At 52.9% G+C, this 141,315-nt stretch overlaps 2 protein-coding genes across 5 annotated transcripts; one reads left to right on the top strand and one right to left on the bottom strand.

The window, feature by feature from the left end:
- Positions 1-53,340: 53,340 nt before the first annotated feature.
- LOC131084979 (basic proline-rich protein-like) lies at positions 53,341-55,874 on the bottom strand. Its single transcript, XM_058026737.1, has 3 exons — positions 55,867-55,874; positions 55,046-55,480; positions 53,341-54,940 (listed from the first exon to the last, which is right to left on the bottom strand). Exons 1-3 carry the CDS (start codon positions 55,872-55,874, stop codon positions 53,341-53,343), a joined length of 2,043 nt encoding a protein of 680 aa, XP_057882720.1.
- On the top strand, positions 54,152-94,504 carry LRFN5 (leucine rich repeat and fibronectin type III domain containing 5). Of its 4 annotated transcripts, XM_058026593.1 has the most exons (4): positions 54,154-54,273; positions 84,826-86,233; positions 87,214-87,917; positions 94,095-94,504. In XM_058026593.1, exons 2-4 carry the CDS (start codon positions 84,846-84,848, stop codon positions 94,202-94,204), a joined length of 2,202 nt encoding a protein of 733 aa, XP_057882576.1. In that variant the 5' UTR covers positions 54,154-54,273; positions 84,826-84,845; the 3' UTR covers positions 94,205-94,504. The 4 variants fall into 4 exon arrangements, with proteins under 4 accessions (XP_057882573.1, XP_057882574.1, XP_057882576.1 ...); XM_058026590.1 differs by lacking the exon at positions 94,095-94,504 and having other exon boundaries at positions 54,152-54,273; positions 87,214-88,391; XM_058026591.1 differs by lacking the exon at positions 94,095-94,504 and having other exon boundaries at positions 54,152-54,285; positions 87,214-88,391.
- Positions 94,505-141,315: the final 46,811 nt, after the last annotated feature.

The raw sequence follows: 141,315 nt of genomic DNA, 5'->3' as shown, positions 1-141,315 counted from the left end.
AGATATCTGTGACACTCCTGTGTCTGGGGATTTCTGCCCACCCTGAGACCTGCCTGACCCACACCTCCCCAGGGCTGCACTGGGGGAATGCAGCCCTGGACACCAGGAAATGTCCCTGTCTCTGGGATTGTACCACATGGGGATTATTTCAAACTGATATTTGTTTCTTCTTCCAAACACTGAGGGATAATCAAGGGGAATCAAAATATTCATCCTCCCCTTTTTGCCTGTTTTTTTTATTCTCCAAAAGAACCATTCAGAAATCAAAGGAAATCCTTGCCTGGAAGAATTTCTTTCCTGCGCATTTGAAAGGTTTGTCTGTAAGGATTCAATTTTGTCAGCAGCTTCAATGACATCTTAAAACTCATTTCCTTGGTATGAAATGAGCATTTTAAAATCACAGCTAGCAGGTTAAAAATGGTTCTGTGCATTGTTCTTTTGGTATGCTTCCCACAGGTGCAGGAGGACAATAATAAATTTGTAGATTGAGGCACTCATGGACTACAGTAACAGGCACAAGACAGAGCAGCAGAGGTGCTGTCCCACACCTGCTGCCACTAAAGATAAAGAATGGAATAATTTGCTGTTATTGCAACTTGAGCCACATGAAGCCAGGGGAAAATGAGCCTGTTCACTGGTTTTTCAACCCGTGGTGCCCTGTGCTAAGGATGTAAGGATGGCAGTGGGTCAGGCTGTTGGCAGCAGTCCCATTGGAATTGTGGCTCAGCCCTCCTGCAGTGTCAGGGTGGTTCTGCTGGAGCAGGGATCCTGGAGAAGGGTGCAGTCTCTTCCTCTGGAGATCCAGGGGAAGGAGAGGCAGCTGCTGTTCCTCTGGGGAATCCAGTGGAGAAGCCGTGCTGGTGTTCCAGAATCTCCAGATTATATCCAGGTAGGAATGCTTGGCTGGTGTTCCAGAATCTCCAGATTATATCCAGGCAGGAATGCTTGGCTGGTGTTCCAGAATCTCCAGATTATATCCAGGCAGGAATGCTTGGCTGGTGTTCCAGAATCTCCAGATTATATCCAGGTAGGAATGCTTGGCTGGTGTTCCAGAATCTCCAGATTATATCCAGGTAGGAATGCTTGGCTGGTGTTCCAGAATCTCCAGATTATATCCAGGTAGGAATGCTTGGCTCCTCCCTCTGGGCTCACATCTCCCAATGGGATGCTGTAGTTCTTATCAGCCATGCGGGGACATTCAATAGCCTAACCCAGAGCAGTGCCCCCCTGCCCAAGGGCTGCTGCAGGACAGAGCTGGGGCACTGGCAGGACGAGGCAGGGTGTCCCTGTGCCCTGGCCTGCAGAGCTGGGTGTGCAGGGTGTGACAGGCAGGTGCCCTCAGTGCCACGGGGAGCTGGGTGCTGGCACTGAGGCTGGAAGGACACACTGACAGCTGAGCCTGGAGCTCCTGTCTCTTTGGTCCATAACAGGAATGGTGGCAATGTCAGAAATAGTTTCAGTAGGAAATTTTAATGTACATAAAATCAAGACTATTTTGAGAGTAGAAATAAGAGCCTCTCTATTCATAATTTTTCTCCCATGAGTGCCTCTCTGCTTATTTCCTATTTGCATGGGATTATTGTTAGTAGCCTTAGTGTACAAATAACATCTCCATTGTCTTTCCTGACACATAAATATCTACTTTGTCTACTTTTGAACTAAGGAGAATTACTTTAGGAACTCTTAAACAGTCTTTAACATCTACTGGGAAATTCTGGTTTGCGTTGCAGTACAAGTGTCTCACTGGCCCCTTAGTCCGGGGCACAGGTATGAGAAGGGTTACACCACACACTCCAGAGCTGTGTTTGTCTCCTGGAAGTGCATTTCCATATTTTGTGGGCTCCAGCTGAGAAGCATCACTCAGCCTTGCTCAGGGAGGATTTACACTCCAGCACCATGGAAATGGCCATAGGCAATGAGCAAGTTTCAATAAAGCAGTTTTCTGCTGTTGTCTGTTGATTTAAACTGCAGTATTAAATGAAGAAATCACCTAGTAAATTCATTTATTAGTTCATTCAGAATAAAATAAGGAAATATGTCAGTGATTAATTTGCCTGGAAAGATAATCAGAGACTCTTCAACTGGAGCAGGCAGTGTGGGCAGTGTCCTTAAAGTTAATGGTCAATCAGTGTCCTTAAAGTTAATGGTCTATCAAGTGAGACAATGGGAGCCTGTGCAGCCTCAGCAGCTGTCAGCATTCTCTGCTGGTGTTGTGCAGCAAGAGGCACCAAAGGAATGCTGATTTCCTCTGAAAATCCTTTGTAGCCCTCCCCAGCTTCCTACAGGCTTCACCTGTTGCCCACCACCCCTCTGCAGATCATGAGGCTGTTGCAGGACGAAAGGAGACAGGGCTTGGGGACACTGCACTCTGTCCCAGGTGGAACAGCCTGTTGTGCTCTGCTGTGCCTGTCTGCTCCATGCCAAGGAGTAAAACATCCTATGGCAGTAGATGAGCCTTGGTTCTGAATTTAGAGGAGGTATTTCAGTTCAGTTCTTACTCCAGAGCTGAGGGATGAAAACATGACATTTTAAAATGCAGAATATCCTACAGATATAGCACCAAGTGAACAGAGCGTAAAATGAAATAAAATGCTATATAAAATACTATATAAAATACTATATAAAGTACTATACACCCCAGGAACAGCAAGTGGGTAAGCCACGGGCTGGGTGCAGCCCACCAAGCAGCCTGGCCTGGCCCTGCACTGGGATCCCAAGGAATGGGGATGGGGACCAGGACAGCTGGCTGTGTGAGGGATCCCCAGCCCCTGTGGGTTTACATTTCTTACCCTCTCCACTGATTCCTGCTAAAACTGCTGACTCTGTCTCCCACTACCTGATTCCTTTGCTCCCTCTCACCTGAGCTTTTGTCTCAGTTGAAGCTCATCAGCTTGCACAAAAAATTATGAACAGATTCCTGAGCTCCGGTGTCTGAAGAGACTGGAGAATCTTAGAAAAGATCAAAGATGTACAAGTGCTTTTGCCTCAGGAAAATCCAATGGACAGTGCCTAAAATCCTGTAAAACCTTTGAGGTGGAAAATGCAACCTCTGCAGCCTCTTTTCCCTTTTCACACAGGTCAGAATGGACACACCAGGTCTGGTTTTGCCAGTTCCTCTCAGGCAGACTCAGCAGCCCTGACTGGGTCTCTTCAGTTCACATTCTTGCACTGCACTGATCCAGTTTGTTTTTTAAATCTCCATTTCTGATCACCGTAATGTAAAAGGCTATGTTCTGCATATTATTTTAAAATAATAACAATAATAAAAAATTCTTGTTTTGGAAAACAAAAAAAAAAAAAACCCTGAAAAAGTCACATTTTGAAAACCCACCATTTGTTTGTTCTCTGTAATGCACCTTTCCCCATAAGAGTTAAAAGGTTTTTAATTATCTTCTTCAATGTCCACTGTTCAATTGTTTTTCTCAAGGCCACCCACCATTTTGCACATGGAGAGAGGAAAGTGCAGCTTGTTCTCTAGAGCTACGCTCTGCTCCTGCCTTTCTGGGAAACCTCGGGCAAGCTGCACGTTTTGGACAACAACAGCAGATTTCCAGGAATGTTCCAGTGAGCACACTCTCAAAGCCTGCAGGCTGGGGCTGGGGTCAGCAGGAGCACGGCAGGGATGGGTTCAGCCCTTCACAGCCCCTTCAGTGCCCCTGTGCACGCCATGGCAAGGCCCCCGCGTTTGGGGTGGCCACAGAGACCTGATGTGGGGCGACAGGGACCTGATGTGCCTGATGTGGGGTGACAGGGACCTACTGTGGGGTCACAGGGATCTGATGTGGGGTCACGGTGCCCTGGGCAGCAACTGCTGAGGATGGGAGCACCTGTAGAAGCATCGGGGGGTAGGATGGTTGGAGTGGACAGAGATGAGAGATCTCTGCAGCCAGGTCTGGAACTTGTGGTTTATTGCACAGGGCCTGGGTGCAGGGCCCTGCTGGGAGCTGCCAAACACAGCTGGAGCAGGCCTGAGGGAAGAGAGGGGGAGAGAGGATGAGAGGGTGAGAGAGTAAAAGGGTAAGGGAGTAAAAGTGTAAGAGAGCAAAAAGGGGTAAGTGAGTAAGAGGGGCAAGAGTTAAGAACTAAGAGAGCGAGGTTCCCATTGCAATACCATAAATCATCTTCTGTGCTGAATATTCTGATTTTCACTTACGAATCCAGTACAATACACAAATCCTATAGCATTTACATGCCGCCTATAAGAATCATTACATTACCACACTGTGTTACATTTCAAACCCTAAAAACTCCTCTTTGGGCCCTTCTGCCAAGCTGCAGGGTCTGCTCTGACCCTTGGGCCTGTCTGCAAGCAGAGGGTGTTGTTCCATCAAAAGGGGATCACCTTCAGCTGGCCATACCATTGTTTTCCAGGTGTTCAGTGACTGAGGGATCTCAAAGCTTGCTTTCATTTCAATCTCGCTTATAGTTTCCATATTCTCCAAATCTTTTGCCAGGCAACCATATTGATAAGGCTTTCCTGTTTCATCTTCTCCAACAAGCACCTGCTGAGTGTGGCAGTGAGGTACCTGCTGAGGGTGGCAGCACCTGCTGAGGGTGGCAGTGGGGTACCTGTGCCCCTCGGATGGCATCCTGGCCAGGCTGAGCTGGTGCAGGAAATCCCCTGCTGAGGGAGCTCTGTGGATGTTTGTAGCAGAAGTGATGGTGCAGTTGGGGTGCTATGGAGAGGGTTGAACACAGTGCCTGGCCCTGGCTGGGGCTGGAGGAGCCCTTGGGATGGGGCTGGGTGTGGGGCAGTGGGAGCTGGGCTCTGCTGCCCCTGCAGCTCCTGGGGCAGGAGAGACAGTCACACAGCCCTGCTCTGGGAATCCTGCACAGGAATCCTGCCCAGGACCTGCCCTAGGGACAGACAGTGACACAGCCCTGCTCTGGGAATCCTGCTCTGGGAATCCTGCTCCAGGAACAGCAGCTCTGCTCTGGCTGCAGCTGCCCTGGGAACAGGAATAGCAGTTTTCTCTGGCTCCAGCTGCAGTTCTGGCGTTGGCTGGGGCTGCCCATGGCCCATACTCTTACACGCTGCCCCAGCCCATCACACCTTCCACCTGGTTATTCCCTTCCCTCATTAACCAACCAGAACCTCTCATTTCCAGCTGGAATATTATTCTTTTGAGGCTAAGTATCAAATCTGCCTTCGCAGGTCTATCTCTAGGCCAGCTGCCCCCTGGGTCTCCCCTTGTTCAGTATTCCCTGCTGTCAGTGCTCCTGGGCTCTCCCCACCCCACCAAGACAGTAATGATGACCTTACCAACTGGATTTAATCTCCACAGAAGAATCTCTTCAAGCTCTTGTCATGTAAAGCACAATATTAAAACATTTCAGAATTGCACAGTGACTCAGTCTAATGGCAACCTTTTTCCTTAAAGATAGATGTTGCCATTAATCACAGGCTCTCCTGCTTTGCTTCAACAAGCCAAGCACATTGCACAAACAAAAGGACTGCCACTGGAATAGCCCAGCTTTTCAATTTCAAACCATCTGCATCTTACAGAAAAAATGAAATCTTCAGCACACACAAATACTGTGCAGAACTAAATGATACAGGCCATTTCACTTTCCTTCATGGTTCTCTGACTTATTGGCTTTTAAGTAATGGATAGTCCAACATCAAAAGCTCCACTCAAATAAGACAAACAAACACTTAAAGCACACATTACACATGGCATTCCCAGCCATCTGTAAAGGTGGATCTCTAAAGAATAGAGAGGGAGATTGTTAAATTCTTCGTCTGAACCAGAGCACAGAGCATCAGCAGGGGAGATGTTCAAGCCCTGCTCAGGTGTCTATGGGGGAGTATCTTTATTTGATGGCCAAAGTCAGGAGAGACTGTGCTGAAAGCCCTTAAAAGCCACTGTAACCTTTCAGCCCTTTCCTGCTTTTTTCCCCATTACTATTCAGCCACCCTGAAGACTGGCAGGTAGTCTCTTCCACATCACAATTTCTGGTATTTCATCTCCTGTAGCTCTGCCTGCTCCTTGCTCTCCCCTTACAGGTGACCCCTTCATACAGGTCCTTTGGAGGATCCTTTTCATCTCCTTGTCACCTTTTGGGGTGCAGTGTGGCCAGTCCAGCCTTTCCCCCTCAGCCCTGTGAAATCTCTCCTTCAATCCCTGTCCTGGAGCCCGTGTTCCTGTCACATGGAGCATGAGCTGCTTGTCCCACGCAGAGGGCTGCTGGCCCCAGTCCCCACTGTGTCACTGCCTCGCCAGTGACATCTGAGTTCCCATCTCAGATGGCTCCTGAGGGCACCAGCAGCACCACTGCCAACTTTTCACACAAACCTGGAATTCTCTCCAGCTCAGGCTGTGTGTTCAGCAGGACTCTGTGAGCACCTTCATTACCTGGCTCTGCATCTGCCCCCGGGCCTCTTTCTGCCCCACAGCATAGCAGAATCACAGCATAGTTTGTGTTGGACTGGAGTCCCCTTCCTCCCCGGCACAGCACGGCCACCAGAGCACATCCATCCTGGCAGAGCTGCTGTTTCTGCCTCCCTGGGTGTCCCACAGGTGCTCATTGCTATCCACACTCGGCATCAGCTCTCCAGCTGCTATCAAAGCAGGCATGAGTCAGCCAAGCGCTTTCGAGGAACTCCCCTTCTTTATTCTTACTCCTTAGCACAGCTGCGTTGTGGCTTTGGTTATGTTTTAGTGTCTGAATTTGCAGAGAAACTCTGTTAAGCTGTCTGAACTGAAAGGGATTTGAATTTAGAGTGTGCTTTGGAATGTATTCCTTTACTTTATCTTTGTCCTCCTTAGTTGAATGGCAGCTTCACTTGATTCCTCTGATGCCTTGAAACTTGAGTAGGTCCTGAGGAGAGCTTTTCCTGGAACTATTGTCCTACACAATAAGTATTGCAAGCATTAATTACACAGCACTTCCCACAAACTCCTGGTTTACAGCATGCTGTCTTTTCTCAAGATACAAGTGATTCTTTTTTTTTAAATGGAACTTGTATTGATGTGGAGTAGTTTGTCCTACTCACACCACTCGTTCCCGTGCCTCTGAGTCAGGCTGTGCCCCAGCCATGCCATTAGAACTTTTCTGTCGTGTGTCTTCTACTCAAAGGGCCAACCCTCCTGTAGCTCTGCAGAATCTCAGGTGTCTGCAGCCTGATGTCCCTGCTCTTGGCAGAGGGGCACAAACGTTCCCATGCTCCTGCTGTTAGGAAATTTGATCCACTGTGCCAGAGGTTTCTGTCCAAAAAGGAAAGAGAGGAATCCTGTAACTTTATCTGAATAAAGGGAGAGGCCATTTCCCAGGGAGTTTCTCAAATTGCTGGAGGATGCAGCCTCCTTTTTATCCCAATTTTTCAGCCACATTTCCCTCTCTCTCCCCATTGGCTGAGATACTTGGGAGGTACAGACTTCCCAAATTGCCTAATACAGATCCTCTATTTCTTTGTGTCTCTGCTCTTTTTCTCTAAGTCCAGGAATTTAGCATGGCCTTGGGTGACCAACAGTCTGTGTCAGTTAGTGGGATCCCTCTGTAATTGATGGTTTCTCCCATGGCTTCTCTCATCTCTCAGTATCTGGCTTTACATGCAAGCAGGCCCACGGTTTGTTTGCAGAGACACATCCCACTCATTCCTTTCAGTGCCTGCCTGCACTCCCTCCCTGCCTGTCAGGCATCTGTCCTGCTCCCTGACCTATCCTTGGCTCTGCTGCTGTTCCCCAGAGTTAAACATTCATTTCTGGCCACTTCCCATCCTTCTACCTTCTGATGTTCCAGTTCCCATGGCTAAATTCCCACTCACTCGATTTTTTCTACCCCTCTGTGAAAGTAGCCAGTATCTCCCTCTCTTTCTTTTCTTATTATTAATTTCATTTCTATGTGCTATCTTCAAGCCCTGGAGAAAAGTCCTGAAGGATGCAGCTTTCCCAGAGTGTACCCATTATCCTCCTCAACCTGCAGTCCCAGTACTGAGCCCTTTGCGTCCCTCCCTTATTTTGTGGCATCTTCACATGAACGGGTTCCTTAGCAGGGACCTCATGGTTCAGATCTTCCCACTGCACCAACCCCCTCTGCCCTGTGCCAGGAGGCAGCTGCCACTGTCACTCCTTGTGAGTTTTATTCCTTAAAGCTAGTCCTCACCTCTTTGGTTATGGCCTCCAACTGGTCATGATTGCTGTGATTTGTGGAACCCCCATGGAAGGCTGTGGAAATGGCCACAAGTCCCTGAGCAGCCCCATCCCTCAGGACAGTGTCCAGATAATCAGTGTTTATCTTGGGCTCTAAGGGCTCCCAGCAGAGCTCCTCATGGGTTCATTCAAGGGCAGGTGCAGTGTCCCATCTGGTACTGATGGTGACCAGCAGGAGCTCTGCACAAGCAGCCAAGCAAAGCAGTAGATCCTGATGTGAAACCAGAGGGATGGGATAAAAGGAGAGGGAGGACACAGACATTGTAGCCATTGCATTTTTAGGACAGATTTGCCCTTTCCTTCAGTGACAGAATTTCCTTGTGTGTGTGTGTGGACTTGTAAAACTCCAGCCCTTGGACTCAAAATATGACTAAATAAGGACAAGTGCTGAGTGTTTTATATCACAGAGTCCTGAGCTGCTGGCAACAGCTGTCATGTAGTGTAATTAAAGGAAATGTGTTGCCTGGAGTATTAATTAACAGACAAGCAATAACAGACAAGTAATCAGCAGCGTACCTGCACACCTGAGCTCCTCAGTCCCATTGCAGAAGTGCAGGGGCTGGCCACTTAGCTTCCAGCAGCTGTGCACATCAGGGCACTACAGTGTTCCCTCATTTCCTGAGTTTCATTAAAGGAAGTTTAGTGAAAAAATCTCATTTGAAGAGATGCCAGCCATCAAAAACATACCCTGCTTTCACTGAGTGCATGCAAATGAATTATAAAACATCCGTGTAGAGAGGGGATGCAGGGAAAAAAAAAAACCAATTATCACACATAATTATTTAAGATCTATACCCCGAGTTTTGTCTTTTGTTTTCCCACCTCCATGTGCAGAAGGGAGCTGCCTGCCCAGGGTCCAGCACCTCCCACAGCTCTGGCCCACATGGGCTGTGACTGCCCAAATCTACAGCCTGAAATGCCAGAGAGGGTGAACTGCAGGGTCTGGGCAGTCAGCACGTGGGGAGCATCACACTCAAATCCTCAAATGCACAAATGCACACCTGCAGCTGGTCTCCAGCGCCTCGGGTGCTGCAGTGTCCCTGTGAGCTGCAAGGGAGTGGGGCAGCAGCAGGTCCCTGGGTGGGATGGCTGCAGCCCTGCATCGGAGCCTGAGCCCCATGGCAGGAGGCTGTGTCACTTACAGAGTCACAGAATCACCGAGCCACAGAGTCACAGAATCACAGAATTAGTGGAGTCTGCAGGGGCTGTGGTCCCATTCAGGGTGCAGTGTCTTCTGTGTAGTTTTTGTTATACAATTTTGCTATAATAGGCAAAAGTGCTTTGTAAAAATGTTTGAGCCGTAAACCAAAACACTTCAGTGTCTGAGAGGCCCAGCCAGTGCGTGGATGGGCACAGCTTGCAGAGAGGGCCCCACAGCTGACCCTCACGTGCAGGGTGGTGAGCCTGCCACGATGGACAGGAAGGGTGGAAGTTGCCAGTGTTCCACAGTGTGATCTCCTGTGATCCACCACTCTGTGCTCAGGGCATTTAGGGTTAAAGACTTGGTGCTATTTTCTTCTGAGAATTTGTCTTAGTGATTTCCCAGTTATCTGTATTTTTGATCTCTGTAACAGTCCGTCTCGGCAAAAAGCTCCATTTATTTACACATTTCTTTTCTTGCTTCAGAATTCTACCTGGTATTTTTATTTCCCAGCTCTTGCACTAAAGAAAGAGCAAGGAGATGATTTGCTTTCTCCACGCCACCTTATTTCTTCCAGACCATCAGCACTTCCTGGCACACATTTTCCTCCTTGCCAGTTTGAGGAATCCCGTTGCATTTACACATTATTTAGTCCTATTCTCTGCTCCCCTTTTTGAACCACAGATTAATTTAGGTTGAAAGGGATGTCTGGAGGCTCTGATTCAGCTGCCTGCTCAAAGCATGGGCACTGTCACAGTCAGGCTGCTGACCCTGGGGGTCATTGCATGGTTTTGGGATACACAAGAAGCTTCCCTCATAAAGCTGTTAGACCCCATTGGCTCCTTCCCCTGTCTGTTCCTATGTTCCTAAACCACTCCTCCCTATTCCCTGCTTGTCCCTTATCTTTGTACAGCCCCCAGACCAGGGCCAGCCCCTGGGCCCCTGAGAGAGAAACCGAGACCCTCTGCGTGTAGGTGTTGGGACCTGATCATCTCACACGTGGCTGAATTAATCATTGGTGGATGTTATGCAAAGGCCCTTTTTGCTCCCTACCCTGGAGTGTACCAGCAGCAGCTCAGCCTGCTGCACACTGCCTGTTCCCCAGTGCAGGGTGCATGTCCCTGGTTTCCCAGGCCGTGCTGGGGACAGCTGAAGCCAGGACAAGCCACACTCACTGCTCATGGTTTCCCTCACCCGCACAACAGCCCTGTCCCCTAGGGCAGCTCTCAGGCTTCTCAGGCACAGCCTGCCCAGGCACAGCCGGGTTGCTCACTGGCACCGGGGCTCGGTACCTCCCGGTACAGCTGGGCAGTGCCGCTCACCGGCACCGGGGCTCGGTACCTCCGGGCACAGCCGGGCAGTGCCGCTCACCGGCACCGGGGCTCGGTACCTCCGGGCACAGCCGGGCAGTGCCGCTCACCGGCACCGGGGCTCGGTACCTCCCAGTACAGCTGGGCAGTGCCGCTCACCGGCACCGGGGCTCGGTACCTCCCAGTACAGCCGGGCAGTGCCGCTCACCGGCACCGGGGGCTCGGTACCTCCCAGTACAGCTGGGCAGTGCCGCTCACCGGCACCGGGGCTCGGTACCTCCCGGTACAGCCGGGCAGTGCCGCTCACCGGCACCGGGGCTCGGTACCTCCCGGTACAGCCGGGCAGTGCCGCTCACCGGCACCGGGGCTCGGTACCTCCCGGTACAGCCGGGCAGTGCCGCTCACCGGCACCGGGGCTCGGTACCTCCCGGTACAGCCGGGCAGTGCCGCTCACCGGCACCGGGGCTCGGTACCTCCCGGTACAGCTGGGCAGTGCCGCTCACCGGCACCGGGGCTCGGTACCTCCCGGTACAGCCGGGCAGTGCCGCTCACTGGCACCGGGGCTCGGTACCTCCGGGCACAGCCGGGCAGTGCCGCTCACCGGCACCGGGGGCTCGGTACCTCCGGGCACAGCCGGGCAGTGCCGCTCACCGGCACCGGGGCTCGGTACCTCCGGGCACAGCCGGGCAGTGCCACTCACCGGCACCGGGGGCTCGGTACCTCCGGGCACAGCCGGGCAGTGCCACTCACCGGCACCGGGGGCTCGGTACCTCCGGGCACAGCCGGGCAGTGCCGCTCACCGGCACCGGGGCTCAGTACCTCCAGGCACAGCCGGGCAGTGCCGCTCACCGGTGTCAGGACCCAGGACATCCCTCTGGCTGTCCTGAGCAGCCCAGACCCTGCCAGGGGGCTCCGAGACCCTGGCACACAGCCCAAGATGCCCCCGTGGGTTTGGTTATGACCCATGGAGCAAATTACTAACCTTAGATGAAGATCTGCAAGCCACAACAGTTTAAGCAGAATATTAGTGAAGTTATCATGGAGTGGAAATGTAGATTTTAGGGTTTCTGGTATGGGGGTTCAGGGGGCAAGAGGGAGGGAACTGGGCCTGTCCAGCCTTTCTCCTTCTTCTTGGCCTCCCTCTTGTGCTGTGATGGTGGCACTTTTGGATTGGTTTAGAGCAGAAGCTCACTGTCTAACATAGGTGATAAATATTCGGAAGTAATTGTAAACACTGTATACGTAGTTTTTAGTATAAAGACATAACACTGCCCCGGGGGAGGCAGAGTGCCTCTGACTGTCCTGCTGAGCAAACCTTGGCAAGGCAGGAGAAAATTTTTTATAGATAAGATAAAATATACAAGCTTGAGACTGAGAAATGAAGAGCCCTGACTCCTTCTTCAAGTGCCTTCTTCAAGGGCTGGGAAAAGAGACTTTTGAACTTTTCTCGGGGTCACTGTGACAAGCTAGAGATCCTGACACACCGGCACCACGGCTCGTCCCATCACATCTGTAATCGCACGGTGTTCCCTTGGACAGGCTCTGGCAGGGAGCTTTCTTCTCAGCAGCCGAAGAGCACTGAGCTGACATGTTCTTTTTGCTATTTTAACTCACATCATCATTCCTGAATGGCAGAGATTACTTTTCACAGCTCATCAGGGTCTCTGTACAACCCAGATTTTATTTCCTGCGTGCCCATCATTTTAATGCTCATCTTCACTGAATTTCACCCGGTGTGCCTCAGAGGGTGCTGGGAGCACTTTGCTGCCTGGTGGTGTTTCCTGTGCTCGTGTCTGTCATGATTCCCCTGGAGGCTGCTGCGGCCATCATTCACCTGTGCCCACCTGAGCACAGGTGGTGTCCTCTGCCCTGCCAGGATGGGCCTGAGCTGGCCAGGAGCAGAGGGGACACACAGTGACAGCCCAGCAGCCACCAGGCAGGGCTGGGTGCCAGAGGCTGCTGCTGACAAAGGTTTGGGGGTAGGGGTGGAAGGACACCTTCATGGCAGCTTTTGGAAGCTGCAGCACTACCCTCAGTGGGTGGTGAAACCATTGAGAAACCCTTCACTAGCAAATAAACTCTAGTGCAGAATTTTATTGAGGCATGGCCCTACCAGGACAGCCATTTATCAGTGATCTTCTCAGAACGGAGAGGGAAGACAAGACATCTGTCTGACAGGCATGTCTGCCCTGAGTGGGCCTGGACCTGACCATACCACAGAGAACTGAGGCACTGACTGAGAAATGCAGGCAGGATAAGCCCTGCTATTTATTACAACAGCTTTACTCCTCCAGCAGTGCTCCTTGTCCTGTAGAGTCCTTGAGAGCTGCTGTTACTCATGTCAAGCCAGCCAGCCTGACCCACTGTCACTGAGTGAGGCACATCCAGTGAGGCTGGGGAGCTGCTGGGCTGTGCAGGTGGAAACTGGGACATGGCCTGGCCACGCCACATTCCTGTTAATCACTTACATAAATTAAGTGTGACAGTCAGCCAGAAACTCCCCAGTTTTAGACAGGAAAGCTTTAGGGAATTTACCTTGCTTCACAAAGAATTGGCTGGATTTTCAGCTGGAGGTAAAGAAGGACCACACTAATATAAATATAAAAGTCTGTCCAGCAGAGCAGACTGTCCTGTGCTATGGGGAAGGCTTGAACCTTTGCCCTTGCATGGGAATCTCAGAATCATAGGATGGTTTAGGTCAAAAGGGACCTGTAGGGGCCATCTAATCTCATGCCTTGCCCCGAGCAGTGGCATCTTTCACTAGACCAGCTCGGTCCAGACCCCATCCAAGCTGAGATTGAATGTTTCTAGAAATGGGGCAGCCACTACTCTCGTGCCAGTCTTAAGAACTCACAAGCATTTTCTGCTCAAGACTTTTCCTCTCCTCTGTTATATTCACATGTTCTCCCAGGGCTTTTGGCCAAGCTGGTTAATAATTTCTGTTAACTTCCTTTTAGTCTGAGCAATCCCAGCTCCCTTCAATATCTCGTTGTGTACTCAGACACCTGTTCCTCCTGGTGCCAGTGACTGATGGCAGTAGCTGTGGGCAGGCCCCAAGCTGTTGAACAAGCCATTTGGGAATAATATTCCCTTTAGCCACTGAAATTATTGATAGCAGCTTTGCTTTCCTTTCTTGGGACACTCAACACTCAAGGATTTAATGATTTGGCCAATTGTGAGAATTAAGCTTTTAGCTCATGGTGGACTTCCAGCTCTACTCTCTGTCTGGGGGGGGTGATGCTCTCATTTTCTTTCCAAGACCTGACAGTGCTTAGTATTTTGGTAGAAGCTGAATTGCTGAGGCTGTTGCTGATGCCCTGCAGCATGGCTGTGACTGCTCAGGCCACATTCAAGACACCAGCTTGGCAATGTTGATCCTGGGAATGGCTTAGTGCCTCTGTGGGCTGAGATTTGCCCTTTCCTCTGGCTCAGCCTCGCTGCTCCTTTTTGGGTTATGCTCCTTTGGTGCAGCAGATCCAGCACCCCTTGGTGCTGGGTCCTCATCCATCAGCTCCCAGCCAGCCCTGCCTGTGCAGCATGTGGAGAATGAGCAGGATTGCTTCACCTTCATCCCAACCAGGGCTGGGGCATCAGCCATGACTTACCTCTGCCCCCTTCTCCCATTTAATGCACTGCAGAGGGTGGGCACAAACGCTGGTGTTGAGATGTTAATGATCACCAAAATTCTGTGCTACTTCTCTGCTGTGTAAATGTGGAGCATTGGGTGGAATTGCAATTGTGGAGTAATTGGATTGCTGTAATCCTTGCATGGAAAATGAGAGCAACATCAATGTCACCAAAGCTCCAAGAGCCTGGGGCTTACAATGTTGATCTATTTACAAGCTAACACTCTTCATAAAGGTTTAGAGAAAATATTGGTGATGTGCACACTACATATTGTCATCACAAAACCAAAATGGTACAACAGTGCCTTCACTGGAATCTATTGCTTTTTGTAGCTCAGACATTATATGGACACAAAAGAGGGGCAGACCTTTGTCACAGCCCCAGGCCCTCAGGACTGAGCCCTGCCCTCTGTCCCTCCTGTCTCCATGTCCTACACGGACAGACTGCATGGAAGCAGGCACTCTTTTAGCCAATAACTCACTCAAGAAGCACAGCTCTGTGAGGAGAGGCCAACCAGTACTCCTGATTCTTTGGTATCAGCCTTGGGGTGTGACGATTCTCCCCCCCACACACTGACACACATTCCTGCCTGCCTGCACAGTTTATCTCCCAGACAGAGGGATGTGTGGAGCTATGGGAGCATGAAATACACCCAGCTGAAACAGGGCAGGGGCAGGTGGAGGGGACAGAGCTGTGTGCCCCACAGGTGTGCTGGCACTGGGGACAGCTGTGACACTGGGCAGGGCAAGTCTGCACACAAGGGGATTTTGCTTCCTGCTGTTCAGCACAAATTGAGGCTGAAAAGACGCTCTAAAGGGAGCCATTTGGAAAAACATCCTGTGCCAAATGAAATAATAATGGTGTCCAGAACTAGAGCTGCTGCACAGTGTGTGCTGTGGCTGGTGGTGCTGGCAGGGGCATGGGCACTGAGCTGCCCTCACCAGGGTCATACCAGGCACAGGCTGGCACAGGCCTGGGCTGCTGCCAGCTGGTTCTCTGGCTTTGCTTGTGATGCCACTGAGACGTAGATCAGAAAATGACAAAATGGAAAGAAATTCTCCCTGGACCCCTGGGACTTTGATGTATGAATGTTTTTTAGTCTCATTTCTGCCTAGGGTGAGTGCTGGATCCAAATCTCACCCGACCCCACTTGGCACGGGAGTTGTTTTCTGCCTTTCTCAACTGAAACTGTTGTTCATTTGTGCTGGTTTCGCTCTATGAATGATTTTTCCCCAGCTGTTCACATTGAGCTCCTGGCACCTCCTCACTGGCTTCCAGGGTAAAATGCCACAGCTGTGGGCACTGCAGGGAGCTGTGCTGGGAGCAGGGTGCCAGGCTGGGCTCGGGGTCTGCTGTGGCTGTGCCAGCTGGGGACACCTCCCTGGCAGTGGCATTTGAGCAGCAGTCTGGGCCAGGGACTGTGTGGGTGCTGTGCTGCAGGTTTCAGCCAAGGCAGAATGCCTGTGATACCTGTCTTGGTTTGGAAAGACAGGAGTCTGCTGAGGAAGGCAGGAGCCTCCCCTGAAATGGAGAATGTGAACCCTCCCCACCCCTCCCAATTGCTATAAATTTGAAATTAAGGGGCTCTCAGGCAAAAATATGGGAGCAGGAAATAACAGTTCTTTAAGAGGGAAGGAAAAAAATCAAATTATAAAATAAACAATGCAATAAACCAAACCAACACTGCCAGAGTCAGAACCCAACCTGACACCCTGTGGGTCAGGCTGGTGGCAGCAGTCCCATTGGAATTGTGGCTCAGCCCTCCTGCAGTGTCAGGCTGGTTCTGCTGGAGCAGGGATCCTGGAGAAGGGTGCAGTCTCTGCCTCTGAAGATCCAGGGGAAGGAAAGGCAGCTGCTGTTCCTCTGGGGAATCCAGTGGAGAAGCCGTGCTGGTGTTCCAGAATCTCCAGATTATGGAGATGGAATGCTTGGCTCCTCCCCCTGGGCTCACATCTCCCAATGGGATGCTGTAGTTCTTATCAGCCATGCAGGGACATTCAATGGCTGTTATCAGCAGGTGTCCCCTTCTGAGGGAGGTGTGAATGTGGTCATTCAGAGGCAAACTGCCCACTTGACAATGGTAATCTGCCATATAGATGGTAATGGAAAATATCTTGCATTGCCATCTTCAACAATACCCCATCAAGTATGGCTGTGATACCCTGTAAATCCCATCAAGCAATGTCAAACAACCACGCATAATTCTATTACTAAATTCTATATGAAGGGTGACTGTATGTTTTTAACTAGATAACTAACTCACAGGTAACATGAGCAGGTGAGGGCTGGTGTATACCACCATTTTTTCCATCTCGTAGCAAACATGTCTAATCACAGGCTCTGGAATGTATGCAGTTTGTTCTGGATACTTGTGAAAGCAAGGGATAAAAAAGGAAAATAATTCAAGTAATAAGGAAACTGCAAGAAATTGTGAAGCAATAAGCACTGCAGTGGGGGAAGACTTTACAATAAACTGTTCAAAAGAATGTGAAAACAAAGGAAATGCTGCTGTCAGTGGAGCAGAAATAGTTTTACAGTTTTAAAGTCAATCCCTTTAACTGTACAAACTGTTAAATGAAAGGTTGTGTTTAACGAGTTGAAACAAGTTGCAAATTCTTGAAAGAAAGGGGTTTGCTGAGACTGTGACACACATTAAATAGCTGCCAGGGCTGCCTGATGTGTATTTGAGAGGAGGATCCTGTGTCTTCTGTAATTAATTTCATCACAAGTGTGATGCATGCATGCCTAACACATCACAGGAATATGTGCAGATGTGGATTGTTCATAGCACAATCATTAATTCCACCACTGCGGACAATCAGCTCATGGAAATCAGTTGCCAAATCCCAGCTGGATCCTGCAACACAGAGTTTGAACCCTTCTCAAGAGAGATGAAGTGCTGCATTCCTGGAAAGTGAAAATCAAAACTCTTGTGAATTGGATGGCCTCATTTGCTCTACAGCTAATTACACCTGGTTTGTTTCTGCTCCCCATTAGCAACACCTTTTGAATACTTTAAACAAAAAAAAACACCAAAAACCCAAAAACTTCCCTGTGCTTGGGAGCAGGGCATCTGCCTCACCTGAAGCCAGCACTTGGTGGCCTGTCACAGACATTTTTTATGGAAAATCCTTTCCTTAGGATTTTTCCTCCTGAGAAGCTGAGAGGCCTCAGGAACAAAATGTAAACAATGATTATCTGCTGCTGTGGGATGCAACCACTAAATAACTGATAACCAATCACCAATCTGTGATTGGTCCCATGTGCTTGTTTGTAATTAATGGCCAATCACAGTCAGCTGGCTTAGACAGAGAGCCGAGACACAAACGTTTGTTATCATTCTTTCCTATTCTATTCTTAGCCAGCCTTCTGATGAAATCCTTTCCTCTATTCTTTTAGTATAGTTTTAATATAATATATATAATAAAATAATAAATCAGCCTTCTGAAACATGGAGTCAGATCCTCGTCTCTTCCCTCATCCTGGGACCCCTGCAAACACCAGCACAGTGGCCTTTGCTCCATGCAGGTTTTGGTGGTGCCCTGGCTCCTGGGCATGCACAGGAAATGGCATTTTGAGGGGCTGGAGTTCACCATGACACCTGATAATGCCTGCAGGGGCACTGGAGAGGACAGGGGAGCACCAAGGGCTGCACAGCACCCCACAGCACCCCACAGCACCTGCTCCTTCCAGCCACCCACCCCTCAGGGCAGAGCCTGAAACAGCTCCCAGAGGCTCAGGGATCCAGGGAATCAGCTCTGAGCTGGCTGCTCTCCAAGGGCCAGTGCCTGACAGGGACTCATGGAGCAGCTTTCAGATATTTACAAATAACCTGAAGAAATAAAGTGTGCAGGTGTAAAGTGTGCACTCACAGCTGAGCACCTAAAGTGACTTAAGCTTAGGCTGGTGCATCCAGGACTGGACACAGCTGGGGTGTATGGAAGTGGGCTGGAGAGAGAATCGATGCTCTGCGTCGGGGAGCTCTTGCTGTTGAGGTGCAGACACCAGCTGCAGCAGGAATCAGTGTCCTCAGCAGAACATTCCCAAATCTGAGATTCTCTGAGGGTACAGCTGCAGTGAAATGGGGCTCTGCTCAGCCCTGACTGATGCCTGCTGAGTGTGGGGCAGTGGGGTGGGGAGTATGAGGCCAGTTCACAGTGTGTCACTGCATACATCACAGCTGAGACAGCCACAACACACAGAGCACCACCACACGATACCAGAAGGCTTAAACCCACTCAGAGTAACCCCACACCTCTTCAGAATGCTGTGTCTGCCCTTCTTGTTCTTCAGTCCAACCCTTTATCCCCTCGTGTTCATGCATTGCCCCTGTGTGCCCTCTGCTCCCTTTGGGAGGTGTCTGGTCAGTGATTGCTCACCTGGACACTGCATGGCTGTCACTGCTGCTCACCTGGGCACTGCATGGCTCAGTGCTGTCAGTGCTGCTCACCTGGGCACTGCATGGCTGTCACTGCTGCTCACCTGGGCACTGCATGGCTCAGTGCTGTCAGTGCTGCTCACCTGGGCACTGCATGGCTGTCACTGCTGCTCACCTGCTCCTCACAGCTGCACCCATGGGGATGGGGCTGGCCCAGCCCCAGTCCCAATGACCCCAAACTGTGTCCCTGCCCTGGAGGGGGAGCTGGGCAGAGCTTGGGCCCATCCTGCTGCTGGTGGGGGCTGTGCCCTTCTGGGACCCACTGCCCCCAGAGCTCCCTGCGGTGTCTGTCTGTCTGTCTGTCTGTGGTGCCTGTCCATGGTGTCTGTCTGCCTGGAGCCTTCCCTTCCCCTCTGCTGCCAGCAGCTGCTGCCTGAGCCAGGGGAATGGAGCTCCCTGGGGTTCAGGATTCTTCCCAAGCCTCTCATTTACCATCCCTGACCCTGAGAACTGACCGGGAGTCTGTCGGTGCCTTGCACTGATTATCAAACCTTGCATCCCTTAATCAGCAGCTCCTGGCTAATAATCAGGGACACCTGAACAGAAAATGCAGGGCCCTCTCTGCTCCCTGTCCTTGCTGCACCCACCTGGCCTGCGTGCCGTGTCCCAGAGCTGCCCAGCCCGCAGGCTGGGATGTGCCTGCCCATGTGGAAGGGGATACTCTCTGTCTCTCCCTGAGGAAGCTCTCTGACAGCTCTCCTGATTCACCTCCCGCTTTGCCTCGGGCAGGACGGAGCAGAGCAAATCAGTTCTGGGGGCAGCAATCAGCAGCGCTATTAATAGGGCTGATTGCCAGTGACCTGGAAATCCTGCTGATCCTGCCAGGATGCAGCTCTGCTCCACGCTCCCAAACCAGCCTGGCTTTCCATGGAGCTGCTCAGCGCTGCAGCCTGGGGTTCCTGCCAGGAGCCCTTCTGTAAGCCAGCCCAGGGTGAGGCAAACCATCCCTGCTGGGGTGCACTGGGTGTCACTGATCCCCCAGGGCTCTCCTCCTCTGGGACAGGAAACTGCAGTGAGCAACGGCACTGTCATTACTGTGAAAAACGCCAATCACGTGTTTTAAAATTTTAATAGTTTTAAAAAGTTTAATAGTAATAAAATGGTTATAAAAATAGTAATACAATTAGAGTAATGATAATTTGGACAATTTGAATTAGGACAATATGAGACAACAGAAACAAAGAGTTACAGACAGTCCGGGTACCTCTTTCTGGGCAGCACGAGCCCAAAAAAAGGCCCCACGTTAACCGAGGATTAACCCTTAAAAGCAACAGCCTGTTGCATATTCATGCAGCTCATCCATGATGCATAAATTCCATTCAAACTCAGGAGTCTGTCTGGGCAGTGTCAGCTTCTTCCTCTGGATCCTGACAGTGCCTTTGAGGTGGGAAGAAGTTCCTTTCTTCTGATAAGAGAGCAATAAATTCTCTTTCTCTGAAAGATTCAGGTGTCCTGTGGCTGCTATCTCAATGGGAGTCCTTTCTTTAAAAAAGTATCCTACATAGCATCGTTACTTTTTAAACAATTTTTATAACCTATAACTATATTTAACACAGTACTTAAGAGAATTAACACAGCATAACTTTCTAACACAACACGCATAATATTCATTTTAATATTTGCAAAAAGCCAATCATAAAATACATGCATTTTTCACAATTACGCTCTCAGGAGTGGAGAGGTCTGCAGGCTTCCATGGAGGTATTTCTGATCAGGAATGAGACCATAAAGGAGGGTTCTCATTTCAAAGGCTTCAGCCTGGTTACCTCAGGCTCACAGTTTCTGTGATGACTAAAATAGAGCTGAAGGAAGGCTCTTGTCAGGGAGACTGATGCTACAATGCTCCCAAGCTTGAGAAGTATCTCATTGTTTTGAAGGAAAAAAACCCAAGTGGAACTGGGAGACGAACAGTAATTCCTTCAGTTGGTTTAAACTTGTGCTGAGGTCCCTTCTGCCTGAAGCTCTGCATTACTGGTTTAGGTTTAATCCTGATTTTCTTAAATAATCATAATTGTTCAGACCATGCGCAGTGCAGGCTCAGTTCAGCTCCCGGCTGAGTGTGCTTGGGTGGTGGCAGCCCCTGTGCCAGCACAGACATTCCCCTTGGCAAAGTGCCTTGGTACAGCTCTCCCAGAGAGGAACACAGAGACTCTGAGCCACACGACTCTGGGGCAGGGACACGTTCCCTGGCACACCCTGCAGTGCCTGCGCCAGCTGTCCTCAGCACAGGGAGCTGCATCCTGTCCCCTGGGCTGCACACAGCCTCCCCTGCGGCAGGAGCCCGTCCTGCTGCCACTCCTGGCTGCCATCCCTCTGTGCTGGCATCCCTGGGGCAGTGCCCAGCCATGGGCAGCCCCCCTGGCATCCCTGGGGCAGTGCCCAGCTGTGGGACATCCCTGTTCCCTGTGCTGCCCCAGCCTTGCTGCTGTGCCAGGGGTGTGTACAGGAGTGTGCAGTGACAAGGGGACAGCTGTTGGGGAAGATGAAACAGGAAAGCCTTACAAATACGATTGCCTGGCAAAAGGTTTTGAGAATATGGAAACTATAAGCGAGATTGAAATGAAAGCAAGCTTTGAGATCCCTCAGTCACTGAACACCTGGAAAACAATGGTGTGGCCAGCTGAAGGTGATCCCCTTGTGATGGAACAACACCCTCTGCTTGCAGACAGGCCCAAGGGTCAGAGCAGACCCTACAGCTTGGCAGAAGGGGCCCAAAGAGGAGTTTTTGGGGTTTAAAATGTAACACAGTGTGGTAATGTAATGATTCTTATAGGCTGTATGGAAATGCTGTAGGATTTTTATCTCGTACTAGATTGGTTAGTGAGAATCAGAATATTCAGCACAGAAGACAATTTATGGTATTGGAACGGGAACCTCGCTTGCTTACCCTTTTGCTCTCTCACCCTTTTGCTCTCACTCTCTCTCCCCCTCTCTCTCTCTCTGGGGCCTGCTCTGGGCTGTGTTTGGCAGCTCCCAGCAGTGCCCTGCACCCAGGCCCTGTGCAATAAACCCCAAATCCCAGCAGGGCCCTGCACCCAGGCCCTGTGCAATAAACCCCAAATCCCAGCAGGGCCCTGCACCCAGGCCCTGTGCAATAAACCCCAAATCCCAGCAGGGCCCTGCACCCAGGCCCTGTGCAATAAACCCCAAATCCCAGCAGGGCCCTGCACCCAGGCCCTTTGCAATAAACCCCAAATCCCAGCAGGGTGCTGCACCCAGGCCCTGTGCAATAAACCCCAAGTTCCTGACCTGGTTGCAGAGATCTCTCATGTCCGTCCATCCTGACCGTGCTACCCCCCGTTGGTCCCACACTCTGTGACACAGAGAAATTCCCCCTCTGCTCTCCCCCTCCCCGGGTGCCCTCTCTGACCCTTCACTTTGTTTTGCTCCTTCTCTGCCCCTTGGCTCCCCACACTTGTCAGTCACGGTTTTGCATTACATGGCATTACTGAATCCCCTCCTTATAGGAGAAAATCCCATACCTGATCCCATTCAGCCTCCCAGCTATAGTTCATCCTGCTTTCATCTGGACAATTATTTAACATGCTGTGCAAGGTGCCTTTTATCCATTTTGTTTCTAGGCAGTCTCCAAACCCCTGTGTCCTCAGCAGCATCCCTTTCCCAGCAGGACAAGGAGGGGGACAGACAGCCAGGGGTGCTCCAGGCCCTGAGCTGGGCAGGGCAGGGCTGGCTGTTCCCTGCCCCTGCCCATCCCTGCAGTGCATTTGTGAGTTAGCAATGACTGGCACCTGCTACCCCCTGTGCCAGCCCTGCTGGTGCTCCTGTTCCTGAAATCAGCTGGATTTCTGTTATTCAGACACAAACCTGAGGAAGGCAGGAGTTACCTGGGAAAATCTGCTTTTAGTCAGAGCAAGAGCAATTCTGCCTTGAAAGGAGACAGAGCTGGCTGGGGCCTCCCATCCTTTCTCACTAAAGCATTCCCTGGGCGTCAGAGGGGCTGAGGTGGCTGGTGGATGTGCCAACACACTGACAGGAGGGACCACTCCCTCCTCCCTGCTTCCAGCATCCCTGTCTGCTGCTCATGTACCTGTGAGAGCCCCTGGCACTGGGCACAGAGGCACAAAGGCACCCCTGTGTGAGGCCTCCCAGTGCCCAGGGCAGGACCTGAGGGTGTCAGGGCTTCCTGCCTGTGGGACAGAGCATGCAGAAAGCCCAGCAGAACCTTTGTGTGGCCACAGCTATGGCAGCCAGCAGCTCCTTCCAAAGCTGCCACCCATCAAAGCCCGGTGAGTCACTCCAGGTTCAGAGAACAGGGAGTTCCTGAGTGTACATCTGACATGTTCACTAGGATGGAGAGCTCATCACCAAAATTTTCTGCCAGATACACAAATTATTTCTGAAGGTCTGTATTACCACTGTTTGTGGACAGAGTCACTGAAACTTTCCCTCTTAGACCAGCTGCTGTGAGTAATTTCACTGCTAAGCCATATGGCAGAGCTCTTATGTAATTTCATTTGAAAATGTGATTCCTATGGGGGTGTCAGTGCTTCATCCTGTGCTGTTGCTGCTCCCTGTGTGCGTGCTGGGCTCCTGGCACAGAGAGGAGCCCTGTGAGAGCAGGGGGGAGCAGAGCCCCCCAGGGCCAGCCTGGGACAGTGACCACCCCCAGGGGCTGAGGGGCAGCCTGAGAGGGGAAACAGCCCCTCTCTGGTGCTTGTGAGACAGGAGGAGCCGAATGGGGGAAGGAAGAGAGCCCCCAAGGGCTGCTCCGAGATTTCCATCCCAGAGCAAAGCCAGGCTCCAGCCATGGGGAGCAGGTTGTGGGAATCTATAAAATCAGAGGGGTTTGGGAAAGCTGCAGAAGGCAGGCCTCAGAGACAGCAGAACTGTGAGCAGAGCTATGCAGCAGCCGTGAGATTGGTCAGCAGAAAAATTATTTAAACTGTAGAAAAGCAAGGACAAATAGAACAATGGCCTGTGTATTAATGCTTGGCTAGAATAGCTCTCTAAGCTGCAGAAAAGTTTATCTAGTGACATATTAAGAAGGTTAAAGCTTAATAATGGAGCTGTGTGCATTGTGTTTGAGGGCTCACAAGCAGGGATTGTATTTGAAATAAGCAGGCATTGTTTAACCAAAGGTACCTGTGCTTACAGTGGTTGGATGGAACTACTGTCAATGTGCTTTTGCTTTGTGTGATTGGTCACAAAACTCATAAAGTGAGTTGTGATATTGAGTTCTGTGTCTGCTGCTGGGATGTGAGCTGGTGACATCTTCCCATAGCCATGGAATGAGAGTGATGCTGGAAAACCAAACAGCTCAAGGCATGTTCCCAGCAGTCCTGTCCTGTTCGTGGTTTGTAAATAGCCCACAGCTGGCAATACAGGTGGGCAGGCCAAGCACATGTCACTGGTTCATGGGAAACCACAGACACCCTCTCACAGCAGCATCGGCGAGCCCACACCGGGGTGCTTCACCTTTGGTGACAATAACCCCAAACTCAGGCACAGCGGCAGAGCTGGGACCTGGCACCTGCCACCCCAGGGGCAGCCGGGGGGCTGGCACTGCCCTGGGCAGCTGCAGGGTTTGCTGGCTCTTGTGGGGGCCTTTGGGGGGCACGGGGGAGGTGGCCAAAGGACAGAGCCTCAGCACAGCTTTGGGCACACTCAGGATTTCCCTGTGCTCCCTGCAAAGTTAGAGCAGAAATTAATTTCCAGACTAAGGGTGTACACATTTGGCATCCAGGGCTGTGCTCCCAGAGAGGAGAGCAGCAGCTGGAAATGGAGAATACAATAAACACCTTAATCACAAAGGTGTTAACTCACTGCTGCAGTTACACAGCTGTTTGTTCTTTAAAGGAGGAACTTAACACAGTAATAATGCAGTTATAATATTTGCCATTGTGCACACTAATAAAAGCCAAACAGTTTTCAGGAGTGATGCAAACAGTTTTGTCCCCTCTCCAAAAGGGCCTTTAGATCTCAGAGCTTAAAGAAAACTTCTACAGGGTACAGCATGCTCCAGGCATTACAGAATTCTCCCCATTTGTATTGTTGAGCCCATAAGTGAGAAGAGCACTTGAGCTGTGAGAATTTCTCTGCAGCCTGTGCCCCCTCCAGCCCCAGAGCCTTCATCCATTCACAGCAGGCCCCTTTTCTGTCTGTAAAACTCAGCCCCAAAACCTGATCTTCAAGCAAGTGCTGGAGCTCTTTCAACTCCCTCAGGAAACATTTCATCTTTTTCACTTTTACCCTGTTTTTAGAAACAAACTCACTGCTGCATTTCATCAGAATTTACTCACAGTTCCACTCCACTTGAACTTGCACTCCTGAAATCAATGAATTGTTTCATAAAAAATTCAGAGCAGATATTGCTGGGCGGTGAGGGAATGGTTCTTTACAAACTGCTGCTTTACAGAGAGCTGTCGATGAAATCCTTGCAGGCACTGCTGAGCCGCAGGGCTCTGCGGAGGTGGAGGGGGAAGGTCTCCGCAGAGAGCAGCCAGGGTCTGGTGCTCAAGCACCACGGGTGCTGGTTATTTATTGTGAGTGCCTCCCCGAGGGCCAGCAGAGAGAGGGGCTGTCAATGGTGCAGGGAGCAGCCGTGCCCAGGCTGCCCTGCTGCCGCGGCCCTGGGGTGCCCTCGGAGGGAAGGGAAGGGCACAGAGCCCCAGGCAGGGTCAGTGGTGTTTGTCAGAGATGGCCCGGTCTGACAGTGAAACCCCTCAGGCACCAGCTGGGTGAAACATTCTGCATTTGCCAATTGGCTTAAAGGCAAAAGGGAGGAAAAGGAGTTCCCTGAACATTTCTACTCCTGTTTGCACAAAGACACCCAGGCACCTGTCCTCTGAGCCCAGAGGTGACCTAGGAAGGGCAAACAGTGAGTGCTCACTGCCTGAGCATTATTGAATATGATGTATATATAATATTTTATTTATATTTAATATATATTTAATATATTATTCATCTTATTTAATATATTATTATATATAATATATAGTATATAACATATAGTATATAATATATAGTATATAATATATGTTATATAACATATAACATATAATATATAATATATAATATATAATATACAATATACAATATATTATATAATACATATTATATATTATATATTATATATTATGATTATAAAGATATAGATTATATATTACATAAATAAATATAAATATAAACATATAAATATATAATATTTATTATTATTTATATTATATATTATTATATATTAAATATATTATTATTATTATATTAAATATAATAATAAGAGGAAGATGAGAGAGAAATGTGAATAAATCAAATTATCAGGTTTTACCACCAGGTTTTTTCTTTTATTTTCACTTTTCTTTTTTTCTTTTCTTTTCTTTTTTTTTTTTTTTTTTTCTTTAAGTGCAATTTGGCATAAAAGGAACTATTACCAGGAGATTGCATGATAAACTGAGAAAAAAATGGAACTACAGCTTGGATTGTTATGGCATTTAACAGCAGTTACTAATGAAAAGGTGACAATAGTTGCATGCTAAAGGTTGCACTTGACTGAGATGGAGTGGATGCAGATAGAGCATCTCCAGTACATCAGTCAGTGCTGAGCACATGCTAACAGGAATTCAATTTATTCCCACCAACCTTTGCTCTTTCTCTTGTGAAAGGGTTTTAATTAGCTTATTGTGAATGGTCAGTAGCTGCCTACTCTGGAAGAGCCTTACAGATTTAATGAAGCACCATTCTTTCTGAGTTTGTGCTGGAAAAGTGACAATGACAAATTTTAAGCTGAATTACTTGCCATATGTGATCAGTTAATGGAAAACCTTGCTCATCCCAATTATTAATTACTGTCCTGTTATTTTCCCCATTAAGCAGCAGTCTGTGGCTTCAGCAGTGTGTCCAGCAGCCAACATGCTGCTGTCCTTGGCAATAAAGTCATTTGGGCACAGGAAGATCCCTTTGGTCCGGGTCACAGCCACTATTACTGGTTTGGTGCTTTCTACAGACATTATTGTGCCTGACACAGTGAGAGCCATGTGCAGGAGTGCAGCTGGGGGAGGAGGGCTGGGCTCCCCAAGCAACACTGTTTAATTTTTGTTCATCTTCTCAGATACCCCTGTGTCACAGATATCTTTTATTAAAATCCTCTCCTTAGGATTTTTCCTCCTGAGAAGCTGACAGGCCTCAGGAACAAAATGCAAACAATGGTTATCTGCTGCTGTGGGATGCAAGAGGTGCATCTGGGATTGGTCTCATGTGGTTGTTTCTAATTAATGGCCAATCACAGTCAGCTGGCTCAGACAGAGAGCCCGAGACAGAGCCTTTCTTATTATTCATTTCAATTCTATTCTTAGCTAGACTTCTGGTGAAACCTTTTCTTCTATTCTTTTCGTATAGTTTTAATGTAATACATATAATAAAATAATAAATCAGCCTTCTGAAACATGGAGTCAGATCCTTGTCTCTTCCCTCAACCTGAGACCCCTGTGAACACCAGCACACCCCCGAGCATCTCTGAGTTCTGGAGGCTCAGACAGGAGGGATTTTGGTCTATTAGGAGAAGATTAGCCCAAAAGAAGAAGATGAGCCAGGTGCTGGCTGCACTGCAGCCACCAAAGCTGTGGCAGAGCCGTGAGCAGGAGGCAGGGCAGCTGAACACACCTGGACAGGTGTGAGGTGGGGCGAGGGCTGGGTGCTCCAAGGGTGATGGGGCTCCTGCAGTGCCAGCACCTGCCCGGGTCACTGCCTATCCCTGGCTGGGGGCTATTTACAAATCCCCAACAGGACGGGCTGCTGGAACACCCCTTGAGCTGTTTGATTTTCCAGCATCAGCCTCATTCCATGGCTATGGCAATGGGAAGATGCCAGCAGCTCACATCCCAGCAGCAGACACAGAACTCAATGTCACAGCTCACTTTATGAGTTTTGTGACCAATCACACAAAGCAAAAGCACATTGACAGCAGTTCCATCCCACCACTGTAAGCACAGGTACCTTTGGTTAAACAATGCTTGCTTATTTCAAATACAATCCCTGCTTCTGAGCCTTCAAACACAACGCACACTGCTCCATTATTGAGCTTAGAACTCCCAAATATCTTGCTAGATAAACTTTTCTGTAGCTTAGGGAGTTATTCTAGACAAGCGTTAATACACAGGCCATTGTTCTATTTGTCCTTGCTTTTTCTACAGTTTAAATAATTTTTCTGCTGACCAATCTCACGGCTGCTGCTTAGCTCCAATTCCAGTTCTGCTGTCTCTGGGGCCTGCCTTTTGCAGCTTCCCCAAAACCCTCTGATTTTGTGGATTCCCACAATCCCCCCAGTCTGTTAACCTAAAAAGAAACAGTCATAATCATGTCGTTTATTACTTGTGTTTCATACCCTTACTATAATATTTCTGCTTATTACCTGCTTAAAGCATTTTTGTGTGGATTTGTAGATTCCCACAGCTGCCCTGGGCTGTGAGGCAGCAGCATCACAGGAACAGTGAGCAGAAGATTGGGCTCCCTTTGGAAGATCTGTTTGCACCTTTTCCTGCATCACCTGAGTTCATGATTCCTCCTGAACCTGCAGGGGGGACCTGGCTCCACCTCAGCCAGAGCTTCACACTGGTGGGATCAGCCAGAGCTTCATTCTGGTGGGGTCAGGTGATTTCTTGAGCACAAGGTCAGAGTTTTCTTGAAGATGGTGGTGAAGGTAAGAGTAAACACAGCTGTCCCAGGTCAGGGGAGCAAGCAGTGCAGCCACTTTATGCCTTCCTAATGGCATTGCTTTATTTATTTACTTATTTCACTGAGTTCTGTATTGATCAGGTCCTCCAGCTCCATGTCCCATGGGTTGTCACTGTGCTGGGAGAGCTGTGCTACCCACAGGACAGAGACAGGCTCACCGTGGATTCATCAGCGCCTTTGTACACCTGAGGCAGCAACATTAAACAAAATAGTAAATAATGCAGCCCCCTGCAGCCAGGGCATCTGCCAGCTCCTAGCCTGGCTTCCCAAAGGAAAGCATGTGCTCATTCCTCTCTGCTGCCAGCTCCGAGTCAGGACAATGACCCAGATTCATTCCTGGTGCAGGGAGAGACAGGAAAAGCTGCAGCAGCACAGGGCAAAATGCATCAGCCTTTCCAAGAGATAGCTTAGCAATGGCAGCAATCACAAATGGGGAAGGATTTTCATGAGGAGTCAATTCCATGCCTTTCAGCAGTGCCTTCTGTCTGAAGATGATCTGTGCGCACGCTGCAGCTAAAAACCTCACACAATTGACAGGACATAAAGTCAACAGTTAAACACATTATAGAGACTGCTCAGGGAGATGAAAGGAGGCATTAAAAACAGCAAACCTTGTGTAAAGGTTAATTAAAACATTAATAATGCAAGGTTTCAACTGTTCATGCATAAATAAAAAGACATTTAATGACAGATACACACTGAGCCTTACTGCACTGGACATGACTTTGGGATAGAGAGAGCACAGGAGAGCCCTCCAGTGATGGGGGCCTGTCCCTGGGAAGGGTGTTCCAGTCAATGACTGCTCTCCTTGTTAAAATTTATTCTATAGTGAGATGAAACCTCTTCTGGCACAGTTTGTACCCACCAGCCACTGCCTTCCCCGTGGGGCTCCTCCTGCAGAGAGACCCTCCATCCTCCTCAGATCTGCCCTGTGCGTCCGGGGCTGCTGGGCTGGGGTCCCCGAGTCCTCTCCAGGAGAAGGGACTGAACTTCTTCAGGCTTTGCTCACAGGGTAGGTTCTCCTGGGTCACCTGTACTGCCCTACTTTGGGTCCTCTTTGACGCTGGCCGGGGGCTATTTACAAACCATGAATGAGACGGGGCTGCTGGGAACGTGCCTTGAGCTGTTTGATTTTCCAGCATCAGCCTCATTCCATGGCTATGGCAATGGGAAGATGCCAGCAGCTCACATCCCAGCAGCAGACACAGAACTCAATGTCACAGCTCACTTTATGAGTTTTGTGACCAATCACACAAAGCAAAAGCACATTGACAGCAGTTCCATCCAACCACTGTAAGCACAGGTACCTTTGGTTAAACAATGCTTGCTTATTTCAAATACAATCCCTGCTTGTGAGCCTTCAAACACAACGCACACAGCTCCATTATTAAGCTTAGAACTCCCTAATATCTCACTGGATAAACTTTTCTGCAGCTTAGGGAGTTATTCTAGACAAGTGTTAATACACAGACCATTGTTCTATTTGTCCTTGCTTTTCTACAGTTTAAATAATTTCTCTGCTGACCAATCTCACGGCTGCTGCTTGGCTCTGCTCACAGTTCTGCTGTCTCTGGGTGCTGCCTTCTGCAGCTTCCCCAAACCCCTCTGCTTTTGTGGATTCCCACACTCTCCAGCCTGCTTTGTTTTTGGATTGTGTGGCCCAGAACTGGGCATGGCCAGCAGGGCTGGGCCCAGGCAGGGACACTGCTGGGCAGCCTGGAGCCCACAATGGCCTTCGCACAGCGCTGCCAGGGCTGCCAGGGCTGCCACCCCCTCGTCCGCCCTTGGTGTGACCTCAGAGCATCCCTCGGAGCCTGCTGGCTCTGCACCTGCCCCTCTGACACACCTTGCCCTCCCCCTGTCCCCAGCACCGTGTGTCTGTGCAAACACCGCTTCTGTGTGGCCGTAATAACGCTCTCAGTTTCTCCCTTCAAGCTGTCTTTAAAAAGTCATTTAGAGTTTGCCTGCTTTCATCAGCTTTTACAGCGAAGCAAAGTTGGCAGGCAATTCTCAACTACCTGACTTGTCTCTTGTCTGATGATTGATTTCCAGTGGGAGTAAGTTTTGATATTTGAAAAGATCCAACCTATTATTATTGAGCGTTTGAGCTGTGTAATGGCAGTATCTGTCTGACAAACCCAGAAGGATATTGGAGCAGAAGGCTCAAAAGCTTAAGGAAATTCTAGATCATGTATAAAATATTGCCCGGTGCATTGTCTCTGGTGTCAGACAGAGAATGGAGAGAGGCCACGATGTCAGGAGGATGCAGCCAAGTTGAGGGGAAAAAAAGGTGCACACGGAATATTTCAAAAAAGTGAGGAGAAATGTTAGCTTCTGTGAAGAATGAAAGATATGGCAGACAATGGGATGAAAAGGCTGATTCTGACCTACATAGCCAGGCAGAATCCCTGCTGACAGAGAGGAAAATGATGCCTTTGATCTGCAGGGGATATCAAGGCTCTGGGCAGAGAGAGCTGATGAATCCTGCTGGAAAGGAAGGAATGACAGCAGCCCCAGCGGAGCCTGGCCCTCACTGCAGACAGGGCAGCAGCACACCTGGGGTGTGCCAGGGCCCAGCTGAGCCTGGGGACAGGGCAGCAGGAACGTCCCCTTGGGAGGGACAGGCCAGAGTCACCTCCTGGGCACAGACAAACTGCCCTGGGAGGGAGATGGGAGCCTCAGGGCTGGCAGGGACACAGCCGGGAGGGCAGCTGGGGCTGGGGACCAGAGGGGGACCTGGGGCCCTGCCAGCGGCTGCTGGTGGCCAGGGACAGCTCTGGGAGTGCCCCAAGGGGCTGCTGGTGACCAGAGCAGCCCTGGGAGCCCTGCCAGGGGCTGCTGTCCAGCTCAGGCTGAGCTCCCCTGTCTTGCACAGGCAGGTGTGCTTTACCTGGAGAGCAGGCAGAAGCTGCTGTCCCAGCCATGGAGGTGTCCCTTGGTGCCTCAGTGCCCGAGCCAGACCAGCTGCTGGGCTGTGGGACTCACTGCACAGAGCGTGGGCTCCCAAGGGCAGAGCACACGCTGGGCTGTGAGCTGGGGCAGCGCCTGGTGCAGCAGGAAACCAGCTGCGAGCCTTGGAGAAACCCCTTCATTGTGCAGCAGATGGGAAAGATTTGTTTTCTCCCTTGGTGCCAAGGAAAAGACCCCATCATCCCTCACCTCATTTCCAGGCACAGTCTCACCCAGAGCACTGCCATTGCTCACCTGTCTCTGAGCCCAGCCTCACCTGGGTCAGTGCCATTGCTCACCTGTCCCCAGGTACAGCCTCACCTGGGTCAGTGCCATTGCTCACCTGTCCCCAGGCACAGCCTCACCTGGGTCAGTGCCATTGCTCACCTGTCCCCAGGCACAGCCTCACCTGGGTCAGTGCCATTGCTCACCCATCCCCAGGTACAGCCTCACCTGGGTCAGTGCCATTGCTCACCTGTCCCCAGGCACAGCCTCACCTGGGTCAGTGCCATTGCTCACCTGTCCCCAGGCACAGCCTTGTGTTTTCTCCTTCCTTTGGTCTGGGAGTTCAGACCAGCCTCAGCCCTGGCAAGGAACAGCTCAAATATACACCTGTATACACAAATATACACTTGTATATACAAATATGCACCTGTATTTACAAATATACACCTGTATTTATAAATATTCACTTGTATATACAAATATACACTTGTATTTACAAATATACACCTGTATATACAAATATACATCTGTATTTACAAATATACACCTGTGCATAAAAATATACTCCTGTATTTACAAATTTACACCTGTATATACAAATATACACCTGTGCATACAAATATACACCTGTATTTATAAATATACACCTGTGTATACAAATATATGCCTGTGTATACAGATATACACCTGTATATATAAATATACACCTGTGCTTACAAATATACACCTGTGTATACAGATATACACCTGTATGTACAAATATACACACCTGTGTTCCAGGCAGCAGCAGGTTTTGAGAGCAAGGGCAGGAGGTGCTGTTTCCCCACAGTGCCCAGAGAGCTGCAGTGCCACGTCCAAATGCAGGGAGAGGTGCTGCCTCATTAGCATATTATTCTCTTTGTACTAATCAAGTCAGCATGCATAATTTTGCTTCTGATTGTGTTTGATTGTATTAGGGGATGATAGACTTGAAAGCTCTTTTTTTAACGAGTCTGCAGGAGGCAGCAGCGCCATTCCTGCTCTATTTTTAGTGGGTGTTGCAGAGAGCTCTGTGCCTGTTTCACTGCCAGGATCGTACACCTGGAATTCCAAGGGAGAAAAGAACACGCAGCAGCGTTAAAGGAAGCTGTACACCCATCTGTGTGTTGTCTGAGGAGGTAAAAGGCAGATCCTGCCTCCGCTCTGGACTGACTGCAGTGCTTCTGCATGAATCCAGAGGTGCCACGATGGCTTTAAAGCTCACGGTCAAAATTGCATTTTGAAAATCACACTTAACTTGCCTGCACTTACCATGCCCCAAAATGAAGTGGAGATGTTTTCTGCTCCAGTGACAAAGAGCAATTTACCTGTCATGGCTGAGGTTATAATTACAGGTGAAAGCTGTGTGAAAGCGGAAAGTGAATTTCCCTGTAGCATCAAACGCCAGTGCTGGTCCTTTCAGGTCACAGAGGTCCTGGGGCCACCCCAGAGCACAGCTCCAGCCCCCAGTGAGATCTTTGGGCAGCTGCTGTTTTCCCGAGGGGCGTTCCAGGTGGGATCTGCAGAGCAGTGAGAGCCCCACGAGCTGCTGGAGCAGCCACAGCAGCCCCAAACCCTGGTGTGGGGCTGAGGACCCTCCTGTGGGCTCAGCCCCTGCCTGAGGCTCCCTGGAGCCCTGTGAATGAGGGGCAGCACACCCAGGGGGCAGGCAAGGCCAGGGGGCAGGCAGGGCAGGGAGGGATGCCCTGGGACCTGGCAATGGCCAGGGATGGCCAAACCCCGCAGGGAAAGGGTCTGGCTGTGCTCCATGCCCCACAGGGAAAGGGTCTGGCCACTCAGTGCTGTGCTCAGTGCCTCGGGTGTGACACAGACCCAGCCCCTGTGAGCACAGCTGTGACCCAGCCCTGCAGGGCTGCAGCCCTGCAGCGCCCTGGAGCCCACGGTGACCTGACCCCAAAATCCAGCGCCAAGGCACTGCCCCCAGCACGGGGCACTGTGCAGGGAGCAGGGCTGGCAGCCTGCCCTGGGGACGTCACTGCCCTGGGGACCCCACAGCCCTGGGCTTCTGGGGGGCACTGGGAGGGAGTGGGGCCAATTTTCCTCTTGTAAGGCTCACACTGGACTGGCTTCTGTACTGTTCTGGGTCTGTGCCTTACAGAAAAGTGCTTCAAATAAATCACCAAAACCTTTTGGGGATAGGAAAAGAATTCTTGTCTGGCAAGGGTTGAAGGGCTCTACCTGATTATCTTCCCTGAAATACAGCAAAATCCTGACTGTGGTGTGTGTTTTCAAGGGAAAGCTTGTCTGGTTCTAGGAAGCTTTTAAATCTGGTTGAAGAAACAAGGAGTCTGACTGGGAGCCAGAGAATGAAATGATCAGCAGCGAGGCAGGAGCTCGGGGAGTGCTGGGGCCCAAAGCTGTGTCACACAGCCGAGGGACTGGAGCCGGCCCCAGCTCTGGCTGCAGCCGGGAGCAGTGTCCCGGGAGATGGGCAAGGGAAAGGCTCTGCTGCTGTGGGGAGGCTCAGGTGTGTTGGAACTCAGGGCATCCCTCCGGGTGTCCAGAGCTGCCGAGGACCCTGCCGGGGGGCTCGGAGACCCTGGCACACAGCCCAGAGCACCTGGGGATTGATTGTGACCCCTGGAGCAAGTTGTCAGCTTTGCATGAGGACGAGAAAGTCACACAGGTTTGAATAGTGCCGAAGTGAAATGTTCACAGGGTGAAAATGTAGATTTTAGGATTTTTGGTATGGGGGTTATGGGGATAAGATGGAGGAACTTGGGCATGTCCAGCCTTTCTTCTTCTTCTTCTTGGTCTCCATTTTCTGCAGTGATGTTGGCACTTTGGGATTGATTTAGAGTGGAAGTGCACTGTCTAACACGGGTGATGAGTACTGGGAATTAAGTGTAAATGTGTTATATGTAGTTTGTAGTATAAAAGGACAACACAGAGTGCTCATGGCTGCCCTGCTGAGCAGATCTGGGCTGGGCAGAAAGAAAATTTTATAGATAAGAATTAATAAACAACTTCAAGACTGAAAAGTGAAGAGCTCTGACTCGTTCTTGAGATGCATGGATGAAACAGAGACACCCTGCACATCTCGGGGCAGCAATAACAACCAAAACCTGAGACAGGTGGAGGGGATCCTGCCCACGGTGCTGTGCTCCACCCTGCTGGAGCCAAGGGGCATTCAGAGCCTCACCCCAGGGTTTGTGGTGGGTAATGAAATGCGGAGCACTGGATCCCCTGAACATCATGAACTCCTGGCTTGCTGTGAGCCCGGGTGCTCTTTGACCTTCAGGGGTTACCTGTGGCACTGAAACACCCTGCAGGCACAGGACTGGGGCTACCTGTGGCACTGGGGTTACCTGTGACACTGACACACCCTGCAGGCACATCCCTGAGGTACAGGGGGGCAGGAGCTGCTCAGCTTTGGGGGTGAAAAGGAAATTGTGAACAAGTGAGACATTACCTGGCACTTCAGCAGAGTGCACACGCCCCTGCACACCCAGACAGGAAAATTTCATTTTTCTCCAGTGGATCCTAAGTAGGAGATTATAATAAGATTTTGTGCATAGCCTGTTGTTCTGCATGTTGACAATTCCAAGGCACACAGGAAAGCAAAAGGAGATAAGATGCAAAATGATTCTGTAACAGGTGCAGGAGATTTTCTGGGGAAGGGATTTCTTTCTTTGTTTGCTAAGCTTTCAAAAATATCACTGACATTTATACAAAAAGGATGTTTTATGTTCCCCTGGAGGTTAACAGCCTGCCGCCTCCCACAGTGAGTTATCCTGTGGGCACTGCTAGCACAGGCAGAGGACCTGCTTCTAGTCCGGGTGTCAGCACCCAGCAAGGCAAAAACATGATGGAGTCAATAATAGATGTAATACCAAGCCGTTATCAATAATTCCATCGCTCAGGTTCCTGGTGTCTGCTGCTGGCTCACAGTGCTGGGCAGGGAGAGCCTGGGAGCCTGGTCTGATGTTGCCGTAGGACACAAAATAAACCAACATGGACACTGGAACTCTAAGGTAAGAAGAAGGGAAGTTTATTTCTTAACTCCAATATTTATAGACTTTCAAAAGTGACAGTAGGTTGGAGGATGAAATTGCTGCTTCTCCAATGACACTGGACAAACCAACAGTCTATCAAGTTCCTCCTCCGCCAGAAAAAAGTGCAAAAACAATCATTATTTACATAAAAGTGCCTGAGAAACTCCATTACAAGAATGTAGACATCAGAAGGCTTAGAAGGACTTAGAAGAACAGGGTGACAGTCCAACTCCTGAGTGTGCCCAGAGGACTGTGGCTGGCACTGACCCAGCAGGGACAAGCACTCACTGCCTGTGTCTGGCCCTTGGCAGGCACACCCTGGGCACCTGAATACACCGGGCAGCACTGGGGGCACAGGTGGCAGTGTTGCTCCTCTGGGGTCTCACCAAGTGATGAAATCCTCTCCAGTCACTAAGGTCACCATTTGTGACGGTGTTTGCAGGGGTCTGAGGATGAGGGAAGAGATGAGGATCTGACTCCATGTTTCAGAAGGCTGATTTATTATTTTATGATATATATTACACTAAAACTATACTAAAAGAATAGAAGAAAGGATTTCATCAGAAGGCTAGCTAAGAATAGCAAAAGAAAGAAGAATGTTAACCAAGGCTTGTGGCTCAGCTCTCTGTCGAGCCAGCTGACTGTGATTGGCCATTAATTAGAAACAACCACACGAGACCAATCCCAGATGCACCTGTTGCATCCCACAGCAGCAGATAACCATTGTTTGCATTTTGTTCCTGAGGCCTGTCAGCTTCTCAGGAGGAGAAATCCCAAGGAAAGGATTTTTATAAACGATATCTGTGACAGCTGACAGTGAGGTTTGGGTCCCTTCCAGTAAAGGTGGCAGAGACAGGCCCAGGATGCAGAAGCACCCCCTGAGCAGTGATGCTGGCTGTGCCCAGCCCCTGCTCAGCTGGAGCATTGTCTCTCACACCACTGACAGAGCACTCAATCAGGAATTCCATTCCCCTGGCCCATCAAGGAGCTAACATGACAAACCGCCACTGAAATAATGCAATATATTATAAATGTGTGCCAGCCTGCATTAGCTGCTGCTGGAGGAAACCCCCCAAAGCATGTCCCTGCAGTGTCCTGCAGTGTGCAATGTGTGTCACCCTAAGGCTTCCCTGCAAGTGGGACCCACAGCTGTATCTGATGGCACCACAGCCAAAGAGCAGCCCCTGAGTGTCTGCCAGCCTTTGTGCAAGGCTCCAGCCGATGGATTTATGCTGAATGAATAAATAAGTTCTACTCTGCTCTCCTACAGAAGGCAGATTAGAAGCCAAAGAACAAATAAGAAGCACAGCAGAACAGCAAACATATTTGCTTTGAGGAGGGGAAGCCACGACTGAGTTCCTGGACCATGAAGCTACAGGCTGCCTGAAATGAAATTAATTTACTGACTTATACATTTCATCTGTAGAGATGTGGGCACTAGAATGTGCATCTGCAGCGGAGGTGGGGAGCTCTGGCAGGCACCCATGCCACCCCCTGGCACCGTGCAGATGCCATGCGTGCATCAGGGACAGGGTGGGTGCTGCAGGCAGTGCCCTGTGCCAGCACCACCCTGGCTGGCAGGGCCAGGTGGGCCATGGGGGGAGCCAGGGCTGCCCCAGCCCATGAGGGGCTCTGCAGGGCCATGGGTGAGAGCCAGAGCTGTCTCTGCAGGGCCAGGTGAGCCATGGGGGGAGCCAGGGCTGCCCCAGCCCATGAGGGGCTCTGCAGGGCCAGCAGGCACCACTGGCACGGCAGCAGCTCCCACCTTCTCCCCTCTCCCAGCTCTGCTTCAACCAAGCACTCTGCATTCCCATTCTCCAAATTGGTTTTTGCTCATTTGGCCAAGCCCTAATTCATCTTCTGTCAAATGTTTTTCCCTCCTGCCAAAAGCAGGACTCCTATTACTGTTTCTCACATCCACTTCAGCCTAGCAGTGTCTGTAAACAATGAATTTGCATAATGAGCAGGATTTATGAACACCAGTTGCTCTCTGTGTAGGTGACCCTGTGACTCCAGGCGTGCCGATGTGCAGGGATGCAGGGCAGGGCTGCAGAGCTTTGGGAAGCTGCTCATTGTGGGGAGCCTTCCTGGCTTCTGGATGCTCTTGGAACCCAAAATGTCCTCACAGAACGTGCTGGGCTCCCTCAGCAGTGCTGTGACAGGGCTTGGCCATGTCCAGTCACAGCAGTGCCAGTGGCCCCACTGCTCACACTGGGGACCCTCTGGCAGCACCAGCCAACCTGCAGGGACAGATCCAACCCAGAAACAAACTGTTCACTTGTTATTGATCACTGAGCACCCAGCAAACCTGCAGGGACAGATCCCATCCAAAACCAAACTGTTCATTTGTTATTGATCACTGAGCAAACCTGCAGGGACAGATCCAACCCAGAAACAAATTGTTGTCTCCTGATTATTTATTCGTGATCACTGAGCACCCAGTAAACCTGCAGGGCCAGATCCCATCCAGAAACAAACCATTGTACCCTGATCACTTATTAACGCTCCCTGCGCAGCCCCGTTCCTGGGCAAGGTTGGACTCTGGGGCTGAGCACAAGCAGGGCAATGGTTGGTGCCAATATTACACAACCACCGGGCCCTGCTGCTCCCTGCAGGCCCCCGGCAGGAGGCTCAGCCAGGCTCTGCTCCCGGGACCGCGCCAGGACAGGCGGAGATGGTGCCCAGTGCTGTCCCTGCGACACTGCTGGGGATGGAGCACACACGGGGACAGGGCTGGGCAGCCCTGACACCCCAGGAACGGCAATGGGAATGTGCAAACACCAGCATGGACAGGTCTGCGAAAGAGAACAGCTGGCTCTGGTTTCTTTGTTCCATATTGTGAGAGTTTGAGTGTGACCACCAAAGTTGGGAGCCAGAAATAACTGGATGTAGTGACAAATGGGAGGCAGTAATAGAAAGTTTGCTGGTGTCTCCCTGTGAGGGAAATGCCCCTAGTTGCTTGGATAATGATGGAATCCAACATACTCTCAGTTTTAATGACATTTTTAAAGAATTAGGATAAAAATTTGGATCAATGAGGAGAAAGGTAAATTGTCTGGTAAAAGAGTTCAGTATTTCAAACTCATTTTGGCTTGGAATAGGAGAAAGAAATTTCTTTCCACATCCTTTTCCAACAGATCTGGTTTGCTAAATTTCCATAATGAGTCCACCTCATCTTCGTTCTTAAATAATTCCAGTGGTGATGTGGAGAACTGTAAACCTGATCTCATATAAAGCCTGAGATGATAAAACTTGGGCTGGAATCTGAACTCATTGTGCAAATACAAGGTTTCTCTGAGCTTTGGGGAACATGTGGAGTTGGCAGCAAATGAGAGCCTTGCCCTACAGAACAGCTTAGTCAGCTCCCCAGGGGGAATCTCAGATATTTCGTACAATATCAGGCTTTTCCAAACATCACTGTAAATTTCCCACTTAATTTTATAACATCAAACCTGCCCTCATTTTCCCCTCCTCAATGTTCCATGTGCTCATGAGATCATGGAGTCCCTGCTGATGGCAAGCTGTGATAAATTAAGTTTATCACTTAAGAAAAAACATGTTTGAATTATAGCCGTTAACTCCAGCTGAAATAATTCTATGGATTCTCCTGAATGCAAAGAAATCCAGTCAGGACACCAGAGCTCTATAACTGTGTGATTTATATGTAGAAATATAAAAGGCATTGGCTGCAATTATATTATATTATATTATATTATATTATATTATATTATATTATATTATATTATATTATATTATATTATATTATATTATATTATATTATATTATATTATATTACATTACATTACATTATACTATATTATACTATATTATACTATATTATACTATATGTTACATTACGGTAGGGTATGTAATTTGATATATGATATATGATATATTATATGTTATCTATTATCTGTTATCTGTTATATGTTATATAGTATATGTTATATGGTATATATCATATCCTAGCATACCATATCATATTTATCAATTATATTATATTATGTTATAGAATGCTACATTATACTAAAGGATAGAGCAAGGATACAGACAGAAGGTTTAACAAGATACTAATGAAAAACCCGTGACTCTCCAGAGTCCCAACACAGCCTGACCATGATTGGTCATTAAGTCAAAACAATTCACCTGTTGGATAAACAATCTCCAACCACATTTCAAAGCAGCAAAACACAGGAGAAGCAATCAGATTATTATTGTTTTCATTTTTCTCTGAGGCTTCTCATCTTCCCAGAAGGGAAATCCTGGCGAAGGGATGTTTCCAGGAAATGTGACAGTGACATGCTGTGCCAGCCCCTGCAGGTTTTCTGGATGGTTTTCCTCTGCTTTCACCCAGAGCAAAGCAGGGGCCCTTGGGCCAGAGGCTTCCTGCAAACCTGAACTGAGAACAGAAAATCCTGGAGGCAGCAAAGCTCCGAGGCACCGAGCTGGGCTCCGTGTGGCTGCAGAGGTTTGGGATGGCACAGCCCCAGGGAGAGCACCATGAGCTGCAGAGCCAGTGCTGCTGCTGTGGTACTGAAGGGTCACCTGAACCCAAAACTGACCGAATACATTCATCGCAGAAAGAACAATCCTGCCTTTTTATTTTAAGCAGAACCACTTCAGCCACTAGTCACCAGAAACTGGAGAGCGTTGGAGGATTGCAGGCTTTGATCTCCTTCCCAGTTAAATGCTGTCAGCCAGCGTGCCAATCTGTCATCTTTGCTTTTAGGTCTGTCTCGTTCCTGCACAATGCATTTTACTTCAATTTTGGCACATTTTCTGCCAGACTGCCAAATTTTCTGGCCACAGGATTTTATCTGCAAAGTCAGCCTGTGTTTTCAGACCTGGTCTGTTATTCCTAGCATGAGGCTTCAGCTCATGACAGAGTAACTGATTTGCACAGAGCTTTAGGATCTGGGATTTGGCAGCACACTCCTTCCTGGCACACTGGATAAATGGTTATATGGACTTTTGGTTGGACCTAATGGCTGCTTGTGTCTTCTGCTGTATCTCTCACAGTGGGAAACAGGATTATCTTTCATCTTGCTGAAATAATAGACTTATAGCCCTGATAATCTGTATAGCTAAGGTACAACTCGTAGATAGAGGTTATATTTTTAATAGAAATATGGTAGGTGAAGTCTCAGATGTGAAGTGCTCTGGTTTTTGAATGACTGTCTGTTTTCCTCCATTGAGTGTTGAGGTGGAGGATCATCTTCTCTGCCATGAATCTCCATAAACTTCCCTTGCTCAGACCCTCAGTGCCTCGTGGCTGCAGCACCACCCCACCTGTGAGAGATGAGCAGCATAATTCCGGTCTTTGAGGGAAAAATGGCAGGCTTGGAGTCCCCCCAAGCAGCAGTTTTAAAAATAGGCTCACTAAGCTGCTTATGTAAAAGATAATTTGATAAAAAATCCCCTATAAAATGGAGACTTGCCTTGGATTTCCATAGCAAAGCATCAGGAAGGAGCACGCCTGGTGCTGCACTGAGCTGTGGGGAATGCAGGCAAGCTGGACACATAGGGAGGATTACTCTGGCTACCCACGTGCTCCAGGCTGCTTTCAACTGCAAACCAGGATGAAACAATAAAATAACATAAATAAAAAATAGAAATATAAAATATTTCAGGTATTTTTTACAACATTTTCTCCTTCATCCACCTCTCATCTCCTGCCAGGGGATGTCAGAAGCCACAGGAATAGGGAGCTCTGGGTGCAGCCTGGCCTGAAAACCTGCTGGGAGAGCAGGGTGGGGCTCCAGTGCAGTTCCTGCAGCCTGGCCTGCAGGCAGCACAGCCACAGCTGGGCTGGCACTGGGAGCAGCAGCAGCTGGAGCCTCTGGGGTCTGCAGCGAGAGGGGAAAGCCTGGGGGGCTTGGGTGGGTGCCTGCACAGGTGTTCCTGGCCCAGGGCACACCAACAGGGCCATGAGCATTACTGGCAGGGAAAGCTGGCATGGATAAGGGCTGGAGCAGTGCCTGGGCACATCCCTGTGCGCATCCCTGTGGATAACAGCTGGAGCAGTGTCTGTGCACATCCCTGTGGCACATCCCTGGGGATAACAGCTGGATTCGTGTCTGTGCACATCCCTGTGGCACATCCCTGTGGATAACAGCTGGAGCAGTGTCTGTGCACATCCCTGTGCGCATCCCTGTGGATAACAGCTGGAGCAGTGCTGGGGCACATCCCTGTGCGCATCCCTGTGGATAACAGCTGGAGCAGTGCTGGGGCACATCCCTGTGGCACATCCCTGTGGCACGTCCCTGTGCCATATTGCACCAGCCCAGCACAGACAGCCCTTGCCCTCCTCCTGGCAGCAGGACAGGGCTGCTATGGCTCTGCAGAGCTATTTGAGGCATTGGCAAGAATTATAATATATATATATAATGTACCAGAGGCAAGGAATGCTGGCCAGGAGCTCACGCAGGAGAGGGCCCAGAATGGATGAACACTGGTGGGACCCGTGCCAGCCCCAAGGGGTGGCAGAACCATTCTGCTGGGACTGCCCAGGCCCCAGGTCTTGCAGAAGGGGAGCCTTGCAGGGCCCCTCACCTTGCAGAAACCACCATTTGCCACATGCAAATGCTAAGTGTCTGACTAGGGAGTGCCATAATTAATGGCCCACTGAGGAGTCACTGATACATCGCACACACTTGACACGTTGTCAGAGAAACCGTTCCTCATTGCAAACCTGCCCTCTGCATTTTTGAGCCTCACAGCCCAGTTTACAAGCCCCACTTCTGTGGGGTTTGGCTTGTTCAGGTATTCCCTTCAATGTGTCTTTTTCCTGGGTTTCATGCATTTATTCAGTCTGCACTAAGCACTGGTCATTATTTAGCACTGGATCACCTGGCAGTGAGCTCTGCCTGGAGTTTGGCTCTCTGGAGGTGCCTCATTTGTCTTGTGTTTGCCTTGAACATAAGTCATGAGCCACCAGGGCTGCTTGGAAATGCACCATTTTTCTGAAAGAAAAATGACGCTGCAAACCAAACACACAAACAAAGTGTAAATTGTATGGGGTTTTCATGGCCAGGGGTTGGCTGTGGGGGAATCACAAGGGTGGCTCTGTGAGGAGCTGCCAGAAGCTCCCCCTTTTCTGATGGAGGCAGTGCCAGAGGCTCTGAGAGGGATTCAGTGGTGGCTCCTGCAGCTGAATCCACCCAGGCTCCTCATCCGCCCTGCTGCTCCCCTCCCTGGGTGCTGCTGTGAATGAGAAGCTTGACTAGGCCAATATTCAAGCAGCAATCAATTTGTTAATTAATCTGGTAAAGTATGAGCTAAACAGTGCTGAGTACAGCGGGGGAAGTTTTCCCTCCAACTGCACACCCATAGCTGAGGCTCACAGGTATTTATAGGGGTACTCATCTGCTTTCTCAGCAGTTTCTATTCCAATTTTTACTCATCAGCAGTTTCTGTCCCGAATTTTCATGTCACAATTCCATACACTATTGTGATTTTAATTTCTCAGGATATATCTCAAAGGAGTATCCCCAGATGGTGACGGTCCAGTTTCCGAAAGAAGAAAGACGACTCCCATCTGGTGGGGTCCAGCTCCCCAGATGTGGGTCCACCTTTTAATTGCAGAGACTCTAAATCTCACAACAGTGATGCCCAGCTTCCCTTTGGTCGAAACCATAAATCCTTGAGGTGATGTTCATCTTCCTTTCTCAAGTCAGTTTTTCCTGATTTATTAAGGCATGAGATAAGCATATTTCCTTTATATTTATTCCAAAGCTATAGTTTCAAGGATACAATAGTCTAAAATTATACTTCAAAAGGTTATTATTGCAGAACTCTTCAAGGATTAACTACAAACAAAGAGCAACATCTTTAAGGCTTTAATTCCAATGCTCCTAAATCAACCAGGGTTAATTGCAAACAAAAGATAGGTCCAAAGGCCTTCCTCCATGCTTTACTTTCCTCAGTTATTATCGGAATTCACAACTGTCCCATGGTCGGTCCCCACACATCTCACAATCACAAATACACACATTGCCTGTTTGTACCTGACACGAAACACAGCTTTGTATTTCACAGTGCTAATGGATGTATTCCCAAACTCATCACTGAACAGGGCAAGAAGCAACTCTTAGGGAAGAAATTGCCATCTGCTGTGTGAAACAATGAGGGGAGAAAGCAAACAGGAGAGAAGAGAGAAGTACAACCTCAGGCTGGGTTTCCTCTCTTTGTTAGTGCTAGGTTTTGGGAGAGTGGAATTGGAAGAAAATCCCTTAATTTAAACTTCATTCAATGTCAACCTCCTCAGCATCAAAGAACAGTAACAATCATGGTGGGTTGTTTAAACAAACCACAAACTGCCCACTAACCTGCTCCGAGGAGCTAATAGGGAATCTGGGGTTCTGAGACACTGCTTGAGGAAAATAAAAAGCCAGGCTGTAATGGCATTTGGAGTGCCATTTTCTTCAGAAATGCTGCCTTATTTACTTCCACAAGATTCCCTTGGACATGTTTCCATCCTCATCATCTCAGCCATGGGAGTGAACTGAGATTTCCCCACTCATGAGAAGGCGCCAGTCACTGAGTTTGACTGAGATTGAAACTGCTGCCCCTGTTCAGATGCAAAGTCGACAACCACAGGCCAGGGCACAGACTGGTTTTTGTAATGCAAACGAGATTCTCCCGGGCCCTCCACATGGAAGCCCTCCAGTCTTGTTACAGAAGTCTTAAATTCATTATTAACAATGCAGCACTGCTAATTGTACAATTGTAATGTAGCATTTGGTAATTGCTCACTCTACAAACACTGTAAAGGCCTTAGAGAATGCATCTAATTATGGGCTTGACAGAAAGCAGGCTGGAAATCAGTCCAGGGCTGCAGCAGTGAGGGCTCAGCTTCCCCATCCACAGAGCACTGGCAGGGGGAGTTACCAGGAGCTGAGAAACACAGGAGAAGCAGGAAAGCATTCCTCTTTGGGGCTGGACTTTAAAATAAAAAGGAAAAGAACACCTGCGTGTGGAAGCTGCAGTGGGAAGCTGAAGACCAGAAGTGAAACAAGCATTTTTGTGGAGGACAGCAGAGACTGGAGCAGCTCACCCAAGGGGCCAGGCGAGTTTCGCCCGCTGAAGTTGATTTCCTTCAGCCCAGCCTGGGTTCATTTCCAAGAGAATTTCAAACAGCAGCAAACCCCAGACCCAGGGGCTCCAGGTCTGTGCCCTGTGGCAGGCCAGACTGGCAGAGGCACCTGCCACTGCTCCTGAAGGGATGGAGCCGGGATACTGTCCGTGAGGGGTGAGAGTGGTACAGGAGCCAGGATCCTGTCCTTGGGAGGGGACAATGGCACGGGAGCTGCAGAGAGCTCCTTGTGGCCACAGCAGTGAGAGGCTAATCAGCAGCGAGCGGGTAATTAGCAGTGAGAGGGTAATTAGCAATGCCAGCTCCTGACCCCGGCGTTCTGATCTCCCTGACTCCTCTAAAGGAAGTTGTTAGTCAAGTCCTGTGCCTTCAATTACTGCTAATTACGGTGGAGCCATGGCATCCCGAGATTTTAAGCACAGGGAGGAAGTGCTGTGATTGGGGACCATCAGGCAGCTGTCTGAGGGGTGTCCATGCAGCATTTCCTGACAAGATGCTTCGTGCCGAACAGGTGACTTTCAGTGATGTTTAATCTGCACATAATATTATCAAAATAAAGCAGGCTGGCAGACTGAGACACAGCAGACAGCCCAAGTCCTGCTCTTGCACCTCTCAAAAACCAGAATCAAAGGGATCCCTGGCACCTTGTGAGTGTTCCTGTGTCTCCTGGTCAAATGTTTGGCAAACACAGCCCATAGCCAGCAGCCTGGTGTGTGCTGGGAGAGCATCACCGGGGCAGAGTGAGAGGGGACAGTGGCAGGAGGTGGCCAGGAGAGCTGAGGGTCTGCAGTGCAGCCACTGCTCCCCATCCCTGTAGCAGCATCCCCACATATCCCTGTCAGGAGCTCAGCTGGGTCTGCTGGCTCTTGGCAGCAGAGCACACCGAGCTGGGGGTACAAAGGCCAGCTCACCCCACAGCCTGTGCAGTGGGTCCCACAGCAGCAGGATGCTGAGCTTTCCCTCCTCATCCTCCTTTAGTGCTGCAGGGGATGCCCACATCATGCTGATGGAGGGGAGGAATGAACACTCACCCCTGGGCTGGGGTCTCCTCTGCTCAGAGCTGTGGGATTCAGTCCTGGCTCATGCCTGATGGAATCTCATTGGCTTGAGGGGTGAATGGGTGAATTCATGTCAATCCCTTGGGCAGAGGGGATCGAGCCCTTGCTGTTGTGCTTGGTTGTTGTATCTCCTGATGAGTTAATTAAAAAGCCTAATTACAGAGCACTTTGTCCTGTGAGAGACCCAAAGGAGAGTGGCTGTGACCGTGTTCACAGGGGTCTTTTCGGATTGGGGAAGAGATGAGGATCTGACTCCATGTTTCAGAAGGCTGATTTATTGTTTTATGATTTATATTACATTAAAACTATACTAAAAGAATAGAAGAAAGGATTCCATCAGAACGCTGGGTAAGAATAGAATAACAAAGAATGATAACAAAGGTTTGTGGCTTGGCTCTCTGTCCGAGCCAGCTGACTGTGATGGGCCATTAATTACAAACAACCCCATGAGCCCAATCCCAGATGCACCTGTTGCATCCCACAGCAGCAGATAACCATTGTTTACATTTTGTTCCTGAGGCCTCCCAGCTTCTCAGGAGGACAAATCCTAAGGAAAGGATTTTCCATACAAGATGTCTGTGCCAGGTGGCAGCAGACCCTCCCTTGGCTCCTCTGCCAGCTGTGAGGAGGTGTGGCTGTGCCAGGCAGCCAGAGCAGGGGTGCCCTCAGGAGCAGGGGCTGTCTGTGCCACCGAGCCCATTGGGACACTCAGGGTTTCCACCTGCTCAGAGAGGTGTGCCAGCATCACTGAGCCTGCAAAAACAAAAGAGGGGTGGGCAGCAGGAGCAATGAAGTGATTGTTAGCATCTCTGTGTCTCTAGAAGGGGTTAAATCCAAGCCTGGCTCAGGACCTTGAGCCTGGTTTGTGTTCTGAACATGCCCAAGACCCTGGTAGTGAATGGCCAGGCCAGAGAGAAGAGCAGATCCTGGGCTGGAAACTCCGTGTTGTGGTTCAGCTGAGGAATTCAGCACTTGGAAATTGCTCTGTCTCTGCCTTATTAGATTATCTTGCTGCTCTTTCTTCCTCCTCTGTAGGGTTCTTTATTCAGAATTTGCTCAAATATTTTCCTTCAGAAGATTTAATATTTCAAAGTGCAAATATCCAAACCCTGTATCATTCTGTAATTTCATACTCTGTAGTTCTTTCATATGCATATCAATCATTTGCCATCCTTTTGAAGGATGCAGCTTGAGCATTGGTAGTGAAAGAAAACCCATTCAGTGTTGATTTTAATTGAACAAGCTCAGAAGCAGTGGGGATCCATGCCAGATGCCAGTTCTCTCTTTTTTGAAGAGTTATTACCAGAATTCTTTTGCTTCTGTGTCTCTATTTTTTTTTTCCAATTAGCAGCTTCTCAAAAATATTAGTTATCTTATTATTTCCGTGGTTCTGCTTGTTTGGGATGCTTACGCATAATAATCACTGAATTCACTTTCTCCTCCCGTTGCAGTGGAATATTGCATTCCTTGTCTCTGCTGGAGCAACACTCCAGCCTGCATTCCAGGGCCATTTTTGAAGTGAAGACGAACTCATTTTTGGTGCAAGCTTTTCATTGTGGTTATGGCAGTGGTGAGCTCCTGTGTACTCTAAACTGCAACTGTAGGGACTGTAAACATTATAAATTGAAAACTACAAAGGCTGTAAATAAAAGTTTATTCTTTCTTCTGTGAACAAATGAGGTGTAGAGTAGCTCTTCATTCTCCCACCATGGTGAGTTGAACATTATCCCTCAGCTAATGCTGCTTGGATAGAAGAGAGGAGATGGAATATCCAGAAGAGTAATATTTTGAATTACTGAAGACACTTTTCTGTGCAAAATTTGGCTTAAGAAAAATACTTAAATCAGCAGCTGGTAGAACAACAAATTCCTGTCTATTCTGCAAAGGAGCTCTGCACATGGCTCGGGCAGTGCTGGGGGAATTGGGGCAGGCTGCTGATGGAGACTGAGAAGTCATCTGAACAAGAAAAGGAATAAATTGTGTAAGAAATAAATGTGAACAAGGAAGAACTTCAGGAGATCGAGACCCAAAACTCCAACGTGAAGAGAGTGCAGGTGTAAAGGGAACATGTTATTAAATCTCCAGAATGAAGGAGGAGACAGGCAATGCAGCACATCTTTGTGTTCAGGCAGGCCAGGGGAGGGGCACTGAGCCCTGCTGGCACAGGACGGGGTACCCGTGCTGCCTGTCAGGTGGTGCCCATCCGTCTGCATGGCACCAGCATTTCTGGCTGCTGAAACCATGCAACCACGGCATCATCTAGATTGGAAAACCCCTCTGAGAGCATCGGGTCCAGCCACCCTCCCAGTGCTTTCCAGCTGTCCAGCGACTGGAAGCTGCCCTCGGGGATGGGCAATCATTGTCCTTCCATCCAGCAGGCTCAATGTCACCTTCAGAAGCCAACGTGGAGCTGTTTTGCCCTGACCCAGCTCATCAGAGCCCAGCCCTGCTCACAGCCCTGGCTCTTTCCCTGGCTTTGCCTTCCATGTCCAGCTGTGCTGGGCCCCTCAAATCCACAGGAACTCAAACCCACCAGTGTGTCTGTTCATAGAGGAGGAACGAGGGGCTGCCCAGGGTGTCGGCAGCCCTCTCCTCATGTCAGCTCTGCCCCAGCTCCATCCCACTGCTCAGCACCGCCTGCCAGCCACAGTGGGCCCCTGGCAGCCCCCAGCGCTCTGACCCTGCCTGCCTTGGGAACACCAAGCCCCAGTGCCTGCAGGTGACAGCCACACCTCTCAGAGGGAAATGGCCTTTTGCAGGTAACAGGGTTTTCTGGGTCAGGCTATTTTTCTAAATTATCACTGGCCTTAGTCTCTATTTTTATTCACAGCCCTGCAATATATCTGTTTCTCCCCATAATATTTCCCCCACCCCCGTTTCCAAATTAAGCAATCCATGCTCTGGGCGAGCCCGTGTCCCTGCCAGGCCACCATGGGGGTGAGAAAACCCAAGGTGTGGGGCACAGAGCTGGCTGAAGAGAGCCCTGAGCTGGTGGGCAGAGCCTGCCCGTGGGGCGTGGGCTGAGGCAGACAGGCTCCTTGCCAGCACAGCTGGCTTTTCCCTGTTGTGCCTCTGGACCTTCCCAGGCAAAGCTGTGCCCGTGCAATGCAGAATTGAGGCAGGGGTGCCATCCCTGCAGGACACTCGGTGCTCATCTGTGCTCATCCACCACAGCTAAAGCACTTTTTAAATAAGCCAGGTACCAACAGCTAGAAGCCTTCAAATAATAATGCAAGAAATTAAAAAAAAATTAGCACATTATTTTATTTCTCAAAGAACAAATCTGCTAAAAGATTAAGTAATCAGACATTACAATTACTTTGCTCATGACTTAAAATCTGTTTTTTGATTAAAAATGCACAGAAGGGTGCACTCCAGCTACTATTATCTTGGTTTGATTCCACCAGACAAAGCGAGTCCGTTTGAGGACAAGCCTGTCACCAGCCCATGGTGGTTTTGGGTCTGAGGTCTCATTCAGTGGCAGTGTGGGGCTGGCACACCAAGGCCAGGGCACCACCTCATGCTGGGGCTTCACCACCCACCAAGGCACCCCAGGGACAATGCCACACCTTTAATAAAACCAGAAGCAGTGCTGAGGGTCTGTGTGCCCTGGGCAGGTTCAGCACTGCCTGCCCTGAGCCTGCCCGGCCGTGAGGGCGAGAGCTGGGGCACCAGGACAGCGTTCTCCCCTCTGGCCGGGCACCAGGACAGCGTTCCCACCTCTGGCCGGGCACCAGGACAGCGTTCTCATCTCTGGCCGGGCACCAGGACAGCGTTCCCACCTCTGGCCAGGCACCAGGACAGCGTTCTCACCTCTGGCCGGGCACCAGGACAGTGTTCCCACCTCTGGCCGGGCACCAGGATAGTGTTCCCACCTCTGGCCGGGCACCAGGACAGCGTTCCCACCTCTGGCCGGGCACCAGGACAGCGTTCCCATCTCTGGCCAGGCACCAGGACAGCGTTCTCTCCTCTGGCCGGGCACCAGGACAGCGTTCCCATCTCTGGCCTGGCACCACGACAGCGTTCCCACCTCTGGCCAGGCACCAGGACAGCGTTCCCATCTCTGGCCTGGCACCACGACAGCGTTCCCACCTCTGGCCTGGCACCACGACAGCGTTCCCATCTCTGGCCGGGCACCAGGACAGCGTTCCCACCTCTGGCTGGGCACCAGGACAGTGTTCCCACCTCTGGCCTGGCACCAGGACAGCGTTCCCATCTCTGGCCGGGCACCACGACAGCGTTCCCATCTCTGGCCGGGCACCAGGGCAGCGTTCCCATCTCTGGCCGGGCACCAGGGCAGCGTTCTCACCTCTGGCCTGGCATCAAGGAGACAGAGGGCTCCTGAGGAGCAGGATCGTTCCCTGCCGTTTTTGTACAATGCAACAGCTCCCCCATCTTACAGACTCAAGAACTCAAAGTGGAAAAGCATCCCCAGGAAAGGAGGATCACTCTGCAGCTTCCCCCGCTCTCTGGAGGAGAGGCTGGCAGCGCACGGTACCTGAGGCGTGCTCGTCTCCAAGGCGCTGCAGGGAAGAGAAATGCACTTCACACAGTGTGACATTTGACATTTCGGTGACTAGGGCAGCGAATTTCCTCCTCGTGAGGATGAACAGGCACTGCCGGCCGCAGACACTTTTGATGAGGTACCACGGTCTCTCTCGAGCAGCACCACGCACTGCCTCTTGCCGTGCTTCTCGCCGGGCTGTCGGGAGCTGCGGATCCCGGCGCCGCTGCCCTGCAGTGCTGCTGCTCTCCTTTAGGGTGTACACGCGGCACACGGTACCGGCTCCGAGCTGGGGAAGGGCCCGGAGAGCCGAGACCAGAGCGGAGTGATGGAGAGCTGAGATCAGAGCCGAGACCAGAGCGGAGTGATGGAGAGCTGAGATCAGAGCCGAGACCAGAGCGGAGTGATGGAGAGCTGAGATCAGAGCCAGGCTCAGTGCACAGTGATGGAGCCAGGCTCAGAGCCAGGCTCAGTGCACAGGGATGGAGAGCCGAGATCAGAGCCGAGACCAGAGCGAAGTGATGGAGCCGGGCTCAGAGCCAGGCTCAGTGCACAGTGACATTATCCCCGAGCAGCTCCTGGCACAGCTCCTGGCGCAGCTGCCACCACCGCCGCCACGGGCACCCTGCCCCTCCGGTGCCCCAGGTCCGGCAGCAGCTCCCAGGGACACTGATGGCCCCGGCACAGCTCAGAGCACTGCTCGGGGCTGTGGCCTGGGGCTGGGGAGCAGCTCTGAAGGGAAAAGGGACAGCAGCCCCCCGTGGCACCGGGGTGCTCAGACACCCTGTCACCAGCGGCTGCAGCACAGTGGCACTGTGCCAAGGCCCCAGATCCCTCCTTCCGGAGGTGACTGAGGGTTAGAAAGTGCACAAAAGAGCTCTCCGTGTTATTTAAACAAAGCACTTTCCTCCAGGTCTCATTATTTCAGCCAAAAAAAAGAAATGATGAAATCATTTTAAAATGATACCTGTGAGGGGAAAAGATTTCACGTTAAGGAGTTACCAGCTCTGCCAGTAAAAAAGCATTTTAACACTAGTTGGAGAGAGCAAGACAAAACCCCCAGCTTGTTCAGAAGGGTAACAGGGGAGGTGACTGAGCCCCAGCAGGGTGAGGGTGCCCAAAGCACGGTGAATCCTGGCCAGAGCTGGGTGGGAGTTCAGCTGAGTAATCCTGAGCATCCCCAGTGCCAGTGCCATGCAGGGCAGTGCTGTCCATGAGGTACACTGCCAGGCACTGGGAATAACAATGCCAGGACACAGAGCTGGCCCTCCCCAGGGCACTGAGGTTCGTCCAGCACAGCCTGTCCCCTTGTCCCTGGGCATTGCAGGGAGCATTCAGGCACAGACACCCCACAGAGTCACTGGGGCAGCCAGGAACACCCCAGGAGAGAGCCCAGGGGAGGCCCCAGGGAGGGGGGAACAAGAGGGAGGAGAACAGTTTTGGGTGAGACCCTGGCACAGCAGCCACACACTGTCCCTCAGTGCAGTTCCAGGATCAGACAAGGGGCTCTCCATCCCAGCCAGGAGCGAGCGAACCTCCCCACACACCCACAGCTCCCACCCTCCTGCGTGTCCCAGGGAGGGGCAGTTCTCCCACTGGGTACAGTAACTAGCTGCTGGTGTCAGTCTCATGTCCAGGATGGATTTCAGGCTGACAGAAGATGCAGCAGCCCTTGCTCGAACACCTGAGGCCAGAGAGCACAGGACATTGCTTTGGCTGCAAGGACGTGCAGCTCCTGGACTGGTACCAGTTCAGAGTGGTCTGAACCAGCCCTCACAGCGTGTTTGTGCCGGATGGTGCAAACCAGTGCACCCCTAATGCACACCAGGCTCTGGGCACATGCTTCCACTGAGTTTCCACCGAGCTTCTCCATGTTCCTATGCCCAGGGAAGCTGTACCCCGATGTCTGCCTCCCCTGCCAACAGCAGCCACACTGCTGGCATCGCTGGCATGCCAGCCCCCCTGCTTCTGGGGCACCAGAGAACTGACAGAGCAGCAAATGCTTGAACCTGAAGCCCAAGACGCTGGTGGATGCCAGCCAAGAGCACGGATGCTTTACCAGGGAGCATCTTATTGTCTCTCTTCTCTCTCCACAGGGGAGCACACTGTGAACGCCAAATCAGGGCTGAGCACGACAGTGCCTCCAGCTCCAAAGGAGACCGCTGCTCGGAGTGAGTGAGGGGCAGGACCGCCCCAGCAAAGCCAGCTGACATGAGTTCATTGAGGGAGAGAAGATTTAGACTCATTTCCTCCTGCCAGCCCCTCTCTCCCGTAACAGCTCGAACGAGCTCTGTGAACAGCAGCTGACACTTGGAGATAAACACTAACAGAGGCTCAGCCTGGCAGCCCAGCCCTGGACAGCTTCAGAGGCTGCCAGGAGGACAGAGGATGATGCAGCTCTGTGTTCCTTGTGAGACCAGGGTCACGGGCTGCTGTGGAGACCACTTCCAAGTTCTCAGGTCACTCGGACAGCCCTGAGCCCAGGAACACCGATGCGCTCCCTCTTCTCACCCTTACCCAGCCAGACACTATATCCCAAAAAACTTTGGCATGGTATCAGCAGAGAGGCATGAGGACTGCTACAGCTCCTTCCCGTTCCTGGAACGGGGCTCCCACCACGTGCATCTCCAGCCAGATGTGTCCCGGCAGCATTGCTCCCGCTGCCTCCGAGCTGCCGAGCATTCCGTGGGTTTTCTCCCGCACCCTCGGCGGCGGTGGCGGCTGCAGAGTCCCGGGGCAGCCCCGGAGGAGCCGGCAATGCCTCCCGTGCCAGGGGAAGGGTGTCGGGGCAGACGGGGCCATTGCCCGGCAGCGGCAGGGCAGCGCCTGCACATCCCTCCAGGTGCGGGGTCACTGCCCGCTGACGAGGTTCGTTAATTAGCTCCTCTTCCAGGCTCTGCCGGCAGCGCTTCTCTTCTTCGGGTCCTGCAACATCCCCGGCGTTTTCCCACAAAAGAGCACTAGAAAAGGGTGCCAGTGTTCCATAGCACGAAATGCACTCTCCTCCTCCCTGTTAGAGATCCAGGAGACAGGTAACGATGCCGCAATCCCCAAAAGCGCTCCAGTTTACTGCCCCCACAGATGACCCAGCGTTTCCTTCTGCTGCCAGGACCATCCTTCCTAGAAGCGCGGTTTTGCAGTCCGTGCCCGAGGACCGGCGGGGCACGGGCAGGATGCGGGCAGCTGCGTGCCCCGAGGGTGGAGCCGAGCGGAGCGGAGCTGCGGCCGCGCTCCCACCCCGCGGGACGGTTCCGCCGGTGCATCCACCGGACCGATCGCCAGCTCAAACTGCGCGCACCGCTCGCGGCCGCGCCGCCCCCGCCCGCTCCGGATCCGGGGCAGGGCTGTGGCCCCGGGAGGGCTGTGGGGTGCCCCGGGGGCCGCGGCCGCTCTCGGCGCCCGTCGCCGCAGCCCGGCCCCGGCGTGGCGGGGCAGGCGGAGGCGTGTCCGTCTCCGCGCCGGTGCCCGCGCCTGGTCCCGCCCGGCGGCGCGCAGCCCCGAGCCCGGCGCGGCGGGGGGCGGCCCGGCCGCACGTCTGCGCGGCGGCGGCGGCGGTCGGGCGGGCGGCTGCGGCTCAGCCGTGCGTGCGGCGGGGCGGGGAGGGCCCGGCTGCTCCAGCCCGCCCCGGCGCGGCGCGGCGCGGGGGAGGCGGCGGCTGCTCCATGCGGCAGCGAGCGGCGCGGCTGCCCGCGGCCGGGGCCGGGGCCGGGCGGAGGCCGGCGGCGCGGAGGATGGGCGCAGCTGCCGCCGCCGCGGAGGGCCGAGCCGCGGGCGCCGCGCTCCCCGCTCTGCCCCGCCGCAGCGCCCGCCGCCGCGGCTGCTCCGCCTGAGCGCGCCCGGCGCGGAGCGGCGCGGAGCCGCATGGCCCTGCCGCCGGCCGCCCCGCGCTAGCGGCACCCGCACCTGGGAGGCGCCGGCCCGGCGGCGGGGCTGCCCGCGCCTCGGCCGCGTCCGTCTGTCCATCCGTCCGTCCGTCCAGCGCAGTGCCCGGCGCGCAGGATCCCGCAGCGGGGCGCGGAGCGGCAGCGCTTGGCGAGGATTAACCTGGCGCAGGTACGCGACAAGGTCAGCGCCGGCGGGAGCAGAGCGGGGCGGGCTGCCCGGTGCGGGGCGATGCGGGCGGGCCGATGCGGGCGGGTTGTCCCGCGCCTCCCGCCCCCGCCGCGCGTGTGTGCATGTGCCGCCGCCCGCCCCGGCCGCCGCGCGGGGCCGTCCCCGGGCCGCCGTGCCCGTCCCGGCCCGGGCAGCTCCGCCGCGGAGCCGCGGTAGGATGCGGGGGGTGAGCGCCGGCTCGGGGCGGAGCGGCGGGCAGCCCGCCTGCCGCCAGCGCCCGCAGCCCGCCGCGGCCCGGCCGCGGCCGCACCCGCAGGGGACGCGCTCCGGCCGCCGCCCGTCCCCGGAGGCACCAGGTAACGCGCGGGGAGTCGCTCCCGGCACATCTGCATTGCACCGCGGTACCGGCCCAGGGGACGGGGCGGGGGGAGGTGAGGGGCGGCCCGGCCGGTGCCGAACGTCCCGGTCGGGACGACCCCAGGGCGCGGCGGGGGCGCCGGGACGACGCCCTTCCCGGGAAGGCGGCGGCCGCGGGGAGCGCGGAGCGGCGGGGCGGGTGCCCGCGGACGGGCCGGGCCGGGCCTGGCCGCGCTGCCGCCGCTGCCCGCGGGACGGCGCCGGCGGCCGCCCGCGCTGAGCTGGGCTGGGCTGGGCTGGGCTGGGGATGCTGCGGGGCCGGAGATGCTGCCAGGCTGCGATGCTGCGGGGCCGCCCGTGCCGCGGCCGCCGCCCCCTCCGCGCCGCGCTGCCGCCGCCGCCGCCGCCCGGTTACCGGCACCGCTGGCGCTGCGGCGCTGCCCGAGCGGGCGGAGGCGCCGCTGTTCGCGGAGCCATCCCGGGGCGCTCTCGCGGGGCGCGGGGCTCTGTCGGAGGGCGCAGGAACCCCGCGGCTCCCCCGCCCCGGTCCTCCCGCCCCGTCCCACCGCCCCTGGCCGCCGCACGCACCCCGCTCTCCCCGCGGCTCTGTCCCCAGGGCCGCCGCGGTCCCCTGCGTCCCGGGATGCGGTGCGCCCCCCTCTCCTCCGTGCCCTCTGCCCCCTCCGTGGCGAACGCCGCCGTGTGCGGGAGAAGGAATGTAGGACAGAATGGCCCTTCCCCGCCGGAAGGTTCCCGCTGGGGAGATGGCAGAGCAGCGGCGGAGAAGCCGGCGGAGCCTCGCAGCCATGTTGGTGTCGGAGCATCAGCCCCGGCGGCTCGGGGAGCCCGGCTGCCGTGCGGGAACCGGCATGTCTGGGCCAGGTGCACCGGGGAAGCCTCTTCCCGGGCTGGTCCTTCCCAGCATGGACCGGGGAACAACGGCTCTGCGGCTCCTCTGCATCCTGGGAGCGCAGCTCTTCCCTTCCTCCCTTCCAGTCTGTTGCATCTCCGGGGCACTCATTATGTTGTGTGTGTGGAACAGAGGCATGTGTTGGTTCCAGCTGTGGTCATGAACTCGGTCTCAGCAGTCCTGCAGACCAGGGGTGGGACAGCCGGTGCCCCCAGCCAAGCCCAGCCCCGTGTGGCCTTTAGCTGAGTGCCGTGGAGCTGGACAGGCTGGGTGTCCCTGCCCTTGGCCATCGCGCTGTCGTGCTGGTGGTGATGCTCCCCACCCACGCTTCCATTTCGCATGTTCCTGTGTGACACGTGGTGCCAGCTCGCTCCTTCTGAGCATCCTCGGGCGAGCCTGCGTGCTCAGGGCTGCTCGGGCCGGCACAGCCGGGCTGGCGAGGCGAGGTGGATCCGTGCTGGAATTGAAGCCTGCTTGGCTCCAGCTGTGCCTCTGCAGATGGAGGGCCTGGGCTGGCCTGGCAGCAGCGATCCTGGCCGTGGCTGTGTCCAGGAGCATGGGGCAGTGCTGCCCAGATGGACGGTGTGTGCTGGCTCTGGTCTGTCCAGCTGTGCAGGGCTGCATCCCAGCTGCCTGGGGCTGGGTGCTCGGGGCTGTGTGTGCTGACAAGGGCTCCAAGGGCACCCTGGTCCTGTGTACAGCCACCCCTCGGAGCTGGCCCGTGGGCTCTGGTATTCCAGAGTCAGTCCTGGCAGGTAGAGGTGTGCCAGGCCTGGCAATTCCACTGCTGGTCTGGGAGTCAGCTTTGGTTTTGCACAAGCAGCCGTAGCAGAGACTGAGTGTTCTCAGTGCCCAACACCTTCCCAATCCACGCTGCTAAATATATACTGTACTCAAGGGATTATGCATTTGTTTAAATGCATAATAAATGTGTTTAAATGCGTAAGGCTGGATCATAATGAACACCAGAGCTTGCCAGTTTGGCCTCCAGTTACAAGCCTCTCTAAGATACATCTCCTGGCATATTACCTCATCTTTCTGCTTTCAGAAAGAGCAGTTCTTGGTTTTATCATGGCAGGGCAGTCAGTGGAAGCTGATCCTGGATATGTCAGGTAGCCAGTGCAAGTTAAAGCTGAGCTAGTTCTATTCAGCAGACACTTCCAGGTGCAGGAGGAGACTTGAGATTGACCCATTCCACCAAAGACATGCAGATATGGAAGTGGGCTCCAGATTGTCCTGTCCCAGTGAGAGCCGGTGGTGTGAGTGCTCGTGTCATCCTTACAGCCAAGAGAAGCTGCACTCACTGCAGCTCTGCTTGGGATGGTGGCCCAGGGGCTCGGTTTGAATGTTTCATGCAGGTCTGTTGTCTGGAGAGGCTCCTGTTGGCCACTGAAGGTGTGAGTGGGGCCAGGGGGAGGAGGCTGAGAGGTGCCTCCCAGCCCAGGATCGGGGCTGGCTGGGGATGTGGGGAACCCAAGAAGAGATGTGGCTGAGCAGCATGGCAAGGAAAAACAGACCTTCCTCAATTTTCTGAGAAAGACTGGAGGGCATGCGAAGGCGGGTGCGTTGGAAGGATGGCCTTGGCACACTGGGTGCCTGCCTTGGGTAGGTGGAGCATGCCCAGGTGCCTGGAGGGCCTGTCCCTCCGCTGGGGCACGTGGGGTAGTTCAGAGGCTGGAGAGCTAATGGCTTTGCACTGCTGATCGATCTGCCTGTGCTTTCAGATGTGGTGAGGCTGGGTTTTATGGAGCAATCTTTGCATATTCCCTGCACAAGCAGCTGGGCCGAGCGCCGCTCTAATGGCCTCGCTATTAGCGGGCTCAGAACCCGAGCCAGGCTGAAAAGGCTGTGTAAGTGCTGCTCAAGCGTTTTGGGCCAGGCGTATTCCATGCATTAGGGAAGATTTGTACTCTTTGGACCAGACATCACTGAGTGTTGTCTATTTATACGCATCTAAATATATCCTCTGCAGTCTTCAGACTTTTCTAGCTAGTAGTAAAATTACTTTTCAATATCATGCTATTAAACCACGCTTGCTGACACTATCTGATGAAGTTTGTGCTGGGAGAGGCTTATGTGTGTGTGTTTGTTTTAAATAAAAACTATTCTTGAGGTAGTTACCTAAAATGCTTTGGAAACAAAAGCTTATTGTCTGTGTGGCTGGGTAGCAGGGAGAAATTTAGTCAAACAGGAGCAGTGCTTGGAGACATGCTCAAGCCTGGGAAATCAAATCCAAACCTTATCCAAAGTATAAGGTTTTGTTGCTGAAGAGTGAACCATTCTTTCTAGAAAGTTTGTATCAAATAAGCATGCACTTTGCAGCAAAATAGAAACATTTGCTTCAAATTAGTCAGATATACCTTCTGGTAGTCTGGAGTTTGAGATGTCGTTCTGAAAACAGAATGACAAATCTTGAAGTAAGGTAGGTGATGGAATTCCTCTGCAGTGCCCAGATCCAGGCTGGGAGGCTGTTCCCTGCTGCAGGGCTGGGTCTGTGTGCTGGGTGCAGGTCTCTGGAGCTGCTGTGGCTGCTCCCGAGGAGGGTGCAGACCTTGGCTGTGTCCCCCATAGCCCATGGGCTGCCTGGCTGGGTGCTGGGGACAGACATGGCTGGCTGGCTGATGCCTGCAGCCCAGCATGGAACAGTGATGGCCGTCCTTTTGTTTTCTGTGGCAGCTCTTGCTGTCGGTTCTCTGAGAGCTGAGAGCCTGCAGAGGAAGGGAAGGGGGTTGGTATTCACAGGGAGTGGGTGATCTGAGGAGAGGAGAAGGCAGGGCTCTTGAAGAGGGCCCTGGCCCTGAGCCCCTGGAGCCAAAGACAGGTGCTGGTCCCTGGGCCACCCCAGGTCCCTTGGCTGGGGCTCTGGGCTCCACGAGCCAGAGGTCTGTGCTGTGGTGGCATGCTGCGGTGCCAGGAGCTGTGTCCTGCCCTGTGGCCACAGGTTGCTGTGAGGATGACTGAGGTGTCCAAGGGCTCCTTGCCCATGTGCCCCGTGCCACGTGGCTCGCTGGCCACTGAGGCACAGGCTGGGCACACCATGAATGCTGCCTGAGGTGTCTGAGGGCTCTGTGCCCCATCCCACCTGGCCACTGAGGCACAGGCTGGGCACACCATGCCCTGGGCTGGGCAGCATGTCTCCATGGGATAAATGGCTGTACAAGTCCTGTTTGTTTCGAGCAGGCTGGATGATGCAGAAGGTGGTTTGTCACAGGGCTAACTGAGGCAGTGATGGCAGCCTTGGTGGGTGCCTCTAATTGTGTGGCACTTGACCTCAGAGTATTTGAGCCGGTTCCCAATGCTGCAGAGCTCGTGTCCAATGCTGTGGTTTTGAGTTTGCTCTTGTAGATGAAGCTTCTCCCCAGGAACTGTCTCATGGCAAAACATTTCCATGAAAACATATTATTAGGTAGCTTTGCTTTAAAGTGGAATATCTTTTTTCCCTTGAAGTTTTTATTTAGGCTTCTCTGTCAAGATCGTGTTGGAATTCTTTTGGATTGCAGACAGATAAAACTCTTCAGTTTTTGTTGCCTCAGCATTGTTTCATTGCCAGAGAGCTGATATTCCCTGTGTTATTTATTTCCAATTATTTATGCTTCCTGGTCTCTGTAGTTGGCCATGGGGGATGGAGAAGCAGGAGCCCACCACAGTGAGCTGTGACAGCTGAGTCCTGCAGCAGGACTCACCAGCTGTGGGACAGCAGTGTGCAGGGAAAGCACAAACAAAGAGGAAAAGGCACGGTGGAGAAAGCCGCACTGAGAGGAATGCCCAGGATGTGTTCGTAGTCCCCTGGTGCTGCTGCTCCTGGGATTGGGATGGGATTGCCTTAGCACCTCTGGGCACTCATGCAGAGACGTTCTGCTGCACATGGCTGAGGTGCTAGTTCTTTGTGCTTAAGCCAGGCTCAAGAATTTGCCTGCCATGTGAAATGCCCAGCACAGGGAGGCAGGTGCCACTGGCACAGGCAGGGAGGTATCACTGGCCCAGCAGGCAGGTGCCATGGGTGCAGGCAGGTGCCACTGGCACAGACAGGCAGGTGCCATGGGCACAGGAAGGCAGGTGCTGTGAGCACAGGAAGGCAGATGCTGTGGGCACAGGCAGTCAGGTATCACTGGCACAGGCAGGTGTCAGTGGCACAGGCAGGTGCTGTTGGGCACAGTCAGCAGTCACTGGCCCAGGCAGGTGCCGCCGGCAGCGCCGCTGGGCCGCGGGAGCTGTGCCGTCGTTGCCGTGTTCTGCACCGTGCTGTGCCAGCCCTGATGTAAGGCTCCCTGAGAGGGCCCGTGGGAGCGGGTGTGAGTAAGGCGAGCGGGATGTGTCGCCCTGTGAGCTGTGAGTCAGTGCTGCTGCTGCCGGTATGGGTGTTTCACTGGCAGCAGCCTGTGCTGCCGGCTGTGCTGTGTGAGCCGCTGCTGCTGCTGCTGCTGCTGCCAGAGCCGGGCGCTGCTGTGGGCAGGCTGGGCACGCTGGGTGTCACTGTGCTGTGGGCAGCTTTGGTGTCACTGTGCCGTGGGCACGCTGGGTGTCACTGTGCTGTGGGCAGCTTTGGTGTCACTGGGCCGTGGGCAGGCTGGGTGTCACTGTGCTGTGGGCAGGCTGGGTGTCACTGGGCCGTGGGCAGGCTGGGTGTCACTGGGCCGTGGGCAGCTTTGGTGTCACTGTGCTGTGGGCAGGCTGGGTGTCACTGGGCCGTGGGCAGGCTGGGTGTCACTGGGCCGTGGGCAGGCTGGGTGTCACTGGGCCGTGGGCAGCTTTGGTGTCACTGTGCCGTGGGCAGCTTTGGTGTCACTGTGCTGTGGGCAGCTTTGGTGTCACTGTGCCGTGGGCAGCTTTGGTGTCACTGTGCTGTGGGCAGCTTTGGTGTCACTGTGCCGTGGGCAGGCTGGGTGTCACTGTGCCGTGGGCAGCTTTGGTGTCACTGTGCCGTGGGCAGGCTGGGTGTCACTGGGCCGTGGGCAGGCTGGGTGTCACTGTGCTGTGGGCAGCTTTGGTGTCACTGTGCCATGGGCAGCTTTGGTGTCACTGTGCCGTGGGCAGGCTGGGTGTCACTGTGCTGTGGGCACGCTGGGTGTCACTGTGTCGTGGGCAAATTTGGTGTCACTGTGCCGTGGGCAGCTTTGCTGTGCTCGTGGCTCCTCCTGACGTCAGCCTCGTGTCTCATCTGTGCCGGTGCCCAGCTGCAGTGACGCTGCTCTTGGGGACCAGGCTCCAAACTGCAGTTCCCTAGAAGTGAGTGCTGCCTTCCTGTGTCTGAGCCTCAGCTTTGGCTGCCTCTGGGGACACTCTGCTGTGTCACAGGAGGGCAGGGAGGGCTCTGCACACCAACAGTACCCTGGGCAGAAGAGCACCGTCGCCCTGAATGCCACACATGAGCCTGGGCAAGCTGACATAGACAGCTGAGCATCTTTCAGCTATGGTGTAAAGAACCAGGATAAGAGCACAGGCCCCAGTCTAGGCTCCAGTGCTGTCCTAGCAGGTCCTGTGCAGGGGTCCTTGACCTGGCTGTGGTGGGTTAAAGATGTGCTGCAAGTGCCTCCAGGTGACCACCTGTCCTCATAGTGTGGGTGTGGTAAACGTTCAGGCCCCATATGCTGTGCTGAGGACCAGGGATGGGGATGAACATGGGGACAATCAGCCACCCTGGTGACATGTGGCCTCAGAGGCTCAGCCAGCAGAGCGCCTGCATGGGGACTCCTTTGTGGGCTAGTTGTCGCTTGCTGCCCTGGCACATTGGGCCTCTGAAAACAGATGTGTCCTTGTCCCCAAGTACATGGCAAGGATTGCATTTAGTGACTGGGGGGTGCAGCCTCCCTTCTAGTACTCCATGTTCTTGCACAGAGCCCCCTACTCATCTGCGGCTGGGTCCTGCAGGTGTCCCAATGCACCCCCTCTCTGCATTCCCCCTTTGGTGATCTGTGAGGATCCCTCCATCTGGTGTCCTGATGTGGCTGAAATGAGAGTTGCCTCCCAAGGGCTGGCATTCCTGTTGTGTTCATTACTGCCCTGAGCTGGCCACACCTAGCATGTGTTATTTGAAGCATTCTGCAAACATGCAGCTTCTGTGGATTGAAGCAATGCCCTATCCTTGCCTGCCCTAGAAGGGAAACATGATAAACGCTGTGGAAAAAGGCACGGTAGGTCAGGGTGGGTGGTGGCTGCTGCTGTTACTGCCAGATGAGCACTCTGTAATTTCTAGGGGAACAGATGAGGACAGTGTGTTTAAATGAGCATTGTGCTGGTATCCAGGTGGGTGCCAGCTGAGCTACCCAGGTGAGTGCCCTGTGATTGTGGCACTGTGTGCCCCAGCAGCTCTGTTCAGCCCTGCCACGCTCCACCAGCTCTGCCAGGGCCTCCCGTGGTGTCCCCAACAGGCACAAAGGGCTCGCTGAGTGAGCTTCATTTCTTCTAAGGAGCATTAAAGAAGCCAATCAATGTACAGAGTCTGTGACTGCACTTAAATTCCATCTGGAAAGTTATAACAATAAATAAAGAACAGCAACGAGGAATGAAATTGTGTGGCCAGAAGGATGCGAGACTTGGAATGCTGGGGAGAGGCTGGACTTGCTCCTTGCCATCTGGAATTTGGGTTTAGGTGTTAATAAGGTATCCAAATGTTTCCCCAACGCTCAGTAATACGCCCCTGGTTTGTACTGGGGATGTGAGGAGACGTGAAGGCTAAAGGAGGAGAGTGAAGGACAGCAGTGTTACAGATCAGAGGGATCACTCCTTCTCCAGGGGCACCACACGTTGTTCCTGTGATGGCAGGCACAGAAAATCTAACCCAGGCATCTGGGGAGCAGCACACACATCTGGCAATCTGGGTGTCCCAGATTGGGGGGGACAGGATAGAGCATGCAGGTCCCAGCTGCACTGCATGCATCATGCTCAGTGCCCTCCATGCTGCTGGTGTGGCCAGCAGTGCTATGTGGCCAGCATGTGTCTGTGCCCTGTTCCATCCTTGCTCTGGCCCTCAGCATGGCCAGCAGTGCTGTGTGGCCAGCATGTGTCCGTGTCCTGTTCCATCCTTGTGTTCCATCCTTGCCCTCAGCATGGCCAGCAGTGCCAGCTGGAGCAGCAGGGATGGTGGTTTGGGTGCTGCAGTGGATTTTGTACAGCAGAGGCTTGGTCCTGAGCTGGGCTGTGTGTGCATGGGGCCTCATGGAGCAGATACCTGCCTGCTGCAGGGCATGGCTTCCCTCTGCCAAGGCTTTTGAAGTGTGCTGACTTTCACAGATATATGGTTCTGGTTTACATCTGCAGCAGCAAGTTGTGTGAGGCAGCAGAAGGGGATTTCTGGGGTGAGAAGATGGACGAGGAAGAGCTGTCTCCCCTCCGTGTGTGTCAGGGCACTCAGGTGGGACCGTGTGGGCAAGGTCCGGTGAATTGAGTGTGGATGGGGGCTGGAGGCGCTGCGGGGGCTGCGGTGCTCCCCTGCCCACGATGCCGTGCCTGGAAGGGGCACTGGTGTGGTCACCCTGCCCTGCACACCGGGGTGGGCAGCAGGGCTGGGGGCTGGAAGGACAGGGTCTGACTGCCGGCTGCTGCTGGTGGTGCTGGTGGCAGCTCCACAGCCTCAGGAGCAGTGCTGGGGCTGCTGCCTGTGGAGAGAGCAGAGTGCTGGCTCAGCTCCCTGCCCAGCTCAGCCCAGAGCCGACTGCTGGCATATGACACTCGTTATCTCTGCAGCTCAGAAACGCAGTGCTCAGGGCATCCTGATGGATTTGTGACACTTCCCATGGGATTCTGTGCTCATAAACCAATTAAAGGATTACATCCTTGTAATGTGGAGAGGGTTCTTTGTTTATTAAGTAATGCAGGTATAATTCAATTAGTGACAGGCTGACCTGCTGATGTCAGATGTGGATGCCAGGCAGGTTGGCCTCAAGCTCTGCCCCCCTAGATGGGAGCAGCAGGAGCTGAGGGGAGCAGCTGCCCCTCCTATAGCTCCCGGTGCCCAACAGGAGCCGTGGGAGTTTGTTATGGCTTTTGCTGACGTGTTTCCTTTACAGAGTCACAGAATCCCAGAATTGTTTGGGTTGGAAGGGACCTTATGGCTCATTCCACCCCCTGCCATGGCAGGGACACCTTCCACTGTCCCAGGCTGCTCCAAGGCCACTCCAGCCTGGCCTGGGGCACTGCCAGGGATCCAGGGGCAGCCACAGCTGCTCTGAGCACCTGTGCCAGGGCCTGCCCACCCTCAGAGGGAGGAAGTTCATCCATAGAAATGAAATGGTTTATTATTATGAATGGTTTCAGGCTGAGCTGAGTGTGTACTGTTTGTCGTGGCTCAGAAAGCCCTGTGTCACCAAACGGTGTCCAGGGCACAGCCCGTGTCCCTGTGCCTCCCTCTGGGTGGCTGTGGGTAGCTGCAGTGCCTTCCCTGGCCCCAGCTCAGGCTCTGCCATGTGCTGCTCCCTGTTCCTGCAGCACTCTGGGCTGCATGAGTGCCTCGGGCTGCAGAGGTGAGGTGTGTGCTCTTCTGGTGAGGTGCACAGTGCTGAGGATCCTGTCCCCAGGGAGATCCCTGTGCCCTGGGCCCTGTGAGATCCTCAGTGCAGAGTCCTGTCCCCAGGGAGATCCTGTGCTCTGTTCCTCTGGCACAGCCTGGGGCAGGCCGAGGGCTCCAGGTGTTTTTCCCTCTGGAAAGGGGAGGTCAGGGCTGCTGGGTGGCTCGTGGTGCCTTGGCACTGCCTGGGCACCTGTCTGCCGGGAGAGATGGGCGGGAAAAGAGGTGTAACACACCCTGTACAGCAGTGCAGGAGTAGACTCCTGGGGTAGAACACGACTGATTCTGCAGATTTGGAGAATAAATTACAGTTCACATCTCAGTGAGGGGTGGTTTGCCCCTAGGTGAGTGACAGTGGAACTCGGACAGCACACCACCAGTGTGGCTGGGAACAACTGGGTGCAAGAGGTGTTTCCAGACAGCCAGACCTTTCCAGAAAGATCAGTATGTTTCAATGTCCTGAATAATAAATGCTGCTCAGAAGCCTGCTCTGGTTTTCTGTGCAATCTTAGGACAGAATTGCACTTAGTTTGCTGCACATATCAAGAAAAATTGAATGCAAATATAATATGGGAAAGGAGGATCTGCACATGTGTGAGCTAATAGAGGCACAAAAGCAGCTCGTGTAGCCTGGCACTGCTGGAGGAAAATAAGCACCTGACAGCAGAATTATCTCTGAGGACCACAGACTGACTTGTAAACTGTGGAATAAATTGCTCTTATTTTGTAGCATTTATGTGCTCAGCTGCACTTCACAGGGTTTTGCCTGTCTGGCAATTCCTGTTTGTCAGGTGGAAGCCCTGGGCTGCTGGGGGCTGGCAGCTAGTGAGCTCTGAGCTGGGCAGAGGGCACAGCCTGGCAGAGAACGCCTTGCCTGGCAGAAGGTGCCAGGTGGAGGGGCCAGGAGGGTGAGCTTGGCAGAGGGGCTGAGGGTGTGCAGAGGGGGAGCTGCCCTGGCCCCCTCTCCCCTGCAGGGCAGTGGCAGCCCCAGCCCTGGGCAGAGGGTTCCTGCCCTCGTGGGCACTGGCACTGAGGGTTCCTGCCCTCCTGGACGGTGGCACTGAGGTGGCACAGGCTGCCTGAAGCATGGTGCTGCTCCAGGGGCTGCCCCTGCCTGTCTGTGACACTGTGAGACCTCTCAGGTGCTGCTTCCGTCACTGCAGCTCCTTCCAGTCCTTCCGAAATGACGAGATGTGAATTGCTGCTCTTGGGGACAGCAGTGGCAGCTCAGGATCTCTGTGCCCAGTGCCAGGCTGGCAGCTATGTGTGCCCAGTGCAGGCTGGCAGCTCTGTGTGCCCAGTGCCAGGCTGGCAGCTATGTGTGCCCAGTGCCAGGCTGGCAGCTCTGTGTGCCCAGTGCCAGGCTGGCAGCTATGTGTGCCCAGTGCAGGCTGGCAGCTCTGTGTGCCCAGTGCCAGGCTGGCAGCTATGTGTGCCCAGTGCAGGCTGGCAGCTCTGTGTGCCCAGTGCCAGGCTGGCAGCTCCCTGTGCCCAGTGCCAGGCTGGCAGCTCTGTGTGCTCATTCCCAGGCTGGCAGCTCTCCATGCCCAGTGCCAGGCTGGCAGCTCTCCTGCCACGCTCAGGCTGACAGTGATCAGTGATCCTCTCCTCGTGTGTTTCCTGTTCCTGTCCTGGTGCCACGCAGTGCCAGGCTGCTCCCCTGTGCCCTGCTCTGCTCCCAGGTGGTGCCATTCCAGCCTCAGGGCTCTGTGCTCTGGCACAGCTGGGTCGTGTGGCTGTGGGAGGCAGTTTTGGTCCTTCAGAGCGTCAGTTTGTGTCGGTGCACAGCCGCTGTGCCCCATGGGTTCCATTGCAGGTTTGGCACTTGGGGGCAGGCAGGAGCAGCAGTCCCTGCCGTGCCCCCTGCTCCTGAGGTCAGCATCACAGGGCAGGATGGAGCTCCTGGGGCTGGAGAGATGGGAGGGGGCTGAGTACTGCTCAGGGAAGGGGAAGGAGGCACTGGAGGCATGGATGTCCAGTCCCAGCACATGAACACAGTGATGGAAACACAACCTGCCACGTCTTGGTGACTTGGAGCTGGTGCAGACCCGTGCAGGTGTTGGCTTCCTCTGCATGGTATGGGGTGACCTGTGCTCCTGGGGCTGGGCAGGGCTCAGGGGCAGGCTCAGCATGGGCTGGGCCTGTGCTGATGGAGGGTGCAGCCTCCCAGCAATGGGGCGGGAGGAGAAGGAGGCATTCCTGGGCTGCAGCACCCATGCTGTGGTGCTGGGCTGCCTGCAGCACATGAGCAGTGCTGCTGGGCTGCAGCACACAAGTAGTGGTGCTGGGCTGCCTGCAGAACAGTGGTGCTGGGGCTGTGGGCAGGAGAAGGAAGGCTGTAATGCTCTATGGGCACGGTGCTGGGGACAATGTGCTCCTGTGTCCCTGTCCTGCCCATGCTGGGCATGGAATGAGTCCTGCAGGAAGCTGTGTTTGTCAGACTGATGCCAGGAAGATTGTTTGCCTTTTCTTTTCTATACCTTTTCTGTGACTTTTATGTACCCTCAGTATTCTTAGCATGCATGCTTGTAAGTCCTTAAATCTGATAACTTGGCATAGTCCTGGTATTCTGTTAGGCCAGGAGACCAAACATCCTAAAGGTCTCCTAATAAACCTTATGCTATCTTGGGAAACCAAGGTCCCCTCTAGAACACATCCTGTGAATTGGAGATCTGGCCCACCCAGGGGAGAATTCCACAGATAGGGGAATGCAGGCCATTCATCCAGGCCTCCCACTGGGGCATCCTTGCTAGATTATGCTCATTTTGAGCTCTGTAAATGGCATGTGTGACCCATGGTGTGCGTGCATTGCATTGCGTTCCACCTTGGTGCAGTGGTGTACCAGTAAGGGTCCTCATTAAAATACTGAGATAAAAGCCCCTTATCCCGTAGCTGTATGTGCTCTCAAATGTGTAAAACCAGGGAGAGGCATCAGGGCCTCATGGCTGGTGTCAGTGCCCGTGTCACACAGCGGGTTTGTCACACTCTATCGGTGTCCCCAGGGTTAGCACAGGGCACGGGGCTGGTGGCTGGAGCCTCTGCTCTGCCTGTGGGCTGGGCTGCTGTCTGTCACCCTAGGTTATGGGGACACCAGCCTTCCAAACAGCATCACTGGGCTCTGCAAAACCTCTGTCTCGGTATAACTCCAGCTGTGCTCTGGTGGTGTGTGTGTGTGTGGAGTGCCCAGGTGTGGTGAGGAGAGTGCAGAAGTGGCTCTGACACTGGGGAGTACTTACATGAGCACAGCTGTGTCTCCCTCAGGTTGTGTGGGGGACAGGCTGCCTGGGAGTGGGGAGATCCTTCTCTGGGAGACCCTGCTCTGGGAGATCTGGGGATTGGTTTGTTTCTTTCTGTGTGAGTTTAACTGGTGGCACATTCCCTAATTACCATGGGTGAGGCACTGGGGCATTGCCCTGTCCCTTCCCAGCTGTCCTGAGCTGTGACAGGCTGTGGACAGAGCTGCTGCAGGGGAACCCTGTGTCCCCATGTCACCCCTCAGTGCCAGAGCAGCAGAGGAGGAGCTGCTCTTGTGCCTGGCACTGCCCCAGGCTGTGACGGTGCTCACAGGGGTTCTTGGATGAGGGAAGAGACGAGGATCTGACTCCATGGTTCAGAAGGCTGATTTATTATTTTATTATATGTATTACATTAAAACTATACTAAAAGAATAGAAGAAAAGGTTCTCCTCAGAAGGCTGGCTAAGAATAGAATAGAAAGGAATGATAACAAAGGCTTGTGGCTTGGACAGAGAGTCCAAGCCAGCTGAGTGTGATTGGCCATTAATTAGAAACAACCACATGAGACCAATCCCAGATGCACCTGTTGCATCCCACAGCAGCAGATAATCATTGTGTACATTTTGTTCCTGAGGCCTGTCAGCTTCTCAGGAGGAAAAATTTTAAGGAAAGGATTTTTCATAAGAAGATGTCTGCGACACACAGTCCTGTTCATGGGAGCTGTGTAGGGTCACTGTGCCCACAGAACCAGCAGTGCTGGAGCTGCTGACTGATGGAAGGGCTTGGAAATGAGCCAGTGCTGTGAGCAGGGTTGGAAGTGCTGCCCAGGGCATCATTCTGCTCTGCTCTGCCCCCTTGCTTGGACACTAAAGTAATTGAGTTTTCTCCAGCTCCCCCATCTCATTCTTAATTATAAAAGTGAACGAGAGGGCTAGACAGCAAAAGAGATAGGCAAGGGAGAGCTTAGACTGCAAAGCTGAGAATGAAAAATAAAAGTTATGGATTCCTTAAAGAAAGATTTTTTTTTCCAGTGAAAGGTTTTCTTATTAAAAGAGATGCAATTGGCATCAGATCTTTGCAGTAGAAATTAAGTGCATGCAAAAGAATTTGTGTATCTCAAGAATCTCCAGTACAGCAGGAAGGGCATAATGCCTTTGCTTTTCTGTTGTTTTCTTTAATATAAGAAAACTTGAATTAAAAGAATGGTGAAACACTTTAAAAAGCCAATCAACAAGAACACAACTGTTTCAATGTTGGCAGATAGCTGTGGTACTTGTCTGGCACCGGGATCTGCTGTCCCCTCACACCGTGCAGGGCCTGCCGTGTCCCCTCTGCTGTCACCTGTCCCCCTCCCTGGGGCCGCCGCATCCACGTGTGAGCTCAAACCTCTGGGTGCTTCCTGAGCTGTGACCGAGGGGCAGCTGCTCCGGTGTCAGCACACAGCCAGCACGCTGTGCGGAAAGCTTCTCTGCTAAACGTGGCCTGCTTTGGAATGCCAAGTGCCCTTCTCAGAGGGTTTCCCACCTGACGATGTTTCCCTGTGCTGGGGCAGGTTTAGTGTGGCCTGCCCGGGTGGGCTCTGTGGGTCCCTGGGGTGAGTGGTGCTGAGCCAGGCGCCCTGAGCCTGCCTGGTTCCCTTGGTCGCCGCATGTCACAGACATCTTTTATGCAAAATCCTTTCCTTAGGATTTTTCCTCCTCAGAAGCTGAAAGGCTTCAGGAACAAAATGTAAACAATGGTTATCTGCTGCTGTGGAATGCAACAGGTGCATCTGGGATTGGTCTCATGGGGTTGTTTCTGATTAATGGCCAATCACAGTCAGCTGGATCAGACTCTCTGTCTTAGCCACAAACCTTTGTTATCATTCTTTTTGATTCTATTCTTAGCTTAGCCAGCCTTCTGATGAAACTTTGTCTTCTATTCTTTTAGTATAGTCTTAATCTAATATATATAATAAAATAATAAATCAGCCTTCTGAACCATGGAGTCAGATCCTCGTCTCTTCTCTCAATATAAGACCCCTGTGAACACGGTCACAACTGCAGGCACTGCTGGGGGCACTAAGCCCATCAGCCTGGGGATTTGGGCTCTTCAGAAATAATTCTGAAGAGGAAGATGGATTCTTGATCTGTTCAGAGTGAAACAAAAGTTAAAGAAACCCCACTGGTGTTCCCTGCCATCATCTCTGTGTTTGCCTCTCACTTTCTCTCATCTCCCTGTGCAAACCGAAGGAGTGTCTGAGCAGCAGGAGTGCCTGGATGGTGTTTGGGTTCTCTGTGTCCCCTGTTCCCCCTGTTTGTCCCTTCCTGCCAGCCCAGCTGGGGTTGGGGGCTGGGCTGGGACAGGGACAGGTCACACTGACACGTTCCTGTGCCACGGAGCTGGGAGAGGAGTGTGGGAATCTGAAATGCAGAGAGCTCCCAGAGCTCTGGGCCTGTCAGCCAAAACTGAGAACTGAACCCAGGATTTGATCTGAGCCCTGGGGAAAGGCTCCCAAACTGAGGTGCTACGTGGTATTTTCTGAGGACCTCCACTGAAGAAAGGAAATGATGGATCTGCCTCCATGTTCTTGAAAGGCTTATGTTATGTTATGTTATGTTATGTTATGTTATGTTATGTTATGTTATGTTATGTTATGTTATATTATATATTAAAGAAAGGATACAGAGGGCTAAAAAGATAAGGAAAAACTCCTGACTCTTTCCAGAGTCCCCACACAGCTTGACTGTGATTGGTCATTAAGTCAAAACAATGAAGCAATCACCTGCTGGATAAACAATGTCCAATCACATTCCAGAGCAGCAAAACACAGGAGCAGCAAATCAGATAAGAATTGTTTTCCTTTTTCTCTGAGGCTTCTCAGCTTCCCAGGAGAAAATCCTGGGCAAAGAGGATTTTTCAGAAAATGTGGCACTGCTAGAAGTGGGAATGTGGATTTATAGTTTAAAGCAGAGACACACCAAGGTAAGGAAAGGGAAGTTTAGAGTTTTAGAGTTTAAGATATAAAAATAAAAGTAGTTCCAGAGGTAAACAAGGAGTTTAGAATGCAGCACAGTGGGTTTGTGTGCCATAACATAAGTGGCTAAGGAAGCTCACAGTGTAGCACGGGTCCATAAGACAAAATATTTAAGTATTGGGTTAAAAACATAAATATCCTTGTTGGCAGTGGTTTTTTGGTCAATAACTCATTAAAAAGTCTTGTAACTAAGACTCTTGTGACCTTCTGAGCCATGCAGTGAAGATGTGAGCTGAACTTACCCTTCCTGCCTGTGTAGAAGATAAGAAAATAAACCAAAAATAAACCACATCATCCAAAACGACTCAGAGGTCCTGTCTCTAACTTACTCAGAACTCCCCACTAGTGAATTATCCCAGATGAGGAGCAGTGATGTATTTTTAAAGAGGACATTGTGTGGAGGGCAAAGTGTCTCTCTCTCTCTGCTTTGATTTCTGGGCATAATTTGAAGGTAACTCAATTAGCTGCAGTAAAGTCATGCTGATTTACTCGGGGTAAGAGTTTGAGGTTCCTTGTTTTGTTTCTACACGCATTTCCCTGCACGATGCTGCTCTGCCTCCTCTTGTGAGAGGGAAACTGTGTAATTCTCCTGATATTAATTAAGATAAGAGACAATTATGCCAAAATGTATTAAAAGGGAAATAAATAAATGTAGAACATGCCCAAGCTCCAGATGGCAGTGCCTGGCCTGGCAGCCCAGCAGGGGCTTCTGTGGGAGCAGCTGTGGGGCTGAGGGGTCTGGCTGTGGTGCCACTTGGATCCACCTGGGCTTGGTTTGCCTTTGGAAATGTGATGTTTGGGGAAGGCTCACACAGGGGGCACGCAGGGCACAGCTGTTCTGGGGCACCGTGAGCTGGAGTGGGTCTGGTCACACAGGGGGCACGCAGGCACAGCTGTGCTGGGGCACTGTGAGCTGGAGTGGGTCTGTGCACGCCCAAGTGGGGCACCCCGTGGGCTCCATCTCCTCGTGGTGGGAGCGCTGGGGGTGAGTGAGGAGATGCTGTGTGCCAGAGCTGTGTGCTGGAGCTGTGTGACAGTTCTGAGTGCCACACCTGTGTTCTGGAGCTGTGTGCCACACCTGTGTGCTGATCCTGTGTGCTGACCCTGTGCCAGTGCTGCCCCTGATGCTCAGAGCCGGGCTCCTGCTGCTGCCCTGCTGGTGCTGGGCAGGGCAGCCCAAGGGCAGGGGGAAGCTGCTGCCCCTGCGGGCTCCATCCCAAGCTCTGTTCCTGGCCAGAAGGGCTGGAGGAGGCGGTGCTGGAGCTGGCAGTGCCCAGGGTGAGCTGCAGTGCTGGGCTCCCTTTTGCTGAAGGGTGAAGGGTTCTGGTGTCCCACATGGGCACACTGCGGGCTGCTGCCTGCACCTGGTGGGTGTAACTCTGAGCTGCCTCTTGGGTTGGTTCAGAGCAGAGCGCTGCTCCTGAGAGCCATGGGGAGGGGGTTTGGGAGGGTCAATATGGGAAAAGGTCACCAGGACCTCCCAAGATCCAAGGCCATGGCTGGAATGCCAGATGAAGGCTCCTCCAGCAGGGCTGCAGGCTTGTAGCACGATGGGCAGAGCCTGGCGTGGTCCTGAGCAGCTCCTGCACAGCTGGCCACAGCTGGATTGGGTGTGAAGAGCACACCTGCAGCCCTTGTGAGGCATCGCTGCAGGACCAGCCCCAGCTGTGCAGCTGGATTGTTTGGGCTGTGGGTGGCCATCTGTTGGCACCCGTTTCTTGAGCTCTGTGGAATTCTTGCCATAGCAGCACGATTGATCACATTTTGAAGCAGCAATTAAAATCTAAATTTCTTTGCCAAAGCCTTAAGTATGTCTCTTATCTGAAACGCTCAGACTCTTTGCTGAGTGAAGAACATTAGGACCAAGAGACCCATTAAATTTTCTGGCACAGACAAAGGAGATAAATCCTGCAAACTGATGGGATCGCATGTGGCAGATCTGATGGTGTCTGCTTCATGCACTGAGATGTAGAGGAGGAAAATTACCTTTCAGAATAATTTCTCAGGGCTAGAAGTTTTGGAAGTGGCTGTCTTTTCTTTTCCCAGAAATCTGTGTAAAGTGGTTTGATCTCGTCCAGCTGAAGGGAAACCTGTTTTATTTGCTTATGTCACTTTTTCTCTCCTACAAGATGTTGGGAGCAGAGGAGAGGACAGAGTGCCACTGTGTCAGCCCTGGTCTGAGCAGTTCACACCATCGCTGCCCAGCTGTTCACAGGCTTTTCACAGCTGTCATTCTGATGTAGGTGAGGTCACAGACAGTCCTGGTCCAGCTTCTCCTGGTGGCAGTGATGCTGTGCCCCACTAATCCATGCAAGTCTGGGATCTGTGGTTCATGGATGGGAGTAGCTCAGCTCTGAGCAGTGCTCTCTGGCCAGAGCTTCCATCCCAACAACTGCAAACACCGGTGCCAGCATTGCCCAGAGGCCCTGACTGCAGGCCTTAGCAATGTGAGGTGACAGGGGGTGGAGAAGTGGCCAATGAACAGATGAAATAATGAGGCACGTGCTCGTTAGTGTCCTGCTGGCACCTCGTTCAAAGCTGTGGGTGGGGAGCACCTCTGGGAGCCAGCAGCACTGGGCTGGGGGGCTGCAGGGGTCTGCAGGGGGGTTTCAGGGGCCGAGTTTCTGCTGCAGCTGCCCTTTGACCACCCTCTCATGCCCACATCCTGCCAGACACTGAATTACAGAACCAGCGGGGCTGCAGGGGCTTCCCAAGAGCCTCAGTCGTGTCCCAGCCCAGAGCCCTGCGTGCCACCTCCAGCAATGCCTGGGACTCCTCCAGGGATGGGCGCTCCCTGCCTCCCCGGGCCCCCCTCTCAGTGGCTGACAGCCCTTTCCATGAAGAAATTCCTCCTATGCCCAAGGGTTTAATTCTTTGCTCCGCTGCCCAGAAATGCATCTGCACACTGAGGGCCTTTTTTGTGCCTAAATATCTGTATTCTGAGATTGGTGGGAGTTTTGTAATGGACACATTCAGCATCCTCGGGTCAGTACCAGGAGCAGGAGGAGAACTACACCCGAGATACAAACACAAGCCTGTTAAGGGCTGCACCTCACAAGGCAAAGCAGGAAATACTTTGGGGTGATACAAAAGTTTTCTATGATTATTTCTGTTTCCCATTTGCAAAGGAGTAGCAAAGTGCAGACTCATGGCAGCTGTTTTCTACTGCTGCAGGAGCTAAGAAAAAGGTTAAAAAGTGGCAGTTTAAGTAAGGCAGTTTAAAAGTGGCAGAGCTGTATAACTGGTACCCAGGAGTATTAAAATAATTGGCCAAGGAGCTCCCTGAGACAGTAATGGTTTATTTTTAACAAATCCTGAAATGCTGAAGATGAACCAGAGGCATGGGAAAAGGCTAATGAAAATTGATAGAAAAATTAAATATGATTTAGTCTAGGGGGAATTGTGCCATCTGCTCCTCCTGGGCTGGATCCCTCTGCCACTCCCCTCCCTCACTGTTTGCACCACTGGCTCTTCCTGCATTCCTGGACAATAAAGCAGGGACATCTCCTGTCCTGCCTGCTGCTGTTGGGTGTTGCTGGCACAGCACAGCCGTGCCAGCCCCTCTCCAGCCTGTCCTGGCACGTTTGGTGCTGATGCCACCAGAGGCTGTGTGGCAATGCTGCTGCTGGAGCCTGGTTCCATGGCAGTGCCACAGCCCCGGGTGTGCCCAGCCTGGCAGTGCCAGCTGGCCAGCTGTGGGGTGTGACTTGCGTGATGGGGGCTGACCAGCAAATGAGCAGTTCTGTCCCTGAGCGTGGGGACACCTGCCACTGACATCTTGCATGGAAAATCCTTTCCTTAGGGTTTGTCTCCTGAGAAGCTGGGAGGCCTCAGGAACAAAATGTAAACAATGGTTATCTGCTGCTGTGGAATGCAACAGGTGCATCTGGGATTGGTCTCAGGTGGTTGTTTGTAATTAATGGCCAATCACAGTCAGCTGGCTTGGACAGAGAGCTGAGCCACAAGCCTTTGTTATCATTCCTTTCTATTCTATTCTTAGCCAGCCTTCTGAGGAGAACCTTTTCTTCTATTCTTTTAGTACAGTTTTAATGTAACATATCACATAAAATAATGAATCAGCCTTCTGAACCATGGAGTCAGATGCCCAGTGCTCCCCCATCCAAGAACCCCTGTGAACACGGGCACAGGCACCAGAGCCAGGTGGGTGTTCCTGGTCCTGACTCACCAACCCCATCCCAGGGCTGTGCAATTCTTTCACAGGATTCTGAGGCTCTCCCGTCTCCATCCCACCCAGCCCAGCTTTCCCCACACGTTTCCCTGAGCATGGAGGCCTGGTTCCATCTCCAGCTGTGTCTGCCTGGGGTTGAGCAGCCCGTGCCTGAGCCTGTGCCGTCCTTGGCCAGGGTCCCTGGGCAGTGCCTGGGCTCCACTTCACCTCCCTTTACTCCTGTCCTCCCCTGACTCTGCTGCTGATCCCAGCTTGCTGTCTGTCCTGCTGCCAGGCTCTGTAACGTTTCCTGCAGCTTGCCATTACTTTCCTCTGTTCTTATTCCCTATATCAGGAAACCATAAATATGTATTTTAGAGCCGTCAGTTTTTTCGAGCGTGTGGAGTGCTGCCTCCTGAAAAATCCCAGCAGCAGATTTTGAGCCAAAGGGAAGATTGCAAAAATAGTTTCTCCCTTATGGCACATTGAAAGTTTCCCTTTTAGGCGAAATTGCCCAACCCTGACAGATGTATCTGAAGTTTTAAAAAATATGAGTCCCAGTATTTCACTTAAACTGTCATTCTTGGTAAAGGAAAATATTCCTTTTGGTATGGCCATTGATTTCCTTTGGATCTAAATAGGGGCTGAGGTCTGTCGGGTTCCTGCTGCAGCTCTGTGGTCAGAGAGATCTGTGCAGGTGCTGAGCAGCTGTTCCAGGCTGGCTCTGTGCTCAGACTGTGCCCTGAGCTGCTGGGGCAGCTGGAGGGGCTGCCCAGAGCCTGTCCCAGCCTGTGCTGGGCTCACACTGTGCCCAGAGCCTGTCCCTGCCTGTGCTGGGGCTGCCCAGAGCCTCTCCCTGCTGTGCTGGGCTCAGACCCTGCCCAGAGCCTGTCCCTGCTGAGCTGGGCTCACACTGTGCCCAGAGCCTGTCCCTGCTGTGCTGGGCTCAGACCCTGCCCAGAGCCTGTCCCAGCCTGTGCTGGGCTCAGACCCTGCCCAGAGCCTGTCCCAGCTGTGCTGGGGCTGCCCAGAGCCTGTCCCTGCTGTGCTGGGCTCACACTGTGCCCAGAGCCTGTCCCTGCCTGTGCTGGGGCTGCCCAGAGCCTGTCCCTGCTGTGCTGGGCTCACACTGTGCCCAGAGCCTGTCCCTGCTGTGCTGGGGCTGCCCAGAGCCTGTCCCTGCCTGTGCTGTGGCTGCCCAGAGCCTGTCCCTGCTGTGCTGGGCTTACACTGTGCCCAGAGCCTGTCCCTGCTGTGCTGGGCTCAGACCCTGCCCAGAGCCTGTCCCTGCTGAGCTGGGGCTGCCCAGAGCCTGTCCCAGCCTGTGCTGGGCTCACACCCTGCCCAGAGCCTGTCCCTGCTGTGCTGGGCTCACACCCTGCCCAGAGCCTGTCCCTGCTGTGCTGGGCTCACACTGTGCCCAGAGCCTGTCCCAGCCTGTGCTGGGCTCACACTGTGCCCAGAGCCTGTCCCTGCCTGTGCTGGGGCTGCCCAGAGCCTGTCCCAGCCTGTGCTGGCTCTGAGCCCCTTCAGCACGGACATGCAGAACGTTCAGGGGGAGAGAGGGGGCTCTGCCCCTCTTTGGTTGGGACTGGAGGCAGCCCCTGCTCCTGCCTCACCGCCAGTGTCCCCAGGGTGCCACAGAGCAGGGCCCTGGGTAGGGCAGTGCTGCTCCTGCTGCCTGCTGTGTGGCCAGCCCGTGGGGACAGCCTGGGGATGGGCTGGCACTGCCCTGGCCCTGCCCCTGGTGCTGTGGGTGCTGGTGGAAGGGCTTGGAATGTTCTCTGGGTCGGGGAAGAGCCTCTGGAGGGGCTCACCTGTGAGGCAGTGTCACCTCATGTCACCCTTGGCGTGCTCCCTGCTGGGGCACAGTGCTCTGGTCACCCTTGGGGTGCTCTGGTCACCCTTGGGGAGCTCCCTGCTGGGGCACAGGGTGCTCTGGCTGTGGCACTGTGCTGTGGGACCCTGGGGACTGCAGCAGCAGCAGCTTTGGGTGCCTGGGTTCTGCTGGGCTCCCTCTCTGGGCTGGTCTCAGCTTTAGCCTCGGTATTTTAAATGTTCCACAGCACGCCAGGGGCCACCCACAGCAGCCAGTGCCTGTCCTGCCAGGCTGCATTGCCTGGCCTTCCAGACGAGATAACTCGGTGGATTAATTAGATAGTGAAGTGCTAATAGCGATTGAAAAGAGATGTGCTTGCTGTGTGCCCCGAGTTTGGATTTATTACTACTACTTTCTGTATGGCCTATTAATTTTTGATGACTTTAGATAAATTGCATTCAGCCCGAAATAAATTAAAATAAGTGCATATAAATCATGTTCTATTCTTGGCTTCTGCAAAACAAATTTCCATTTCATCTCTTGTTGTCCTTCCTTTATTACACGTATCCTGCCGGCGCGTGTCACCCGTTATTGTGATGGAAGTGTTTTATCTCCTTGAGATTCCCGGGGTCTGCCTTTGAAGTGGCAGGGCTGCTGCAGACATGGCACGTCTTAGATCATCTCAGCAGCTAATTTGGCCACATCTGTTTGATTTACCAGTTAACAAGGCAGACCTAAATACTAAATAGGTGTTCTTCCATGAGAGCGATCTACAGTTTGTACCCAGTACTCCTTGACATTAAATTAAACTTTGGAACTCAAAATCCAGCTTGTTTTATGACTCACATCCTCAAATGATGTTCAGGCAAGTGTAGAGACAACCCTAATAAACGCCTGGTTTTAGATAGTGTTTAATTTACTATATGTTTATGTAAGGGTACAGTGACTAAGAACAGAATTGGCTCAGTTAATGCTGTGACGATTGCAGGATATCATTACGCAGATAATAAATGTCCATCTGCAGTAAATCATTGTTAGTTTACTTTTCATTTCATTTGGTGGGCTGTGCAGAAGCAAGGCCATGGAAGAAGTAAGTTATGTTTACAGTGCTTGATAAAACCTGCGGACTGTTGAGGCTTGGCAATCTGCTTATGGTTAATCCCTGTTTTCTCTGCTGTGTCGTGCTGCAGTGTCACCCTTCACAGAGCTGGTTCTTCTGCTTCTGATTTCCCCCAGTTAAACCTGTGTGTCTGGTGGGCATGCTGGGTTTGGTGAGCATGCTGGGTTTGCCCACAGTGCCCTGTGTTCCTTGGTTTCTGATTGCCCCCAGTTAAACTGTGTGTGTCTGGTGGGCATGCTGCTTCTGCCCACAGTGCCCTGGCCAGTGTCTGGCTCCCCCTTCACCCTCATCCCTCTCCAGTGCCCACTGGGGAATGAGAGTGTTGGTGCTTTAAAATGGTGGCATCTGTAGACAAAGGAAACCCTAAGAACAATTTTATTCACAGACTCATAGAATCCCAGAATGGTTTGGTTGGGAAGGGGCCCTTAAAGTCCATCTTGTTCCAATGCTGGGCTCAGTCCTTGTCTGAGTGCCGAGCTCAGGCCCCTCTCCCCATCCCTGGAGCAGCAGCAGGTGCCCCAGCCCGGCTGTTTCCGCACGCACATCTATTAATACCTCACCGAGCTGCAGTCGTGCTCTGCTCTGCTGCTTGACTCATCCCCTGGATCACTCTGGGCTCTGTGTGAGGTACCAGAGCCTTGGCGAGCTGCCTGCACTGCAGCCCTGCAGCGAGGGAGCCCCTGGGCTCTGCTCCCTCTGCCTTTGCCCCAGGGCATGGCACGGCATGGCACGGCATGGCATGGCATGGCAGGAGCCCTCAGTGTGGCTGTGGGGCTGCTGGAAGCACTCTGCTGTGCCAGCAGCAGTGAGGAGCAATGCCCAGGATGTGCCCATGTCCTTGCTGGGAACACTCTGCTGTGCCAGCAGCAATGGGGCAATGCCCAGGATGTGCCCATGTCCCACAGAAACACTCTGCTGTGCCAGCAGCAGTGAGGGCAGTGCCCAGGATGTGCCCATGTCCCACAGAAACACTCTGCTGTGACATGTGCACTGCTGCAGGAGCCCTGTGGGGTTTTTACCTTTCTGAGCACTTGGCATTGTTACTGCTGTCTGCTGCAGACAATATGGAGCAATTCTAAAATAAAGTGCTTTAAAAAAGGATATTCTATTTTTCTCCTCGATTTCTGAACTTTATGGGCATGTTTTTAAGCTGTGTGTTGCAAGGGCAAGTGCTGGAGCTGTTTGTTGTGTAGAGGCCAGGGGAACCCCAGCACAAACCCAGAAATGGAGCCTTTGAGGAAGGAGCATCCATGATGTCGGGAGAGGCATCACCCCTGTGCGAGCTGGCAGCGCTGCCCCTGGCCCTCCCTTTGGGCCCCTTGCTCCTGCTCCTGAGCTCCCCTGGGCTCTGGGGCTTTGTGGCTGTTTGGAGCCCTCTAACTGGGACCAGGGCTCAGGATTTCCCAGTCTCGTGGCTCCCCGTGGGCATTCACCTCTCCAGTGCTATGGCAAGGGTCAGACGTGGTGGCATTGTGGAGCTGCCTGGTGCTCCTGCCTGGTGCTCCTGCCTGGTGCTCCTGGCCAGCTCAGCACCGGGGTGCTGGCACAGCCCCCAGACCAAACCTCCGGGTGGGTGTCTTTGATTCAAATGGTTTTTTCTCGGGTACTTTGTTTCCAATTCAGCAAAACCCCCGACCTGTTTGCAAACCACTGACCTTGGTGAAACTGAAGCTCCTTGTTCTCCACTTCACTGTTCCCAGCAGCTGGAGTGCCCCAGATCCCAGAATCTCCTTTCACATATTCTGGCATGGCTGTGGGGCACTTGTGGTGGCTGGGCTGAGATTTCCCTTCCTCCATCCCCAGCAGATGAACATCATCAGCTCCCAGACTATTTTTTCCTCCATCACGACACTGAATTTGCAGAGACTTTGAGAGCCCTGGGTGGATTCCTTCCCACCCATCCTCCTGGAAGGGCAGCCAGGAGCTCTGTGATGGCCTCAGCAGTGCCAGATGATGTCTGAGGCAGGCCCTGAGCTGGCAGCTGCTCCAGCAGCCCCCGGTGTGCCCGCTGGGCATCCCTGCCACGCTGGCCATGCAAACAGGAACTGGGTGTTGTTTGCTAATTAATGGCTGTGCTAGGGATTCCTCTGCTCCCACGTGTTGTGTGATCCACGGTGTGTAAGCGACCCTTTGGAGCACTGGCACATGCTGCACTTCGTGTCCCAAAGAGGAGGAGGCAAAGCCCCAGCATGCTGGGCACAAGGAGCCACCACGTTATGGGCATTTCAGTCCTGGGTTCCTTGGATCCATTCCAGGCAGGGATTTCGAGTTCATTAGCACTTCCCCTGACCTCTGTGTGCTGCTGGAGCAGGTGGGCAGCCATCCCCACAGCCTGCAGCTGACTGGGTGCCAGGCTGTGCCTGCTGCTGGCCCTGGCAGTGCTGCTGGGGGCTCAGAGCAGCTGTGCCCGCCGGGCTGGGCTCACTCTGCCATTCCCAGCACCGGCCACGGCTCTGTGGTGGCAGTCTGCCCTGAGGAATGCTGGCCGCTGGGTCTGTGTGTGCTCAGGGTGCACCAGGGGCTTTGGGGCGTCACCAGGAGCGGGTGGCTCCTCTGGAAGTGCTGGAGATCCTCCAGTGGGTCTCACAGAGCCCTGTGTGGCGCTGGAGCTGGAGAGTGCCCCAGCTGTCCCTGCACCCTGCCCGTGTGTGGGCTCGGTCCCAGGCCAGCTCAGGGAGCCTCCTCTGTGCAGGGATGGCTGTTCTGCAGCTGCCAGGGCTGGGGCTGGCATGAGCCTGGCATCCCTGGGGAGGGACCCGGGATGGGATGGGATGGGATGGGATGGGATGGGATGGGATGGGATGGGATGGGATGGGATGGGATGGGATGGGATGGGATGGGATGGGATGGGATGGGATGGGATGGAGGTCTGTGCTCCAGAGCTGGGCTGGGCGGGAATGGAGGTGTGTGTTCCATGGATGGGCTGGAATGGAATGGAATGGAATGGAATGGAATGGAATGGAATGGAATGGAATGGAATGGAGCTGTGTGCTCCAGAGCTGGGATGGGCTGGGCTGGAATGGGGGTCTGTGTTCTAGAGCTGGGCTGGAATGGAATGGAAGTCTGTGTTCCATGGATGGGCTGGAATGGGGCTCTGTGTTCAGGGCTGGGCTGTGGGTGATGTGAAGGCCAGAAGACCTGTGGAACACACCTGGCAGGGGATGGACCATGGGAGTGTCACCCACTGTGAGGGGACATCTCACCTGAGAGTGGCCAGGGGAAGGAGGGCAGGGGTGGCAGGGCTGGAGGTGTCCCTGCCTCCATGAGCCCTGGCCCTGCCCAACACTGTCAGGCCTGCTCCACACCCGAGAAATGGGGGAGGAAAAGTCTTCCTCATCTTCCTCTGCTCAGAGACAGGAGCAGAGCCTGGGGGCTCCAGTCTGTCCCCTGCAGCTGATGGGAGAACGGGGGGCTCCCAGCTCCTGCAGCGTGCTGGGGCTCACAGGTTCCCAATGGGGGAACAGGGGGGCTCCCAGCTCCCACAGTGTGCTGGGGCTCACAGGTTCCTCTATTTGGAGACACAGTTCCCACCCTGGGTGACCATGCAGCCCACGGCAACTCCAGCTTAGGTTTTGCAGACAGATGAATAACTCAAAGTGATCAAATGTAGCAACAGGATGGATGCAAAGAGCAGTATGTGTGAGAGGCTTTTTTTGTGAATCACAAATGTCACATAAAGAGCTTGCTACCCTTGTCCTGAGCAGTGCCCACCTTCCCAGGAAGCTGGCATTTGTTTTATGCATGAAGGCAGTTTCCTTTCTGTTTTGTTATCTTCCCAGCAAGTAATGGGAATCACACATTGCTTTCATTAGTCCAAAAGTTGTTTTCTGCAATGACCTCTCAGCCATGTCAGCACGGCTATCTCTATAAAATTATCTGTGTGGGGGATAAGGTGTGCTGGGAGAGGAGGGGACACCTGTCCAGGCTGACTTTCAGCAGCTGTGGTTTTTGGTGAATGTCTCTGGTGGGGCACTGAGCACTCTGGGAGGAATTGCTCTGTGTTTTCTCAGCAAGGAGGTGAAATGTTTCCCTGCAGCCAGGGATGATGCCCATGGGGAGGATGGGCTGTCCCCATCCCTGCACAGCCTGGGTCACCAGCTGCCACATGCAGATCCAGGTGTGCCTTTGCTGTTTCCATCGCTTGGGGCATCCAGGTGCCAAATCCTCACTGGTCCTCGTGTCAGTCAGGGCTGGGGGTGCTCAGCTCTGATCACCAGCCCCTCTCCATCAGCACCCCAGGCTCTGAGGGCTCAGTCCCTCCTCCTGTTCAGTTCATTGCAGGTGTGTGTGGGGTGCGCTCGCCTCCCTGCCCAGGTCACTGGGAGGGTCACAGGCCAGGACTGTCCCTAAGCCCAGGGCATGGGGCACAGTGCTGGGGACTGGCCTTGCCAGGGGGCTGCTCTTGCCCCACTTACTGCAGCCGTTTGAGCCTGATGTTCACTGATGGCATTGCATCCAGCCCTGGCTATTTAACCTCAGGATATTGGCACAGACAACATCCAAAACTCTTAACATCCAAAAACCCACCTCTGCTGCTAGGTAACTTTGTGGGAACCTTGTCATCCCAGCTGCTGTTTAAGTAATTTCATCTTGCAATGGTATTTCCAAACTCATGAACTTGCAGATTTGGGTTCAGGCCTGTGTTAGTCTTGGGTGGCTGTAGCAATGGACTTGGCTGAATCCAGGCACATGAGTTTAATCATGGCCATGAACCTAAACTGGCAGCCTTAGGTTACCAAATTTAATGAGTGTGGGGTCCCCAGGCAAGGCTGTCCATGCACCCCGTGGCTGTGTGCAGGTGCCCTGAGCTGCTGAGCCCGTTCCCATTCCCATGCAGTCCCTACCAGATGTGCATTAAAGGAGCAGAGGCCACCTGGAAAGGACAGGTGACAGTCCCTGGCCATGAATGCAGCTGCTGGGCTGGGAGGTGGCTGGTGGGTGACACCAGTGGGTCTGGGGGCTGCAGCAGGCAGTGTCCTTCACTGCTTGGCATTGCCATTCTCCTCCAAGTCCTTGTCACCTGCAGGGCCACTCTGATTTGCAGTGCTGTCATGAAATGAGTGCACAGAGCATAACTGAATGCTGCATGGCACTTTGCTTTCTGCTGCAGGTCATGGCAGTGAGAATGGTGCTGGTTATGGTGGTTTGGGAGCAGCTCCGAGCACTGCCCATGGCAGCACACTCTGCTTTGGCCCCCAGCAGCAGGCTTTGGTTTCTCCAGTGGGAACTCAAAAGCTGGAGTAGTCCTGAATACTTGCAGTCCCCAGAAGTATCAGGAAAAAGTACATTGATTGTGCTGCAAAGCAGGTTTAGGGCTGGCATTTTCACTAATCATTTTGTTGCCTCTGCTTGCACGGCACCACAGATTTGGTGTGGTTTAAGGATGGACTGGATAACAGGAGCAATTGTTATTGTTCTGACGTTAAATGTCTTTAAATATCAATGACGATGCAAGAGCTCTGGTTCTGGCTAGCTGTGAAACTGCATTTCAGCTGAGCTTCATTAATGCATCTCTGGGGTGGTAATGGGTCTGAGTAATCTGATCTGAGCACGTATAACTGTGCCAGTCCCAAAGGGAGCTGAGTGCTTCAGTCTCAGCGTGGAGCCCCTCTGAGCCTGAAGCCATTGCACAATTCCCTCAGACACGTGCTGGGTGCTTCTCCAGGGACCCTGCTCCTGCTGTGCCAGGGAGGGGCATCCTGAGCTTCCTGCCTGTGCCAGGGAGGAGCACCCTGAGCCTCCCTCCTGTGCCAGGGAGGAGCACCCTGAGCCTCCCCCCTGTTCCTGTGCCAGGGAGGGGCACCCTGAGCCTCCCACCTGTGCCAGGGAGGAGCACCCTGAGCCTCCCACCTGTGCCAGGGAGGGGCACCCTGAGCCTCCCACCTGTTCCTGTGCCAGAGAGGAGCACCCTGAGCCTCCCACCTGTGCCAGGGAGGAGCACCCTGAGCCTCCCGCCTGTGCCAGGGAGGGGCACCCTGAGCCTCCCACCTGTGCCAGGGAGGAGCACCCTGAGCCTCCCACCTGTGCCAGGGAGGGGCACCCTGAGCCTCCCACCTGTGCCAGGGAGGGGCACCCTGAGCCTCCCACCTGTTCCTGCCCCAGGGAGGAGCACCCTGAGCCTCCCACCTGTGCCAGGGAGGGGCACCCTGAGCCTCCCACCTGTTCCTGTGCCAGAGAGGAGCACCCTGAGCCTCCCACCTGTGCCAGGGAGGGGCACCCTGAGCCTCCCACCTGTGCCAGGGAGGGGCACCCTGAGCCTCCCACCTGTTCCTGCCCCAGGGAGGAGCACCCTGAGCCTCCCACCTGTGCCAGGGAGGGGCACCCTGAGCCTCCCACCTGTTCCTGCCCCAGGGAGGGGCACCCTGAGCCTCCCACCTGCCCCAGGGAGGAGCACCCTGAGCCTCCCACATGTGCCAGGGAGGGGCACCCTGAGCCTCCCACCTGCCCCAGGGAGGGGCACCCTGAGCCTCCCACCTGTGCCAGGGAGGGGCACCCTGAGCCTCCCACCTGCCCCAGGGAGGGGCACCCTGAGCCTCCCACCTGTTCACCTGCCCTAGCCTCCCATCCCCAGCCTCCCGCCCAGGCTGGGAGCCCTTGGCACAGTCCCTGCTGGGTGACCTCGCTGGGCTGCGTGGGCACTGCTGCTGGCAGCCCTGCTCCCACTCACCACGAGGAGCAGGGCTGGCAGTGTGAGCAATAAAGCTGATTGAACCGCTGGGCTTTCCAGGGGGAGCCGGAAAGCTGTGATCAGCTAAAATTAGCCCAAGATCCGTTTTTATTTAGATCTCTGTTGTGGGGGCTTTTCTTGGGTTTTTGTTTTGTTTTGTTTTGTTTTTTGGGTGTTTTTTTTTGTTTCATTTTGTTTTATTTGCATTTTTGGGGTTTGAATGACATAAAATCAACTCCTTCTGAGTTTATTCTGAAAATAGCATTAAGAGCTTAAATGTTCAGTGGAGATGGCTGTAAACCCATTGAGCTGCTGCGATTTCAAGGCCGCTGAGAGTTTCAGCTTGGCAAGGGAAGCACACATGAGCCACTCCTCATTTTGTGTACCTGGACATTTGTCACTATGGCCAGCAGCCTGGGAGGGCAGGGGCTCTGCTGGGATGTGGAGCTGTGCTGGGCAGCAGGATGGGCTCGAGCAGGAGGGGCTCGAGGGGCAGCTTCTCAATGGCTTTGTCATTTGTATGAGTGTCAGTGTGTACCCATGGAGCTGCAAATGTCCCTGACTCTCAGCTGCACTCCTGGCAGGCACTCCTGTGTCGGGATGGGGGGATGGAGAAGGACCAGGTAACACAGGGTGGGTGGCTCGTTGCCACCTGAACTTCAGTTCCATGGTTCAACCTCAGACTGTCTGTCTTGGCTCTTTTATTATGCCTGTCTTAACTCACAGAGACTAACCGCTGTCTGCTCTCCCTTGCAGGCTCTTGAATCTGTTCTACAATGGAAAAACTGCTTTTGTTTCTGCTGTTCATTGGCGTAGCGGTGCGAGCTCAGATCTGCCCCAAGCGCTGCGTCTGTCAGATCTTGTCTCCCAACCTCGCCACCCTGTGTGCCAAGAAAGGGCTCTTGTTTGTTCCTCCCAACATTGACAGGAGGACCGTGGAGCTGCGGCTGGCAGACAACTTTGTTACAAACATTAAAAGGAAAGACTTTGCCAACATGACCAGCCTGGTGGACCTGACGCTGTCCCGGAATACAATCAGTTTTATCACACCTCACGCGTTTGCCGACCTGCGCAATTTGCGGGCTCTGCATTTGAACAGCAACCGATTGACTAAGATCACTAACGACATGTTCAGTGGGCTCTCCAATCTCCACCACTTGATACTGAACAACAACCAGCTGACTTTAATTTCTTCCACAGCTTTTGACGATGTTTTAGCTCTCGAGGAATTGGATTTGTCTTACAACAATCTGGAAACCATCCCTTGGGATGCTGTGGAGAAAATGGTCAGTTTGCACACTCTCAGTCTTGACCACAACATGATTGACCATATTCCTAAGGGGACCTTCTCCCACCTGCACAAGATGACCAGGCTGGACGTCACGTCCAACAAACTGCAGAAGCTGCCGCCTGACCCGCTCTTCCAGCGCGCTCAGGTGCTGGCAACCTCAGGAATTATCAGCCCCTCGACGTTCGCGCTGAGCTTTGGTGGGAACCCCTTGCATTGCAACTGTGAGCTCTTGTGGCTGAGGCGCCTTTCCAGGGAGGACGACCTGGAGACCTGTGCCTCCCCTACGCTGCTGTCGGGCCGGTACTTCTGGTCCATCCCCGAGGAGGAGTTCCTGTGCGAGCCGCCGCTCATCACGCGGCACACGCACGAGCTGCGCGTGCTGGAGGGGCAGCGCGCAGCCCTGCGCTGCAAGGCCCGCGGCGACCCCGAGCCGGCCATCCACTGGATCTCGCCCGAGGGCAAGCTGATCTCCAACGCCACCAGGTCCACGGTGTACGACAACGGCACGCTCGACATCCTCATCACCACGGTGAAGGACACGGGCTCCTTCACCTGCATTGCCTCCAACCCCGCGGGGGAGGCCACGCAGACCGTGGACCTGCACATCATCAAACTGCCCCACCTGCTCAACAGCACAAACCACATCCACGAGCCTGACCCGGGCTCCTCGGATATCTCCACATCCACCAAGTCGGGCTCCAACGCCAGCAGTAGCAATGGGGATACTAAAGTCAGCCAGGATAAGAAGGTGGTTGTCGCGGAAGCGACGTCCTCCACGGCTCTGCTGAAATTCAATTTCCAGAGGAATATACCTGGGATCCGTATGTTCCAAATCCAGTACAATGGTACTTACGATGACTCCCTTGTTTACAGGTAAGGCAGCCCTAGCCTGCCCGGGTGGGACCGTGCTGGGTGTGTGGTGCTGCCGTGTGGCCCTGACCCGGGCACCCCTGTGCTGCAGTTCCTGCGCCATGCCGTGCCAGCTGAGCACAGCCCAGCCCCAGCAGCTCGTGGTGGGAGCCTCAGGGAGGACTCATGCCATTTCTACTCACAAACGGGAAAATTACCTAGAACAGTGTTATTTTTAGGTAATCCAAGTGGACTTCTAATCCTCTGAACTGATCTGAGAAAGGTTGTGAAGGTAGATGGATTAAATGGTGCCTAATGTGCTCAGCTTTGTGGAAGCACAGGAAAGACAGTGTCTGTGAGCATGTTCCTCACAGCACTTTCTGGTGATGCCCGTGCTGGGGAAGTGCAGGGGGGCTCTGTGCTGCCAGGTGCAGCTGTTGCACCCTTCAGCACAGGCTTTGCTCGGTCATTTCTTCTGTGCATTTCTTTATCCATTACTAGGACAAGGGGTGCTGGCTTTAAACGGAAAGAGGGTAGATGTAGATCAGGTAACTGAAAAACATTCTTCCCTATGAGGACAGTGAGATCCAGGCACAGCTTCAGAGAAGTTATGGGTACCTCATCCATGGAAGTGTCCAAGGCCAGGCTGGACAGGGCTTGGAGCTGCCTTGTCTGGTGGAAGGTGTCCCTGCCCATGGCAGGAGGGTGAACTAGATGGTCTTTACATGTTGCTTCCAACCCAGGCCATTCTGTGATCCTGTGATTCCACGTTTTTGGTGTGGTGGTTCTAATGGGGGGCTGTGCCATGCTGAGCCGTGCCAGGGGCCTTGGCAGTGACTGCTGCTACATGGAAGGCCGGGCAGGAGCTGCTGGGGATGGAGATGAGCCCCACGGGGACAGTGGACAAGCCGTGGTGGTGCCCAGCACGGCCTGGGCTGCCCCACAGGGTGGGAAGACACTGCTCTGTCCGCAAGTTCATTCACACTGGTTTCCTTCTCCCCCAGAATGATACCTCCCACGAGCAAAACCTTTCTGGTGAACAACCTGGCCGCGGGGACGATGTACGACCTGTGTGTGCTGGCCATCTACGACGACGGGATCACCTCGCTGACGGCCACCAGGGTGGTGGGCTGCACGCAGTTCACCACCGAGCAGGATTACGTGCGCTGCCACTTCATGCAGTCCCAGTTCCTGGGCGGGACCATGATCATCATCATCGGTGGGATCATTGTGGCGTCCGTGCTCGTGTTCATCATCATCCTCATGATCCGCTACAAGGTGTGTAACAACAACGGGCAGCAGAAGGCCACCAAGGTCAGCAACGTGTACTCGCAGACCAACGGGGCTCAGATCCAGGGCTGCGGCGGGGCGCTGTCGCAGTCCATGTCCAAGCAGGCTCTCGGGCACGAGGAGGGCGTCCAGTGCTGCAAGGCCGCGGCCGACGGCGCCGCGCAGTCGCCGGACGCCGGCTCCGGCCAGGACTCGGCCACCACTACCTCGGCTTTGCCTCCCGCCTGGACTTCCAGCTCTCCCCTGCCGCAGAAGCAGAAGCGCAAGTCGGGGCCCAAGGCCGGCAGCGAGGCGCAGGGCGAGGCGGGCGGCGGCGCCGAGCCCCAGAACTCCAACAGGAACAACTCCACGGCCCTGGCGCTGGCCGGGCGCGGCCCCGAGGCGGCCCCCACGTACAAAAGAGCACAATCCAAGCCAAGTAAGTTCCTGACGCTGCCGGCCGAGGCCAGCCGCGCCAAGCGGCGGCGCTCGCTGGGCGGAGAGCTGCTGGAGCCCCGCGGCCCCGCCGGCCTGCGCTCCAAGCGCAGCATGTCCATGAACGGGATGCTGCTGCAGGCAGACTGCGCCCAGGGCGGAACGGCACCTTTCTCCAGTTCTGAGTGGATATTGGAAAGCACTGTGTGACCTGCTTTTTTTTTTCTTTTTTCTTTTTTTTTTTTTTTAAAGTTTTGTTTTAACTAAAACCACCAAACCTTGTGTGAAACTCCCTTTCCCAGGGAATTGGATTTGGATGTCCACTGCTGTCTCGCTGATTAATGGCTTGTTCATGCGGGGTTCTGTATAAGCCACCCAGTGCACACGGGGGTTTATTTAGTTTTCGTTTGGTTTTATTTAATATCAAAACCGAAGGCAACATTCAGAGATTAAAAAAAAAAAAAAAAAAGGAAAAAAAGATTAAGGGGCGAAAAAAAGCACGAAACAGCACCAGTGCCTTCCCTGCTCTAGGACTGGCTTCCTGGTTCTGCGGTAGCAGAAAACAAAAGAGAGAGTTTTCACAGAAAAAGCCTTTTATAAAGGAAATGCAATTTCCTCCAAGCTAACAAATAACCACTTCTGGATCAATCAGTAAAATGATATTTTTTAAACCGGTCAGACTGTACATTTCTTTTCCGTGACAATGGTGTTGCCTTTGTTTTTAGGCAGATGCTGTACAGGAGCAACAACGCTGTGTTGTTATGTTGTGTAAAATAAAATATTCACTCGGTACGCCAGCCAGCCTCGGGTTACTGCCCTGCCGGGCTGGGCCTCGGTGCTGCTGCAGAGCTCCTGCCACGGGGCACCGGGAGCACCAGGAGGCGCCAGGGCACGGGGCCATTCCCCTGTGCTGGCTCTGGCTGGCTGGGGCTGGGCTGGGGAGCACGGGGAGCCCGCAGCGGCTCTCCCTGAGAGGTGCCTGAGCGGGGATCCCACAGCCTGAGCTGGGATCCCACAGCCTGAGCTGGGAGCCAATATTGGCTCTCCCCGGGAGGTGCCTGAGCTGGGATCCCACAGCCTGAGCTGGGATCCCACACTGGCTCTCCCCAAGAGGTGCCTGCCCCACCTCCCAGGGCACCCAGACCTGGTGCAGGCAGTGCCCTGTCCTGCAGCCCTGGGCAGGGAGCGGGGCTGGGGCACCTCGGGGTGCTGGGCACAGCTGAGCAGGGCTGTGAGCAGGGACAGGAGGCGGGCAGGCAGGTGGGCAAGCAGGTGGGTAGAGAGGTGGGCAGATGGGCAGGTGGGAAGGCAGGTGAGCAGGTGGGCAGACAGGTGGGCAGGTGAGCAGGCAGATGGGCAGGCAGGTGTGCAGGCAGGTGAGCAGGCAGTGGGCAGGTGGGCAATCAGGTGGGCAAGCAGGTGGGCAGGTGGGCAAGCAGTGGGCAGACAGGTGGGCAGGCAGGTCACCAGGTAGGTGGGCAATCAGGTGAGCAGGTGGGCAGGCAGGTGGGCAGGCAGGTCACCAGGTAGGTGGGCAATCAGGTGAGCAGGTGGGCAGGGCTAGCAGGTGGACAGGCAGGTGGGCAGGTGAGCAGGTGGGCAGGCAGGTGGGCAGGCAGGTGGGCAGGTGAGCAGGTGAGCAGGCAGGTGGGCAGGCAGGCGGGCAGATGGGCAATCAGGTGGGCAGGCAGGTGGACAATCAGGTGGGCAGCTGGGCAGGCAGGTGGGCAGGCAGGTTGGCAGGCAGATGGACAGGTATCCGGCAGGTGGGCAGGCATGTTGGCAGGTGGGCAATCAGATGAGCTGGCAGGTGTCTAGGCAGGTGGGCAGGCAGGTGGGCAGGCAGGGCTGCAGCCAGCAGGGTTGTGGCCATTCAGCACCTCGGCTGGTCGGGTGATGATGGCCATCTCCTGCTGTCCTAGGCTCCTGAGCCATATTTCCTCAGAACTTTATGGTTTGGTCCGGTTCTCCTCAGTCCCTGAGTGCATTGAGGCCTGAAAGATGGGGGTCTCACCTTTGAGCTGTTCCTAATTGCTGTGCCTGTGGCATGGAGTGCTTCTGGGCCACTCTGCAGGGACAGAACCCACAGCAGCAGGGGACAGCAGGTGCAGATTTCGTTGTATGGATGGCAGCTGCTCTGCTCGCTGTAAAGGGAAGCATGCAGTTAATATTAATTAAACTCACATGGTCATCATATTCAAATTAGAGACAGCTTAACTCTGAATATCTGAGCACTGTGCATTCTCAGATGCCAAATAAGAGGTTCATGATGGGCTTTGTGGCCATAAAAGAGAGAGAACAGTTAAATTGTATACCCTGTGCTTGTTCAGGCAGGTGCCTGAGGCCAGCCTGGCTCCAGGCAGCCCCAGGGCAGTTCGGGGGCACGTGTCACAGTGGGGCACAGCCCCTGGCACCCATCTGTGTCCCTGGGGCTCTGCAGTGGGCTGCTCTGGGTGATTCTATTGCCTGTCACGGAAGGACAAAGTCAATGAGGGTGGTGTAAAGGACCTAAAAGGAAGAGGCTGCTTCTTTTTTAGGAACCCTTTTTGCTTCCCTCAGGAAATGCAGAGACCAAATAGGAAACAAAGCCTCAAAATGAGAAACCCTGCTTCCTGCTGGAAAAGTTTAAAAAAATGCAATAAATCCCTCTTTGGGTTGCTCTGGCAGCCCATGAGCAGTGCATGAACAGAAGGGAACTATTAAATAACATGCTGTGGGTGACAGGGGTGCCTGTCCAGGGCCTGGCACTCTGATGCCAAGGGCTTTGCCCGGTGTGGGTCAAACGTGAAGGTCTGAGCCCCAGTGAGGGGCTGTGCTGGCAGAGGCACCTTATCCCCATTCTGGGGTACAGGAGGGTGTCACAGGTTTGCTGTGGAGTGGCTGGGTTTGATCATGCATTTTAAAAACACCCAATGAAAATGCTTTTCTCTGTTGTCTAAAACTGGACTTAAATCTGTGTGATGCTTTGTCAAAGTGCTAAAATACTAATGGTGTCTTGTGGTTTAAGGAGGTTTATTTTTATATATTTGTAACTTTTCACTCAGAGGAATAGTTTTCTAGGCACTGCAGCTGGTGTTCTGTCCACAGTGCCACTGTGTCGAGCAGTGTGCAGGGACCTCATGGCCCTGTGTTTGGTTCCTTTCTGCTGGCATGCAGGAAGGGGATCTGGGCAGCCAGGGGCTCCTCCCGTGCCAGCTTCTCTCCTGGCTGACAGGACATTCATCCCTTGGGAGTGCCCTGGGCACGGAATCAGCTGCTCCCACTGGAATAACTGTGCAGTAGGACGTTGGGTTTATTCAGGCTCAATTCGAAGTGTGGGAAGGCCCAAGGAGGAGGGAATTCTCTGTCCTTTCTGTTCTGCAAAAACCATATGTTGCCAACTGTGAGACAGAAAGTGCTGAGATGCCCCTGGGTCAGAATAACTCCAGGTTATTTCCCCCAGGCTGCAATAACTGCTCAGCACAGGTGATGGGATGGGTGATGTGCTGTGGCCCAGCACCACCTCGGCCATGGAGGGCTGTGCAGGGGCTGAGCCCAGGGAGCCTCCCTGCCCTGGGGCATGGCCTGCCCAGCTGGGCTCTGTGTGCTGCTGCTCAGCCATGGCTTATCGGGATTTTAGCCATGACAGGGTCTCTGTTCACAGGCCCTGCTGGAGCAGGAACTGCTGCAGGGAGTTCGGAGCTCTGTCTGCAGTGGCTGGAGCACAGCGTGTGCCCAGGCCCTCTCTGGAGAAGGGCTCTGCTGGGGCTGTGCTGGCATTGCTCTGGGAGTGCCCCAGAGCAGCAGAGTGGCACGGAGCTGTGGTCCATGGGCAGGCCTGAGCAGCTGTGTGTGCCCTCCAAGAGGGGCAGGAGGGCCCTTGTGCCATGGCAGAGCGTGCCCGAAGCCACGGTGGGCACCAGCGCAGAGAGGGGCACGCTGCTGCCTTGGGAGTGGCTTCAAACCAGGGATAAAGGCAGCACCGGCACCAGGTCACCTCTCTGCCCATCAGCCACAAGGGCAGAGCCTGAGCCACGCTGGGCCTTTGGGGCACCGGAGCCTGAGCAGTGCCACTCACACGTGGGCACAGCTGTCTGTCAGCCCTGTGGTCACTGAGGAATGTTCACCTCCCTGCTCCTGGTGCTGCTGCCCCTCAGGGGCACCATCACTGCCCAAAAGCCGCTCCAGCAGCAGACCCCAGTTGCACAGTGCCTTCTCCTGGCAGTGATGCTAATGTTGGTCAGAGTTCTGGTTTAAAACACCAAACTGGCCAGTCCTTAGGATCCTGCTCACCAATAACGTGGTTCTGCTGTTTGCCCTTTGCAAATGTGTCCTGGCTGTGTGCTGGGCCTGGGGCACGGCCTGGGCTGCCCGACCCCGCTGTGCTGGATTGCTGTGCCACCCCAGGTGGCTGCAGAGCTGCACTTCAGCAGTGTCTGGGTCAGGAAGGTGAGGGCTGAGCCCAGGCTGCTGTGCCTGCCTTGGTGCAGGCTGGTTTGCTCCTGCAGTGCCAGGCTGCTGCTCTGGTGCTGTGTGCAAGCTGTGCCACCTCCTCTGCTGGGAAATTGCCCTGGGAATGAGGAAATCCAGCCAGGCTGGAGCCCAGCCCCTCATGGGCACACAGGGACCCCGCCTGGCCTGGGGCCAGTCTGTGCTGTGGGGGCTTGTTGTCTTATGTATCACAACAGTTCTATCATCATTATGTGGTGTCTTATACATCAAGAGTTCTATTATCATTGCAGTGCAAGGGTTCCATACCCTCAGAGTCCCATACCTCCTCAATGTTTGTCACAGGCAGCTCCTCTAAGCACTCACTGTTCCTGGTCCTTACAGCAGCCCTCTGACTCCAGATCCCACCAATCCACTCTTTTATAATACTGTTCTTATTGGTGCTGCTTGTTATCATCCAGCCTGCTCTCAATACTTAGTAATGGGGTCCAGCTGCAGCTTGTTGGGGGATAAGATTGCATTCTACATTACCTTCATTTACCCAATACCGTGTCCCCTACAGGGGCTGTGACCTGTGACCCACAGAGGAGATAAGATCACATTCTGCATTACCCATACTGTGTCCCCTACAGGGGCTGTGACCTGTGACCCACAGAGGAGATAAGATCACATTCTGCATTACCCATACTGTGTCCCCTACAGGGGCTGTGACCCACAACACCCACAGAGGAGTTTGGGTGGTGCCTGGTTGGTGTTGGCACATGGCAGTGGCACACCTGCCATCCCCCAGGTAAGTGGGGCTGTGCTGGGTGCCAGGAGGTGGCACAGCTGTCCCATGGGCTGTCCCTGTGCCCTGGGCAGGACAGTGGCACGTGGCACACCCTGGTTGCAGTGACCTCAGGAAGGTGGGTGCTGTGTCTGTGCCCCCCTTTGCTCTGCCCTGGTGGCCCCAGCTCTGTGTGACCCCCTGGCAGTGTGCAGAGCTGGGGTCCCTGCCCTGGGCAAAGGCTTGGCCTGTGCAAGGGCAGCAGCAAATCTAGAAAGTGGAGAACTCTCTGGTTCTGGAACAATGAGCTTTGCTGGTTCTGCTGGGCATTCTGGGTGTTGTCTTGTGGGATTTTCCCTGAAGCAGAAGCAGCAGCAGTGCTGTGCTGCACTCCCTGATGGTGACACAACTTGTGGCAGAGGTGTGGGTGGGGACATTGGGTGCTGTTATCCCTGTCTCCTGTTAGCCCTGTCTCCTCTTATCCCAGCCTCCTGTTAGCCCAGTCTCAATCCAGTCCCCTGTTAGCCCAGTCCCCTGTCCCCTGCCATGCTGTGCTGCCCAGCCCCTGCAGGGCACATGGCACCAAGTCAGGGGGTGCCAGGGCTGAGGGCAGGGTTTGCTGCTGCTTCCTGCCCATGCTGGCCCCAGGGCAGCTCCTGCTGAGGTCCCACATCAGTGTCACCTGGGCCATGGCAGGGCAGGTGCTGCTTACCATGCCCTCACTGTGTGTTGTGTCTCTGTGCAGAGGCCAGGGCACCGTGCAGTGTGCTGCTGCTCGCCGTGCCCTCACTGTGTGTGTTCTCTCTGTGCAGAGGCCAGGGCACCGTGCAGGGTGCTGCTGCTCGCCGTGCCCTCACTGTGTGTGTTCTCTCTGTGCAGAGGCCAGGGCACCGTGCAGTGTGTTGTGTCTCTCTGTGCAGAGGCCAGGGCACCGTGCAGGGTGCTGCTGCTCGCCGTGCCCTCACTGTGTGTGTTCTCTCTGTGCAGAAGCCGGGGCCCCTCTGCAGGACACCAGCCCCAGTGCCCTCCCTGAACACGCTGCCACGGACGCTGCTCCTCGGCAGAAGTCGCTCCGGTTCAGCCTCTCCCAGGACTGACCTCTGGCTCTCCCTGCGGAACCTTTACTTGAAGCTGCAGCCCAGGCCCCCCAGGCCGGCCGCCTCGAGGAACTGTCTTCCCCTCACAGGATTCCCATCTGCCACTCCAAGTCTGAAATTCCTGTTTTTTCTGGTGTCCAGGTTTTTTATAACTGAAAATGACGACGAAGAATCTGGTGGCAGCAGCTGGTCCCAGTCATGTTCCATGTCACCAGTGGTGAGCTCACGAGCTGTAAACATGGTAGCTTCAATCACCTGAAAAATAAATGTTTTACTACGACGGCATGGGCATGGTGCTTGATCCAGGGTTGTGCCTGGCAGGATGGGTGATCCAGAGGGACCCCATGGTGCTGGGGTCTGTGCCTATATAGGAACCCCATGGTGCCCGGGGTCTGTGCCCATGGAGGGACCCCATGGTGCCCGGGGTCTGTGCCCACACAGGCACCCCATGGTGCCCGGGGTCTGTGCCTATATAGGAACCCCATGGTGCCCGGGGCCTGTGCCCACACAGGGACCCCATGGTGCCCGGGATCTGTGCCCACAGGAACCCCATGGTGCCCGGGGTCTGTGCCCATGGAGGGACCCCATGGTGCCTGGGGTCTGTGCCCACACATGAACCCCATGGTGCCCAGGGTTTGTGCCCACAGTCACCCCATGGTGCCCAGGGTCTGTACCCACAGGAGCCCCATGGTGCCTGGGGTCGGTGCCCACACATGGACCCCATGGTGCCTGGGGTCGGTGCCCACAGGCACCCCATGGTGCCCAGGGTTTGTGCCCACAGGCATCCCATGGTGCTATGGGGCAGGCAGAGCACAGAGCACAGGGTGCCAGGGGCACTGCAGGCTGCTCTAGCCCTGTGCCAGGGGCTCTGGGGCACTGTCAGCCCTAACAGGACAGCCTGGGCTGGGGGGACAGCTGGGAACTGGCCTGGCACTCTCACATTGCCCCAGTCCCTCCATCCACACAGCCTTGCCTTGCTCCTCTGACAAGACCAAAGGGGGTTTTGGGATTTTTTTCCCTTTTCTCCCTTGTCAGCCTTCCATCTGGCTCACAGATATAATTAGAGCTTTCTCAGAACAGTGAATCACCCAGCCTTGACCTGACTTCAGATCCCAGCTCTGGTGTGTGTCCTGTCACCAGGATGGGCTGCCCAGATGGGCTCTCCTGGCGCTCCCTGTAATCCACAACCAACCCAGGCTGTGTGCAGTGCAGGACATCACTGCTCAGGCTTCCAGAGGAAAAGAGCAATGATCCAATCCTGACCAAAGCCTTGGCTTTCCCCTTGCAGTGCCCCTCAGCATGGCATTCATCACTGGATGGACATGGAGCATCTGCCCCAGGGTCTGTGGGGCCACTGCTACCAGGCAGGAAAAGCCGGGTGAGATAAGGAGGAAGGCACCACAGTGCTGTGTGCCTAAAGGCACAGCAATCCCTTTTCCCAGTAACACTGGGAACAGCCAGTCCTGCAGAGTGATTTCAGACTGCAATATGCACTACCACGTGTGAGCTCATGCTGCTGAGGGGCAGTGACTGCACTGCTCAGAAACATTCATTCTGAGTGGCCTCATATTCATCTTCATTACTTAGGAGTGTTCATCCCTGAAAAATGTTCTGACTCCTGAAGTCCTACAGCCCTGCTGAAATTTGAAATGGATGGAATCTAATCTGTATCTGGGCTGCCTTCCTGGCAGTGTCTCAGAGGGACAGTGTGGATAATTCAGTGCTGGGTTGGAACCTTCCCTGGACATTAGGGAGATGAACAGTTTTCTGTGCCTCAGCATGTTGTGCCAGGGCTGCTGAGGAGGCAGGGGAGAATCAGGACTCTGGTGCTGCTGCTCTCCAGCTGCTGCCCAGGGGGCTCAGGGTGGGTGCTTGGAGCAGGGAGGGCAGTGTGGGGCTGCTCTGTCCATGGGGGCTTGTGGGAGCCCAGGGGGTAAAGCTGTGAGTGAGCTGGCTGAGCCCAGGAATGGCTCTGCTCTGAGCACAGACCAGGGCAGGGACCCCGGGAATCCCCCATGCAGGCCATGTTTGTGGAATTGAGCATGGAACAAGGCAGGCCATGTTTGGGACTGAGCATGGAGCAAGGCAGGCCATGTTTGGGATTGAGCATGGAGCCAGGCAGGCCATGTTTGGGATTGAGCATGGAGCCAGGCAGGCCATGTTTGGGATTGAGCATGGAGCAAGGCAGGCCATGTTTGGGATTGAGCATGGAGCAAGGCAGGCCGTGTTTGTGGGATTGAGCATGGAGCAAGGCAGGCCGTGTTTGGGATTGAGCATGGAGCAAGGCAGGCCATGTTTGGGATTGAGCATGGAGCAAGGCAGGCCGTGTTTGGGATTGAGCATGGAGCAAGGCAGGCCGTGTTTGTGGGATTGAGCATGGAGCAAGGCAGGCCATGTTTGGGACTGAGCATGGAGCAAGGCAGGCCATGTTTGGGATTGAGCATGGAGCCAGGCAGGCCATGTTTGGGATTGAGCATGGAGCAAGGCAGGCCATGTTTGGGATTGAGCATGGAGCAAGGCAGGCCGTGTTTGTGGGATTGAGCATGGAGCAAGGCAGGCCGTGTTTGGGATTGAGCATGGAGCAAGGCAGGCCATGTTTGGGATTGAGCATGGAGCAAGGCAGGCCGTGTTTGGGATTGAGCATGGAGCAAGGCAGGCCATGTTTGGGATTGAGCATGGAGCCAGGCAGGCCATGTTTGGGATTGAGCATGGAGCAAGGCAGGCCGTGTTTGGAATTGAGCATGGAGCAAGGCAGGCCATGTTTGGGATTGAGCATGGAGCCAGGCAGGCCATGTTTGGGATTGAGCATGGAGGAAGGCAGGCCATGTTTGGGATTGAGCATGGAGCAAGGCAGGCCATGTTTGTGATTGAGCATGGAGCAAGGCAGGCCATGTTTGTGGGATTGAGCATGGAGCAAGGCAGGCCATGTTTGTGATTGAGCATGGAGCCAGGCAGGCCATGTTTGTGGGATTGAGCATAGAGCAAGGCAGGCCATGTTTGGGATTGAGCATGGAGCAAGGCAGGCCGTGTTTGTGGCATTGAGCATGGAGCCAGGCAGGCCATGTTTGGGATTGAGCATGGAGGAAGGCAGGCCGTGTTTGGGATTGAGCATGGAGCCAGGCAGGCCATGTTTGTGGGATTGAGCATGGAGCAAGGCAGGCCGTGTTTGGGATTGAGCATGGAGCCAGGCAGGCCATGTTTGTGGGATTGAGCATGGAGCAAGGCAGGCCGTGTTTGGGATTGAGCATGGAGCCAGGCAGGCCATGTTTGTGGGATTGAGCATGGAGCCAGGCAGGCCATGTTTGGGATTGAGCATGGAGCCAGGCAGGCCATGTTTGGGATTGAGCATGGAGGAAGGCAGGCCATGTTTGTGGCATTGAGCATGGAGCAAGGCAGGCCATGTTTGGAATTGAGCATGGAGCCAGGCAGGCCATGTTTGGGATTGAGCATGGAGCCAGGCAGGCCATGTTTGTGGCATTGAGCATGGAGCAAGGCAGGCCATGTTTGGAATTGAGCATGGAGCAAGGCAGGCCATGTTTGGGATTGAGCATGGAGAAAGGCAGGCCATGTTTGTGGGATTGAGCATGGAGCAAGGCAGGCCGTGTTTGGGATTGAGCATGGAGGAAGGCAGGCCATGTTTGTGGGATTGAGCATGGAGCAAGGCAGGCCGTGTTTGGGATTGAGCATGGAGGAAGGCAGGCCATGTTTGGGATTGAGCATGGAGCAAGGCAGGCCGTGTTTGGGATTGAGCATGGAGCAAGGCAGGCCGTGTTTGGGATTGAGCATGGAGGAAGGCAGGCCATGTTTGGGATTGAGCATGGAGCAAGGCAATGGGGGTTCACCCAAACCCTGCAGAACAGGAATGGCACTGCCTGTGGGAGCTCAGGGGCTCAGGTGGCACTGGAGTTACCTGCCAGTTGCCAAACTGCCTCTCCTTTCTCTCCAGGTGTTCCATGCTCCTGTGCCACATCCAGGGTGATGGAGCCAGTGCCAGCTGAGGAGCAGGGGAGATGAGGGTACAGGGAACCAGCTGCGCTGCCCAGCCCAGAACAGCCCAGCCCAGAACAGCCCATCTCAGCCCAGCACAGCAGCCAGGGTGTGGGGCTGCCCCAGCTGGGGCTGGCAGGCACTGGGGGAGCAGGGAGGGACGAGGGGCTGCTCCTGGGTTTCGGGGTGCAGCTGCTCCAGGAGCGGCAGCAGGATGACCCCACAGCAGTGACAGGCAGAGATTTCCCTGCTTTGCTGGGATCAAAGGGCAGCTGTAAGAAGAGAAAGAGTGGCTGGGATGGCTTCTCCTTTGGGGTAGGGGCTGGGGGCCCTGCAGCAGTTCTGCTGTGCCAGGGAGGGATGGCAGCTGGGCTGGAGGGTGGCTCTGCTGTGTGCAGAGGTGGGGATGTGTGTGTGTGTGTGCATGTGTGTGAGATCAGCCTCCAACGGGGACATCCTCCCTGCAAGTGTGCTGCTTGTTGTGCACTTCAGTGAAACCAGAGAAAATTTAAAGCCAAGCATGTTTGCCTAGTGTTTTTGTAGAGTTGAAACCTCTTACAGGAGAAGGTGGAAGGCAAACCCTTAGAGAGCATTTATTTTGTAGTTACAATAAAAGCCATTCTGTGAAGAAAAAGGAGTCAGGTGTAACTGTTCCAGGAGGCTCTTGCTGTAACATGTCCAAACCTGGGCTGGGGCTGCCCTGAAGGTCGGGGCTCAGGGGGTCACCAGTGTCACAGGACAGAGGAGGGGGGCACCTGAGGAGTGTGTGGCTCTTGGGGCGGTGACAGTCCCCATGGGGCGGTGACAGTCCCCATGGGGCGGTGACAGTCTCCATGGGGTGGTGACAGTCCCCATGGGGCGGTGACGGTCCCTGTGGGGTGGTGACAGTCCCATGGGGTATTGACGGTCCCTGTAGGATGGTGACAGTTCCCATGGTGCAGTGACAGTCCCTGTGGGGTGGTGACAGTCCCATGGGATGGTGACAGTCCCCATGGTGCAGTGACAGTCCCTGTGGGGTGGTGACAGTCCCCATGGGATGGTGGCAGTTCCCATGGGATGGTGACCCCCTGGGACGGTGACAGTCCCCATAGGGATGGTGACAGTCCCCCTGGGATGCTCCACAGGCTTGGCCAGCAGTGCTGGGGGGTTTTGAGCTCCTCACACAGTGACTGTATCTGACACTACAGTAAAAGGTGTCTGGTGGAACTTGGTGCTGCAGGAGCATGGAGGGAACGCTGCTGTTCGAACCCATGCTGCACGCTTACTGTGCTGGGTAAACTCCTGTCTGGAGCTCTGTGCAGCCTCAGCGCTGCTTCTCCAACAGGGCTGAGATCTGTCTGTGATTTCTGCTGATGCAGTGGATAAATGTGGTGCACAAGTGTCCTTTCTGTCCCCATTACTGCCTCACATTAACTGAACAAATGACTGGTGGAGCTTGGCTGGGAGGCTGCTGCTTGTGCTGTGGAGTGATGCAGCAGGGTACAAATTGCAGAGAGCATCTCGACAGGTTGCAATAAACAGAGCTCCAAAAGATTCCTGCACTATGGGAGAGCTGGGGCTCTGTTTCTCATTTGGACCCAGAGGAAGGTTATTGATGGTGCACCGACACTGCAGAGGCACACGGTGTGCCTGGGCTGTGCTGGTGGGAGTGCCTGCCCTGGGTCCAAACTCCTGGCAGCCTTGGCACTGCTCCCCAAAGGCTGTCCTGGATAGGGACAGGGGAGGGAGGAGGGTGCTGGGGTTCAGAGGGCACCCCCTGGTTCATCATCGATTGCAGCAGGTGGCAAAGGTTGTGTTCATGGGATCACAGAGGGGTTTGGGCTGGAAGGGACCTTACAGCTCATCCCATCCCAAGGGCTCCCAGCCCTGTCCAGCCTGGCCTGGGGCACTGCCAGGGATCCAGGGGCAGCCACAGCTGCTCTGGGCACCTGCATCAGGGCATCTCCCTCTTCATTGCAAAAAACTTACTTATCCCTTGTAAGTAGGGGATATCCCCACATATCCCTGTGCCATGTAGTTAATGGCAGATCGTGTGTTTCTTTCCTGCCTTTACTGATCAGAGATCTGAATGTAGATGCTTAAATAAGATCCAGAACATGATACCAGTGGAGAGAGGAGGCTCTGCTCCTGCGGTCAGGGTGTGCTGGGTTGGGGTTGCTGCCCTGGAAGAACCAGGCAGGGAGGGTGCAGGGGAGCAGGGCAGGGTGGCTGGGTGCAGGGCGGCTGCAGGAGTGTGGGGCAGGGCAGGTGGGTGCAGGATGGGTGCAGGGTGGGTGTGGGATTCCCGGCGTTCCCTGGCTCGCACTGGGTCAGCCCCCTGGCCCTGGCATGCACTGGGGAGGGGCTGCTGTGCCCCAGTCTCTCTTTCCACTCGGTTCTGATGGCAGTGACAGCTGCAGAGCCAGCACACTGTCCTTGGCAGGGTCCTGTGGGAATCTGCTCCAAAGGCACATGCAGCTCTTCAGGCACTTCTGCTTCCTTCCTTTGGTGCGTTTGTGGCATGGAGCAAGGGCCAGTGACTGAGGACAAAATCCCTGTAATTTGATAGTTGATTTGATGTGCAATCCCTATAGTTTAATCCCTGTCATTGCTGAAATTTGCCATCCACAGCAGCACTGGCCATGGTGGATAGACCCACAGCAGTTGGTGCTGGGTGGGTACCCCATCCAGGGCAGGCTGTGCTGTCACTCAGCAGATTTAGAGTGCTGAGGATGTCTCTGTTAACAAACTCCCTGAAAACTGCCTTGAAAAGGATCTCAGGCTTGTTGCATCTCCAGCAGGGTACCCCCAGGACCTGCCTTCCTCTGCCTTCCCTCTCCTCAGCTGGCTGGGGTGGAGGGGGCCTTGGGAAACACAAACCTCCACGATTCCTTAAACAAAACAAAAAACCACAAGGTGAATTAAGGAAGGAGTGGAACAGAGCTGAGCAGATGTTTCTATGCTTGTATTTTTTTTTTTTTTTTTTTTTTAGAGGAATTAGAGATACAGCAAGATATGCTTTAGAGGTTGTTTTTTTTTTTTTTTTTTGTTTTGTTTTGTTTGTTTTTTTTTTTTTTTTTTGTTTTTTTTTTTTTTTGTTGGTTTTGTTTTGGTTTAATTTTTTTTTTTTCTGTTGGATTTCATCTTTGCATTGTGAAATAATAAAACCCAGCCCTGATCAGATCCAGGCAAACCTTTGTAGTTCCCAAGCATGTACTGATGCTTTGAAGGAAGGAAAAAAAGGGGAGGGGAAGGGAATCCGCAACACATTTCACAGGGTTTCACATTAAATCTTCATTATCTTTATCCCAGCGGGGGTGTGATAGCGCTGCATGTGCCAGCTGTGCACAGCTGGGTGCTCTGGAGCACAGCAAAGCCCCGAGGAGGAGCACGGGATGGGGGAGGCTGGCAGGGCCTGGGAGTCTGAGTCCCCCCGGTGCCCGGCCAGCTCCGGCCCGAGCGCTGCGGGGTGGTTGATTAGCAGGGTGATTAGCAGGGTGATTCATTTATATCTCCGTGTCTCAGGGGTGTCCCGAGGGCGTGCGGGGCAGGACCAGCCCCGCTGGATGCTGCCCTGGAGCATCCCCGGGGCCGCGGTGCTGCCCTTGGCCCGGGAGGGCGGCGGGGACAGCGCCCACCCCCTTTGGGCAGTGCCCAGCTGTGCCCAGCTGTGCCCGGGGCTGGACCAGCCCCTCCCGGGTCCTGCTCACCCGCAGCTGCAGCCCCACATGGAACCCCTTCCCCTGTCCCGGGCTGTGAGCTTGTGTCCGGAGCAATAAAAACGCCTGGAGTTAACACAGGGAGTGACAGTGGGGCAATGAAAACACCTGGAGTTAACACAGGGAGTGATGGGGGCAATGAAAACACCTGGAGTTAACACAGGGAGTGATGAAGGGCAATGAAAACACCTGGAGTTAACACAGGGACTGATGGGGGCAATGAAAACACCTGGAGTTAACACAGGGAGTGATGAAGGGCAATAAAAACACCTGGAGTTAACACAGGGAGTGACAGTGGGGCAATGAAAACACCTGGAGTTAACACAGGGAGTGATGAAGGGCAATAAAAACACCCGGAGTTAACACAGGGAGTGATGAAGGGCAATAAAAACGCCTGGAGTTAACACAGGGAGTGACAGTGGGGCAATGAAAACACCTGGAGTTAACACAGGGAGTGACAGTGGGGCAATGAAAACACCTGGAGTTAACACAGGGACTGATGGGGGCAATGAAAACACCTGGAGTTAACACAGGGACTGATGGGGGCAATGAAAACACCTGGAGTTAACACAGGGAGTGATGAAGGGCAATAAAAACACCTGGAGTTAACACAGGGAGTGATGGGGGCAATGAAAACACCTGGAGTTAACACAGGGAGTGACAGTGGGGCAATGAAAACACCTGGAGTTAACACAGGGAGTGATGAAGGGCAATGAAAACACCTGGAGTTAACACAGGGACTGATGGGGGCAATGAAAACACCTGGAGTTAACACAGGGAGTGATGGGGGCAATGAAAACACCTGGAGTTAACACAGGGAGTGATGAAGGGCAATGAAAACACCTGGAGTTAACACAGGGAGTGATGAAGGGCAATAAAAACACCCGGAGTTAACACAGGGAGTGACAGTGGGGCAATGAAAACACCTGGAGTTAACACAGGGAGTGATGAAGGGCAATGAAAACACCTGGAGTTAACACAGGGAGTGACAGTAGGGCAATGAAAACACCTGGAGTTAACACAGGGAGTGACAGTGGGGCAATGAAAACACCTGGAGTTAACACAGGGAGTGATGAAGGGCAATAAAAACACCCGGAGTTAACACAGGGAGTGATGGGGGCAATGAAAACGCCTGGAGTTAACACAGGGAGTGACAGTGGGGCAATGAAAACACCTGGAGTTAACACAGGGAGTGATGAAGGGCAATGAAAACACCTGGAGTTAACACAGGGAGTGATGGGGGCAATAAAAACACCTGGAGTTAACACAGGGAGTGATGGGGGAGCTGCTGCTCCCCCTCGCTGTCCCAAATTATCTTTTGTACGGCGACAAGAGCGTAACTGACTTGGGCAAAAACATTGTCTTTAAGGGCTCCTTTTCGTCTCATCTATTTGTTGTTGGTTTCCCCCCATCCTCCCAAAAAAAGTTTGTTTACTTTTCACTATCTAGTGTCTCTGCCTTTGCTTTACATTTAGTCTTAGTGCCATTTGTCTTTACCCTATTCAGAATCAATGAAGTGGTGCAAAAGGAGGATTTGCATGAGAAAGAATGTGTATTTTAGCAGTGCCCTCAGAGTGCCGGTGTGTTTTGGTTGGTTTGGTTTTGTTTTGGTTTTTTGGGGGGTGGTTTGATTTTACTTTTCTTTAGGTTTTTGTTGTTATGAGGGCTTTTTGTTTATTTTGGTTTTGGTTTTGTATAGTTTTTTAAGAACTTGTTTTTTCTCCTGTCCCTCTTGTGGCTGGAACTTCTTGAATTCTCATACATTTCCCACTGTTGTCCTTGCCAGTACCAAAGTAATTTCAGATGCATTTTGCCCATCCAAATGTGCTAAGGAAACAAATCAGCTCTGGAAGGGTTGTTCGTGTGAGGTTTCCCTTTGCAGTTCCATTAGGGGTGTGAGGTGTTCCCCTGCTCCTTCCCTGGGCAGAGGGGACTCAGACCAGGAAAAGCGGTGATGGATGGATGGGAGAGAGGGAACCCTGTGGGTGCTGCATTGTCACCTGCCCTGCCAGGGTCACTCAGGGGCTGGGGAAATGGACATCCCTGAGCAGCGGGACCTGGGCAGGGATGCAGCCGGGCTGCTGGGGCTGCTCACCAGCCGCTCTCCGTGGTTCCTGAGGAAATCACCTGTTTATTTCAATGTCCTAACACAGGGACACAGCCAGGCCATGGCTGCTGGGGCTGCTCATCGTTCCTTCTTGGGTTTTGGTTGTTAATTGCTGCCCCAAGATGTGCAGGGTGTCTCTGTTTCATCCCATGCATCTGAAGAACGAGTCAGAGCTCTTCACTTTTTGGTCTTGAATTTGTTTATTAATTCTTATCTATAAAATTTTCTTTCTGCCCAGGCGAGATCTGCTCGGCAGGGCAGCCATGAGCACTCGGTGTTGTCCTTTTATACTACAAACTACATACAACATATTTACACTTAATTCCCAATACCTGTCACCTGTGTTAGACAGTGCACTTCCACTCTAAACCAATCCCAAAGTGCCAACATCACTGCAGAAAATGGAGACCAAGAAGAAGAAGAAAGAAAGGCTGGGCACGCCCAGATTCCTTCATCTTGTCCCCATAACCCCCATACCAAAAATCCTAAAATCTACATTTTCACCCTGTGGTAATTTTATTATTATACTGTTTAAACTTCTGTGGCTTTCAGGTCCTCACGCAAAGCTGGTAATTTGTTCCACGGGTCATAATGAAATCCCCAGGTGCTCTGGGCTGTGTGCCAGGGTCTCCGAGCCCCCCGGCAGGGTCCTTGGCAACTCTGGACACCCGAAGGGATGCACTGAGTTCTGATAGTTCCTGAGGAAATCACCAGTTTATTTCAATGTTCCAGCACAGGGACACAGCTAGCCATGGCTCCTGGAGCTGTTTTTCTGCACAGCTTCAGCCCATCCTGCTGCATTCAAGTCCAATAAATGAACCCCAGGTTTCCCCCTGGTGCCAGTGTCAGGGCAGGCGAGTGCAGAGGAGCCCCTGGTGCATCCTTGGTGCCAGGCTCAGCTGGGGCAGGGCCTGGGTCATCCACTGGCCTGCAGCCTCTCGAGGGCTTGGATTGAATGCTCTGAGCTGCAAACTGATTGTGATGAATCCCTTCAGTATTCTACTTTCAGTTTTGCTCAGACACTCTGGGCACTCCTGCTGTTTGTTATGGAGATTTTGCTGTAAAACACTGAACATGCTGCATTCTTGGCTGCTTGCCCATAAACTTAGGCTAAGGAAGTTTCCTGACCTTGGAAAGGTGAAAAACAAGGCAGGCAAATGCATCCATGTGCTGTTTAAGAAAATCATAAATCCAAGCTGGAATGAGAAGTAATTTAGTCATCCCTTTGGAGCTGTTTTCTATAAGAAAATGTGTACTGAGTATCAAATTTGCATCCAGTTGCTTTGATATCAATGGTACAAGACAGTATGAATTTCTTAAAAGACGAAATTTGAATTTGCCCAGCGTTTGTGGGTAGCCCAGAGCCAGGCTGGCAGCTGGAGCTGGGGCTGGAGCAGGTTCCTCTGGGCAGCTCTGGGGGCTGTGCTGGCATGTGACAACTTGTTTTGCACAGAGAGTGTCCTTAGAAAAGCTGCTGGGAGACAGCTGGGCCAGAAATGCGAGTGTGCTGCTGCATTTGGAAGGTTCTAAAGCAAAGGGAACTCCTGCAGATTCCAGCCATGAGCTCAGGGTGAGATCCAGCCCTGCAGCACTGAGGGCTCGGGAGGAGCTGAGGGAGCTCCTGCTGCTCACACCACGAGGCTGGGCTGGCTGTGGGACTGTTCTCCTCCATCAAATGTGGGTAAAGCCCAGGGAGAGGCCAGCCAGGGACATCCTTGCTCCTGCTGCTCACCTGTGGGACTGTTCTGCACCACCAAGGGTGGGTAAAGCCCTAGAGCAGGGCACTGCCCAGCCAGGGACATCCCTGTTCCCTGTGCTGCCCCAGCCTCGCCCCGTGCCAGGGGGTGTGTACTGGTGTGTGCAGTGACAAGAGGACAGCTGTTGGGGATGATGAACCAGATAAGCCTTATCAATATGATTGTCTGGTAAAAGATCTGGAGAATATGGAAACTATAGGCAACATTGAAATGAAAGCAAGCTTTGAGATCCCTCAGTCACTGAACACCTGGAAAACAATGGTGTGGCTGCTGAAGGTGATCCCCTTGTGATGGAACAACACCCTCTGCTTGCAGACTGGCCCAAGGGTCAGAGCAGACCCTGCAGCTTGGCAGAAGGGGCCAAAGAGGAGATTTTAGGGTTTAAAATGTAACACAGCGTGGTGTGTTACATAATGATTCATATAGGCTGTATGTAAATGCTGTAGGATTTGTATCTTGTACTGGATTGGTTAGTGAGAATTAGAATATTCAGCACAGAAGAAGATTTATGGTATTGTAACTGGAAACTTGATCTCTTATCCTCCTTTACTCTCTCATCCTCTGTACCACGCTCTTGCCTTCTCTCTCTTTACCATTTGTTTTACTTCTCCCAGTCCTGCTCCAGCTGTGTTTGGCAGCTCCCAGCAGGGCCCTGCCCGCAGGCCCTTTGCAATAAACCCCAAATCCCAGCAGGGCCCTGCCCCCAGGCCCTTTGCAATGAACCCCAAGTTCCAAGCCCTGGGTTCAGAGATCTCTCATCTCTGTCCCCACTGTCCTGCCCCACAACGCTCCTACAGACAGCTGTGCTCTGTCCCTCTCTGCTGTCCCTGAGGAGCAGGTGTGGGGAGCTGGAAGGGCCTGCCCTCAGCCCAGCAGTGTCCATGGAGCAGTGACTGTGAGCTCATGGGATGATGGGCATGGCTCTGGTACCTCTGGCCATTGCTGCCAGGGTGCCTCCCGCTCCCTGAGCATCCTCCCCAGTATTTTATAATGGCTCAGCTGGTTTGGATATTTTTCCTCACCAGATGAGCTACCCAATATCTCATCAGTTTTAATGTTGCTGTTGCTAGGAGAGCTCTGTGGGCCCTGTGCCCATCAGGAGGTCTATCCCAGTGTCAGCTCTGAGCTGGGGGCAGTGCCTTGCCCTGGGGCAGAACAACCCCTGCTGCCACGGTTTGCTTTGGCTGTAGTTAACTCCCTTTAATGACCGACTCACTGATGCTAATGAGGAGCTCTGCTGAGTGCTGGGACCCCTCTGTGACCCCCAGTCCATGCCAGTGGGGCGTGGAGAAGCAGTGCAGCAGGGGTCAGCAGCCCCAGTCCCCAGCCCCAGGAGCTCCTGCTCCCAGAAACACCAGGGAATTCACCTGGGGGGATTTTAGCTGTGTTTTAATCACTTTTAAATAATGGTTAGCTAGTGTGGAGTGTAATGTTAGTGCTGCTGTAACTGGACTAATGATAACTGCTGCTCTGACTTCAGTGGGGCTGGTAAAACACTCATGGGAGCAGCAGCAAACCCAACCCAGCACTGCACTGCCCTGACCCCCTCAGTGTGACAATTTCCTGGACGTGCTTTCATGCCAAGCCATACACCTCCTCTGAGGTACCTTGGGTTTCACTGGGTGAGCCCGCCTAATTGTCCTTGCATTCATTACTGAGAAAACTCTGCTGTTATTGGAAGTGATGAGCATTTTCAGGCATGGAAAGTGACTGCTCATGGCAGGACCCTGCCAGACATCCTCACTGCACACCCAGGGCTGCTCTGTGGCATTCCTGCCCTGCTCCTGCTGCTGGGGTGAGAGTGTCACTGCTGTCACTGCTGTCTCCTCTGACTGCTCCTGGTGACAACCACCTCCACTGGCCCTTGGGGACTGTCCTGGCTTGGGGACACCTGGGACAGGTACCTGTGACCGTGTTCACAGGGGTTCTTGGACTGGGGAAGAGACGAGGATCTGACTCCATGTTTCAGAAGGCTGATTTATTGTTTTATGATATATATATTACATTAAAACTGTACTAAAAGAATAGAAGAAAAGGTTTCATTGAAAGGCTGGCTAAGAATAGGATTGGAAAGAATGATGACAAAAGCTTCTGTCTTGGATTCTCTGTCTGAGCCAGCTGACTGTGATTGGCCATTAATTAGAAACAACCACATGAGACCAATCCCAGATGCACCTGTTGCATTCCACAGCAGCAGATAACCATTGTTTGCATTTTGTTCCTGAGGTCTCCAGCTTCTCAGGAGGACAAATCCTAAGGAAAGGATTTTCCATAAAAGATGTCTGTGCCAGGCACCCAGAGAGCTGCAGGGACTCCCCAGCTGCGTGGCCCCAGCACTCCCTGGAAGGACAATTCTCCTCAGCCCACAGCAGCTTTGGTTTGGAATCCACACGCCCTCCACCGAAAGCATTTTGTAAACATTAATGTAAGTTTATACTCGTGGAATAAACAAACAAAAACTGGAATTTGCTTCAGAGGCTGGTGTGACAGCTGTACCGGGGGCACAGCTCTTTGAGATGGCACTTTTATTTTTTTTCTTCTTGTTGGCATTTCAGCAAAGAAAGGATTTAAAATACAGCACATTTTAAGGGTATGAATAATCATATTGACTATCTGATTTACATTGACTTAAGTAAAGACTAAGCCCTTAGAGAAGTAATTTGTCATTTTGGGGTGTTTCATCCTGGTTTTGTGGAAGGTTTTTGATTGGAAAACAAATGCAAAGCAGAGAACATGTAAGAAGCAGACACAGCCAAACAAATGAACCAATGTTTTGCAAACCCTGTAAAACTTTCCACTGCTGTGGATGTAAAGCCTGTGATCAGGCTGCACCAAAGCTGCCATGGATCAGCGCTCCCCATGTCTGCCCAGAGCACAGGAGAGGCCCAGGGAGCAGCAGAGCTCTGGTGCCAAGCACGGGGAGGATAAATGGGTTTATGGGCTGGCTGTGGGAGCTGTGCTCCCCTGCCCTGCCCTGGGCACAGTGTGGGGCTGGCACATGGAGGGGCTGTGGAATGGGCAGGATGGGCAATGGAGTGAAAGAAAAGGGGCCATGGGAGGGTGGCTGTGTCCCACAGCAATGTCACAGGGCTGCCCTGCTGGGTTCAGCTCTGCTCTGGGACCCTCCTGCTGCCCTGGGACCCCTCTCCCTGCTCTGGCCCGGGCAGCAGCCCCTGTAGGGACGATGGTGAGGAACAGTGGCTGGCACACAAGTTGGTGGCTCTGCAGCTGTTCCCAAGGGATGCTGGGCTGGAGCTGCTGTCCCTGCTGTCCCTGCTGCGTCCCTCTGTGTCCCTCTGTGTCCCTCTGCGTCCCTGCTGCGTCCCTCTGTGTCCCTCTGTGTCCCTGCTGTGTCCCTGCTGCGTCCCTGCTGTCCCTCTGTGTCCCTGCTGTCCCTGCTGTGTCCCTGCTGTGTCCTTGCTGTCCCTCTGTGTCCCTGCTGCGTCCCTGCTGTCCCTCTGTGTCCCTGCTGTCCCTGCTGTCCCTGCTGTGTCCCTGCTGTCCCTGCTGCGTCCCTCTGTGTCCCTGCTGTCCCTCTGTGTCCCTGCTGTGTCCCTGCTGTGTCCCTGCTGTGTCCCTGCTGTCTCTGCTGTCCCTCTGTGTCCCTGCTGTCCCTCTGTGTCCCTGCTGTGTCCCTGCTGTCCCTCTGTGTCCCTCTGTGTCACTGCTGTGTCCCTCTGTGTCCCTGCTGTGTCCCTGCTGTGTCCCTGCTGTGTCCCTCTGTGTCCCTGCTGTCCCTGCTGTGTCCCTCTGTGTCCCTGCTGTGTCCCTGCTGTGTCCCTCTGTGTCCCTGCTGTGTCCCTGCTGTGTCCCTGCTGTGTCCCTCTGTGTCCCTGCTGTGTCCCTGCTGTGTCCCTGCTGTGTCCCTCTGTGTCCCTGCTGTCCCTGCTGTGTCCCTGCTGTGTCCCTGCTGTGTCCCTGCTGTGTCCCTGCTGTCCCTGCTGTCCCTCTGTGTCCCTGCTGTGTCCCTCTGTGTCCCTGCTGTGTCCCTGCTGTGTCCCTGCTGTGTCCCTGCTGTGTCCCTGCTGTCCCTGCTGTGTCCCTCTGTGTCCCTGCTGTCCCTCTGTGTCCCTGCTGTGTCCCTGCTGTGTCCCTGCTGTGTCCCTCTGTGTCCCTGCTGTCCCTGCTGTGTCCCTGCTGTGTCCCTCTGTGTCCCTGCTGTCCCTCTGTGTCCCTGCTGTGTCCCTGCTGTGTCCCTGCTGTGTCCCTCTGTGTCCCTGCTGTCCCTGCTGTGTCCCTGCTGTGTCCCTCTGTGTCCCTGCTGTCCCTCTGTGTCCCTGCTGTGTCCCTGCTGTGTCCCTGCTGTGTCCCTGCTGTCCCTGCTGTCCCTGCTGTCCCTGCTGTGTCCCTGCTGTGTCCCTGCTGTGTCCCTGCTGTCCCTGCTGTCCCTCTGTGTCCCTGCTGTGTCCCTCTGCGTCCCTGCTGTGTCCCTCTGTGTCCCTGCTGTGTCTCTGCTGTGTCCCTGCTGTCCCTGCTGTGTCCCTGCTGTCCCTCTGTGTCCCTGCTGTGTCCCTGCTGTGTCCCTGCTGTGTCCCTCTGTGTCCCTGCTGTCCCTGCTGTGTCCCTGCTGTGTCCCTCTGTGTCCCTGCTGTCCCTCTGTGTCCCTGCTGTGTCCCTGCTGTGTCCCTGCTGTGTCCCTGCTGTCCCTGCTGTCCCTGCTGTCCCTGCTGTGTCCCTGCTGTGTCCCTGCTGTGTCCCTGCTGTCCCTCTGTGTCCCTGCTGTGTCCCTCTGCGTCCCTGCTGTGTCCCTCTGTGTCCCTGCTGTGTCTCTGCTGTGTCCCTGCTGTCCCTGCTGTGTCCCTGCTGTGTCCCTGCTGTGTCCCTGCTGTGTCCCTGCTGTGTCCCTCTGTGTCCCTGCTGTCCCTCTGTGTCCCTGCTGTGTCCCTGCTGTGTCCCTGCTGTGTCCCTCTGTGTCCCTGCTGTGCCTGCTGTGTCCCTGCTGTGTCCCTCTGTGTCCCTGCTGTCCCTCTGTGTCCCTGCTGTGTCCCTGCTGTGTCCCTGCTGTGTCCCTGCTGTCCCTGCTGTCCCTCTGTGTCCCTGCTGTGTCCCTGCTGTCCCTGCTGTCCCTGCTGTCCCTCTGTGTCCCTGCTGTGTCCCTCTGCGTCCCTCTGTGTCCCTCTGTGTCCCTGCTGTGTCCCTGCTGTGTCCCTGCTGTCCCTGCTGTGTCCCTGCTGTGTCCCTGCTGTCCCTCTGTGTCCCTGCATCCCCTCCTTCCCAGCCAAAGGGGAGATCTCTGCTGAGTGTCACCCAAGTGCTGCTCAGATGACACTGACCCACTTCAGAGGATTTGTCTGATCCCTCTCTAAGTGGCTCAGTCTCCTTTACACTCAATATACACAATCTTTTCTCACATCCAATTAAGATTTCTCCTAGGAGCAGGTGAGACTTCACTCGCTGTTCACAGGCTGCTCTCCCTGCTCGAGAGAGCTCCAGCTGGTGCTGGGAGGTGTGGGAAGGGGACAATTTCCTTGCTTGTTTTTCTGGTCAATTTGTCAATTAAGCAGTGTTTCACACAGCCACAGCCACAGAATAATTGGCCATGCTGCACTTTCCTAGGTAATCCTGGGATCCAGTGTGGGACTGATGCCTCGAGTGCTGCAGTGGTGCTGCAGTGGAGCTGTGAGCCCACTGGGGCACCCTGGCACTGCCGGGGTTGTCTGCCAGCTGCCAGGGCCAACCTGGGTGTGAGGAGTGTGGGGAATCTCCCTGGCAGGGCCTTCCATGGGACTCTGTCTGTTGGGCAAGATGAAACAGGAAAGCCTTACAAATATGATTGCCTGGCAAAAGATTTTGAGAATATGGAAACTATAAGTGAGATTGAAATGAAAGCAAGCTTTGAGATTCCTCAGTCACTGAACACCTGGAAAACAATGGTGTGGCCAGCTGAAGGTGATCCCCTTGTGATGGAACAACACCCTCTGCTTGCAGACAGGCCCAAGGGTCAGAGCAGACCCTACAGCTTGGCAGAAGGGGCCAAAGAGGAGATTTTAGGGTTTGAAATGTAACACAGTGTGGGAATGTAATGATTCTTACAGGCTGTATGTAAATGCTGCAGGATTTGTATCTTGTACTGGATTGGTTAGTGAGAATTAGAATATTCAACATAGAAGAAGATTTAGGGTATTGTAATGGGAACCTCACTGTCTTAACTCTTACTCTTAGCTCTTGTCTCTTAGCTCTTGCCTTTTACACTCTTACCCCTTTTACTCTCTCACCCTCTCACCCTCTCTCACCCTCTCTTCTCTCAGTCCTGCTCCAGCTGTGGCTGCACCTCCCAGCAGTGCCCTGCACCCAGGCCCTGTGCAATAAACCCCAAATTCCAGCAGGGCCCTGCACCCAGGCCCTGTGCAATAAACCCCAAATTCCAGCAGGGCCCTGCACCCAGGCCCTGTGCAATAAACCCCAAATCCCAGCAGGGCCCTGCACCCAGGCCCTGTGCAATAAACCCCAAATTCCTGACCTGGCTGCAGAGATCTCTCACGTCCCTGCGTCCTGACCGTTCGACCCCCTGTCTCTCCTACACCTGTCCCCTGCTTCTCCAGTGACACTGCTGCTGCATCATCCTCTGCACCCCCCATGTTCAGTGCTGGTCCCACCTCTTGCTGGCTGTGGATCACCACTTGAGCAGGGAATTGCACGTTATAAATGATATTTTTTGAGATATTTATTTCCTGTGAGGAGTGTCCTGATGTCTGAGTGACACAAAACCTTTCTGAGCTCCTTTTTCCTCCTGCCACAGCGGGAGCAGCCAGCTGAGCTGTCTCCTGCATCTCCAGGGGTTTCTGCTCATCTGGCTGGTCAATTATACTTTAGCAATGCCTTCAAAGGCATTTTGTTTGCACAGGTGTCACTGAAGATTAAGTTTAGCATATGAAGTCTATTATTTGGAGCTCATGCTTCCCCTATTCCCAGGAAAAGACTTGGCTCAGTTGTCAGAGCCTTGGAGAGGTTTGCAGAGCTGGCAGCCAGAAATATAAACAGCTCCTAACAGCTCTTTTAATCCAGCAGAAATAAAGTCTAGAGAAGCCAGCCAGTGAGGGCTCAGAGCTGACAGACCCAGGCAGGAGAGCACAGGCAGAGCTGGGTGGATAGCTGGGATGTCATTTCTCTGGGGTTCAGAGCCATTGGGACCCAAATTTGAGGACGTGGTTTGGTGGTGAGCGTGGTGGTGGTGGGGCTATGTTGGTGACCTTAGAGGCTTTTTTCCAAAGTTAATGATTCTTAATTAATGGTTATGAATTAATGATACTGACCTGTTAAAGGTCAGTAGAGGAATCTGTACTTTGCTTTTCACTGTTCCCTTCTCTCCTTGGGTTAAGGGATCAATAATGAGTATTAGTATTATACAATACTAATTGTATGATACAATTAGTACCTATTTTTAATACAATTGTATTATACAATACTAACTGTATAATACAATTCAAGCTATATACACTATATATGCTACAATACTAGATTATATCTACTATATACAGCATTATAGTATACAACAATTAGTGCTGAGGATATCTTTGAATGATAGCTGAAACGTGCATCAGGACAAACTGTTCAGTGATCCCTCATCCATGACTGGTAAAACTCCTTGTGAGATTAATTATGTGGGAAATCTCTAGGGCTTTAGGAGAGCTCCTGCCCTGCTAGGGGTCAGGACTGGCAGGATGTGTGGCTGGGGTGCCCATGCCAAAGGTTCTCCAGTGCCATGAGGCACCACCATTCCCTCCTCTGCTTGTCCAGGAGATGCAGCTGCCCTGCTGCCACTTCCAGCATGAAATGGGCTCTGCCTCCAGAGCTGGGCTTGGTGAGGGTCCCTGGGAGCAGCCCCCAGCTGGAGCCTGGAGCAGCCTCTCCCAGCCTGGCATGGGTGTTTGCTCCTGTCTGTCCTGGTCCTGGCATGGGGGTTCTCTCCTGCCTCTCCCAGCCCTGGCAGGGACACCTTCCACTGTCCCAGGCTGCTTCAAACCCTGTCCAGCCTGGCCTTGGGCACTGCCAGAGATGGGGTAGCCACAGCTTCCCTGGGCACCCTGTGCCAGGGCCTGCCCTGACAGTATTACAATTTAAACATTCATGACCCAAACTGAAAACATACCTCTGGTAATATTTTAATATTGATAGGCAGAATTGTGATTCACCCTCCCAGGGAAGAATTTCTTCCCAATATCCCATCTAAATCTCCTCTCTTTCAGCTCAGAGCTATTTCCCCTTGTCCTGTGGTTTGCTTGCCCTTGCAAAACCTCCCTCCTTCCTGCAGAGCTTTTCCTTTCACAGCTTTTGGGCAGTCCTGCAGCCCCAGTGGTGCTGATTGGACTGTTCCAGTTTCCAGTGACATTTCGTGGAGCTGAATTCATGTTTCTAAGGCTGCTGGTGGTGCAGCTGCTCTCAGGTATTACCTCCTCAGCTGTGCAGAGGTTAAGTGTACATTAACAGCCACTTTCCTTGGGCACTCTCTCCAGACTCACCTCTGAAGGGGTTTTTAAAAGAACTGCCTTTTCTGCAATGTGACCTTTCCAGCTGAGAAATTACCGAAGCAGCACAGCTCTCATCACACTTGCTTCTAAGACTTGTTCTTTTTGCTTGTAAAATAACCCAAGTAACTCTTCATTTTCTGTCTTAAATCACTGCAAGGAGCTCCCTGGCTGCCTGGGGGCTGTGAGCTGATGGATCTGCAGGGGCATTTGGTGTCTGACCTGGGCCTGGAGGTGCCCTTGGTGCTGTGGGGCATCACAGGGCAGCCAGGGCTGCTGTCAGGGCAGCTGAGTGCTCACAGCTCATGCTTATTGTGGTTTATTTGTGGTTACTCACGAGGCCTCACAGCTCATGTTTAATGCCCGTGGTTTATTTGTGGTAACTCATGAGGCCTCACAGCTCATGTTTAATGCCCATTGCTGATGGATCTGCAGAGGCAGACAGTGTCTGACCTGGGCCTGGAGGTGCCCTGGGCCACCCTTGGGGCAGCCAGAGCTGCTGTCAGGGCAGCTGAGTGCTCACAGCTCACGTTTATTGTGGTTTATTTGTGGTAACTCACGAGGCCTCACAGCTCACGTTTATTGCCCGTGGTTTATTTGTGATACCTCACGAGGCTGTTGGGTTCTGTGTTTCCTTTCTCTTACAGGAAATCCATGGTGAAACAGCAAAATCTCAGTGCTGTGGAGCTGCAATCTGCTTTACCTTGGGCAACCTTTACTTTTGGGCTGCTCATTTGGTACCTCTGGGAAGTTTCCATCTGACACAATACCAGCGCTGCTCCGAGGGGCAGTGATGATGTTCTCAACGTCCTTTATCTTGTCTTGGGGTTTGTTTTCTTTTCCTTTATCCCATAGAATGAGGCACAGAGACACAAGCCTTTTGGGAGACCTGATCTTGTGGAATATTGACCCTGAGGCAGGCTTGTGCCCCCAGGGGCCACAGAGCCAGGAGGGAATCTCAGCTCACCCACACCATGTTTTTCTCACCCCAGGTGCCATGAGCTGCTCCCACTCCTCCATCCTCCCTTGCAGCCTGCTGGGATCTCCATGGAGCCAGTTTCCTGCCCATGGATGTTCTGCCTTTACCCCTGCCCTGAATGAGGCCCTTGCTCTGAGCCCAGCCAGCTGCAACCCTGCATTTGTTATCCCAGAGCTGTGCAGTGCAGCCCTGCCCTCCCCAGCTGCTGCCTGAGTTGGCTCCCCTCCTTCCCTCCCAAGGGCTCTGAGCACAGCCCTGTGATCACAGAGGATTTCTCCTGGGCATTTCACCATCCACAGGGCCTCAGAGGCTCTGTGTGAGCTCGTGTGACCTGTGAGTGTGCAAGAAATGTCTTTGTTAGGCACCAGAACAAAGGGAGAGCTGGTGCTGTGACAGCCAGGGCTGGGACATGGCAAGGCAGTGCAGGAGGGGTGGCTGCAGGTGAGGATGCTGTCCCTGCAGTGAGGGTCCTGTCCCTGTGCTCAGGGTCCTGTCCCTGTGCTGAGGCTCCTGTCCCTGTTCCTGCTGCTCAGGGTCCTGACTCTGCACTCAGGATCCTGTCCCTGTCCCTGCAGTGACCACGGCTGGGAGGTGAGCAGGGCTCTGCTCCCCCACGTGGGAATGGGGGTATTTTAGTAGAATCATGGTTTGGTTTGAAAGTGACCTTACACACCTTCCTGTTCCTCCCACTGTCCCAGTGTCCCCAGTGTCCAGCCTGGCCTTGGGCACTGCCAGGGATCCAGGGGCAGCCACAGCTGTGCCAGGGCCTGCCCACCCTGCCAGGGAACAATTCCCAATGTCCCAATTCCCAATGTCCCACCCATCCCTGCCCTCTGAGTCCCTTGCCAAGGCACCCGTAGCTCCCTGTCCCTCTGGTGCAGGGCTGGGCTCTGCTCTTCCCCATTATCCTTTTGCTGCAGCTCTGGAGGTAATTAACACTTCTAGGGAGCATGGAGGCTTCTCAAAGTGCTCACCATCTGGTCTCACTTACCACATTAATCATAGTCCAAGGAACAAACTAGTTTGGAGCTGAGGTTTCCTGAGTAACTGGATTTCTCTGTTTTAGATGCTGTTATTGATAAGTCTGAAGTTTTGCGAGATACCTTATGTTCCTGTCATTTCTTCAATGGAAGAAAGCAAATAAAGATAGCTCAAACCCTCAAATCTGAAAACAAAACTTGGACTCTTCTGATTTTGCAGCAAAGCTTGGGAAGACAGGATGCTGCATTTCTGACAATATTACAATTTAAACTTTCATGACCCAAACTGAAAACATACCTCTGGCAATATTTTAATATTGATAGGCAAAATTGTGATTCATCAACATCAAACTGTTTAATTCATTAGCCAACAACTTCCAGGCAGTGTGGGAATACATTTAAAAGAGAATGAGATGAGACCACATATTAATTATGCAGTCACTGCACAAATTGATAATTATATGTCACAAAGAGCTCCCTATGTATTAACACTTTAGAACATGCTTCCTGCCCTGATTTGAGAGTTCTTTTGAGGTACAGGGATATGATGTATTTTTAAGTCAAAAAGGATAGGCAGAACCAAACATGAAAGGGTGACATAACCAGCCCATGGTTTTGGTGGAGGTGAAGTTCTGGCATTCTCTGATCCCCATATGTGTGTGACTCTCATGCATAATTGTTGGTAAGAATTGCCATAAACACTTTTGTGCCACAAAATTTTCTTATTGCCTTGGAGAATTTTGTCCCTGACCCCATGGCTGTATTAACCCTGTGTCTCTCCTTGGGACAGTCAATGGAGGAGCAGCAGCTGTGGGGTGTGCACAGGGATGGGATGGGATGGGATGGGATGGGATGGGATGGGATGGGATGGGATGGGATGGGATGGGATGGGATGGGATGGGGTGGGATGGGATGGGATGGGATAGGATGGGATGGGATGGGATGGGATGGGATGGGATGGGATGGGATGGGATGGGATGGGATGGGATGGGATGGGATGCGATGGGATGGGATGGGATGGGATGGGATGGGATGGGATGGGATGGGATGGGATGGGATGGGATGGGATGGGATGCGATGGGATGGGATGCGATGGGATGGGATGGGATGGGATGGGATGAGATGGGATGGGATGGGATGGGGTGGTGATGGGATGGGATGGGATGGGATGGGATGGGATGGGATAATGGGATGGGATGGGATGGGATGGGATGGGATAATGGGATGGGATGGGATGGGATGGGATGGGATGGGATGGGATGGGATGGGATGGGATGGGATAGGGTGGGATGGGATGGGATGGGGTGGTGATGGGATGAGATGGGATGGGATGGGATGGGATGGGATGGGATGGGATGGGATGGGATGGGATGGGATGGGATGGGATGGGATGGGATGGATGGGATGGATGGGATGGGATGGGATGGGATGGGATGGGATGGGATGGGATGGGATGGGATGGGATGGGATCGATGGGATGGGATGGGATCGGGTGGATGGGATGGGATGGGGTGGTGATGGGATGAGATGGGATGGGATGGGATGGGATGGGATGGGATGGGATGGGATGGGATGGGATGGGATGGGATGGGAAATGCCCCCTGTGCCCCAAAGCCTGGGCTGCAGCACAGAGCTGTTTTCCTGGGAAGGAGCCATGTGTGGCAAAACATCTTGGAATGGTGGGGAAATGCTGTCTGTGCCCAAGACAGAAGCTGGAGATTTGCCTTTGCCATACTGCTGATGTTTAATGTTTAATTGCTCTGCAATGTGGCAAAGCACGAAAAAAAAATTTCTAAATTTGTCCTGGAGCTATGAAAGCTGCTGGAAGCTCTCAAAACTGGAGCTGGAAGCCAGAAGGAGCCATGGGGAAGCCTGAGCCAAGGCAGCCTCTGCTGAGGGTGCAGGGCACAGAGCTGGGCTGGGGGACTCAGCAGAGCAGGGACTTTGGGAACAGAACCCCTCTTAGGCTGGAGGGACTCAGCAGGGCTCTCACTGTCACATTTTCTGAAAATTCCCTTCGCCAGGATTAATTCTGCTGGGAAGCCTCAGAGAAAAATGTAAATAATAATTATCTGATTGCTTCTCCAGTATTTGCTGCTTTGGAATGTGGTCTGGGGATTGTTTCACTGGTTTCATGTGAATTGTTTTAACTCAATGACCAATCACCATCAGCTGCATCGGACTCTGAGGAGTGAGTCATGAGTTTTTATTATTCATTCTTGTCAAGCCTTTGTCTGTATCCTTCTCTTTCTTTAGTATAGTTTTAGTATAGCATAATATAATATAATATAATAAAATGTAATATTTCATTATATATTAATGTATAATATAATATAATATAATATAATATAATATAATATAATATAATATAATATAATATAATATAATATAATATAATATAAATCAGCATTCTGAGAACATGGAGTCAGTTTCTCATCTCTCACCTCATCCTGGGGACCCTTACAAACTCAACACAGGACCAGATCCCTGAGGCTGCCTTGGAGAAGAACCAGGGCCCAAATGGCCCATGGACCCCCAGCCCAGCCCAGCCCAGCCCAGCCCAGCCCAGCTCACTCAGCTCCCACCATCTCCTCCTGCAGCCACGGAGGGTGCCTGCCTGCCTGAGAGCAGCTCCAGCTCCATTGTTTTCAGACCAAAGATCTCCAGCTCCACCCTGCCTTGCCTTGCCTTGCCTGTGACATATTGGTTTAGGTGAGATTTCAGTCGCAGCCAAATGTTATGCACATTTGGCTGGAGCAATTCTTTCAAGCATGTTTTCCTAAATTAGGGTTGATGGTGATAATGCTCCTACTTCTTGGCTCTTGCCTGCTACTGGCTGAGATTTCATCTGCTAAGAACCATGTTTCTAAAAACTCACAATCTGCTTTTGCAGTTACTTCACATGGTATGTGAAAACACTTCTTAACAACACTGCAGTCAGAAGCTTTGCTATTTCCATGGTGTAATTGATTTTGCATGTTAAACACTGGTGTTTCTTCTCCTTGGCAAAGAGATGCTGTTTTATTAAACAGGTTCTTCTTTGTCTCACTATTGTGGAATTGTTTCTGAGGGTGGGGCAAATTATTATGGCCCTAATCTGGAATTCTCTGGCAAAAGGGCTGGGCACTGCCCAGGGAGCAGCTGTGAATGCCAATATGAAAAATCTGCATTTCTGGTCAGGTCTGAGGGTGCTCTTTGCCAGTGAGGGCAGTTCACGGGTTCACCAGATCACAGAATAGTCTGTCTGCATTAGACCCCAAAACACAGGTTCCAAAAGGCACCTGGATGCTCAGCAAAGACATTTCTATCACACCAGGGAGAACCATGAGGGTGGCCCAAGGAAAAGGAGTGAATGCAGAGGAAGAACCCTGTGACAGAACCCTCTGTCCCTGTCCCAGGCTGGTGGCCACAGCCTGGAGAGGCTTTTGCTGTCACAACCCAGGCACAGCAACCACAATATATTTTCCTTGGAAAGGATAAAACCAAACCAGCTCATCTGTAACTTGCTGGCAGCAGGGAGAGAACTGCCTGGTGCTGCGATTCTCCAGACTCTGTGTAGATGTTTTGTGTAATTTTAGATACCCTGGCGATTGGCAGTGATTCATAGCAGCCCTGCTGCTGCTTTCCTCCCCATCCCCAGCAGCTTCTGCCCCTGGCACTGCATCAGCACATCCTCATCATGAGCTGGGGGGACCTGCCTCTGCCCATGGCTCCAGCTCAGTGAAGCTTCGCCTTGCTGGGGCTAGATGAAACAGGAAAGCCTTGTCAATATGGTTGCCTGGCAAAAGATTTGGAGAATATGGACACTCTAAGCGAGATTGAAATGAAAGCAAGCTTTGAGATCCCTCAGTCACTGAACACCTGGAAAACAATGGTGTGGCTGCTGAAGGTGATCCCCTTGTGATGGAACAACACCCTCTGCTTGCAGACAGGCCCAAGGGTCAGAGCAGACCCTGCAGCTTGGCAGAAGGGCCCAAAGAGGAGTTTTTAGGGTTTAAAATGTAACACAGTGTGGTAATGTAATGATTCTTACAGGCTGTATGTAAATGCTGCAGGATTTGTATCTTGTACTGGATTGGTTAGTGAGAATCAGAATATTCAACATAGAAGAAAATTTAGGGTATTGTAACCGGAACTTAATTCTCTTACCCTTTTACTCTCTCACCCTCTCATCCTCTCTTCTCTTGGGCCTGCTCTGAGATATGGCTGGCAGCTCCCAGCAAGGCCCTGCTCCCAGGCTCTTTGTAATAAACCCCAAATTCCACAACCTGGCTGCAGAGATCTCTCATCTCTGTCCATCCCCACTGTCCTACCCCTCGTCAATCCTACAGCTAGAGAAGAAGGACTCAAAATCCAGGGAGAAGGACTCCCTGTGGTCCTGCATGCCTGCAAGGTCAAAAGCAGATCAGTGTTTATCCACTCAGCATGCCCTGCAGGAGCATAGAGGGAAGCAGGGCATGGTGCTGGCAGTGGCTTTGTGAGTTTGGAGGGGAGGCTGGGCTGGCTCCAGGCTGGCCATGGCTCAGGGGATGGAATGAGACACAAAGGCTGGCACAGCTTATTGCAGTGAGAAGAATGTCTGCTGTTCTGACACAGGGTGGGAGAGAGGCCGAGGTGCCAGCCCTGTGCTGATGGGTGCAATGGAGCATCCCTGACCCTGCTCACTGCTGCACTGATTGCTCCTGTGCAGAGTTTGTGGGATTTGTTACTTTTGTGATGTTTTTCCTTTCCTTTGGTTGGTGCTGTTAAGAAAATTAATCCACAAACATCAGAGGTTTATGTCCAAAAAGGAGACAGAGGAGTCCTTTGACTTTGCTCCAATAAAGGCAGAGGCCATGGGGCATCCCCTGGGGTGTCTCAGTTTTTTGGGGAATGCAGCCTCCTTTTTATCCCAATTTCCCCGCTACATTTCCCTCTTTCTCTCTTTCCCCATTTCTGAGGTACTTGAGAGGTTCAGACTTCCCAGAACACCTGATACCAGATTCCCCTCTAATGTATAACCCTCCCTTTTAATTTTTAATTCCTATGGAAGTTAGGAGTTTTTCTTCCCCATTGTTTCTTTCATCTTTCAATGTCTAATTTCATTTATCAGCAAATCTAAAGTTTATTTGTAAAGGCAAATCTCTTTTTCCATTCATCAATCAGTGGAATCCTTCCCATTGTTTCTTTTGTCTCCCAGTGCTGGTTTTACTTAGCAGCAGCCCCACAGCTGGTTTGGAAAGACAAATCCTTCATTGCTCTCAGTTTTCCCAGCTGTTTGTAGGGGCAGAAATTCCCTGGGGCAGCGAGGGTGTCCTGGGCAGGGCAGGGGGCTCCTCCATCTGACCCCAGAGCAGCCCCATGGCACTGCCCAGTGCTGTGAGATTTGGGGTGATCCCTGGGCATCCAGGCGCGGCAGGGGTGCCCAGCTGGCCCTGTGGGGCTGGGAGCTGCAGCTGGCACTGCTGGGGTGGCCCAGCTTTCTTCTCCCAGCCAGTGATGCACAAATTGTCCAAGCAAAGCAGATCTCAGTTCAGAATCTGGTCGGTATAGAATGGTAATAGCTGAAGCAATGAGCTGTTCCACCCCTACAAATGCGCACAGGAGCAGGAATGCAGCATGGGGGTGCTGGAAGGATTCAGGCTCTGCTGTGGCTGGGTGAGAGCAGAAAACACCTGTGGTGGTGTTCACAGGGGTCCCAGGATGAGGGAAGGGATGAGGATCTGACTCCAAGTTTAAGAAGGCTGATTTATTATTTTATGATATATATTATATTAAAACTATACTAAAAGAATAGAAGAAAGGATTTCATCAGAAGGCTGGCTAAGAAAAGAATAGGAAAGAATGATAACCAAGGTTTGTGGCTCGGACTCTCTGTCTGAGCCAGCTGAGTGTGATTGGCCATTAATTACAAACAACCACATGAGACCAATCCCAGATGCACCTGTTGCATTCCACAGCAGCACATAATAATGTTTACATTTTGTTCCTGAGGCCTCTCAGCTTCTCAGGAGGAAAAATCCTAATGAAAGGATTTTCCATAAAAGATGTCTGCAACAGACACCTGCTCTAAAGGCCATAGAATTAAATAACACATGGGAAAGGCCCAGCTTAGCAGGGGTGCCCTGACTGGGGTAAATGGGATCCTCTCACTGCATTTCCTCTCCTCTGGCAGATCTAAAGTTCTATGTTTAAACCCTGTCTTATTCCAGCTGTCATTTGCATAAAACCTAAGCACTAGTGTCTATTTTTGGTGCTGCTGGGATGCTCATCCTGGAGGGGAGGTGGGAGCAGTCTGACAGCTCTGGCTGAGCAGGGATCCCAGCGCAGATGAGGTGTTTGGGTTTCCCACACACCGCCAGACCCTCACCTCCCTCCAAGGAAAACGCTTCTGCGCTCATCTTCTGCAGGGAGGAGGAATTGAGCTATTGGGTGAGGCGTCATTCTGCACCTTGGGGTGACAGCTCTGGGTTTCTCTTGCCTTTAAAGCTCTCCACCCAGGTTTACACGCAAGAGTGAGATGAGGTTCCAGAATATTGTTTGTTTCAAATGAACACAAGCTGCTCAGGGTGAGCCAGCAGCAGAATTTACCTGCAGGTGCTTGAATGCGGGTCTGACAGGAGGTGTGTGGGGTTAGGGTGAGATGGTTTTGTGTGACCGTGTTCAGAGGGGTCCCAGGATGAGGGAAGAGACGAGGATCTGACTCCATGTTTCAGAAGGCTGATATATTATTTTATGATATATATTACATTAAAACTATACTAAAAGAATAGAAGAAAAGGTTTCATCAGAAGGCTAGCTAAGAATGGAATAGAAAAGAATGATAACAAAGGTTTCTGGCTTGGACAGAGAGCCCAAGCCAGCTGACTGTGATTGGCCATTAATCAGAAACAACCCCATGAGACCAATCACAGATGCACCTGTTGCATTCCACAGCAGCAGATAACCATTGTTTACATTTTGTTCCTGAGGCCTCCCAGCTTCTCAGGAGAAAAACCCTAAGGAAAGGATTTTCCATAAAAGATGTCTGCGACAATTTTGGGGTGCAGGTGCTTTTCCATGGGTATGTTCTGCCCATGTTCTGCTTGGCTGGATGAGGGGCAGGACGTGCAGAACCAAAGGGGGCAGGTGCTGTAGTGTCCCCCCAAACCATGTGAGTCAGAGCACCCCAGCTGGCACAGGGACACGGTGGAGCACGGCAGGTTAAACATCCCAGGCAGGTTAAACACTCCAAACTAGGGCTTCAATCATTTTCCTTTGGTTTTGGAAAGTGACAAGTAAGTGCCAGGGACACGCTGAGAACCTGCTCAGAGCCAAGAAAATGTTTACAAATCCCAGTGCAACAACCCAATCGATAAATCCATATATCCTCCTCTGCCTTATCAGAGTCAAAAGAGCCACAAATAGTTGGAGGTTGGTGGAGAAGATGGGATTTTTTTCTTTATTTGTTTTCTTATTTTTTCTCTCAGGATTTTGTTTCACTGCAAGGGGAAGCTATTTATTTAAGAAATGAAAACTCCACAAGATGTATTTTGACAAGAGTAGGTTGCTACAGAATTGCTTTTGTGAGCATTGAGGTGTTGGTACAGCCTGGAAAGCAAACCCCAGGACTTGAGAACGACAGGGCAGGTGGGATTGCACTGCAGAGAGGGGCAGAGAGGTCAGCAGAGCTCCTGGAGATGCTGCCAGGGGTGCGTTCCACCGTGGTAAATGCAGTGTGGAGGTTTCTGGGGGCTGCAGTCACAGCCCGAGGTGCTGGGGAGGCACCAGTGCAGCTGAGGCTGCAGAGGCGCAGGGGATCAGTGCCACCCTGGCCAGGCCTGCTCCTGTGACCGTGTTCACAGAGTTCTTGAATTGAGCAAGAGACGAGGATCTGGCTCCATGTTTCAGAAGCATTGATTTATTATTTTATGACATATATTATATTAAAACTATACTAAAAGAATAGAAGGAAGGATTTCATCAGAAGGCTGGCTAAGAATAGAATAGGAAAGAATGATAACAAAGGTTTCTGTCTCAGAGAGTCTGAGCCAGCTGAGTGTGATTGGCCATTAATTAGAAACACCCCCATGAGACCAATCCCAGATGCACCTGTTGCATTCCACAGCAGCAGATAACCATTGTTTGCATTTTGTTCCTGAGGCCTGTCAGCTTCTCAGGAGGACAAATCCTAAGGAAAGGATTTTCCATAAAAGATGTCAGCGCCACAGACCTGCTCAGCTGGCAGCACCCTGCAGTGTGCCCGAGCCCCGGGTGGGTCAGTCCTGCCCGTGCCCGTGCCCCTGCCCAGGGCTCAGCCCTGTCCCTGCTGCACCAGGAGAGAGCCCCAGGAGCCCCCAGGGCACAATGAAACCACAAATGGGAACAGCTGCATCACAGAGCTGTGCCTCCAGGACAGCCAGTGGGCCAGCACCAGTGCTGTGCTGCAAAGGTGTGTGATGACAAACTGGGCACTCCAGTTTGGACAAATGACTCATTTTAATTTCTAGATTTAATTATCAGCAGTAAACTCCTAAATACCCACCGCAGACAAGAGAACCTCTGTGCCTTCCTTGTGTTTGATGTGCTAAGCATAAATATTCAGCTCAGTCTCTCAAGAAAACATGAGGTTTTACACAAGAACAACTCTCCCAGATGAGCAGGATTTATAGCTCCAAAATGGTCTGGTTTCATCATTTGTGAAAGCTTTAACCTTTCAAGCATTTCCAAACCTATTTTAGCATGCAGGGAGTAGTGATGCAGAGACATTAACATTAAAACTTTGTGTGTCTCCAGTGAATATTCTTACAACAAGGAGCATAACATATCTTTTTGTTTATTTCCTTTTCTAATATTTCAATGCTGTTTGCTTCCATGAAGGAAAAACAAAAGAATAGTCTTATAAAATTAACGAAGATTGCAAAGCTTTAGATGCCAATTAAGGTGAGTAATTTAATGCGTAGATAGCAGTGCGTGACAACTCTGTGCCTCGCCTGCCTGTTCACCAGCTCGTGCTGGAAACTTGAGGCAGAGCTGCTGAAGCATTTCACACTGCCTTGAAGGGCTTTTTAATGGATTTTCAGATTTCTTTTCAGTCTTCAGATGATCCTGTTAATGCCTGGGAAAACCAACCAACCAACCAGCGCAAAGGAAGCAGGAGCAGATGGAATAAATCATGGCATCCTTGGTAACTTGGTGTCACATGCATAGGTCAGGTGTTTGTCTCGTTTCCATCCTCACAAGCTGCTGACATCCCAAACACTGAGCTCCTGCCTCCAGTGCTCCCTGTCTGTGATCCTTGGAAGGTGGAGCATCTGCCATTGTCAGGCTCTAAAACATCCAAATGTGAGTAATGGAGCAGCTGCTTGATGGTTTGGGTGGTGATTCTGATCTGGGCTTGCCTCAAATACCAGCAGAATGAGAGCAGAGGCAGAGTACCCACCTCACTTTGGCAAAGAGTGCCAACCAGGACTGTGCTCTGAAAACACAGCCGCAAAAATCTGCAGGAAAATGTCACAGGAGGACATTTGCACTGCCCTGACTGCTGCTGCAGGTCAGCTGGGGAGAGCCACGGGAGCAGGGCTGAGGGGGTGTCAGCAGGGTCTGCAGGATGCTCACAGCCCCTGCCTTGCCCAGGAGCTGCCAGCACCACTGCCCAGGGCTGGAGCTGTCACAGACATGTTTTATGGAAAACCCTCTCCTTAGGGTTTGTCCTCCTGAGAAGCTGCCAGGCCTCAGGAACAAAATGTACACAATGGTTATCTGCTGCTGTGGGATGCAACAGGTGCATCTGGGATTGGTCTCAGGTGGTTGTTCGTAATTAATGGCCAATCACAGTCAGCTGGCTTGGACAGAGAGCCTGAGACACAAACCTTTGTTATCATTCTTTCCTTTTCTATTCTTAGCCAGCCTTCTGATTAAATCCTTCCTTCTATTCTTTTAGTATAGTTTTAATATAATATATATCATAAAATAATAAATCAAACCTTCTTAAACATGGAGTCAGATCCTTGTCTCTTCCCTCATCCTCAGACCCCTGTGAGCACCGTCACAGGGTGGTTCTGATCCAGAGTCTCCATCAGCTGCTCTGAGACCTCCTCATGTCCTCACAGCAGAAATCAGCAGGCTCCAGGGTCCCGGGGTGGTATCAAATATTCAGCACTGAGATAAGCCTTGCAGTGACTCACTCAGCCTGCCAGGCGAGTGTCAGGGCTGCCCTCCCTCAGCCCTGGAGAGCTCCCGGTGATGGTTAAGGACAGCTGGGATGAGCGGAATGGGTAATGCGCTCCTCAGCGCAGCGATGCAGCGTGCGGAGCAGCGTGAGCCCTGTGCTGCAGTGGGGCAGGGATCCCTGGAGCTGCCCAGGCTCTGCTCCAGCAGCCATCGGTGCTGCACGGCAGGGAGGGCTCCGGGAAATGGGCCATGCTGAGCAGCAGCACCTGCGGCACCGGGAGCTGCTCATCGCTGCACGAACGGGGCCATCCCTCACCTGCCTCGCTTTCTGCCGGCTGAAATCTAATCCTGGTGCACTGAATTGAACAAAATTCTGTCACTCTGTAACCCCTGCATAAAGAAAGCTTTTCTTTCCACAGCTGCACCCTGGCCACTCTGGGCACCTGTGCCAGGGCCTCCCCTTCCCAACATGGGAGGATTTCCTCCCACATCCCACCCAGCCCTTCCCTCTGTCAGTGGGAAGCCACTCTCCCTTGTCTGGTGACTCCAGGCCCTTGTCCACAGTCCCTCTCCAGCTCTCTTGTAGAGAATTCTCATCATCTGATTTTTCTAACCCATTTGGAGAAACTGTGTCCTGCCTCAGCTGTGTGCTCTGCTTTGGCTCAGGGGGCTCTGGAGGAAATTTACTGGGCTGTTTTCAAGGAGATTAACTAAACAGAAAAGGTAAGGAAAAGTGGGGACAAATGAAAGTTCCTTATTTTTTGGAAATGAAATTAATAGCATACCATAGCATGGAATGGAACGGAATGGAATGGAATGGAATAGAATAGAATAGAATAGAATAGAATAGAATAGAATAGAATAGAATAGAATAGAATAGAATAGAATAGAATGGAAATAATCCCCGGAAAGGTAATGCTGGAGGATGACTGGCTCAGCAGCAAGTCTTCAGGAAATGATCTGGGAGCTGGCCTGACCTGCAGGATGGCTGGGATTCAGTGAAGTGTGTGTGATCAAGGCAATGTTTGGGCACTGTGAAGAGAAGGACAAGTTTCAACGTCCTCTCCTAAGGTCTAAGCCTTATCTGACCAGGTAAAGCCACACCTGGGGTCACCTATTCCCTTCCCTTGTGTTTCTCCTTATTGTGTGATGCTCCTGCTCCACTGGAGACCCTGGGGTCACCTCTGGGAGAGTAAATGCCCAAATGCCCAAATGCCCAAGTGCCCAAATATCCAAATATCCAAATGCCCAAATGCCCAAATGCCCAAATGCCAGGCACCAGGGCTCCTGTGGGCAGGGCAGGCTGCTGAGAGGCAAAGGCAATGTTGTGGCTGTCACCACCTGCCCAGCCAAGGACACACATCCCTGCCAGTGAGAAGGGACAGTGCCACGTTGTGCCCACCTGTGCCCACCTGTGCAGGTGTTGGAGAGGTCGGGGTATCCCCAGCTCATCCTTCAGCCATCCAGGGTGCAGGAGGGGCAGTGCTCTGCCCAGAGCCCAGCCAGCCCTCCCCGAGGTGCCACTCCTGGGGCAGACAGGGCACAGGAGGTGGAGGCAGCCGCTCTCCCCTCTCAGCTCACCTGGAACCTGGCTGAGGAGCTGTTGTGAGATCTGAACGGCTTCCCAGTGCCACGGGGCAGGGATGGATGGGATATTGAGACGGAATGCTTACCCTGGCAGGGTGGGCAGCCCTGGCACAGGTGCCCAGAGCAGCTGTGGCTGCCCCTGCATCCCTGGCAGTGCCCAAGGCCAGGCTGGGCATTGGGGCACCCTGGGACAGTGGGAGGTGTCCCTGCCATGGCAGGGGTTTCTAACAGGAACTGTTCCAACTCTGGGATTCCTGCTGAACTCCGGGATTCCTCCCAGTCCCAACCCCTCTGTGCCTGGGTCACCTGTGACCCTCAGCTGCTTGCTGACCCTTCCCCACACTGCTGACCCCCCTGCTCCTCACTGCTCCTTTTAGCTCAGGGAGCACCAGAATGACAAAGTGCAGCTCATGGCGACCTCCCAAACTGCTGCCACTCCCCAGGTGCTGTGTGAGGAGGAAGCTCTGCTTGATTTCCTTTCTAGCCCGTTTAATGAGGAAGGATCCCCAAACAGGTGGCACTGGAAGTGTTTAGATGCACAGGCATATGTTTTGCTGTCATAACAGTGTGGCTCATTACGTGGGGATGGAATTCAAGGAAGTTGATGTATTTATTGCCTACGAGGGAGCCACAGCAGTACGGGTGCTGCAGTCCTGTCTGTAGCATGTGAGAGCCTGAATCTCCCAAAGTTCAGCTGAGGCCAACAGAAGAATAATAATATTAATTATTCTGTTGTAAAAGAAACATTGCCTCTGTGCTTTTTGTACCTTTTTACTGTTTCATACCCCTGAGCAACTATTTACTAATGCTTTGTGCTTTACAAGGTTGCAAAGACAATGTTCCTTTTCTCTTTGTTTACCCTGGATTTTTCAGTTTGTTTCTGCTCATGCTGGTGGGGGGTGCTTTGGGTTTTGTTTTCCTGTTCCCTGGGGCTCTTCAATATTTCAAATCACGTGTGTCACTTGGGTTTGCACCTACATCACCTGGATCATCACATACATCATTGAATTCTATTTTTTTTACAGCATTCAGCTGTACCTGCAGGTGGTGATAAATGAGGTACCCATGGCCCGTTGTGCAGGGGACCTTACCTGAGCAGGTAAAGCCACACCTGAGCAGGTAGAGCCACACCTGGGGTCACCTGTTCCCTTTGCCACGTGTTTCTCCTCATGGTGGGAGCTGTGGTGATCCTGCTCCACTGCAGACCCTGCATTTGGGTGTCTGCTCTCCCTGCAGGGCTGGCTGGGCTGGTGTCACTGTGTCACCGTGTCACCTGTGTCACCTGTGTCACCCGCCAGGTGTGTGCCAGCTCTGCAGGGCTGGCAGTGCTGCTGTCACTGTGTCACCTGTGTCACCTGCCAGGTGTGTGCCAGCTCTGCAGGGCTGGCAGTGCTGCTGTCACTGTGTCACCTGTGTCAGCTGTGTCACCTGCCAGGTGTGTGCCAGCTCTGCAGCAGCCACAGAGGTCACAGAGCCTGTCTGAGGCTGCCCCTGCCCCTGGGGGCACAGCTGGCATTAAAGCTTTCCAGGTGGGCTGCTGGGGCGCCGGCCTCGCTGCAGTCAGGTAATTCTGTTCCCATCACTCCAGGGCTGCAATAAGAGGAAATTCTGGTTGCAGCAATGCTGCAGCCGCCTCTCTGAGGCTCCAGTGCCCAGCTCTGTGAAACAGGATTAATTAACTCTGTGCCAGCAGCAGCAGCGAGCTGCCCAGTGCTGCCAGGGAAGCTGAGCTCCACTGGGACACCCAGGGATGATGTGACACAGAAACTGTCCTTGGGCGGACTGTGTGATCCTGGTGGGTCCCACTCAGCCCAGCGTGTCCTGTGGTTCTGGGATCCTGTGGAAATGAACAAACACTGAAGCATTTACCCACACCTCGAGCCAAATAAACAGGCCTGGGAACTGGGCTCCTGCCATACCTGCTGCTTATCAGGTCAGACCTTAACTGTGGCGCTTAGGCGTGATTAACAGGTGTCTTGATTAGCACGCCAGAAATAGATCCTGCTCTGCAGAGAGGCTTATGTGTGCTGGGAATGGCAGGGAAGGAGTGGGCATGGAGGGGGCACAGCCTGGCCCCAGAGCCTCCCAGTGCCTGAGGGGCTCCTTGCTGAGCTGTGGTGGGGTTGGCACTGGCACACAGCCCTGCCAGAGCCCTGGGGGGGCACACAGCCCTGCAATTGGGAGGGGTAGGGAGGGTTCACATTCTCCATCTCAGGGGAGGCTCCTGCCTTCCTCAGCAGACACCTGGCTTTCCAAACCAAGACAACCCCCTAAGGCACAGCCCTGACGTTTGTCTGACGCTGCCTGTGCCCATGGAACTGCACACATCTGAGCTGGGAAGGAGTTAATTGCTTTTCCCAATTCTGTGGTAGCTATCACTGTGATCTAATAGAAAACTGAGCTTAATTAGGCTCGTTCCAGGGGGACTGAGGAGGTGTTTTCCAGCTGCAGTGCTCATGGCTAATGAAGTGTGGCTGTGGGCTGTGCTGGTGCTCCCCAGCCCTGGTGCCAGCTGCACACAGCTGTGTTCTGCACAGCAGCCCCGAGTGCATGTCCTGAGCAGCATCGTGCTTGCCCCAGGTGTGCAGGTGAGTCAGAGAGTGCTGTGGGAAGGGGGGCAGCCCAGCCACGTCCATCCATCCAGCTCTGCTCCTGGACACACGCCTGAGTCACCTCCCTGCTCCAAGGCACGCTCCTGGCAATCCACTGAGGAACAGAGGAGGTTCAGGATTTAATTACAAATTACCAAACAGCAAAACCACTTCAGTTGTGTTAGCTTTACGTGACTCTTGCTAAGAATTAGCAGAAAATATCTTCAAGAAATAAACTCTTTTGACAGGGATGTCTCTAAGCACTCTTAACTAAAGGTAAAAATCAGTATTTATTTCAATGTTGACATCTATACAGGTAAATATTGCTTCCAGATCTGTTATTACAGGCCCATCTGACTGAGCAGATGTAGGTGCCAGATTCTGGTGGGGAGGATTGCCACCTGAGCCTGACAAATTTAGGAAAATCAGGCTGAAATATTCAATTGAAGTCCTGGCCAACCCTATGGAGCTTCAGGAGTTACTCAGAGGGGAGATGGGGCTGCACAGCACCAGGTCACTGCTGCAGGGAGGCAGGAGGACCCTGGAATTTCCCAGCTGCTAATTAAATCCCAGAGGACTTGGAGAAAATTGTGGAGAGCGGAAAAGATGAAAGAGAAACCCAAATGAAGCGCCTGAGCACATGTTCAAGAAACCCTTTTAAAAGGAGATTTAAATTAAAAAAGTGTCTGTAAACAGCCTTTGTGCTGAACCATTCCCAAGATCAAAGATCACAAACACCTCGATTATCCATTGTGACCGTGCTCACAGGGGCCTGAGGATGAGAGAAGAGACGAGGATCTGACTCCATGTTTCAGAAGGCTGATTTATTATTTTATCATATATATTACATTAAAACTGTACTAAAAGAATAGAAGAAAGGATTTAATCAGAAGGCTGGCTAAGAATAGAAAAGGAAAGAATGATAACAAAGGCTTGTGGCTCAGCTCTCTGTCTGAGCCAGCTGACTGTGATTGGCCATTAATTAGAAACAACCACATGAGCCCAATCCCAGATGCACCTGTTGCATCCCACAGCAGCAGATAACCATTGTTTACATTTTGTTCCTGAGGCCTCTCAGCTTCTCAGGAGGACAAATCCTAAGGAAAGGATTTTTATAAAAGATGTCTGTGACAACATTGCCCTTTGCTCACTGACTCCTACTCCCATTCCTCCTCTTGCTTTGATGGGCAAGAGGCTTTTAATCAATTTAAGTGGGGCTCTCTGAGGGCTGGCAGGATGCTAGGCTGGCTGATAAAGTGCATTTCAGTGTGTGACTGTGCCGTGTGCCCAGCACATCTCTGAATGTCAGAGGCCGTGGCAGAGCTCTGGATCTCTCTCTCTGTAATGTGGAGTAAAAATGCCTTCATTCCTTTGGGTTTGAAATCCCATCTCCTGCTGCAAGGCCACGCGTAGCTCAGGGCAATCCTTCTCCTGTCTCTCCAGAGATGGGCCCATTACTGCAAGTGCTCATGGTGAAAAAGAGCACAGTGTAAAACCAAAGGTTAAAAAACAGCCACAGGGCTTAATCTCCTTGTAAAGGTGAAGATCATGTGTGTTTTACCTCTGGCTTGTACTTTGTTTAAAGATAAGGCTCCCTGGATGAGGTTGTAAAGAGTGAAAAAGCATTTCTAAGAAACCCTGATTTAAAAAGTGATGGCAGAATGTGTTAGTGAGAAAACAACCCAGCATGGCTTATTGCACGGCACAGCTATTAAAAGGAAGAGAAAATGTGGAATAATCTATATAATCTATGAAAGGAATATGACAGATTCTTTCACATGGAAACAATAACAGCAAAACGGCACGTTTACATTTTATTTGCAGATTTTTGTACACAAGATGAATAAGCTGTTGGTGAATTATTGCAACTACTACATTTAATATGAATCCTTACAATCAATAAAAAGTGAGGACAAAAAGACACTGCCACTGTGCAGCAAGTCAGAATATGGCTGTAATTTGTGCTGGGAGCCTGAATTCAGACAAGATTTTTATTTCCCTGCCCAAGGAGGGTTGATGTTTGTTGTTATAGGACACGAAAGAACACAAGCTCACACCGCTGTTCTCAAGGTGAAGGAAAAGGGAATTTTAATTTCTGACTCCAACATTTATAGTTTTCCAAGAGTGACAGCGGATGGGAGGGTGACAGTGCCACCTCTCCAATGACACTGGACAGACCAACAGTCCATCAAATCTCTCCTCCTCCATAAAGGAATGCAGAACAATGAGTTATTTACACAAAGCGTGTGAGAAAGTTCACTACAAGAATGTCAACATCAGAAGGCTTAGAAAGTCTTAAAAAACCAGAATGGCAGATGTTGGTCCAACAGTTTGCTGTGGGCAGGGGATGCCTGTGCAGGGGCCTTGGCTCACAGAGCAGAGTGAAGAGCCCCAGTGCCTTGTGCCCAGCACCGTGGGGTGGGTGCAGGACCCTCCAGAACTGCTGTGGAGGGGTCACTGAGCCTCCCCAAAAATGGTGGAAAAGGGGTTCCCGTGAGCAGCCCTGGCACCTCTGCAGCAGGAGCTTGTTCTGTGCACGGCCAAGGGCAGGGAGGATGGGCAGGGTGATTTCACCCTTTGATTTGCTGTAATGGCCTCCAAAAACTGCCTGGCACCAGGAGGAGAGGGAGAGCTGAAAGAGGTTAGAGACAACCTGGGGCAAGAGCCTTGCTCTGCCTGCCAAGGGATGTGCTCCATGCCAGGCGGCCCTGCCTCAGCCCTGTGCCCAGCTCCAGCCTCATCCCATTATCCCATCCCATCATCCCATCCCACCCCATCCCATCCCATCCCATCCCATCCCATCCCATCCCATCCCATCCCATCCCATCCCATCCCATCCCATTATCCCATCCCATCCCATTATGCCATCCCATCCCATTATGCCATCCCATCCCATCCCATCCCATCCCATTATCCCATCCCATCCCATCCCATCCCATCCCATTATCCCATCCCATTATCCCATCCCATCCCATCCCATCCCATCATCCCATCCCATCCCATCATCCCATCCCATCCCACCCCACAGCCCACATGCTGTGCCACGCACATCCTCCCATCCATGGCTGCATTTCCCTTCACAGAGACAAGCCAGGCACAACTTCCCAGGGATATTTCCTCGGAATCGCAGCGAGGAACCTCAGAGAAATGAGAAACAGTTCTTATCCCATTCACTGCTCCTGTGCTGTGCCAAAGCAGAATGCAATGTGGAGATTGTTTCACCCAGAGTGATGGAGTTTTGTTCCCTTGGCCTGCCAGGGCCAGGTGTGTGTGCAGACTGTCACAGGTCAGCACTCACAAGGTTCAACTCAACTGAGTGCAGTTGAGTGCTTGTGCAGATTCAGTGTAATACAGTGTAATTAAGTGTATAATAATACAGTATTATAAAGTAATTCATTAGCCTTCTGATTGTTATAGGAGCTTCTTCAAGCCAGGCTTTCTAAGCTGCTGGAGGTCTATAACACACCCAAGATAGCTCAGCTACTCTTAGAGGCATAAAATTAGCAAAATGGTTTCTGTTGCAGTGTTAGAAACAAAAAAGTTTAATAAAAGGCAAGATAACAAACAAACAAACAAAAAAAAAAAAACCAAAGGAGCCGGGTGTAAGGTGTTTTTGCTCTTACTAAAACACTTTACAAAAGCGATTCGTTCTTTTGTTTAATTTTCTTTTTAGTAAATTGCTTAGGCAAGACTTTTTGGCTTTTGTCCCATTAGCTATCCCTAAGTTTGAGGTGAAGTCCTTAAATCCTATGAAGTGTCTTTTTCACCTAATTGAAGAGAGAAACTTGTGAGCTTCTTTCCTTTTTGAAGGGACAAAGAACAGTTTTGTCAGTCTGTTAACAAAAAGCACATTCCTGTATCTGATATCACTGGAATGAGACGATCGTTTCTCTCAGACGTGGGAGTCACCCTGATTTTACTGTACCCACCCTGCAGGAGCACACAGGGAAAGCTGATCCGGGAGGGTGAGCTCAGCCCTCAGTCTCAAAATCAGAGCATGCAGGGCTGAGCCTGCTGGGGTCTGGGGCATCCCTGAGGAGCTGAACAAAAGCAGCAGGAGTGGGGCTTGCACAGCCACCGGCAGGGAAAGAGGAGGAAAGCAGAGAGTCCTCACAGGAACACCTGGGATTGCCTTTGAAGAAAGTGCTCAGGCAGCTGGGGTGTGCAGGGGGATACAGTGTGGGTAAATGAAGGTGGTATGGAGAATGTAATCTTATCCCCTAAATAATTGCATTCATCTCATCAGCAGGAACCACCAGGACACTGCCCTGGAAATGCCAGAGATGCCCAGGCAAGCCCTTCAATCCCAGCAGGGCACAGGAAGGGTTCCTGGCTCCTGTTTGTGCACGGACTGCAGGAAGAATCTGTGCACTCATGCCCCAGATGGGCACATGGCAGTGGCTGCCCCCTGTCTCCAGCTGTAAATCTTCATGTGTATGGTGAAATAAACATGGGCAGGAGACCTTTCTCCTTTTTAATGCCTTTATTAAAAGCGATCAGCTCGGGTGGGGAGAACCGACGGGTTGTGCACTGTGTCCACTGCTCTGTGGGCAGGGCTGGGGGTTCCGTCCTCACAAGAGCACCAGGACATTCCCAGTTTTCATTCTGACATTCAAAGTCCTCTTTCTAGCCAACTTCTTTTAGGTTAGGGTGAGGGGTAAAAAGGGTCTTAGAGAACACTGGATTCTGTTCCTCATGTCTAGACATCACTTCTATCTCTTAATTCTATGGTGTCTCATTGTTTTAGGGGTTTTTGGCTAGATTTGGTGAGGGGTTTCTTCATTTGCACACCAACCCCACTGTCACCCCCTCCTCACAGTCCCGGGTGCCATCCTCCAGGAAGCAGCAGGGGGATACTCGACCAAGGGGGATTTCCAACCATCAACAACAGGTAATTCAAGGAAAGGTATTAACAACAGGGGATTGCAGCAAGAAATTATTAACAACAAATAGTTGGAACTCCAACTTGGCCGCAATTGGTTTGAGTTGTGAACTCTGAAACCTTTTAAAAAAATGGACGACTTTTTTACTTACAACAGGTGATCGTGGCCCTCTGAACACACAGCTGTGTCTGCCCTGTATCCAGCTGTAAATCTCAGGGTGGGTGATCTTGGTCCCCTGAACACACAGCCCCCTGTATGTGACTGTAAATCTCCATGTGGGTGATCCTGCCCCTGAACACACAGCTGTGGCCACAGGGCTCTCAGCAGCTGAGTGCTGTGGCACAGTGAAGGCTCCAGAGCAATCTCAGCTGATGATTTAGCAAGTGGCACTCCCAGGTGGGCTGAAGAGGACTTTACGGTCCTTCTGACAAACTGTAAAGCTTTGCTTACCTGCCCTACAGGAAAGTGAAGTGGAAATTGTTATTTTACCTTTGCTGCCGTTATTTTATTTTCAGTGGCAGCATTGAGGGGCTGATTTACGGGAGCAGCAGCCCCAGGGCTGAGCTCTGAGTGCTGGGCACAGGCTGTGCTGCCATGCAGGGCTGGCACAGCTGCCCTCTGTGCCCACAGCAGGCTGTCAGGGCACTGCTTCTGACACACAGACTGCTGGCACCTCCTGAGACACAATCCTCTGCTAGATGTACAGCTTGTACCATCAATTAAGTGATTTCCTTGTTTAGGTCTCGTCGTGAAGCGTCCTCAACCGTGAAATGGCTTTTCCTGGGGAAAGATTTGTGTCCGATTAAGGACACCAATGCTCTCAGTGGGCAGCCAATTAACTGGGAAGGCTTTCCAGAAGGGCCGTGGGGCCCTGGGAGCGTGGTGTCTGCAGGAGGAAGGGTCCTTGGTCAGGGAGCACTCAGGCTGCCATCCCCGAGAGTGGGGTGTGCGCAGGGCAGGGCAGGAGCCAGCTCCAGCCCCACTGCAACACCAGGCTCTGCTGGAGCACAGGCTCTGCGTGGGGAGGACAAGGCAGGGGAGCGGAGCAGGGGCTGGCAGGAGCCACCTCTGGGGCTTTTGGTTGTTAATTGCTGCCCCAAGATGTGCAGGGTGTCTCTGTTTCGGCCCGCGCATCTGAAGAACGAGTCAGAGCTCTTCAGTTTTCGGTCTTGAGGTTGTTTATTAATTCTTATCTATAAAATTTTCTTTCTGCCCAGGCGAGATCTGCTCAGCAGGGCAGCCACAGGCACTCTGTGTTGTCCTTTTATACTACAAACTACGTATAACATATTTACACTTAATTCCCAATAACCATCACCTGTGTTAGACAGTGCACTTCCACTCTAAATCAATCCCAAAGTGCCAACATCACTGCAGAAAATGGAGAACAAGAAGAAGAAGAAGAAGAAAGGCTGGGCATGCCCAAGTTCCTCCATTTTGTCCCATAACCCCCATACCAAAAATCCTAAAATCTACATTTTCACCCTGTGATCATTTTGTTGTTACACGATTCAAACCTGTGTAACTTTCACATAGGTTTAAATAGGTCATACAAAGCTGGCAGCTTGCTCCAGGGGTCACAATCAATCCCCAGGTGCTCTGGGCTGTGTGCCAGGGTCTCTGAGCCCCTCGGCAGCTCTGGACACCCAGAGGGATGCACTGAGTTCTGACACCCACCTCGCTGGGCAGGGCACTGCTGGCACGGAGTGTGGGGCACACAGAGCACAGGGCAGTGCCAGCTGTGCCGCACCATGGCAGGGAAAGGCCTGGCAGTGCCAGTGTGGGGACACCTTGGTGCCACCAGCCACACACGGCTTCCCTCAGGTGCCCCTGCCGCCCTGTCTCAGCCCTGGCTGTGGCTGTCCCCGTGCCCAGGGCTGCCTGCAGGTGCCAGCACAGCCCCAGCAGGCAGCAGCGTCCCTTGGCACCAAGGGCAGAGTGCCCCCAGCCCTGCTGCAGCCCCAGGGAAGCGGAGCTGTGAGTCCCCGTGGCTCTGGGCAGGGCTCTGGAGCTGCCCAGGGCCGAGTGCGGGCACAGGCTGTGCTGCCATGGAGGGCACGGGGCAGCAGCAGCCACAGGGTGTGCCCTGGCCGTGTGTGCCTCACCCCGTCCCTGCACGGAGCTCTGGGGACAGCCTGGCTTCCACAGCTCCCAGAGAGGGGCCTGATCGTGCTTTTGTCCCCACAGCTCCCAGACAGGGACACCATGGTGCTTTTGTCCCCTCAGCTCCCAGAGGGGGAGTGATGGTGCTTTTGTCCCCCACAGTTCCTGGAGAGGCAGATGATGGTGTTTGTGTCCCCCACAGCTCCCAGAGAAGGACACCACGGTGTTTTTGTTCCCTCAGCTCCCAGATATGGAGACCACAGTACTTTTGTCCCACACAGCTTTGGGAGAAGGAGATGATGGTGTTTCTGTCCCCCACAGTTCCCAGAGAGGAGGATGATGGTGCTTTTGTCCCCCACAGCTCCCAGACAGGGGGATGATGGTGTTTTTGTCCCCCTCAGCTCCCAGAGAAGAAGATGATGATGATGTTTTTGTCCCCACAGCTCCCAGACAGGGGGATGATGGTGTTTTTGTCCCCACGGCTGCCAGAGGGGGAGTGATGGTGCTGTTGTCCCCACAGCTCCCAGACAGGGGGTGATGATGCTTTTGTCCCCACGGCTCCCAGAGGGGGATTGCTGGTGCTGTTGTCCCCGTGTCCTTGCTGCCGAGGCCGCGGCCGGGGCTCTCCCAGAGAAAGAGCCTGTCAGCAGCGCTGCTGTCGCTGCTGTGTCCCCGTGCCCCTTGTGTGTGCTCCTAATTGGTTTCACAGGTACCTCTCGCAGAATTACCTGTCAGGGCACAGCAGTAAAAACGGGCAGAGCTTTTGCAGCTGGAAGGGTGTGATGGATTGCCAGCTTCCCTGTGCTGCGCCTTCCCCAGGACCTGTGCATTTCCCGGCCTTTTACAGCAATTATCCTTGCCTGCAGCCTCATTTCCCTTGACCTCTGACTCCTGGGATGGGAGAGGCAGCGAGCTTTCATTCCAAAGTGAAATGATCCCTCAGGTGGAGCTGGCACAGGTGGCTGCTGTGTGTGTTTGTGTTGGGCCGGTGCTCTGCTGCATCTCCAGCCCCAGCACCGGGGCCATCTCTGCCCTCTGAGCGGGGCTGGGATGGGCAGAGCCCTGCCCTGGCACAGCTGGGGCGCTGCTCTGGCACAGCCCAGGTGTGACCGTGCTCACAGGGGTGCTTGGATGAGGGAAGAGGCAGGGATCTGACTCCATGTTTCAGAAGGATTGATTTATTGTTTTATGATACATATTACATTAAAACTATACTAAAACAATAGAAGAAAGAATTTCATCAGAAGGATGGCTAAGAATCGAATAGCAAAGAATGATAACAAAGGCTTGTGGCTCATCTCTCTGTCCGAGCCAGCTGACTGTGATTGGCCATTAATTAGAAACAACCACATGAGACCAATCCCAGATGCACCTGTTGCATCCCACAGCAGCAGATAACCATTGTTTGCATTTTGTTCCTGAGGCCTCCCAGCTTCTCAGGAGGAGAAACCCTAAGGAAAGGATTTTCATAAGAGATGTCTGTGACACACAGGAGGTGGGAAAGGCGGGCAAGCAGGATGTGGCCCTGGGCACAGACCCATCCCCATCCCCATCCCCATCCCCATCCCCGAGCGTTCCCTGGGCTCCCCAGGCTCTGCCAAGGGCCAGGAGCTGCTGAGGCTGCTGAGCATTTCCTGCTGCCCCTGGGAACAGCCTCACCTTGTCCTGGAGGAGTCCTGTGGTGAGGGGTCCTGTGGTGGGAAATGCTCTCTTGGAAGGGGCTGTGGCAGGAAGACAAAAGAAACTCAAGTGAGGCTGCAGTTCTGAGCTTCTGAGCCTTGAGGCTCATCAAAGGGAAATAAAAGCCAGGATGAGCATTCCTGGGCTGGTGATGGCGCTCCCAGGGAGAGGGGAGTCTCCAGCAGAGCAGAAAGAATGGAGGGGAGAGACCCTGAGTCGAGGAGATTGATGTGCTAATTTCCAATCAGCGCTGTAGGCTGTCAGCACAACAGCACCGCTCCTTTCAAAATCATCAGCAAGACAATTACAGAATTTAACACAACCCTACAAGTGTTTGGGTGACGCTCCAATTGCAGGGAGCCGGGATTTTTTATTTGTTTATTTGTTTGGTTTCTTATTTATTGCCACACTACCTCTGTCTCCCTTTGAGTCAGGGGAGCCAGATGGCAGCACTTAGAGAAAGTCAACAGCAGCACTTTGGGGAAATAAAGTGTGTTCATTTAAAAATAAATAAATAATCCCTGCAGTCCATTAACCAGAGCTCGAGGCAAACAGCCTTAATGGTTTTCTTAGTTAAAAGGAAAAGCCCATCGTGGAATCCTGGCAGGTCCTGGGACTCACCTGCTGGGGACACACCGGTGTCACCCCAACCCCTGCCCCCGAGGGCACCCAAAGCACCACAGGGGTGACCTGGACACTGGCTCTGCGTGGGGACAGTGCCTGGGCCCAGCCAGCACCGGGGGGTGATGGTGTGCCCAACACAGAGGCGGTCATTAATTAAACAAACCATTAGGGACCTGCATACACAGGGACAGAAACAACATTCCCATATAGAGTCCATGCAGAACCCAAAGTGCCTCCATGGAGACCAAACCCCTGCGCGTTTGGCCAGGCTGAAAGCTCTGCTCAGGAAGGGTTTGATGCTGCTCCTCCCTGGGGGCACAAAGTGCTTTGTTTGGCGATCAGCACCCTGATGGAAACTCTCCCAGCTGCTGGGAGCAGATCCTGGCAGGGAGCAGGGAGGAACCCCGGTGGGCACTGCTGCTCTGTGTTCTGTGGCCCTTTGTGCAGGAGCAGCAGTGCATGGGGATGCCCTCCCTGGGTCACCTTGGGCACTGCTGCTCTGTGTTCTGGAGCACGTTGTGCAGGAGGAGCAGTGGATGGGGATGCTCTCCCTGGGTCACCTTGGGCACTGCTGCTCTGTGTTCTGGAGCCCTTTGTGCAGGAGCAGTGGATGGGGATGCTCTCCCTGGGTCACCTTGGGCACTGCTGCTCTGTGCTCTGGAGCACGTTGTGCAGGAGCAGCAGTGCATGGGGATGCTCTCCCTGGGTCACCTTGGGCACTGCTGCTCTGTGTTCTGGAGCACATTGTGCAGGAGCAGTGGGTGGAGGTGCTCTCCTTGAGGAGCAGGTGCAGCTCTCCCTGGGTCTCCTGCTCCTCCCTGGCCTGGCAGCACCCTCAGGGCCTCGCCTGTGGGATGAGAGCCACACTGCTATGAGTAGAAGAGTTGCCCATTTTTTTAAAAGGCTGCAGAGTTTGCAGGTTGGGCTGGTTGCTGCCAGGGTGGAGTTCTGACTGTTTGTTGCTGTAATCACGGGTAATCACGGTTGTTTTTGTTAACTACCTGTCGTTGATGGCTGGGAATTCCCCTTTTTGTCGAGTGGCACCCTGCTGCTTCCTGGAGGATGGCACCCAGATGGTGAAGAGGAGGGGACATTGAGTTGGCATGCAAATGACATCGGGGCTGGCGTGCAGATGAAGAAACCCATCACCAAACCAAGCCAAAACCCCCTAAAACAATGAGCCAACACAAAACTGGTGAATCAAAGTGATGTCTAGACATGAGGAACAGAATCTAGTACCTGCTAAGACCCTTTTTACCCCTCACCCTAACCTCAAAAGATGTCAGCTGGACAGAGGAGCTCAAATGGTGCGCCAAAAAGCAGGGAATCTGCTGATGCTGCCGTGAGGACAGAGCCCCAGCTCTGCCCACAGACCAGCGGATAGAGCTGCATCTTCCTCCTCCTCCAGCTCGCTTCTGGGAGCAGCAGCAGTGGTGAGCACGGACCCATTGGTTCTCCCCACCCGGCTGATCACTTTGAACAAAGGCATCAAAAGGAGAAAGGCCTCCTGCCCTGTTCATCTCCCACTCGCCCTGCAGA

Source organism: Melospiza georgiana, chromosome 6 (genome assembly GCF_028018845.1).
Source record: "Melospiza georgiana isolate bMelGeo1 chromosome 6, bMelGeo1.pri, whole genome shotgun sequence".
Taxonomy (NCBI): Eukaryota; Metazoa; Chordata; class Aves; order Passeriformes; family Passerellidae; genus Melospiza; species Melospiza georgiana.
Note: the sequence above shows the minus strand (reverse complement) of the source record. Positions and strands in the feature narration are given on the sequence as shown.

Coding starts and splice junctions, on each gene's coding strand:
- LOC131084979 (XM_058026737.1), bottom strand. Junction 54,941..55,045: donor CCGCAGCGCCAGCGGTGCCG/GTAACCGGGCGG, acceptor CCGGCCCCGCAG/CATCCCCAGCCCAGCCCAGC.
- LRFN5 (XM_058026590.1), top strand. CDS start 84,846: ATGGAAAAACTGCTTTTGTTTCTGCTGTTCATTGGCGTAGCGGTGCGA. Junction 86,234..87,213: donor GATGACTCCCTTGTTTACAG/GTAAGGCAGCCC, acceptor CTTCTCCCCCAG/AATGATACCTCCCACGAGCA.